At 44.9% G+C, this 131,270-nt stretch overlaps 1 protein-coding gene across 2 annotated transcripts; it reads right to left on the bottom strand.

Annotated features, from left to right (window-relative positions):
* Window positions 1-9,623: 9,623 nt before the first annotated feature.
* LEMD1 (LEM domain containing 1) lies at window positions 9,624-58,967 on the bottom strand. Of its 2 annotated transcripts, none has more exons than XM_068269574.1 (8): window positions 58,868-58,967; window positions 51,694-51,792; window positions 51,309-51,388; window positions 35,924-36,010; window positions 34,991-35,070; window positions 32,079-32,157; window positions 12,889-12,950; window positions 9,624-10,681 (listed from the first exon to the last, which is right to left on the bottom strand). In XM_068269574.1, exons 1-8 carry the CDS (start codon window positions 58,944-58,946, stop codon window positions 10,414-10,416), a joined length of 834 nt encoding a protein of 277 aa, XP_068125675.1. In that variant the 5' UTR covers window positions 58,947-58,967; the 3' UTR covers window positions 9,624-10,413. The 2 variants fall into 2 exon arrangements, with proteins under 2 accessions (XP_068125675.1, XP_068125676.1); XM_068269575.1 differs by lacking the exon at window positions 58,868-58,967 and adding an exon at window positions 58,440-58,515.
* Between the last annotated feature and the right edge of the window lie 72,303 nt (window positions 58,968-131,270).

Genomic DNA, 131,270 nt, shown 5'->3' with positions numbered 1-131,270 from the left:
CCCCGGCCTGATCCCCTGCCATCCAACATGGCGATCTCCAGCCCCTTCCTATGATGCGATCATGCGCCCCCTGCTGGCCGGCACATGAATTACATCGCAAAATGACCTCAGTACACAGCCACAGTAATCCAATCCTGATACAGTAATTCAAAGTTGTTTGCAAACACCTGAACAACGTATAAATACTCTGGGCTGTTACTCACTCTCCCTCTTTCAGAGTCACCAGTATCCAATTGCTTAGTCTGCTTGTCAGCTAACTTGTGATTTCTGTGCTTTGATTGCTTTCTTTCTCCTGCATTTGCATCATACACAGTTGTGTTATAGTCTTTGTAAAGACTGCTGTGAGATTGTTCTTTGCTGCAGATTTTTTTTCTTTTTTGTGTGTCTGCCTTCTTGCTTCTGCTTGACCCCGTATACTGCTTGGGGTCATGGCCTCGGGCTCCCGGACGGAGGTCTGTGTGACGGGGCGCTACAGGACGTTTTGGAGGGAAGTGACGATGAGGAGTCTGTTCTTGGTGATTCGACGGACAGCGAGGTACCCGGTAACCTGTCTTCAGAATCGGAGAGCAGTGATGAGAACACCCAGGAGACCGTGAGTCGTGCACGCACGTGGTGTGAGCTGGAGAACCGGACACAAGCTCTGCCACCCAGGTTCCCTTTCACTGGGGTACCTGGGCAGAACTGCGACTGTGACCACAACCCGAGGTGCTACCTGGAACTTTTCCTGACCGAGGATATCATCTAGCGGATCGTTAGATATATATATATATATATATATATACCAAGGGATGAGCAGCACAAACGGAATTTTATGCAATACTATGCAAAGAATGCACCCAGCACTGGAGGTCCCCAGACTCCATAAGAAATATATAAATACAGAGGGTGCTGCAGCACACAACAAGAAAAACAGTGACAGGGGCTCTTGGTTAGCTTTAACGTGTTTAAGCTCACCAACTGCGCCAAAGTGTCCCGGATCTGGTGAGTCCTACTCTAACCAGGCAAAAATGCTAGTTTTTATCAGCGTTCTAGAACTTAAAAACACCTCACCTTCTACTAGCTACTAACTGAACTATGAGCACCGCTCATTTATATGCTTAACTGTGCTAGAGATGGGTGTGGTTATGCACGCTCACAGGGGAAAATAACATAAGCCAAGGGATGAGCACTGGGGAGGTGATCGGAAGGGGGTTTGAGGGGGGTCTGAGGGTTTGGCCGAGTGATCAGGAGCCCACACAGGGCAAATTAGGGCCTGATCTGATGGGTAGGTGTGTTAGGGGGTGACAGGTGGTGACAGGAGGTGATTGATGGGTGTTTCAGGGTGTGATTTGAGGGGGGAATAGATGCAAGCAATGCACTGGGGAGGTGATCAGGGGGGTCTGAGGGTGATCTGAGGGTGTGGGCGGGTGTTTGGGTGCCCGCAAGGGGCAGATTAGGGTCTGAGCTGATGGGTAGCAGTGATAGGTGGTGACGGGGTGATTGATAGGTGATCAGGGTGTTTTTAGAGGGGAAAACAGATGTAAACAATGCACTTGGGAGGTGATCAGAGGGCGGGTCTGCGGGGCGATCTGAGGGTGTGGGCGGGTGATCAGGTGCCCGCAAGGGGCAGGATAGGGTCTGATCTGATGGGTGGCAGTGACAGGTGGTGATTGATAGTTGATTGACAGGTGCTCAGTGGGTGATTACAGGGGAGAATAGATGTACATGGGGCGGGGGGGGGGGGTCTGGCGAGGATCTGAGGGTGGGGGGGGAGCCCCCAGGGGGAAGTTTAGGACCTGATCTAAAATATAGCATTGACAGATAGTGACAGAGGATGATTAGGTACAAACAGACAAACAGTGGTCTGAGAGGGCGATCAGGGGGGGTCTGAGGGGTGCTGTGGGCGATTGGGGGGGCAGGATCAGTGTTTGTGTGTGCTTACTCAGGGGGTTGCCTCCTGCCCTGGTGGTCCCTCGATCACTGGGACCACCAGGGCAGGAGGCAGCCTGTATAATACGCTTTGTATACATTACAAAGCATATTATACGCTTTGAACGCAGCAGATCGGGGATTAACAACCTGCCGGCAGGTTGATGCCGCGGGCAGGCGGAGCCTAATGCCGGCTATTTAGTCCCCCAGGTACCGATGCGTATCGGCGTTATGCGGTCCTGAGGTAGTGGGCGGTCGGCAAGTGGTTAAAGGACACCTGAAATGAGAGGGACATAGAGACTGCCATATTTAGTCTTTTAAATAATACCAGTTGCCTGGCTGTCCTGCTGCTCTTTCATGTATCAATAAGTGTCTGAACCACATACTTGAAACAAGCATGCAGCTAATCTAGTCAAACATCATTCAGAGCACTTGATCTGCATGTTAATTCAGAGTCTTTGGCATGGTTAAAATGGAAATAAATAAGGCAGCCACCATATGCTTGTTACTTTAGGTGTCGGGGAAAAAAAAGGGAAAAAAAAACAAGCCCTTCACTCTCTCCTCCAACTTGCCTGCATGACCTGACATGAAGGCAAGGGTCACATTTGTTGAAATTGCAGGCATTTATTCACAATGCGAAAACTAGAGTTGGGCCGAACCTCCGATTTTAGGTTCGCGAACCCTGTTCGCGAACTTCCGCGAAAGGTTCGGTTCGCGAAAAAGTTCGCGAACCGCCATAGACTTCAATGGGGAGGCGAACTTTCAAAGTTTTAAAAAATTCTATCAACTGGAAAAATGATAGAAAACATGTTTCAAAAGCTCTAATACCTGGAGCCACACCTAATTGAGTGAAATACACATCACTGCTGGAGGACCCGCTCCCCCTCCCTCCTCCAAGCAAGGTCCTTTATACCATTTGCCTACCTACACTAATTAGTTATGGGACAGCTGCTACACACTCTGCTAGGGAGATTTTAATTCCTCCCTCCTCCCTCCTCCCTCCTCCCCTTCTACCCTTCTACCCTTCTACCCTTCTACCCATTCCCTCCTCCCTCCTACCGGAGGGAGGAGGGTCTCTTCTGCCAGGGAATTATACTATTTTAAAAACCAGTATACATCATACCATAGCTGGTACATCATACCATAGCTGGGAATACATACATGAGTTTACATCATACCATAGCTGGGAATCGAACCCAGATCTCACTGTGTGGTGGGCACGTCACCCTAAGCACTGTACCACTACAGAAGTAAGTGAAGCTAGCCTAAAATTTAACATTTATGCTCAATGCAATAGAACCATTAGGTTGCTTAAAGGAGAACTGTAGTGAGAGGTATATGGAGGCTGCCATATTGATTTCCTTTTAAGCTATACCAGTTGCCTGGCAGCCCTGCTGATCTATTTGGCTGCAGTAGTGTGAATCACACCAGAAACAAGTATGCAGCTAATCTTGTCAGATCTTACAAAAATGTCAAACACCAGATTATACCATAGCTGGGAATCGAACCCAGATCTCACTGTGTGGTGGGCACGTCACCCTAAGCACTGTACCACTACAGAAGTAAGTGAAGCTAGCCTAAAATTTAACATTTATGCTCAATGCAATAGAACCATTAGGTTGCTTAACCTCCTTAGCGGTAACCCCGTGTGTGACACGGGGTAAGCCGCCGGAGGGTGCCGCTCAGGCCCTGCTGGGCCGATTTACATAATTTTTTTTTTTGCTGGACGCAGCTAGCACTTTGCTAGCTGCGCCAGCACCCCGATCGCCGCCGCCGCGCGCCCGATCGCCGCTATCCGGTGCGGCGCGCGGCCCCCCCCCCCAGACCCCTGCGCTGCCTGGCCAATCAGTGCCAGGCAGCGCCAAGGGGTGGATCGGGTCTCCCAATGACGTCCCGACGTCGCTGACGTCGGTGACGTCATTCCACCCCGTCGCCATGGCGACGGGGGAAGCCCTCCAGGAAATCCCGTTCTTTGAACGGGATTTCCTGATCGCCTATCGCCGGAGGCGATCGGCGGGGCTCGGGGGATGCCGCTGAGCAGCGGCTATCATGTAGCGAGCCCTCGGCTCGCTACATGATTTAAAAAAAAAAAAATTAAAAAAAAACTGCTGCACTGCCCCCTGGCGGTATTTTTCATACCGCCAAGGGGGTTAAAGGAGAACTGTAGTGAGAGGTATATGGAGGCTGCCATATTGATTTCCTTTTAAGCTATACCAGTTGCCTGGCAGCCCTGCTGATCTATTTGGCTGCAGTAGTGTGAATCACACCAGAAACAAGCATGCAGCTAATTTTTCCTTTTAAAATAATACCAGTTGCCTGAATTGCCTGCTGATCCTGTGTCTCTAATACTTTTAGCCACAGCCCCTGAACAAGCATGCAGATCAGGTGCTCTGACTGAAGTCAGACTGGATTAGCTGCATGCTTGTTTCAGGGTGTGATTCAGCCACTATTGCAGTCACAAAGATCAGCTGGACTGCCAGGCAACTGGTATTGTTTACAGGAAACAGCCATATCACTCTCAGTTAAGGTTCCCTTTAAAGGAGAACTGTAGTGAAAGGTATATGGAGGCTACCATATTGATTTCCTTTTAAGCAATACCAGTTACCTGGCTATCCTGCAGATCCTCTGCCTCCAATACTTTTAGCCCTAGACCCTGAACAAGCATGCAGCAGATCTGGTGTTTGACATTTTTGTAAGATCTGACAAGATTAGCTGCATGCTTGTTTCTGGTGTGATTCACACTACTGCAGCCAAATAGATCAGCAGGGCTGCCAGGCAACTGGTATAGCTTAAAAGGAAATCAATATGGCAGCCTCCATATACCTCTCACTACAGTTATCCTTTAAGCAACCTAATGGTTCTATTGCATTGAGCATAAATGTTACATTTTAGGCTAGCTTCACTTACTTCTGTAGTGGTACAGTGCTTAGGGTGACGTGTCCACCACACAGTGAGATCTGGGTTCGATTCCCAGCTATGGTATGATGTATACTCATGTATGTATTCCCAGCTATGGTATGATGTATACTGGTTTTTAAAATAGTATAATTCCCTGGCAGAAGAGACCCTCCTCCCTCCGGTAGGAGGGAATAGGTAGAAGGGTAGAAGGGTAGAAGGGGAGGTGGGAGGTGGGAGGTGGGAGGAATTAAAATCTCCCTAGCAGAGTGTGTACCAGCTGTCCCATAATTAGTGTAGGCAGACAACTGAGTCAAATGGTATAAAGGACCTAGCTTGAAGGGAGGATGGGCGGGCGGGTTCTCTAACACTGAAAGCAGTGTGTTTGACAATAACATGTCTGCTGACAGTGAAATGGAGGCTAAAAATTTTGCTCAATACAGCATTATGGGGCGAATCGAACTTCCGCAAAAGTTCGCCTGATGCAGGCGAACGCAAACCCCCAAAGTTCGCCTGGAACCGTTCGCAGGCGAACCGTTCGGCCCAACTCTAGCAAAAACACAAGTAATGCTTCCCTATGGGGCGGCTTCAGGGTGGCTGTCAGGAGCAGTCCAATCTGCAACTCTGTATAGCCTTAAAAAAAAATAAAAAATAAAAACTACTACTACCTTTCCACGCAATACATGTTATTCCTCATTTAGATTCACCAGCAGCTAGAAAAAAAATTAAAAATAAAAAAGCCTGCTTTTAATCACAGACAAATGCAGTGTTGTAGTGAATAGCACTCTTGCCTTTCAGTGCTGGTTCCCCCGGTTCAAATCCCAGAGTGGTCTCGTACCTTCCATATCTGCACGGGTTTCCTCTGAGCACTCCAGTTTCCTCCCACATCCCAAAAACATACAGATAAGTTAATTGTCTTACACCTATATTGGCCCTAGACCATGTTAAACATATGACTATGGAAGAGATTAGATTGTGATCTCCTCTGAGTAACAGGTAGTGAAAAGGGAAGCAGTAGATTTGGGCGCATGAGACAAGTGGACAAAAAGGGCGCCCAATTCACTTCCATTATAAATATCGTTTAATGGGCGCCGAACAGGGAAAAAAAGGCGCCGGAGATTATTGACGTTTTAACAAACGGCGCCCGGAGATTTTTAAGGATTTATAACTAGGTTTGTGATGATTTAACTTTACAAAATGAGCCCGTGACGAATAACGTTTATGAATATACTAAATCACTATTTCTAAAACATTTCTAAAACATTATTATCCACCCAAAAAAAAAAAATTACATTTTTTTATTTACATTTTTTATTTATGAATGTCTGTAAAACATTATTATCCCTAGGGGGTCTTAGGTTTAGGCACCACCAGGGGGGTCTTAGGTTTAGGCACCAACAGGGGGGTCTTAGGTTTAGGCACCAACACGGGGGTCTTAGGTTTAGGCACCAACTGGGGGGTCTTAGGTTTAGGCACCAACAGGGGAGTCTTAGGTTTAGGCACCAACAGGGGGGTCTTAGGTTTAGGCACCAACAGGGGGGTCTTAGGTTTAGGCACCAACAGGGGGGTCTTAGGTTTAGGCACCAACAGGGGGGTCTTAGGTTTAGGCACCAACAGGGGGTCTAGGGGTTAGGGATAGGTACAGGGAGGGTTTTTAATAAACGTAAATATAAGTTTCACTTTACAAACAGGGAAGATTAACGTTTTAAGAATTGCGGATCTCATACACATTATTTAGTGATTTATAAATTCTTAAAACACTATTTCTAAACGAAATTCTACACAATATTTCTATAAACGATATTTCCATTTAATGTTTATACCACGCGCCCTTTTTTCCCGACGCCCTTTTCGTACGTACGCAGTGAAAAGACCATATAAAGTCTGTAAAGCACTGCAGAAGATGTTGGAGTTATATACAGTAAATTCTAAAAAAATATGTATTATAAACAAAACGTGCATAAGACCGGTTCCCAAAGAAACAAGTGTGATCCCTCCCAAAATGAATGTTTTGCATGTGATGTTGGGGAAGGGCTAATCCTTCCCTTCCTGGCAAAGCACTCTTTTCTCACTGATGTTCGATAAGGGGCTCTTCTCTTGAGAAAAGTAGTAGGATATGGCTTATAAAATTGCCTAATCTTTATGTAACGTCTGTTTGTTCTTTGCAGACAGACCAGATCATGGTCCATAATGCGTACAGCAAAAAAGGGCGTCGGGAAAAAAGGGCGTGGGGTGTAAACGATAAGCAGTAATACCGTTTATAAAAATATTGTGTTGTATTTAGTTTACAAATAATGATTTACAAATTTATAAATCATAAAATAATGTGTATGAAATCAGCAATTGTGAAACCGTTAATCTTTCCTGTTTCAAAAGTGAATCAGAATCAGAATCAGAATCAGAATCAGAATCACTTTATTCGCCAAGTGCGACAGGCGCCGCACCCGGAATTATTTGTGAACACAAGGCATATTGGCAAGTGCAAACAGTACAAGTAACATTACACATAGTACAATTTATAAGGAAAACATTTCGACATAGTAAAAGACACATAGAGCGGTTGTCGCTTAGTTATGCAGAGATGAACATGAGTGACAGCCTATGGGCATGCATTCGTCCTCTAGTGCCCCGAGGAGCAGAAGGGGATTAGGAGATGGCATTGGAGAGAGATTCTGAGTTGAGGAGAGTGATCGCTTGAGGGAAGAAAGTGTTCCTACGCCTGGTGGTTTTGGTGTAGATGGACCTATAGCGACGTCCCGAGCGAAGAGGACTGAAGAAGTGATTGCCAGGGTGGGAGGGATCGAGTGTGATTCTATTTGCCCTGGACCTCATTCTGGATGTATGGAGAAGGTCTAAGGGTGGCAGGGGCGACCCAATGATCTTCTCAGCCACATTGATGACTCTCTGGAGTTTGTGCCTATCCTTCGCATTTGCCCCCGAGTACCAGACAATGATGGAGGAGCAAAGGACAGATTCGATGGTCGCCGTATAAAAACTGGTCAGTAGCTCCCTGGGCATGCCAAACTTCCTTAGTTGCCTCAGGAAGAACAGTCTCTGCTGGGCCTTCTTTTGGGTAGTAGAGGTGTTTTCGTCCCATCTCAAGTTCTCCGTGATGGTGGTGCCTAGGAACCGCGCGCTATGTACCCTGGTGACTTCGGTGCCATCAATGATGACCGGGCTGGGTTGTGGAGCGTTTTTTCTGAAGTTCACTATCAGTTCCACCGTTTTTGCAGTGTTTAGTACAAGTTTGTTGTCTGAGCACCATCTGAGAATCCGTTCGATCTCGCTGTGATATTCCAGTTCCGCTTTATCACCCATGAGTCCTACGATGGTGGTGTCATCTGCAAACTTAATGACCTTGACGGTATCCGTGGAGGAGGTGCAGCTGTTTGTATACAGGGAGAAGAGCATCGGAGACAGTACACATCCTTGCGGGGCGCCTGTGTTTGTGGTTCTTACACTGGAGGAGCAGCCTCCGAGTCTCACTAGCTGTGTCCTGTTCGTAAGGAAGTCCTTGATCCAGGTGCAAAGGGTTGGGTCGACACCAAGCTGTTCCAGGTCGTCGTGCAGAATGTTTGGGCAGATGGTGTTGAACGCGGAACTGAAGCTGAAACTTATAATTATGTTTGTTAAAACGAAAATATATGTTTAATCGTTATAATTGTATATTATTGTGAATAACCTTCATTTATCGTTTCTTCTTATAATAAAATCTGAAAATATTATATTAAATATTGTATTAAATAAACGATGATATAAATATAACTACGTTCATAATAAGTGTTGTAAAACATTAGTAAGTATTACTAAAATTTTACTAAAACTATACCTAACCCTACTCTCACAAAGAACCCTCCCTGTACCTATCCCTAACCTCTAGACCCCCCTGGTGGTGCCTAACCCTAAGACCCCCCTGGTGGTGCCTAACCACCCCCCTGGTGGTGCCTAACCACCCCCCTGGTGGTGCCTAACCCTAACCACCCCCCTGGTGGTGTATATTGTACTGTAACTATACCTAACCCTACTTACACAGAACCCTCCCTGTACCTATCCCTAACCCCTAGACCCCCCTGGTGGTGCCTAACCCTAACCACCCCCCTGGTGGTGCCTAACCCTAACCACCCCCCCCCCCCCCCTGTTACTGATCGCTTTATTATGTGAATAATGTTTTACAAATAGTGACTGTAAAAAATATTGCAATTTACGTTACGTACTAATTACTTTATTTTGTGAATAATAATAATGTTTTACAAACAGCAAGGGATAACATTTTAAATAATGTTTTAGTTAAATACGATAAATAGGTTTAGAATTTTTATAAACATTCGTCACGGGCGAATTTTCTAAACTTAAATCATCACAAGCACAGTTATAAAACATTAAATATCTCCGGGCGCCGTTGTAAAACATAAATCATCTCCGGCGCCCTTTTTTTCTGTTCGGCGCCCATTACACGATATTTATAATGGGAGTGAATGGCGGCGACTTTTTTGTCCACTAGCTTCCAGCGCCCTTTTTTCCTGTTACCGTCCATAATACCTGAACTGGAATTTTAGTACACAGTTCTCAGGAGACAGCAGAAGCAAGGGATAGCGTGAAAGGTCATATTACCACTCGTGCTTGATTTGTCTGCATACAGTGCTGGAGAGAAGGCATGGTAATGGTATTATTCATGAACAATTGTTAATTTTCTTGAAATCAGCAACAAAAGGCAATGTGAGGAAATAAACACAAGCTTTATTTAAATTGTTATTTATCTAAACAAACCATTCAGTAGAAATAATTTATACAATGAAGCGTAGCAATGCAAAGCAATACACCGCAAATGTAAAATAGGATGCTGATTGAATATTCAGCCACAAATAGCTGCTATTTAAATCCTTTCTAAGCATGTCATTATGATACACACGTCTTGTATTGCTTGTGACAATAGGGGATTTTTGTATTTATAACCGCAGCAGGTGAAACCAAAACTGTTCTGCTAACAAAATGAATGTTCAAAGACATAATAATCATGAATGCTAACCCCTGCCCAAAGCAGAATGTGATACATTCCCAGAAATCAATGGCCTAACTAAAAACAGAATCAAGTAGGAGTGCAGACCATCTGATTTCAGGGAACAAGAAGAGGTGAATGACCCATTTTAATAAAAGCAGCATTGGTCAACAATGAAATGCATGCTAATAAAAAATGGAGAGGATGCATCCTAAAATGATTTCTACAAAGTCTAATGGCATGATGTTCAAACGTGTCAGCGTGAGTGTGCACTTTTTTTCATCACTAACTGGTTTTGGCAAAGTAGTGCAATGAGAACATTTAGGGCATTTAATTTAGATTACCTTAGTGTCGTTAAAATCTTATAGTTCCCATAGCCTGTTAGTGCCAATTTTATCCTATAAAAAGGTCCCACCTTAAATGAATAAGTACAATGCACTGCAAAATTATTTATTTAAGTTAACACCAGCTATTAATTCACTCAGTTATTTTAACGGTTTGTGAACTTCTTAAATTAGATTGAGTATTGTACTCTTGATCATGCTGAAATATTTTAGGTATTTATTTCTGTAACAGAAATGGATGGGTACTTTAGATGCAGTGTTTCGGAATGACTAAGGTTGTAGCAACTCAGTATCTCCTCCTGTTTGGGAATGAAATGGATTGTTGTGTGTTGTTTCCATGGTAAGAAAGACCAGCACAACAAAAGCAACAACAACAAAAATGGAAATCTGAAGAGGAACAGAGATCAACCGTCGTGGCTTTTCTTCTTCTACTTTTGCTTTAGTTTGTTCCCTATTTTTGGCTCGTCTGAGGAGTTCATCATACTGGAACTGGATAGGGCGACCAGCTGCACCTTTTATTGGCTTCCTACGTGTAGCACTGCATAGGATACATTGAAAATTAAATTTAAAAAATGAAAAACTATAAATCCACACAAAAGAGAAATACACTTTGTACTAAAAACAAAAAACACCACATTCCATTTAGGATTTAATATAACCAGGCTAAACAGATATCTAGTGGTAGACCAAAGTAAAACCTGTCAACTGCCTGCCATTATTGAATGAAATTATGAGAAGGCGCTATAACATCTTATTACAGAGGACATCAGTTTCTATATTTTGTGTATTGTGCTTTCTATTTATACTATACTCTCCTCACTAAGCACAAGGTGGGTGTATGATGCTCATCTACAACATTGGACAAGGATTACCCACAAAGGTGGGGGCTAGAAATGCTTTTAAGCTCTAAATTCTATAGGTTATACCAGTCTGCATATGTACAAGAGATACCTGGGTGCCGAATCCTACACAGTGTGTGTGTAGCAACAACTAATTTGCAAAGGTCAAGTTGTGTCAAAGTTCATAGTATGCAGAATTAAAGACTATATGCATTAACAACAATATTCCAACTTGAAGGACTCAAATAATTGGTAAGTCGAATGTCAAAGTTTGTTACTAAACAATTTCTATCCAGAGTTAGGAGTCTACATAATATGTTCCTTGCTAACATTTTTCCCCTTGTCCTATTGTGCAAGTTAGTTTCAAGAAGTTAGCCTTTAAAGATGGTACATGGTAAAATATAATACAATACAATAACATTTGTAAAGCGCTTTTCTCCCATAAATAAAAGGAAAACTGAAAGAAATCCAACAGCAAGTAATTGATTGTAGACATGTGACATGTTATTACCTTTGGGGCAAAAATAACTCCCATGTAATTTTCTTGCAAAAAAAGACAAACAACATGAGCCCACATTTTCTATACTTCGTAAATAAGGACATATTTAAAGGACACCTGAGGTGAGAGGGATATGGAGGAGGACATTTTTCCTTTTAAACAATGCACATTGCATGGCAGTCCTGCTGATCCTCTGCCTCTAATAGTTTAACCATAGACCCCGAACAAGCATGCAGATCAGGCGTTTCTGACTGAAGTCAGACTGGATAAGGTGTGTGATTCAGCAGGATTACCAGGCAACTGGCATTGTTTAAAAGGTCAGCCTCCATATCTCTCTTACTTCAGGTGTGCTTTAAGGCGCAAGTGGTTTGAGCCACTCCGTTGAGTAATTTGGCGCTTTAAAACAGAGATATATAGCTCAGACACTTATGTTGACCTGAGGAAGCAGGCAGGTCCCGTGAAAAGTGTTGTCTTTATTTGTGTCTAACAATAAAAATCTTAACCTCTTATCACGAGAGAATACTGTTCCTATAAAACTTACCTCCACTCACTACATATTGTATTACAATTGGGGCACCTCCTCCTCTGTCCCTGTGGTTACCTCTGCAACTACATCCAATGTTCCTTTATTTTTTTGGAGCATGACCCACGTTGACCCAACAGAGTGGAGACAGAAATTGTGGTTGCCTATAGCAACCCACATTCGTGAGTAGTTATTTTTTTTAATTTCCCAGAAATACTACACTATTGGTGCTTCTAGTGCTCTTTTTGTCTCCTTTTTCTACCTACTGGTATCTGGGTTTCCAAACCTTTAATTCATCTACCAGACCTCCCATAATGTCAAAATAAATTGTTCATGACCAACTTCACTTTGACATTAGTTTCCACTTATTTTTTGTCACGTTTTTTGCTTGTTGGGTCCTTACTTAAAAGGTTTTATCTTGGAAAAGTAAAAAACAGGTGAGGCATTATTCATAAGAAAAAGTTTTGCGAAAAAACTACAAGGTCAATGAAGGATTTAGGTATGAACATTGTAAATGGGCAACATTTGCAATATATGACCAAGTTCAATTTATGGAACTTAAATATAAAACCGTCCTGGGAACTGCAGATCTCATACTAATTCACCTCATTAGAGAGGCCGGTTCTGGATGAGTATTAAAGAAAATCAATACCTAAGATAAGGCAAAAGGCCAGAGCAATGTCAGTTTAAAATGGCTCTTGATTGATGCCCCCTGTATTTTCGTATAACATTGCCTTGCTTCTAAAATAATTGCTTGTTAAACCAACAAATCCCATTTTCACTGTTAATCACAACCTAAACATCTTATCTTGAGCTGCCTGTTCATCCCATACAAGCAGTTTGTCTCTATTAGAGTATAATACAGCAGATCTTCTCTATATTACCTCATTCCAAGGGCAGACGGAGAAAACATTTCAGGGAAGTCATTGGAAGTGTCATTCTTTGGCTGTGAAAAAGCAGAGCTGTTAGTTTTAAGCACACGCTGCTTCTGCAGTTTTTTTAGCTCAGGCGTATGAAAGGAAATTTGTACTGATAGAAATATGAAGCCTGGCATTGCTGACCTATTTCTAAAAGAAAAAGAACAAACGGAACGAACCAAAAGCTAGTGTTTTTGCTGTTGTATGATCCTTTCTGTCTAACCCTTTCTGGGCAACTATTGGTAAGGGAAGCAACATTAACCACTTGAGGACCCACCCTTTACCCCCCCTTAAGGACCAGCGCTGTTTGTTGGGATCTGTGCTGGGTGGGCTCTGCAGCCCCCAGCACAGATCAGCGGGCACGCAGAGCGATCAGATCGCCCCCCTTTTTTCCCCCCTATGGGGATGATGTGCAGGGGGGGTCTGATCGCTCCGGTCTGCAGGCATGTTGCGGGGGGGGGCACCTCAAAGCCCCCCTCCGCGGCGAAATTGCCCCCCTCCCTCTCCTACCTGTCATGCCCAGTGATCTGGGCTGCACAGGACGCTATCCGTCCTGTGCAGCCAGTGACAGGACGTCCCCTGTCACATGGCGGCGATCCCCGGCCGCTGATTGACCGGGGATCGCCGATCTGCCTTACAGGGCTGCTGCGCAGCAGCGCCGTACAATGTAAACAAAGCGGATTATTTCCGCTTGTGTTTACATTTAGCCTGCGAGCCGCCATTGGCGGCCCGCAGGCTATTCACAGAGCCCCCCGCCGTGAATTGACAGGAAGCAGCCGCTCGCGCGAGCGGCTGCTTCCTGATTAATTAGCCTGCAGCCGGCGTCCTGCAGCTGCCACTTTGCCGACACACGGTATAAGCGTGCGGTCGGCAAGTGGTTAAAGGATACCTGAAGTGACATGTGACACACAAATAACTATGCGGTGTTCCTTTTTTCCTTTCTCTATGTGAAAGAGTTAAATATCAGGTATGCAAGTGGCTGACTCAGTCCTGACTCAGACAGGAAGTGACTACACTGTGACCCTCACAGTTGGCTGATGGTGTAATGGTTAAGGGCTCTGCCTCTGACACAGGAGACCAGGGTTAGAATCTCGGCTCTGCCTGTTCAGTAAACCAGCACTAATTCAGTAGGAGACCTTTGGCAAGTCTCCCTTACACTGCTACTGCCAATAGAGCGCGCCCTAGTGGCTGCTGCCCTGCTCTGGCGCTTTGAGTCCGCAAGGAGAAAAGCGCAATATAAATGTTATTTGTCTTGTCTTGTCTCACTGAAATTCCCATTTTTAACTCTTTCTTGCTCTCACAAGCCATTTTCTGCTAGGAAAGTGTTTTATAGTTGGAATTTCTTATAAGTGAGTCAGGGCTGAGTCAGCCACTTACATACCCGATATTTAACTCTTTCAGGCAGAGAAAGAAAAAAAGGAACACAGCATAGTTATTTGTGTGTTAGACACTGTACATACAACATGTCTATCCCATCATGTCACTTCGGGTATCCTTTAAGGCACTGCCAGGGTCTAGAGAGAGGCAGCAGGCCAACTGTTGGGCCTCTAAGTTTCCCTCAACCCAGATCTTGCCATCTGCCCATCTAGGAAATAGTTACAGGAGTATCCCTGTGGGTTTCAGTGGTGTCAGTTTAAAGGGTACCTGAAATGACATGAGATACAGTCTCAGTCCTACATAGATCTAGGAGGTGTAAGGGTTCAAGATCCAGGGCTGTAAAAAACACTTTGGGTAGGAACACACTAGGCAGAATCGCATATGCGTTTTCCACTATGTGCTATGGAAAACGCATAGGCCATTCTGCCTAGTGTGTTCCTACCCTTTTACTGCAGTTGGACTGGAGTGGAACTGCTGCAGTAATTTTTGAAATCTTGAATGGGAGAGAATTCCGTTCAAGTACATAGAACAGATAAAAAAGGTCAATTTGTTTATGCCAGGGCTGTTTCACACTACAAGGGCTTTTTAAGCTCTTTTTTTAAATGCTCTTGCTAATGCAATGCTATGTGGGCTTTTTATAAAATCAAAAATGGAGAGACCGAGAGCCCGGTATGGTGTAGTATGTATTGGCTGAGGTAGGGAAAATGATAAGGTAAGTATTATACTCACAAGCATGGGTTGCCGTCCAGGCAACCACTACAAAAGCAGGTGGGGAGATTAGACCTGTCCCCACTCAGGATTAAGATGTCGCTCTCTGAAAGAAGGAAAAAAGGGGGGGGCTACGCCCTTCCACCAGGGGTGAAACAATCAATGTAGCGAAGTACAGAGGCGCCAATAGAATAAAAAACACTAAAAAGATTAAAAATTGTTACTAGGGTGGCGGTGGTGGGCCAACCAACCCAAAAACAGACAAAATGCTGTCAGTATCGTTCAACAATTTATTCACATACTCCAAAAACAACTGCGACGCGTTTCACGGGCAGAATCCCGCTTCCTCAGGCATTAAACCAATGGAGTATCACACAGCTAGAAGTCCTGATCAGGTTTGGCACCTCTGTCCCAGAGGTGCCAAACCTGATCAGGACTTCTAGCTGTGTGATACTCCATTGGTTTAATGCCTGAGGAAGCGGGATTCTGCCCGTGAAACGCGTCGCAGTTGTTTTTGGAGTATGTGAATAAATTGTTGAACGATACTGACAGCATTTTGTCTGTTTTTGGGTTGGTTGGCCCACCACCGCCACCCTAGTAACAATTTTTAATCTTTTTAGTGTTTTTTATTCTATTGGCGCCTCTGTACTTCGCTACATTTTTATAAAATCACTTCACTCAAATGAGAACACATACGTAGCATTACGTTATCAAGAGCTTTTTAAAATCGATAGCACTTGCAGAAAAAGCTCTTGCAGTGTGAACCATTCCCTCACAGTGCAAGTGTTAAACGACATTCATACACTGGAGGAGAAACCTATCCAGTTTCCCATCTTTATTCCCTTATAAACAATGCCAGTTACCTGGCTGTCATGCTGAGCTTTAGCTGTTTTTGAGCCTCACAACTACAACAAGCAAGCAGTCAGTGGAGTCAGACCCGAGTCAAAGCATCGGATCTGCACGCTCATTCTGGGCCAGTGACAGAGGCAGAGCATCAGCACAGACGTCAGGCAACTGGCATAATTAGATAAGGAAGATGCACAAAATAAGACTCTAGAATTCCAGGAAAGAATAGGATTGTACATACAATGGTTTATTTCATTATACGTTTCCACTTTAGGTTTGTTTTAATGGGTAGCACATCCTGACAATCGTAATTTGGTGGACAGGCTCACAGATCAGAAGGTTTGAATGGGTGGGACTTGATAAATTACTCTTTGAATGCCATGGGAATCCAGACCCATGGACTCTCCAAGGTATTTGAATTTTTATCAATATACCTATAGGTGAATACCAAAGGCCACCCTTACAGCTGCCAATGTGCTTTTAAGACTGGCACCAGCCATATAGGTCTTTCACAGATACAGCCTCCACTGGAAAAACAATATTTGTAAAGCTACATTCACAGTGGGCATTGTATTCCCAGGAACAACAGAAACGCAACTGAAAGGGTAAGCAGCGCCGGCGCCGCACCTTATGTTGCATACAGTGAGGCATACAGTCAAAAGTATGTTTTACTGTAAATGCATAATACCCGCATTTTGCATTTTAGGAACTGCATGCAGTGCATTACAATGCTGCTTGCTGTTATACAGCAACGCACTTTTCACTTTGTGAATGTACATAGGTGGTGCATTACAGCGTGGCAAGCAGCGTTACAAAGCAGCAGTTATGCTGCACCGCAATGCAACACTGGGCCCGTTTCCACTTGTGCGGTGCGAATCGCATGCGGTTGTATGCGAATTTTCGTGCGAATTCGCATGAAAATTCGCATGGATGACACTGTATGCGAATTTAACCATGGCAGTGCCGGTGTGCTTTTCCATTGATTTCCATGCGAATTCGCATGCGATTTCGCATGAAAATTCGCATGCCAAAGCCGCAGGCGATTTCCCTATTAAATACATTAGCGGCGATTCGCATGCATTCCACACGCAGGCGAATTCTGAGGGCTCTACCGTGCAGAAAAATCCTGCACAGAAAAACGCTCAGGAAAACTGACCCATCCACTTGTATTGGCTGTGCGAATCTGCATGCAGGAAACGCTTGCAGATTCGCGATAGTAGAAACGGGCCCTCAATGTAGCCCAATACTTCAGCTAAACTTTCTGCAGTCTGCATATTACTGACATCCTACATGTATATCAGCAGCAATGAATAAATAACAGTCTTTGGAAATTAGTGCATGAACTAACAGAAAAATGGACTCAAGTGTGTATACTAGTGAAGGATTAGCCAAAGTCTATGATAGCAGTTGTCACCCTCAGCAGTGCAGTATGAGAAAGGTGCCTAGAGCCATAGCAATAATAGAGACCATTGCCTGGAGTCTGTGAAACTGTGGTTTCCGCTATGTTGGACGTACTACTAGGCAGCTTAAGAAACGTATTTCAGAACATATATACAAAATAAGAAAGGGCCATGAGGACCACAGTGTTTCAGCCCATTTTAAACAGATGCATGCATGTGATCCAACCCAGATGCATTACTGTGCAATTGATAAGTTGGTGCCCTCTTGGAGGGGCACAAACAGATTGCGGGAATTATGTAGAATGGAAACTAAATGGATTTATTTACTACGCACACTTACACCTGAGGGATTAAATATCGAGGTTGATATCAACTGTTTTATAAGTAATGATTAATGGTTGGGGGTGGGGGGTTCTGTCGTGAGCTGTTAACTTGCACACACCTTAGCTCTGTATAGTGGGGGTCCCTTTCGGTGGGGGGTTTTGATATGTAGGGAAGGATCATATGGGATCATTTGCACTTTAATGAAGCCATAAACAGTGGGGGTGTTGATAGACACAAGGTAACATGATATATATAGGGGTGATGATACATATGGGATATGATCATATGTGTTTTTATTAGCATTGGTGATGTTGATTGCATGTAATGCTATGGGCTGTGGTCCTTTAAGAGATGGCTTTTTTGCAAGATGGCCTTTGGAATACCTTTTATGTTTTTATTTTGTTTTTATTTGTAATTTTTACTGCTACTTTTATTGTATTGTATTTTATAGCATGATTATGATGGAATATAGGACGCAATATGTATGTGCCGCATGCGCCTTTCTAGCGCTATATGCGCGTCTTTTAAGCGGCATTGGAGGGGTTATATATGCTGCTTCGCAGCTCATGTGATGGTTAGGAGGCGTGTAGTATTACGTTGTGAATATGACGCCTGGGAACGCCTCCTGGCCACTGGGAGCGGGTTGCGAGGGATGGTATAAAAGATGTTGATTGCGTGTGTGCGTCCAGCCCCTGATGAGTCACGCTTAGTGACGAAACGCGTAGGGCGGAGCCTGGACGTACGCACGCACGCATACTGGGAAGGAGCGAGGTTTACAGCTACACTTGGCCGGCGGACGCGCTGATGACCTGGTGCAGTATATTATAAGATATGCTCATACCCAAGAGATTACATTGAAGTTTTTTACAGAGGCAATGGCTGCCAGGAGTTGGGCTTGTTTACAAGAAAACTGAGGGTGAGCGGCCACTCTATACTTAGTGGTGGAGGTTCTCCAGGCTGGGGGCTTTATCACATTATTCGGAAGTGTGTGTTTATCACTGAGGGTGTCAGTAAGCAAACGTTACACACCATATGTCGGTTTCTCTTTTTTCCTTTCCCCCATACATGCTATTGGATGAATCCATGAGGAGTTAAAGCGCAGCAGCATTGAATACATAACAATTGCCTGGAGTCTGCTGTGCTTCGTAAACACACAAGCCGTAGGAATGTTAGCTGGGCATCTGTAGGTCATTGTGTTCTTGTCTGCAGTCATTTTCCCCTGGGGAACACAAACTTCATAAGGAATTATGTTTTTCTGCACGTCTGATGCCGTTATGAGAGAAACGTGGAACCCATCATTGTTGACCTCCTTTTGCAAATTGTTTGTTATTCGACTCATGCAGGGTTCACAAAGAAAAAAAAAGAAAAGAAAAGAAAACAAGTGGGGCGTTTTTGCTTTTTTGTTTGAAAAGCCATTTGACACACATAAATATGTTTGATTGGGAGCTTGAAAACTGTGCAATTTTGTGCAAATTTGTGTTTTCTATGTGAAAAATATTGCATGGCTTGTGGCTTAATATCACTTGATTTGCATTCCAATGCATGTCAATGGGAATGGAGAAAAATCACAGAAAATGTATTTGTGCAAACAAAACAAACAAAAAAGTGAGTGTGTCTCATGCGAATCAACGGTGATGCATTTCCTATAATGCTTCTCTACACACAAGATATGGATTGGGGGGGGGGGGGGGGGGGCAGGATGGGACAAGAAACATATATTTGAATTCAAGCAGAATAGTAAAACATGCATTCATTTGAAAATCCCAAACACACAAAAATTTAGCAAAAATGCAAACACTATGCTTGCTGTTTTTGCTAGGACAACAAGTGAACCATGCCTAATGTTGACCCTCCAGCTAAAAAGTTATCTGAATTACTCACATGGAACAAGTTTGCCATTCAGAAGTGTCAGAGGAGCATCAGACTCAAACCGCCTTCTTCCAGGTAAGCAAATTAGAAAGGATTATATAGCAAGAAAATGAGAATTAGTGCCCACTCGCACTATGTGCATTGCACTGCCCATGTGGTTTAATTTGCCCACTTACACTATGCAGGTATAATCCGTGTATTCCATAATTTGGAGGATTTTCTGTGTGCTTTATAATACGTATACATTATAATACAAGAACTGTACACAGATTAAAACACATACACACATCAAAATAATAATGCACATAATGCGAATGAGCCCTAACAGAAAACATGCATTTTTGTCATTTTTTTCCCTCCACAATCAGCAGCACATCTTTTCCCAACAGAACAGATGGGCTTTATCAACAATGACAGCTTCTAGACTCTTCACTTAGGAATATTTAAACAAATTATACTTCCCTTTTAAAACACCTGCAATGTGGTAATTAAATCTGCAATGCAAAATTTCCTTTGAACCAATGCTTATTGCTGTAGGAGCGGAATACAGATCTGAGAGCGGCTTGTGAAATGTTCAGCGCAATTTGTCCTGTAGATCAGGGGTCCCCAACCTTTTTGAGCCCGGGGCCCACTATCCCGACCAAAATTTTCCCCGGGGCCCCCCTGGGGGGGGGGGGGGGGGTTGAGTGGGCGTGGCTAGTGTCGGCGGCAGCAGCCCCCCCCTTTTTTCCCAGATTCTACAGTATAGCAAGTACAGTTTCCACAGTATAGCAAGTCCAGTTACCACAGTATAGCAAGTACAGTTACCCCAGTATAGCAAGTACAGTTACCACAGTATAGCCAGTATAGTTACCCCAGTATAGCAAGTACAGTTACCACAGTATAGCAAGTACAGTTAGCCTAGTATAGCACGTACAGTTAGCCTAGTATAGCAAGTACAGTTACCACAGTATAGCAAGTACAGTTATCCCAGTATAGCAAGTACAGTTACCACACTAAACCAAGTACAGTTAGCCTAGTATAGCAAGTACAGTTACCACAGTATAGCAAGTACAGTTATCCCAGTATAGCAAGTACAGTTACCACACTAAACCAAGTACAGTTAGCCTAGTATAGCAAGTACAGTTACCCCAGTATAGCCAGTAGTTACCCCAGTATAGCAAGTACAGTTAGCCTAGTATAGCAAGTATAGCTACCCCAGTATAGCCAGTAGTTACCCCAGTATAGCAAGTACAGTTAGCCTAGTATAGCACGTATAGCTACCCCAGTATAGCAAGTACAGTTACCACAGTATAGCAAGTACAGTTAGCCTAGTATAGCAAGTATAGTTACCCCAGTATAGCAAGTACAGTTACCACACTATAGCAAGTACAGTTAGCCCAGTATAGCAAGTATAGTTAGCCCAGTATAGCCAGTAGTTACCCCAGTATAGCCAGTAGTTAGCCCAGTATAGCAAGTATAGTTAGCCCAGAATAGCAAGTATAGTTAGCCCAGAATAGCAAGTATAGTTAGCCCAGTATAGCAGGTATAGTTAGCCCAGTATAGCAGGTATAGTTAGCCCAGTATAGCAGGTATAGTTAGCCCAGTATAGCAGGTATAGTTAGCCCAGTATAGCAGGTATAGTTAGCCCAGTATAGCAGGTATAGTTAGCCCAGTATAGCAGGTATAGTTAGCCCAGAATAGCAGGTATAGTTAGCCCAGTATAGCAGGTATAGTTAGCCCAGAATAGCAAGTATAGTTAGCCCAGAATAGCAAGTATAGTTAGCCCAGAATAGCAAGTATAGTTAGCCCAGTATAGCAAGTATAGTTAGCCCAGAATAGCAAGTATAGTTAGCCCAGAATAGCAAGTATAGTTAGCCCAGTATAGCAGGTATAGTTAGCCCAGTATAGCAGGTATAGTTAGCCCAGTATAGCAGGTATAGTTAGCCCAGTATAGCAGGTATAGTTAGCCCAGAATAGCAGGTATAGTTAGCCCAGTATAGCAGGTATAGTTAGCCCAGAATAGCAAGTATAGTTAGCCCAGAATAGCAAGTATAGTTAGCCCAGAATAGCAAGTATAGTTAGCCCAGTATAGCAGGTATAGTTAGCCCAGTATAGCAGGTATAGTTAGCCCAGTATAGCAGGTATAGTTAGCCCAGTATAGCAGGTATAGTTAGCCCAGTATAGCAGGTATAGTTAGCCCAGTATAGCAGGTATAGTTAGCCCAGAATAGCAAGTATAGTTAGCCCAGAATAGCAAGCATAGTTAGCCCAGTATCGCTGCCCCAGTGTCGCCAGTACAGTTAGCCCAGTGTAGCCTCTCCTCTCTTCCCCCCGCGCGGCCGCCGCTCCTGTTACCTTACGAGCGGGCAGTCGCTTCCTTATGTTCCCCATAGCTCCTCTCCTCTTGCAGCACCTCGTATTACAGCAGCGCTTCCCGCGCGGCTGCTGTAGGAAGGGTAGGAAATAGGGCAGCGGCTTCCTGTAGCGGCGATCGCCGTTACCATGGGAACGCTGCCCCGCCTCCTTCCCTCCTTACAGCAGTCGCACAGCAAGCGCTGCTGTAATACGAGATGCGAGAGGGGCCATGGGGAATATAAGGAAGAAAGCGGCCGCCGCTCATAAGGTATCAGGAACGGCGGCCGCTGGGGGGAGAGGGAGAAAGGCCAGATCCGCCGCGGCCCCCCAGAAATCTGCCAACGGACCCCCAGGGGGCCGCGGCCCCCAGGTTGGGGACCTCTGCTGTAGATGAAAGTTACGGTAAGTTGTGCTTTTAAAGTGCATGATGGGGGACTCCATCGTTGCTGCTTTAACACTTATTCTGCCACTCTTAAATTCATTGCTGTCTTAGGACCTTCAATGAGTGAATATTCTAGTTATTTTTATGTTCCTGAAAATGCAGACTACATCTATAGCAGCTGATTAAATGGTACCCGAGGTGACATGTGACATGATGAGATAGACATGTGTATGTTCAGTGCCTAGCACACTAATAACTATGCTGTGTTCCTTTTTTTCCTTTCTCTGCCTGAAAGAGGTATAAGTGGCTGACTCAGTCCTAACTCAGACAGGAAGTGACTACAGTGTGACCCTCACTGATAAAAAATTCCAACTGTAAAAAACTTTCCTAGCAGAAAATGGCTTCTGAGAGCAGGAAAGAGATTAAAAAAAGGTTCAATAGTTCATACATTTTAGCTCTGGCATACTTCAATGAATGTGTCATTGAGCAAAAACAAAACAGTTAAAAAAAACCTAAAAAGCAGATTTAAACATAAAATAAAACTATGGAATATCTTAAAAAGTCATTGTTAGGAGAAAGACTATAGATGCAATTTTTTATTTAACCCCCCTGGGACCGCCTAACGGCGATGGGCGTGGCCACAGCGGCAACCCCAGGACCGCCTAACGCCGATGGGCGTCAAGTCCTGGGGCTGGGATTTGCAGGAGATCGCGCGCAGGCTGCGCGTGCATCTCCTGCTCGGCGGGCGGAGCTCCGCCCCGCCTTCAGTCTCCGAGCAGCGATTGCGAAAACCCGCCATCTATTTACATGTACAGCGCTGCGATCAGCTGTACAGTGGACAGCCGTGTGACAAGAGAGCGATCGGCTCTCATAGGCAGAAGTCTATGACAGCCGATCACCATGACTGGCCGGCTGGGGGGGGGAAGGGAAGTATTTGAGAAAATAGGAAAAAATAATGACAAAAAAAAAAATCAAACTCGTGTGCTGTGTTGTGCGGCCCTGCAGCTTGGCCTTAACCTCCTTGGCGGTATGAAAAATACCGCCAGGAGGGAGCGCAGCAGTTTTTTTTAAAAAAAATTTTTTTTTCAATCATGTAGCGAGCCGAGGGCTCGCTACATGATAGCCGCTGCTGAGCGGCATCCCCCCGCTTCGATCAGGAAATCCCGTTCATAGAACGGGATTTCCTGGAGGGCTTCCCCCGTCGCCATGGCGACGGGGCGGGATGACGTCACCGACGTCACTGACGTCGGGACGTCATTGGGAGTCCCGGGCCACCCCTCGGCGCTGCCTGGCACTGATTGGCCAGGCAGCGCTGGGGTCTGGGGGGGGGGGGGGCCGCGCCGCAGCAGATAGCGGCGATCGGGCAGGGGCCGGCGGCGATCAGAGTGCTGGCGCAGCTAGCAAAGTGCTAGCTGCGTCCAGCAAAAAAAAAAATTATGAAAATCGGCCCAGCAGGGCCTGAGCGGCACCCTCCGGCGGCTTACCCCGTGTCACACACGGGGTTACCGCCAAGGAGGTTAAAGCTGCAGTGGCCAATTTAGTAGAAATGTGCCTGGTCTTTAGGGGGGTTTACCACTGTGGTCCTCAAGTGGTTAATTAGTTTATTTTCGCCTCGGGTATCCTTTCAGGCAAGGTACACACTCGTCTTTCAGTTTTCTGCACACCATGTGTGTTTGTATGCAGAGAAATGTACATGTTTTTTCACAGCAGCTAATTTAATGAATACAGAAAACTGACAAAATGTGCAGAATTATCCTGTAGGATGCCACTTTTTTTTCTGTGCACAAAAAATGCATTAAACTTGAATTAGCCCATTGATTAATATGAGTTCTTAGAAATCAGTTTTTCCCATTCAGAAAACCGTACATGATGACGTCACGTGTGTCCCCTGCCTAAGGCTGCTTTCACAGTGGGACCTTACAGGCGCTCGTTAGAGCAGCCTGTAACGCAGCCCACCGCACAGTAATGAAAAATCAATGTGCTGTTCACAGTGCGGACGTTGCGTTACATTGGAACGCAGCACGTCAAGTTAAAGTGCTGCATGCAGTACGTTATACGCGGCTAAGGTCTCCCCTCCTCCTCCTCCTCGGCCAGCCACATTAATAATCACTGCACGGTGTGACGTGCAGCGTTTACTTCCTGGAGTGTCGCTCTGTGCGGCAATTGGCTGGCGGGACCACGTGATGCGGATCACGTGGTCTCCGCATCCATAGCACAGAAAAGGCGCACCAAGAGCTGCAAAACGCGGCTCTTCGTAGCGTCCTCCACCAAACCACCAGGCGTTGCGTTAGGGGCACGTTATGCGACTTATAACATTCCCTAAAACGCAACATCCTGGTGAGAAAGCAGCCTTAGGGCCCGTTTCCACTAGAAGCGGTGCGATGCAGCTACATAGCCACATCGCACCGCAGGTGTCCTGAAACACATGCACGGCAATGGAATGGTTTCCTTTCTGTGCAGAGTTGTGCGGAGGAATCAGAGAATCTGCAGCATGCTGAAGATTCTTGCACGGCCGCATCCGCCCGCACCCGCGTCCCATCTCCTCCAATACACTTCCGCATCGGGAGATGTGGAAGTGATGCGGCCAGCAGCGGAAGTGATGCGAAGAGGCAAGGTAGCCACATTTTCATCACTATCCAAGTGAAATGGGCCCTTACAGCACACCTATAACCAATTAATTTACCATAACCTTATCATCCAACTTGCAGACTAGCTAGCTCAGGAGAATGTGATGACTGTGGTATTAGTTTACCCAATTATGTATGTATGACTGGCTCTTCAGGAACATGAAAATATACTCACTGTCCTGAAGGGATAGTTTGTGTTCATATCAAGTTGAAAGGGAAAAAAAAAAGGGGGGGGGGGGTAAGGTTGGGTTGGGGCAACTATAGGAGCGCTACAAGAATTCTAGTAGCTTTGGCTCTCCACAACTTTAAGATTATTTTTACAATTTGGATGATGTGGAAATGAGCCGTGGCGGCTCCAGGAAATTTTTTTTTTTTTGGGGGGGGGGGGGGGTGTTATGCAGGTGCTGGACCAGCTTCAGGGGTGGCTGATGAAATGGGTGTGGCGATGAAATGGGTGTGGCTATAACCTGGGTGAGGGCAGAGCTAACTAATTTAAAAGTGCAATGCAAAGACAGTGGGCCCAAGTTTTGGTGACCCCTTTCCCCAGAAAATTCACATAATTGTACAGGTTTTCTCAAGAAAATACACGTGAGCAGATTTGCCCAGAAAACACGTTCAATCATGTGGCAGCCGCAGACTTGACTAGAATACACTTTAATCATGTGGCAAACTTGACCAGAAAATACATCTGCTAAAAAATAAAAAATTACTCACCTGCAGAAGACCTTCTGTCCCGGCCTCCATCCGGCGTGCAGCTCCCACGATCCTCTGCAGTCAGCCAGCAACGTCCCCCCGAATTCCTGAACTAAAACTCCCACTCAGAGCAGGGCTATGGGAAAATGGCACCAGAAGCCCTGCACTGCAGACTCGAAGTCTCCAGAGCAGGGCTTCGGATGCCATTTTACCGTAGCCCTGCTCTGCCACTGCCGGAGCTGCGCTATGAGCTGTGGGCTGCTGCTGCCGGTGAACTGATACGGTGTCTATTAGACACCAAAAGTCAGTTCACAATGGGGGGTGCTTGGACAATTTTAGGGGGTGCTTTAGCACCCCAAAGCACTCCCCTGGCGCCGCCACTGAGTCTTGGGTTTTCATTGATATCTATCTCCCATTGGGACTATTTTCCTTTACTTTTAGTTAGAGAGATCCCTGGCATTTTCATGAACTCTGGGGGTCCCAGGAAGAGGGAAGCATAGGTAGTAAAAACCTTGCAGGGGGTTCTAACATCCCCACTGTATTAAAAATTAAAGGTTTTACTTTATGTATCAATCCTGGTTGGACAGAGTAACCAAAGCAATACAGATATCTCAACGCTGCAACCCAATATTTAACAGCACCAGGGAGTCAACCAGCAAAGCCCCTCATCCACCATAGGGTTACTTCCACACAGTGCAGTTTCTAGGCTGAAATGCACCCAGGGCGAGGGTGTAAAAATTGCGCCCCCCCCCCCGAAGCAAGGTATGGGTGCCCGCAGTGTAGGTTAGCCAGGTCTAATTGCACTCAGTATAGATTGCCCCAGAATAGGTACCCCAGTATAGGTAGCCAGCTATAGGTCCCCCCAGTATAGGTAGCCAGGCATAGGTGAGCCAATATAGTTGCCTCCGGTATAGGTTAGCCAGGTAGGTGCCTCCAGTATAGGTAGCCAGTATAGTTGCCCACAGTATAGGTTAGATAGGCAGGCGTCCCCGGTAGATAGTTAGGTGCCCCCAGTACAGGTTAGCTAGGTGGGTGCCTCTAATATAGGTAGCCAGAATAGTTGCCCCCAGCATAGGTTAGATAGGTAGATGCCCCCTGTATAGGTTAGTTAGGTAGGTGCCTCCAATATAGGTAGCCAGTATAGTTGTCACCTGTATAGACTAGCTAGGTAGGTAGGTGCCCCCAATACAGGTTAGATAAGTTAATGCTCCCACTATAGGTTAGATAGGTAGCTGCCCCCCAGTATAGATTAGGTAGGTGCCCCCCAGTATAGGTTAGATTAGGTAGGTGCCCCCCAGTATAGGTTAGATTAGGTAGGTGCCCCCCAGTATAGGTTAGAATAGGTAGGTGCCCCCCAGTATAGGTTAGATAGGTAAGTGCCCCCCAGTATAGGTTAGATAGGTAGCTGCCCCAATATAGGTTAGATTAGGTAGGTGCCCCCAGTATAGGTTAGGTAGGTAGGTGCCCCCAGTATAGGTTAGATAGGTAGGTGCCCCCCAGGACAGGTTAGATAGGTAGCTGCCCCAGTATAGGTTAGGTAGGTTCCCCCATGATGGAGGGGGGAGCCGCAGCCGCGGGGAGGGCAGCCCGACCTCTCCCTCCCTTCCTCTCCCCGGGCCGCCCTTCGTGCGATCCCCCCTCGGACTGCAGAGTAATGCGCAGGGAAGCGCTGTGCATAACTACTCACCTCGCTGGCTCCAAGCGCTGCTCTCTCGCCGCCAGTCTCATCTCTCCATACACGCTGATACACACACACGCTGCTTCCTGTTTAGCAGCGTGTGTGTGTATCAGCGTGTAGGCAGAGAGGAGACTGGCGGCGAGAGAGCAGCGCTTGGAGCCAGCGAGGTGAGTAGTTATGCACAGCGCTTCCCTGCGCATTACTCTGCAGTCCGAGGGGGGAAATCGCACGGAGGGCGGCCCGGGGAGAGGAAGGGAGGGAGAGGTCGGGCTGCCCTCTCCGCGGCTGCGGCTCCCCCCTCCATCACAGCGCCCCCCTCCCAGCAGCGCCCCGGGCGGCGGCACGCCCCGCACGGCCGTAGAAACCGGCCATGCTTCCACACATAGAACAAAGATGCTGGGTCTCTACCTGGATTTAAGGCCGGCTGGCCAAGCACTTGAGAAAGACCTCTGCGGTCGAAACGTTGTGCTCTGCACTGTTGCACTTGCAATAAAATTGGCCAGCAGGCCTAAATCCAGGTAGAGACCCAGCATCTTTGTTCTATGTGTGGACAGAGTAACCAAACAGCTCGGGGTGACCCAAACCACTAGGAAAGTATAGGGTACTAAAAGACACAGAAAAGCCCTCCTACTAAAAAGCAATGCTTGGTGCGATTTGCCTTTTTAAAAACAGAAGGTACTTGCAATAATTCAGCTTTAAGTGAACATCTGTAGTTCCTCACAATGCACAGATACTGAATGTGCAAATTATCTCTTTATGCCCCTGAAGCCAGGTTTGCATCCAGAACCGCTGATGTATAGCATGCCTATAGCTTTAAATGTTATAGAGCCACATCAACCCCACATGTAGACAGTCTGTTTCAGACTTTTGGTCCTCAGTGCATGGTAGGGATTGATATGGCTCTATGGAAGAGGGCTTGGACCAGTACAAACAGTGTAACAAAGCAGCTCGGTGTGAGGAAAGTATAGGGAACTTAAAGAAACCGAAAAGCCCCCTTACTAAAAAGCTATACTTTCCTTATGGTCTTGGGTCACCCTGAGCTGCTTGGTTACACGCTTGTACTGGTCCAAGACCTATCCTATACAGCCATATCAATCCCTGCCACTAATGTTACTGATTTATTGCAAGTACCTTCTGTTTTAAAGGGGAACTGAAGAGAGGTATATGGAGGCTGTCAAGTTTATTTCCTTTTAAGCAATACCAGTTGCCTGGCAGCCCTGCTGATCCTCTGCCTCTAACACTATTAACCATAGCCCCTGAACAAGCATTCAGCAGATCAGGTGTTTCAGTGGTTCAGACTTTAAAGTCAGATCTGACAAGACTAGCTGCATGCTTGTTTCTGGTTTTATTCAGATACTACTGCAGAGAAATAGACTAGCAGGGCTGCCAGGCAACTGGTATTGATTAAAAGGAAATAAACATGACAGCCTCCATATAGCTCTCTCTTCAGTTCCCCTTTAAGGAGGCAAATCACACCAAGTCCTGGTTGGAGTAATTCTCCCACTTAAAGAGAGTCTAAAGCGAGAATAAATCTCGCTTCAGACCTCATAGATAGCAGGGGCACGTGTGCCCCTGCTAAACCGCCGCTATCCCGCGGCTTAACGGGGGTCCCTGATCCCCCAAATCCCCTCCGTAATGCAGGGGAGCGCTTCCTGGTTGGGGCAGGGCTAACCGCCGCAGCCCTGCCCCACGCACGTCTGTCAGCACATATCTCCGCCTCTCCCCAGCCCCTCTCAGTCTTCCTTCACTGAGAGGGGCGGGGGAGAGGCGGCGATGCGCCGCTGACAGACGCGACTGGAGGCAGGGCTGCAGCCGTTAGCCCTGCCTCCAGGAGCGACCAAGTCTGCGACCAAGTGTCGCAGTGGGGGGTTTGGGGGTCAAGGGACCCCCATTTAGCGGCGGTTTAGCAGCAGGGGCACACGTGCCCCTGCTAACTATAAGCTCTGAAGCGAGATTTATTCTCGCTTCAGAGTCTCTTTAAGGCTCATACACACATCAGACCATAGTCTTTGGAAAATGAAAGATCACAGACCAATTTTACCCCCTTCCATGTAGTATGAGAGCCATACCTACACAGTCTATTCTATGGAGCTGAACTCCCCATCAGACAGAAATCTTTGCAAGATGCTGCACACAAAGATGCTGTAGACAGTCAAAAGATCAGTATCTGCAAAAGATCTGTTCCTGCAAAATGCATTCATAGTCTATGATATCTGCAGATCATCATACACACCTTGTTTAACAGACATTCATCTGCAGATCAGATCCACCAGGATGGATTTTCAGCTCTGCAGATGATTGTCTGATCTGCAGATGAATGTCAGTTAAATCATGTGTGTATGATGATCTGCAGATCTCATAGACTATCATTGCAATTTGCAGGAACGGATCTTTTGCAGGAACAGATCATTTGCAGATACTGATCTTTTGTGTCTGTACAGCATCTGTGTGTGCAGCATCTTGCAAAGAATTTTTTTCTGATGTGGAGTTCAGCTCCATAGAGAAGACTGAAGCTATGGCTCTCATACTACATGAAGGGTGGTAAGATTGGTCTGCGATCTTTCATTTTCCAAAGACTATAGTCTGATGTGTGTATGAGCCTTTACTCTCAGCACAAGTAAAAATAAAATGCTCTAAAATGTGCACACAGGCAACAGTAGAAACCCAAAAGTGGTTATAAGCACCTTCTAGGGTATTTAACTCAACATTTAAAACATTTTTATTTTTTGTGTAATGGATAATTTCTATTTGTGAAAAAAGAGGAGACAAGAGTTAATTTATCCTTAGGACCATATTGCACATGCCCAGAATGAGGACCTCTGTATTTATAGTCATCAGAGCCAATGAAACCTGTTAATAAAAAGGCTACGTTATTATCCATCTCCTTACATCTTCCTGCAAGATGTGTGAAGAGTTTTGAGACATTGGGCTCAATGCTATTAGAAAACAAAATAAAATAAACTAAAATTGACTGTTTTCTCTTCAAATACCCAATCATGTTTAATTAGAAAAAAAAACACATTTTCAGGGTCCAGATGGGTTAGATGAACAAGACAACATAAAACGTTTTCATAGAATTTTGCTGTTTTAGTTTATTTGGGGTCTGAATGGCACACATCAATATATTAGCAGAAAGAGGACTCAACCTATCAGTGACGACAGTAGGTGTTAAAGGACAACTGTAGTGAGAGGAATATGGAGGCTGCCACATTTATTTCCTTTTAAACAATACCAGTTGCCTGGCAGTCCTGCTGACCTAATTGGCTGCAGTAGTGTCTAACACCAGAGCAAGCATGTAGCTAATCTTGTCAGATCTGACAGTAATGTCAGGAACCCCTGATCTGTATATGCCAATTCAGGGCCTATGGCAACTGGGATTGCTTAAAATGAAATAAATATGGCAGCCTCCATATCCCTCTCACTTTAGTTGTCTTTTAAAGCTTTGATAGACTAATATCCTCCACTAAGTAGCCTGAGACAGGAATATTCTTTGACACAGTATAAAGTTATAGTGGATTAGTTCAATAAAGCAGTATGGATGCAGTGATTGGGAATTTTGTAAGCTTCTACCTTGACAAACATGAAATAAGGTTTCACATTTATTCCTTAAGTGATCAAGTGTTTTAGATGGTATAAAAAAAACTTTTATTGGTATAAATATACTCAAGCTATATAATATGTAATTCAAGATTCAGGTCGTGCTGCTTTTACAGCTTAAATTTTTTTATCCTTAAAAAGTCGCTTCACAACATAGTAAAAATGCCCCAGCAAAGCTTATGCTTTAATCATTTCCGCAGCCAAAATTATTATTTACGTTTTTTATTACACCGACTTATCCACAGTGCTGTACAAAGAAGCATTAACTTGAGCCTTCAGCACAAGGATTTACCCATGTACTTACACAGAGATTTATATAGCTGACATTTTTGCAGCACTTTGGAGAGAGTTCTGTACCAGTCAACAGATGATTTTCTAATTCCAACAACCCCAGCACAGTAACACATAGTTAATATTCTGCTATACAGTACTGAATACTGATAAGCTAAAATGCTTCTTAGACAACTATTTACATTAGTTTAAAGGGAACCTGAAGTGAGAGGAATACTGAGGCCGCCATTTCCATTCCCTTATGAATAATGCCAGTGACCTTGCGTCATCCTGAGCTTTCGGTTTTAGTTGTTTGAGTCACACAATTTTAACAAGCTTCCAGCCAGTGAAGTTAGAATAGAGTGAAAGCATCTGATCTGCATGCTCATTCTGGACCAGAGACTTCTAGTATTAGAGCCAGAGCATAAGTAAATAAGTGAGGCTATTGGCATAGTTCATTATAGAAGGAAGATGGCAGCCTCTCACTTCAGGTTCCCTTTAAAGGAAAGCTCAATTAAGAGGTACATGGAGGCTGCCATATTTATTTCCTTTTAGGCAATACCAATTGCCTGGCTATCCTGCGGTTTCTCTGCCTCTAATACTTTTAGCCGTAAACCCTGAACAAGCATGCAGATCAGGTGCTTGACATTGTCAGATCTGACAAGATTGGCTGCATGCTGGTTTCTGGTGTGATTCAGACACCACTGCATCCACATCAGCAGGGCTGTCAGGTAACTGGTATTGCTTAAAAGGAAATAAATATGGCAGCCTCCACATCCCTCTCACTGTAGTTGTCCTTCTGAAAGGAGCTTACCATTTTTGGGCCCTGACACACCAAAGAATGTTTTGCGGGTCATTTTCGTTTTTTTTAATAAGTGCCTCCACTGACTTACATAAAAAAAAAAAAAAAAATCACAGCGATCCCGATTTTTAGAAAAATCCCAAGCGATTTTACTGTAAGTCAATAGAGGTGTTTTTTAAAAAACTAAAATCACCCGCAAAACACTTGTGTGTCAGGGCCCTTATTGCCACAAGAGAGCAGAGCATTACCTGACTTTTGGAATCGCCATATTTGTCTTCCTTACTTGTGTTCACGGTTTGGGACAAATACGGTCTTCGATCCATCTGCACAAACATAAATTGCTACATCACAAAGTCTTCATATCCTCTTAAGAACACAAATTCAGAATAATAAAGTGACAACCCCCCCCCCCCCAAAAGTACAAAATACCAAATGAAGGGGTAATATTCCCCCCCCCCCCCCCCCCCAGGAAAACCTAAAAGCTTTTTGTTGGTTGTGGGGAGATTGGGGCAGCATTAGAGAGAGTCACATTTTTATAGTTTGCTGTATCTCCATTGCAAATATGTCACCTTACTCTCTACTGCTTCAGGTATATAGACATGGACAATTTGTTGGTGCTTCTTCACAAAACTAGAAGAGTCCACAATCAAGTCAGAAAGAATTTAAAAGTGGCAAATAATTAGTAAATGTTTATATCATGTTTCACAAAAAATAAATAAAAAATAAAATAAAGGGGGAAAAAACAACAAAAACCTTCCTTTAGAGTTTTTATTGAACAGAATATTTAAAGGACCACCATCGTGAACACATTAAACAAAAACAAATAAAATGTATGTTTATGCATAGATATAAAATTTCTTTCAGAGTAAAATGCACTGTAAATGTATTATTTTCTATGTCACTATTACTTACAGGGTGTAAAAATTTGACAGGTCTGATGGGTTTTGGACTGGTCCATCTCCACATGGGGAATACTCTGGGTTTTATTTATGAAAGCAAATACTGAATATCAGCTGCACAGTCCAACTGTCAGAATAATGTGAAATTAAAGGTTAGCTGGCATATTTGTATAGATATTTTCCAGGAAGTGCTGTTGTAAAGAAGGAAATACTAAGAATCTCCCATGAGGAGATGGACTAGCCCAAAACCTGATTTTTATTGCTTACTGTAGAAGACACCATTATGGGAGAAAATTAATCTACAGTGCATTTACACTGGGGAAAATATAAATCTTGCAAACATGTATTTTAACCTTTATAATTTTTTTTGAGATGTGGTCCTATTAAATAACACAAATCAAGAAAGGCATGGACAAAATAATAATCCAAAATTGTGTTGACAACCTTTAGAGGTGGTCACTGGAAACAAGTGATTCCTGTGGCTCTTAGTGAATGGCCTTCAACTATCAGCAAGTAGTTTGCCTTCCTGCGGAAACTGTTCCAGCTGCGTCCTGTTTTGTTTTAGCTGTTCTGGACGCATTTAGCTGTGCATTTTAGGTCAATATCAAGTAAGAGAATTCCTGACCATGACCTGTGACAGGGCTTTCTCCCACTGAACAGTAGGTTTTGCTCCAGAAGGTCTTAATCTTGAATCTCTTTGAAAGCTTTATTTGTAAAGCAAACCCAAGCCAAAAGCTTGGGTGGAAATAAAAACAAAAAACAAAACACATACTTCACCTAGACAGAGGGAAACCTAGTTTAGGGAACCAGCAGGAAACCTCATAGGGAACAGTTCTCCAATCACAGTACCCTCTTACAGCACAAAGCATTGTGGATTGGGCAAATGGTATGGGCGTAATTTACTACAAGCTATCTGAAACATAACAGTTTCGAGAGGGTGCTGGCCACCCAATTGTGAATTTCTCCATGTGCTTTCCTGCTGGATCCCCTAAACTAGACTAGCACCCCGGGACCCTCTAGCTGATTATGGTCATGCCTTCACAGTAGGCAATACATCTTTAAAGTGTTGGGTCCCAAACTGATCACATCTCTTGCTACGGGTGGCAGCTATTACAGGTGTCCATGATTCTTAATGCCAAGTACAGATGACACATGGGGTTTATTAGTTAGGTAGGGGTTAACACTTCACTACAGAAATTTACATCCTGAAACCATAAGGGGTTAAGGAAGGACAGTACTGTTGTACTCAACTGAACTCCGTCTTGTAGAGTTAATAAAGAAACTATGGGGATTGTGAAACTGAAAGCAGGGCCAGATTTTTGTAAAGGTCACAAAAACCAGGGCCTTAGGCGGCAGCTGCTGCTCCTCAGAGCTGCTGGACTGGGAAGAGGGGATGTTGCCCAAAGGGGGAAAAATAAAAATAAAAGTTGTTGCAAACTGAAAAAGGAGGCTATAAAATGGGGAGCAACACATGGAAAATGAGGGCTGAAACCTAAGGCAGTTGTACATGAAAGAGAGGGGCTATTGTACATAGATGTTAAACATGCAAGAGGAGGCTATACATGAAATAGGATTGTGCATGATGCTCATGGAAAACACTATTACAGGAATGCTTTACTACAGCAGCTGTGTGTACTGTCTCATTTATAACTTTAATAGTACCCGTGTGACAAGAAACAAAGAGATAAACCTATAGATGTATAGTCCCAATTCAACTTAAAACCAGGTTGTGTTCCTGTTTTCTCGCTGTAAGGGTTAACAATTCAGGGCTCTGTTTCTCTGCAGTTAGTTATGGTCAGATTCAACATTACCATAATTCTCACAGATAAAAGGTTGTAAAACTGAGTGGCTGAAAAACAAAAACTTCTCAAGTACCTGAGACAGTCAAAACTTTAAAGATAGATTCTAACCTTTAAATACAGAAATAATATGGGACTCCACAAAATACCCATTTAAGATTAGGGCCCATATGCAATTAGCTTTTTCTCCTGAGTTATCTCCTAGGAGAGAATTTACACCTTCTCTTTAAAATAATAATCATTTTACAACTGAAAACGTACCTAAATGTTGGCAAAAAGAACTATCAACATTTTGAGCATTTTCATGCTTGCTGGTGGTTTAATGGGCATTTTATCACAAAGTGTGAAAATATCACCTAGGAGAAAAACGCAGGAGAAAAAGTAAATTGCATATGGGCCTAGGACTACAGAATTATCTTAGTTTAGTACTTTGGTTTGCTTTAATGCAGTATACTTTCCTGCTGTAACATCTTTGTGACGCTGAAGTCATCACCAAGTGTTGCAAGGTTCTGGTTAAGCTCAGCCGCAATACGTCCTGGGATCTGAAGTAGAAGAAATTCACAATTTGTTTTAAAAATCATTTGGGTGCACTGCTGCGAAGGTTTTTTAGTCCCACCACTAATTCAAGGGACTTCCTTTGTGCAAGTGAAGGAAAAGCTCACAAATATGTATTAAAAGATAACTTAGCCACTTCGGGGAATGTGTAAGCTTAGGGTAAGAGGTCTACTTTAAAGAAAACCTGTACTGAAAATGAAAAAAGTCAAAATAACCATACACAAGTCATACTTACCTGCAGTGTAGTCTACTCCTCAATCTCTTTTTCCTCTCTTGTGTCTTGTTTGTCCACTGTGATCAATGGAATTCTCCGTCCTCCATTTTGAAAATGGCCATTACCCCATAACCGCATCCTGGTCAGCACACAGTTAAACTGTAATATCGCCCACTTGAGCCATAGGGAAACATGGACACATCAGTTCTCCTCTCAACTGTAACTGACAGCAACTGATATATTTCAGTTCTGACAAAATGTTGTCAGAACTGGAAGTGATCATTGTCAGAAGAAAATGGTGAGCTTCTGAGACGAACTGATGTCAAGGTAACTATGTAATGTTCATTTGAAGTTATTTCATGTGTTTATTTTAAATAATTTTACTCAGTACAGGTTCTCTTTAAGTCAACATATTATGGGGACTGAATTGAGAATATCATTGGAGACTATTGCCAGATGTGCTGTTGTGACTAACACTAATTGGTATTGATTAAGAAGAAATACATATGGAAGCCTCCTTATACCTCTCGCTTCAGGTTTCCTTTAATGACCCAATAGATCTGTAAGCAAGATCACCCAGTGAAAGAGTAGAGGCAATAGAGAATGTATTGGATCAGCAGAATTACATGATCATATTGGCCCGTAGTTGAGATTGGTGTAGAGGCTATTAGGAGTGAAGATCGTCTTGAGACTGGAACATGCACAGTAAAAACCTGAAAGAGATTTATGCAAAAGCTTGTTAAAAAATTCAATATACATTGCATGCCATGCTGTTTAAAATACTGGCTTATCTAACAAAAAAAATAAAAAGAGGACTCCAAATAACAGTACCGTTTAGAAGTTAATTAAAATTAATCTGTTTTTGCTCCAGTTATAGCAAACACATTGCATTGCATTGGGACATGCACCACTTGCTAATTACACTGTCAAAAACCTAAGTGGTTCTTGCCTTTTTCACGATTGCTAACTCATTAAAGCATCGGCCCTTAAACCGTAGCTATAATATAAATCCGGCATACGGGGTCTGAACCCTCTATAACAGTAATTATAGATTGACGGTATACATTGAAATGAATCAGAGCACTCAGTATATGATTTTATATATAAAAAAAAAATTGTATTTGCTTATCATACAGCATATATACAAAATATGAACAGTTCCAAGTAGGGTTTCCTTATAACAGGATTCCATCTCATCAAGGCTTTAGAGCTAAGCGATCATCAATCTTCTAAGTACAGTCAAAAAAGAATATAACAGTTGTGTTATGTAGAATAAGATCAAAAGTAGTCTCATCTGTATCAATAGCTGTGTATCTAGTAAGCTGTTCAAAACTTGTAGTAATCTTCTTAAAGAAATAGCATAAAAAATAGCTTCTAAAAAAAAAAACTTCTTGCTAACATCTTAACAGAACATAATGCTGAAAAATTAATAAAGTAAATCACCAGAACATTAAGCATATTACCCCTTCTCTGTCATCTCTTCAGCATCTAGAACCACGTGTGGGAAGGTAGCTTCTGCCTCATGTGTTTTCTCAGGAGATTGTTGGGCTTCTGTAAACCATGAGCTTTCAGCTCCTACTTGTATAGTGATTGGATGCAATATGGCTGCCTAATCTGGAATTCCCCCAGGTCACCCTCTGATTGACTAAAACGTTGTGCGTCAATGCTTTATCATGTTTTGAATACCTAAATCATAATATTATTGTTTATAGATTCCTTAATTATCTTATGGGAATTAATGTCATTTGGAGCATTTGACATTTTGACATCTGATTAATAGGTCATATTTGACGCAGTTAATTAAAAATGGACGTCACCAGCCATCTTGTCTGCTGGTTGACCCAGACATTGGACTTCCAAAAACATTAAACAATGTCATTTATGACGCATTTCTAATAATGTGTTCTCTGCTAATTAGTTTGGAATGTGTCTGTACTTTCCCAGACATAAGATTGGTCAGGTTGACACTGTAACCAGACCTGTGAGTCTTCAGTAATTTAAGGCTTATTGAAACATACAGGGCTTCTAAAATACTCATTTAAATATAAAGCTTATTATATAATTCTTCTTAAAACAATCATATAAGATATAACTGCACATTAAAATGTAATAATATAAAATCATGTTCTATAGATTTGCCTTTCTTATGAATAAATAAATGTAATAATTCCACCGACAGATGTCACTATTTCATCATCTAACTAATTGGGAAAACCCCTTATTGCTTTATATTTTATGAGGCCTTTCCCAAAACATAGCATATTTTATCAGCTATCAATGTTCAAACTTATTGCAATGTTTATACTTTTCATATTTTGACTTTCTCTGGCTGGGAAATTTTATCTTTTCTTGCTGGCCTTGTAACAAGTACATGTTGTCAACAATCTTCTAGCTTACAAGTTAAAATAATCTTATAAGCTTCACAGCCTGGAATATGCTGTGATGTCTCAGAGCAACATAATAAAGAAGTACATTCAATGGGTAGAAATACATAGGTCCGGCACTGCATCACTGGTATAAAAAGAGCTTTATTCCTGGTGGCTCTTTCAAAAAGTAAAAGTACATATACATTCCATAGATGTTTAGCACATACCCGTAGTGGTCAGATGAGGTTGTGGGGCATGGTGGTGATGGTAACGGCCCGCCTAACGTCCGTTTCGCTTTACAGCGTCTTCAGAGGCAGTGTGGCAAACGCGGCTATCCGTTTCCGGGTCTTATAGCAGGGGAAGATACACTTCCGGTTCACTGCGACGCATAACGCGTACGTAATTACGCATGCCGTCACTGACGTACGCATGCAAGCGTACTGGCGTCAGTGGCGGACATACCCTTAAAACGTAGTTAGTGTTATAAATTTAATGAGTATAGAGTAGGTCCTTTACTTCTTGTTATGTTTTTAAAGTTGTAGGGTAATACGTTTGCATTTTTGGGACGTTGTTAATGGAGCTGAATGAGGCGGCATTTCTCTACTATCTATTTATAATAACTGTTGAATATTATCCATTATTAAACTAAAAATGTTTTGAAACTTTACCATCACCACCATGCCCCACAACCTCATCTGACCACTACGGGTATGTGCTAAACATCTATGGAATGTATATGTACTTTTACTTTTTGAAAGAGCCACCAGGAATAAAGCTCTTTTTATACCAGTGATGCAGTGCCGGACCTATGTATTTATACCCATTGAATGATCGTGATGCTTGTTTTTCTATCTGGATCCTGAGCACGCTGTGTTGGTACGTGCGACATACCCAGGAATTGCAATATCCACTGATTCATGATATAATATTGATTGCACGCTGCCGTAGTGCCAGTCCTTTTTGCCACACATAATAAAGAAGTACCCCAACTTTACAGTTTACAATGACATTTTGCATAGAACATTAAAACTTAAAAACATACACATATGACAGCTTTTCCTGCATAAATAAAACCGCTAGAATTCTGACAACACCACCATATCAAGTAAGCTTGTTCGGCATACACATTCCTGCTATTGCCAATTTCACTATTTTGTAGACTACACTGTACTGAGAAGGAGAATAAGGCTATTTTCAGGGATTAAACTGTTAAGATGAGGGCTGCTGCTGCACTTAGGTAAAAGTTTAGCGTTAGTAAAGGCAATTAGCAAGAAAAAGATTTTTTGCAGACGGTTTATAAGGGTTACAGAGAGCCCAGCAAACTCATAGTGAGCCACAAAGCCTAGAAGTGTGTAAGGGGTTGAAAGTGAACAAAAAACGTCCTTACTAAAAACAGACGGCGTTTGCTATTCAGGTTGAAGTGAGCTCTGGAGGTGTCCCACAGCGCATCACGGCTGAATATGCAAATCATCTCTGTTGTCCCTGATGGCTAAACACACCTCCAGAACCGCTGGAATGCAACGTTGTGTCAGCTTAATATGACAGAACCAAACTAATCTAACATGCATAGATAGATAGTTTTGGATTGGTTGATCCTCGGTGTATGGTATGGATTAATATGGCTCAAGCGGTTAAAGTTATTAAAATGACAACTGTGAGAAGTTTATGGAGACTACCATATTTATTGGCTTTTCTTTTAAGATCATACCAGCTGCCTGGCACCCTGCTGATTTATTTGGCTGCAGTAGTGTCTGAACAACACCAGAAACAAAGTATGCATCTAATTTTGTCAGATTGGACAAAAATGCCAGAAACACAAACTTCTGCATGCTTGTTCAGGGTCTATGGCTAAAAGTATTAGGGCTCATTTCCACTATAGCGAATCCGCATGCGGATTCGCACAGCCAGTACAAGTGGATGGGCCTGTTTCCACTTGTGCGTTGTGCAGAGCGTTTTTGTGTGCGGGGAAAATCTGCACGGCAGAGACGTCAGAATTCGCTCCCCGCACAACTAAGCGAATCGCATACAATGTATCTAATAGGGAAATCGCATGCGGTTTTGGCATGCATTTTTCCCCGCGATTTCACATGCGATTTCGCATAGGAGGTAATGTTAATTTACACAGGCAGTGACATGGTTAAAATCGCCCACCTACTACCCTATGCGAAATCGCATGTGAAATCGCGGGAAAAACGCATGCAAAATCGCACTCGCATGCGATTTCGTCTGCGGTGATTTCCCGGCGATTCCGCACCGCACACGTGGAAATGCAGCCTTAGAGACAGAGGATGAGCAGAATAGCCAGGTTCCAAATTCTTCTTGCTTCAGGTTCCCTTTAAGTGAATGTGTGTGTGACTATATATTATATACACACAGTATTCACTACTCTGCCAACTCCTAATATCCACCAGTCTGTCAGTATACACACATACACCACTCTGGGCAATCTGTAAGGAATGGTGATTCTGCAACTAGTATATATATAAAAAAGGAACAAACTACAAGAAGTGGCTGGATTTGGCACTGAATTAGAAAATGTGGAACTTACACCATCCGAAATGTTATTCTTTACAAATGATCAGTAGCAAACATTTTGAATATTTTAGTCTTGCCCTTGGCAGCATTTTCACTAAATCTTGGAAATTAGTCATAGACAGCCAGAGTGACAGAAAGCTTGACTGGCATATCCAAAAATAACAGTCACATTGAGGAAAAAAATACAATGGCTGGCCTCTGTCCCAGACTAACAAAATAACTTTGAGAAGTCCTCTGCAGAGGATCATGGTCTGTAAAAGCACACTTATTCATGGGTAAATGACCTGTGCAATTATTGCCCTTTGTTCTCCAACTAGGATACAAATGATGGTTTTATTAAATTCCCAAAATAAAGAGACAAAGTAAAAACAAAAACAAACAAACAAAAAACTAATGAATTTACCACAGCATTATATGTCATAGTGCAGAGTAAAATAAATTACGTATGAATAAAATTACATTGTAAGATCCCTTAATATTGTCTAGAAAGATTCCCTGGCCAGCAGCACTAGGTAGTACTCATATGGTGCATATACAAGCAAAGAAGGATCCGCAGTCCAGGCCAGGTAGAAGAAAAAAAGCTGACAAATTTTATTTGAAAAATACCACACACAGTGCAATAAAAGGAAGACAGAATTGGCTAACGCGTATCGGGCCTACAATCTGCCCTTAGTCATAGCTAAACTAAATCTGTCTAGAACAGGGCTTATATGCAGGTGGGGGGAGAAAAGATCCCCACCCACTCGCCATATGACCCAGATCTTAAAGGTACAAAACATCCATATATTCAGAAAACATGTTACAGACATATTTAATAATAGTATAAAGTTTAGAAACTGTAAAAAATGTAAAAAAGTTACCACTAGAGAAATGTATGGAAATCCAATATACGAAAAAATGCATATAATATTATATACAATATAAATGCAGTAAAAAGGAGGAGGAAAGACAACCATAAGCATGGGAAATAAGATAACAGAAATATGAATGCACAAAATCACATACAGATATTAATACGTGTACACTAGACTTCGATCCCAGCGCTTATTTAAACCATCTGGCACACGGGTGCCCATTCGGTGGATCCAATAAGCTTCCCGTCTAAGAAGTAAACTATGAATATCCCCTCCCCTAGTCGGACAAACAACACGCTCCACCTCTTGGAAACTGAAGGACGAAAGATCGCCCTTATGAACTGTTTCGAAATGTTTCGAAACAGACGATTTCCGGAAAGTATTCCAATTGGTTCCGCAATAGTGTTCCGGTCAGGGCTACTCCTGCTCTCCGCCCTCCACTACAGACTTCCCACTGGCGCCTGCTACTCTCCAATGCCCCATCTCCACGCTGCAGAGCACAGCCACAAGGGACCTGGGACACTAGCCTCTTCACGTGGCCGCAGTCGCCCTCACCACCACACTAGCTGCAAGCCGCCAACCCACCTCGCTGGACTAGGCCGCAAGCCAGGAGCTGGATTTCGGAGAGCAACCACAGGTACTCCACTGCTGCAGAACCACCAGCACCTCAGACCTGGGTTCCACCATCATGCCAGGTCTCCTGCGCCCACAGCCTGTTGCTGCAGGGTCAGCAGGGTACCTGATGTCCTGTACTCCACCACCACTGTGCCTGTGTTTCACAACACCGCTACTGCCCAGGTGAGCCCCATGTTGGCTGCTCTCTCTGACCTCTGGGCAAGCTGGCAATCTCCGGGCCCCTCAGCTGCCATTCAGCTGCCATTCCCTGCTCCACCACGCTGTTCCCTGCTCCACCAAATCGGCCAGGCTGCATGGCCCTTTGCAAACATCAGCCTCATGGCAGGGCCCGTGCACCCACCAGCTCCATCTCGCATCACTGCGGCACAGCCAGCCAAACAGGACGCTTTCCAGTCACACCGCACTGCCCAAGGGTCCTTACTCTCACTCTCATTGTTGTTCTTCCCTATTCTCTCTCTAGCTATCCCTTCTCTCTTTCTCTATCCCCCCCCAGCTTCCTCTCTGCTCTTCGTGGACAACGGTAGCACCTGTCTAGTTGGGAGCGTGTCGCTGTGTAGCGTCCAGTGCCGAAAATGGCAGCGCTCATATCAGCTCTCAGGCTGCTCCTCCAGTCCCACTCTTTTCTGTTTCTGCTATCAGTGTTCTCCAACTAGGATTTCAGTGTTAGTATGCTATGTTAGTATTACGTTATTTGTACGTGTATGCTGTAATGCTCTGTGAATTACGTCAACTGTATGTGTATGCTGTAATGCTCTGTTTTTGCTTTTGTTTTGCTTTTATTGTTTATATGTATGTACCAAGCTTAATTGTATACGACACTCTGCTTAAGTGTACGCTCAAACTGTAATGTTGTCCTATGTATTCTTGTCCCACGTCTACGTATGTACCATGCTTAAACGTGCTATTTTCTTGTTTTTCATCAACGACCCTGTATGCGCCAAAACCAATTCCGGGTACAATCCACCGTTGTACTTGGCGAAATAAATAGATTCTGATTCTGATTCTGAGTTTACATATTGCTTAATTGGAAAATCTTTATTACCTGAAAATGAAAAAAATCGTAGTACCTCGCCTATGGCAATAACAATAATGGCAGGTCGAAAAACCACAAGGATATGAGCCCACCATGGTAAGCCAGGCAGGTGTACGCATAGACGAGGGAGATCGAAAAAGACTGGGGGAAAAGGATAGATCCCAAAGTGCGGGCCTTTCTGGCAGAGAAACGACAACCACTGTTAACGATCTCTCTAATGCTGCATACACACTTGAGATAAAAGTCTCTGGAAAAGGCAAGATCACAGACCAATTTTACCCCCTTCCATGTAGTATGAGAGCCATACTCTACACAGTCTATTCTATGGAGCTGAACTCCACATCAGATAAAATCTCTGCAAGATGCTGCACACAAAGATGCCCGTACACATTCAAAAGATCATTATCTACAAAAGATCTCTTCCTGCAATAGATCCATTCCTTTAAAATGCATTCACAGTCTATGAGATCTGCAGATCCTCATACACACCTTGTTTAACAGACTTCATCTGCATATCTGGCAATCATCTGCAGATCTGAAAATCCATCCTGGTGGATCTGATCTGCAGACGGTCTGCAGATGATTGCCTGCTAAACAAGGTGTGTATGATGATCTGCAGATCTCATAGACTATGAATGCATTTTGAAGGAATGGATCTATTGCAGGAAGAGATCTTTTGCAGATAATGCTCTTTTGAATGTGTACGGGCATCTTTGTGTGCAGCATCTTGCAAATATTTTATCTGATGGGGAGTGCAGCTCCATAGAATAGACTGTGTAGAGTATGGCTCTCATACTACATGGAATGGGGTATAATTGGTCTGTGATCTTGCCTTTTCCAGAGACTTTTATCTCAAGTGTGTATGCAGCATAAGCCTGGAATCTGAATGTAACACAGGAATATATTGTTTTACAATTTTTGTAATCTTATCAAACTCCAGGCTATAGTCGGTAACAAAAGAATAGTCGGTAACAAAAGAAATACAAATGAATACAAGGATGTAACATCCATAGTAATCCATAGATACTCTGACTTCCACACAAAACTGTCAAAACTGGATAGAACATGTCGTGTGTCTTGCAAATAACCAGGGAGTCTGACAACTAGGGGGTGGAGATGGATTACTATGGATGTTACATCCTTGTATTCATCCATTCCACATACTTTGGCCCTAGAGGCTCTAGAATTTCACCTTAGCAAAAATTCATCGTTTGATGTTCCTCTGCGGGTTTTCCTTGGGAGGGCTGTTGAGTACCTCCTCACACACAACTATTTTATGTTTGATTCAGGGTTTTATCTCCAGAGATGCGGAGCTTCCATGGGGGCAAAGTTTTCCCCCTCCCTTGCGAACCTATACATGGGTTGGTGGCAGGAGCTCCGCATCTTTGGAGATGACAACCCCTATGCCTGCCACATTGTTTGGTATGGCAGATTCATTGATGACTTGCTTTTGGTGTAGGGGGGTCCTCCGGCCCTCCTGGGGGACTTTCTGGCATATGCACAAACTTACAGATGCGCTTGTCGAATGGAAATACAAAACTTTAATAAAATATTGGGCAAGATAACCTGAACAGCTGTATAAAAGGGCATTAGCCCAATAATGGCATAAAATACATGTAAAAGTAAAATCATAAAACAGTAGATCCAGTGCTGTGTTGTAATGCTTAATAGCACTTGAATGAATTAGAGCAACAGCCCTGCTCTAGGAGGTCAGTGTCTCCTGCGAGGAAACAATATTGGATCAGATGCAGCAGCGAACTTTTTAGAATTAATTCGTGTGTTAGTAAGGAGAAGGTGTTCCCAACAAACCTCAGTATCTGAACATTGAGCTAGCATAAATGATTTCCAAGCGTATTAGCAATAGTGGCTTTGATGCATGCAAAGATTAAGCAAAGTGTTAGCTGGCATTAAGCCTAGTGAGATGCTGGCAAGCAAAACAGGCTAGGTAGTGAGTCATCAAGGTAATGTGGATCAATGCTTGATACGATGTAATGTAGAGCGGTCTCACCCTCCTGAGGTGTTGAATCCTCTGATGATGAATCCTGTGGCGGATAGTGTCTTCCGGGAAGCCGCTCAATCTCACCAGCCCCGGCCGGCGGCTAGGTGAGAGAGACTAGACCTGCAATGCAGTGTCGGGCAAGCGTGCCCGGCTTCCAGGGGGTCCGGATGGCGTGGGTCACGTGGATGATGCAAACCTTCAGTACGGCAAACTTCCGTTCTGCTCCACAACTTCCCAGTACGGAACTCCGCCACGCCTCCTTCCCCTCTATGGCGTGACGTCACGACTGTAGCCTCCGCTGATGTTTCGAGAGGAACGCCTCTCTTTCTCAAAGCAGATCTAAATTTGAAATTCACTATGAACTCTGATTTCTTCAAAATTGACTATTTGGACTAGACTTTAACTGCAGATCTTATCTCCCATACGGTCTCAACACAAACGTTTCGAAAACCGACAACAGGCAATTCCATTTTACTTGCAAATTCGTGTCACCCTAGGCACACTATTAATGCCATCCCCACTGGGGAATTCACAAGGGCAGCTAGAAATTGTTCTAGCATAGATGAACTCAATTAGGAATGTCTTTTAGTCGAGGAAAGGCTACGATGCAGGGGGTACAACAAACGACAATTAGCTGTGGGACGCTCTAGGGGTACTAGAAGACCACGCTCAGATTTGCTAAAATGCACCAATCGAAATAATGCTGGAGTGGGTAAACAGACTTTTGTTACCGACTATAGCCTGGAGTTTGATAAGATTACGAAAATTGTAAAACAATATATTCCTGTGTTACATTCAGATTCCAGGCTTAGAGAAAGGCCCGCACTTTGGGATCTATCCTTTCCCCCAGGCTATTTCGATCCCCCTCGTCCATGCGTACACCTACCTGGCTTACCACGGTGGGCTCATATCCTTGTGGTTTTTCGACCTGCCATTATTGTCATTGCCATAGGCGAGGTACTACGATTTTTTCATTTTCAGGTAATAAAGATTTTCCAATTAAGCAATATGTAAACTGCAATACTAAATACACCGTTTATGTGATCTCATGTGTTGCGTGTCACATTCAATATGTAGGGTGTACCACCTGAAATCTTAGAGCCCGAATAGCGGAACACTATTGCGGAACCAATTGGAATACTTTCCGGAAATCGTCTGTTTCGAAACATTTCGAAACAGTTCATAAGGGCGATCTTTCGTCCTTCAGTTTCCAAGAGGTGGAGCGTGTTGTTTGTCCGACTAGGGGAGGGGATATTCATAGTTTACTTCTTAGACGGGAAGCTTATTGGATCCACCGAATGGGCACCCGTGTGCCAGATGGTTTAAATAAGCGCTGGGATCGAAGTCTAGTGTACACGTATTAATATCTGTATGTGATTTTGTGCATTCATATTTCTGTTATCTTATTTCCCATGCTTATGGTTGTCTTTCCTCCTCCTTTTTACTGCATTTATATTGTATATATTATTATATGCATTTTTTCGTATATTGGATTTCCATACAGTTCTCTAGTGGTAACTTTTTTAAATTTTTTACAGTTTCTAAACTTTATACTATTATTAAATATGTCTGTAACATGTTTTCTGTATATATGGATGTTTTGTACCTTTAAGATCTGGGTCATATGGCGAGTGGGTGGGGATCTTTTCTCCCCCCACCTGCATATAAGCCCTGTTCTAGACAGATTTAGTTTAGCTATGACTAAGGGCAGATTGTAGGCCCGATACGCGTAAGTCAATTCTGTCTTCCTTTTATTGCACTGTGTGTGGTATTTTTCAAATAAAATTTGTCAGCTTTTTTCTTCTACCTGGCTTGGCCTGCGGATCCTTCTTTGCTTGTACTTTTGGATTGGCTTGGCTTCCCAGATCCCGCACCGACTAGCTGGAGGTGAGGGGGGTAGAGCGTATATGAACTTTCCAATTTTGCATGGTGCATATACAGTTGTGGCCAAAATGAATAGTCACCCAGGAATTATGGGACATTTTTCTTCCCGATATTTTCAGCATTAATAAAACCTCAAGATCATTTTTACTATATTTTATATAAAGCAAGCCTAAAATGTGAGTGGTCAAAACATATTAGCCCCATGCGAAAGTCTGCTTTCAAACACATCTACAGTAATTGACCCATCAGCATTGAGGCCTGGAACCCACTGCAAAACACTATCGCTAATCGCAAGCACTAGCATTTTGTATGAGCAGTTTGTCAGCGGTTTCATGAGCGTTTTAGGAAGTGATTTTACAAAGTGCATCAATTTGCCAGCGATTGTGTAGCGATTAGCGATTAGCATTTTAAAGCCTGATTGGTCCTTTCAATTCATTTTAATTTTGTTACAGTGTGTGGTAAGGTGAAAACGCTAGCAAAATCGCTCCATGCAGGTTTTAATGAGCGATTAAGCCAGAGTTTATATACTTTACATTGAAGCGCTAACGCTCCCAAAATGCTGCATGTCCTGCATTTGCGATTTGAGTAATCGCAAACGCTCCAGTGGAAGTTACCCCATCCATTAACATTAGCTGTGCGTTTTGGCAAAACGCTAGCGTTTTGAATCGCTCCAGAAATGCTCACAAAACCGCTCGTGGGTTCCAGCCCTGAAACCCTACCTGTGCAGTCAATTGGCTTCCTAACACCATTCAATCAGCAGAGCCGGCCTTAAGGCTCATACACACATCAGACTATAGTCTTTGGAAAATGAAAGATCACAGACCAATCTTACCACCCTTCATGTAGCATAAGGGCCATACTCTACACAGTCTTTTCTATGGAGCTGAACTCCACATCAGAAAAAAATCTTTGCAAGATGCTGCACACACAGATGCTGTACAGACACAAAAGATCAGTATCTGCAAAAGATCTGTTCCTGCAATTGCAATGATAGTCTATGAGATCTACAGATCATCATACACACATGATTTAACGGACATTCTTCTGCAGATCAGACAATCTCCAGATCTGAAAATCCATCCTGGTGGATCTGATGTGCAGATGAATGTCAGTTAAATCATGTGTGTATGATGATCTGCAGATCTCATAGACCATCATTGCAATTTGCAGGAATGGATTTTTGGCAGGAATAGATCTTTTGCAGCTACAGATCTTTTGAGTGTGTGCAACATGTTTGTGTGCAGCATCTTGCAAAGATTTTTTTTCTGATGGGGAGTTCAGCTCCATAGAATAGACTGTGTAGAGTAAGGCTCTCATACTACATGAAGGGTGGTAAGATTGGTCTGTGATCTTTCATTTTCCAAAGACTATAGTCTGATGTGTGTATGCACCTTTAGGCTTCTTGCACACAGGGATGTTACAGGAGTCTGTAACGCTCCCCAAACTCACAGCAATGTAACACAAGTGGGCTGTTCACACTGCCCACGTTGCGTTACATTGTAACGCAGCAAAGTGCTGCATGCTGTGCGTTCTACGCGGCTAAGCCGCGTTAGACTGTTTGCACATGCTCAGTCATGTTGGGGAGGAGGGGAGAGCGGCCGGGCACATGGCTAATTAATATTCAATGCACTCAGTGACGTGCAGTGTTTACTTCCTGGAGCGGCCGCTCTGGGCGGCGATTGGCCGGGCGGGACCACGTGATGCCGCATGCGTCCAGGTGTAACGCATCACGGACGCCAGAGTGAGCTGCACAACGCGGCTCACTCCGACGTCCACACCAGAGAGCACCAGGCGTTGCGTTAGGGGCACGTTATGTGCCCTATAAACGTCCCCTAAACGCAACGTCCTGGTGTGTAACTAGCCTTAGAGTACGTGGGGCCTTGGGCGAGTGTCATATGCGGGGCATAGAGGCATAAGTGAAGGCCATGTACCGTACCACCACAGTCACGGGCTTGTCCGCCTCCAAAGCAGTATGGCTTATTATTGTTTCAAAACTTGCTAAAGACCCCTAAGCCAACCAATACAGGAACAATTACAATACGTAATGTAATCAAACTGCACCTGTCCCTAGCTCCCTAGCCAGCCTCTACCTATCCCTAGTTCTCCATGAAACCTAGCACCAATCCCCAGCCAGTCTGGAAGCTCCAGCCTGAGCCCCCTCTAGCTCCAGTCCATGCTTGACTGACCTAAATGCCCCTGGGGCCCTCAGGCTGAGGCTCTTGCACGTTACCTTAATCTGACATTTGGCAAGCTTCATGTCAGTGTAGAAATTCATTACAAAAATGCAAACGGCATAGTACAGTAAAGCAAGCTGAAGACGAAAACCTAAGCAATAAAAGGGGGCGGTGCAAAATATAAGGTGTGTAAAACAAAATAGGAAAATCTGAGTATTTGTAAATGACACACTGCTCAGAACACAAACAGCTAGACTTCTGTAGACCTTTCCTTCACCACCACCAAAATACGCATGGTATGGCGGGCATGACATGCGGGGTCCTCTTCATGTGCGGGGCCTGGGGCGATCGCCCCACTTGCCACCCCCAAAGGCCACCTCTGTCAATCAGCATAAAAAGACTATAAGGAACAGAGCACCTGCACACATGAGAGGGACTACTGTACCTTATGCCAAAGAAAGGAATTCAGACCTCAATCTTATTGAGAATCTGTGGTGGGTGCTCAAAGTGAATGTCCATGCTTGGAAACCATGCAATTTGGACTAGCTAGAATAGTTTGCAATGGAATAATGGGTCAAAATTCGACAGGAGACCTGAGCCAACCTAGAAAAGAACTACTCTTATAGATTGCCGGTTGTGTCTCCGAAAGGGTACACTATTGACTACTAATAATGGCAGGGAGCATTAGACACGCTAAACTCTATAAATACATACAGGGTGCATTCCCCTAGGTTTTCCTTCAGTCCTGTGAAAGAGTTCAGGTCTACTTTACAAGACAACTGACGCGAGTATGTGGAGGCTGCCATATTTATTTCCTTTTAAGCAATACCAGTTGCCTGGCTATCATTTTTATTCTCTGCCTCTAATACTTATTTTTTTTCAATGGTTTTATTGAAATGTATACAGTGTACAAATATAATGCATTGCCCTGTCAAGATATCTTTGTAATCCAAGTGTGATAACAGAAGTCACTACATGGCATTAACCTTGACCATAATCACAAGTCAGGCTCGGAGTGGAAAAAACAAGCCAGGAGCAGTAACCCTGAGCATGACTAGTGGTAGCTGCCGGAGGTATATGCAGAGCAATGCACGCAGCGGGTGTTTTCACTCATCTCCCGGGGGATCCTGACGTCAGCTGCCATTCTCCTTCTTTTCCACGGAGGCTCTGCATCTCCCTGGTGAGATCGCCGTCTGTCATCATGACAACAGATGGCAATCTCACTACCTGGTTACAGCACCACTCGGAGGACAGAGGGAAACTGCAGCGCTGGATCCCAGGGAGATAAGTGCTGAGCTGTTGCAGATCTCTAGCAGCATGATTTTTCTGGGTTTTAGGGTTTAAAAGCATTCAAATTGCACTGATTTTACACCCTAAAATCAGGAAATAATCATAACGCCAGGAGGGTTAAACTGATTGAACAAGGTCTATACATCTTCAAAATGTGAACAACAATGAACTGGTAGATGTAACCACAACAAATCACAAGAGAAAGTCAATCATAAGGGTTGACCCAAAGGTAAATTTGAAATAAAAAAATAGTCAAGATAAAATAGGTAGCATGTTGACCCGATTGCCTACTGCTATACATTAATGTAGGCAGGTCAACAGTTTGGTAATTTGCCTCAGCAGGTGGAAAAAGTGGATGGGAAAAAGGGTGAGTAGGAGTAGAGACCTTCTTCTGTGGTAAGTTTGGATAATGTATAATAAAATGAGGAGTCTCTTGGGTACAATTCATTTTATACCTGATTATACCAGGTTGATGAGGACTGAGGTGTTTTATAGAGCAAGTTGGGAGGGCCAGTCAATTTCAGGATCTTGATAGTGATAGGGAGAGAGTCTTTTGAGGTCAAGTTCTTTCTCCAATCTTAGATGGCTTTGGGTCAATTGTATAACAGTGTGTATGGAGGGAATTCTGTTTAATGCACAGTTAGCCAGCAGTTATTGTCTTGTGGCACAGAAAATATGGGCTTCTGGTTTTCTGAGGGAGAGTTGGATTTTGGATAAATGAATTAGGAAAAGAGCCTGTTCAGGCATGAGGTCTAAGTTCCCACCTAAAATATTTGTTAGTAGTAGTTCTATGTCCTGCCAAAGAGGTTTAAAGTGGACATTTCCATAATATGTGGTAAAATGTGTCAATTTTCTGCCGCAACTCCTCTAGCATTGTGCTGAGTGGGTAGGAGAGAAGTTAGATAAGAGTCTAGGGCCCGTATGCAATTAACTTTTTCACCTGACTTTTCTCCCAGGAGATAATTTTTCTTCTTTGATTTAGAATAACTTTTTAGCACTTTGCAGTGGAAAAAGTACCAAAAAGTAGGAGGGAAGGTACTATCAAAATTATTTCGAGTATTTTCTTGCTTGCTGGTGGCTTAAAAGGCATTTTATGACAAGTTGTGAAAATATCACCTAGGAGAAAACTCAGGAGAAAAAGTGAATTGCATATGGACCTAGGTGAGGTATACCATTTATAGAATATTGCATCATCAGGGAACTTTTAAGCAACAAGCTCCCCAGCAATTGGGGTACTTACCTCCTTAGTGCTGTAGTTGTGGATTCCCTGAATGGAAGTATCTCCATCTCCATTAATCTCTGTACTGAATTCCATGTGCACTTTGAAGAAAAAAACCAAAATAGCATTTAGTTGGGGGGTTGGTGTGTGTATTCCTGAACAATATATATGTGTGATTGAGAATAGATATAGATATATATTTTTTTTAATTAAGTAATTGAAGGTGCAGTTTTCCACATTTTATTTCAGCAATTCCTCCGGGTGCAATTTTAGTTCAGGATAGCAAACTGTGGCCATATTTATTAAGAGACAATAAATTTACTCCAGGTATTTGTGATCCCTTACATTCATCATATCAGGGAATCCTTAATCTGGCTGTGTTCACACATTGCAAGCACTCACTAACCTTCATCATCACTAAGTGAATAATGATCTTCATGAGAACTTCCATTTTTCATCTCCAACAACCGCAGTAACTTCCTTTCATAAACGCTTCTGGTACTGGCTATTGAGTAGAAAATATTGAAAGATGAAACAAAAACCATGACATTTTAATATAACTATGAGAAACCTAAATAGCCATCTGTGGGTTTACCCCATACTAAACATGGTATACATTTATACAAATACAGGAGATACAAAGTGAGGCGCACCACAGAGGTTGAAAATCCATAGTACAATTAGCAGGCAGCACAAGATGACAAGTCGAAGGGTCATGTTATAGCATCCCTTTCAACACCACGATCCAATTTTTCAGCGTTATGTATGCTTCCATTTGGATGTGACATCATAACCCCCCAGTATGTGCAGTCTGTCAATCACACTGATTAGCTATACATTCCGTACATCACTTATAACCTTCTCATAGCACAGCAGAGAAATAGTACACAGTCAGCAGCACAGATCATTAAAACATTCTTTACAGACAGAGTATGATAGGGTCAAAATCTGTCATATGACAGTGCCAGCATGTAGCGGAATATATCGCCTCATTCTCAAAGAAACGGTCAACAGCAACAGAAGGTTTTGGTGTGCAAGCACTGAGGACCTTACACAAGGATCAAAGATACCAAAACTTGCTGTGTCACATACTTGTACAGATAGAAAGGTACCATAATTAAAGTTAACATTTTACTTTTCTTTAAAATGGCACTATAAAATCTGTATATTTGGGGAAATGTCCTGTTCCATCATTAGCAGCACAACTATCTTCTGACATACAAGTGGAATATTTTTAAATGTAAATTGAAAACTGTCATTACAGTATGTAATGTTAAAGGCCTGTGACCAGAATGAAATGGAGCTAAAATGTTAACAGCTGGGATCACAATCAACATTGCAAAAATGTGCAAAGGGAACCTGAAGTGAGCATATGGTAGCTGCCATATTTATTTCCTTGGAAATCTTTTCAATCCAATTTTTCCTCGCTAGCACTTACTTTTTTCCATGGTGGTGGGATGGGGGATGAAGGGGGGGGGGGTTGGGAAATTGTGGTGCAGATCCAGAGAGTCTGCACCTCCAGAGGTGACCCAGCATCAAGGGGAGGGGTGGCGCCAGCACCAGCTTGCACTGCAGCCCTGCCCCCTTGTACATTTGCCAGCATAATGTTATTATGCAGTGCTGTGTGGTTTTGGAGGGGAGTCAAAGTGTTGGACTAGATCCAGTAATGGTGCCCCTAGTTACAGCCTAACTGTACCCACCTAATATTTATATGATTTGGCGCAGTGTGGGAGGATTGGGCCGGCGTGTATCAAAGTGTCGGACTTTGTGCGGCAGTTTGATCAAAAGGTACTGACCCAGTGCCGGATTTTATCCTACAGCAGTGCCATCTAGCCACAGCCAGTTTTCCTGTGTCAGACTATGTCCAACATTGGATCTTGTAAGGAAAAGTCCAATGTCTAACATAGGAATGGAAAGGGTTTAAGCACTTGCCGACCGCGCACTCATAACGCGCGTCGGCAAAGTGGTAGCTGCAGGACCAGCGACGCACATCTGCGTCGCCGGCTGCAGGCTAATTAATCAGGAAACAGCCTCTCGCGCAAGAGGCTGCTTCCTGTCAATTCACGGCGGGGGGCACCGTGAATAGCCTGCGGGCTGCCGATCGCAGCTCACAGGCTAAATGTAAACACAAGCGGAAATAATCCGCTTTGTTTACATTTTTACAACGCTGCTAACAGTAGCAGCGTTGTACTAGATCAGCGATCCCCGGCCAATCAGCGGCCGGGGATCGCTGTCACATAACAGGCAGGAGCCTGTTAAGAGGCTGCACAGGACAGATCCGTTCCTGTGCAGCCTCCAATCTCCGGGGCAGGGAGGGAGAAGAAGGAGAGGGGTAATCCTGCGGTGGAGGGGGCTTTGAGGTGCCCCCACCACCCACACGCATGCAGGAGCGATCAGACCCCCCCCCCAGCACATCATCCCCCTAGTGGGGAAAAAAGGGGGCGATCTGGTCACTCTGCCTGTTATTTGATCTGTGCTGGGGGCTGTAGAGCCCACCCAGCACAGATCTTAGAAATCAGCGCTGGTCCTTAAGGGGGGGGTAAAGGCTGAGTCCTGAAGTGGTTAAAGGAGGTGGAAGACAAATGGAGGCTGAAATATTTATTCCCTTTTAAACAATACCAGTTGCAGAGCAGTTCTGCTGAACTTTAAGGTCAGTAATGTCTGAACCACACCTGAAACAAGCATGCAGCTAACCTTGTCAGATTTTTATGAGAAACATCTGCATTGCTTTAAAGGAAATAAATGTCAGGCTCCATAAGTCTCACCTCAGGTTTCCTTTAACCACTTGAGGACCGCAGTGTTAAACCCCCCCTAAAGACCAGGCCATGTTTTGAGAAATTGGCCACTGCAGCTTTAAGGCCTAGCTGCAGGGCCGCACAACTCAGCACACAAGTGATTACCCCCCCCCCCCATTTTTTCCCCCCACCAACTCTCTGTTGGTGGGGTCTGATCGCCCCCCAGGTGTTTGGTTTTTAAATAATATTTTTTACTATTTTTTTTAATTTATTTTATCATCCCTCCACAGCCAATCAGCATGATCCGCTGTCATAGGCTTAAGCCTATGACAGCCGATCACCTCCATAGCAACAGAGGGGACAGCCGTGTCACACGGCTGTCCCCAGTACAGCGCTACTGCAGATCACAGCACTGTACCAAGTAAAAAGACGGCGGTTTTGCCGTCTAACAGTCTCCCGAGCGGAGATTGCTGATGGGAGACTGATGGCGGAGCTCCGCCTACCAAGCAGGAGATGCGCGCGCAGCCTGCGTGCGATCTCCTGCAGTAGCAGGCCCCAGGAATTGCTGCCAATTGGCGTTAGGCGGTCCTGGGGCTGCCGCCGCAGTCACGCCCATTGGCGTGACGCGATCTTTATTTATTTATTGTATTTATAAAGCGCCAACATATTACGCAGCGCTGGACATTAGTTTAGGTTACAGACAACATTTAGGGGTGACATACAGCAAAATGACAATATATGAATACAAGAAAGACCAGATCATGCAGCACAGTATGAGTACAAGGTAATGCTTAGTCATTCACTGGATGGGAGCATGAAGATTAGGCAAGTTAGGTTCACTCAGATGCATAGCATGGGTTCACAGTAATGGAGGTGCATGATCAGGTAGGACACAAAAAGGAGGAGGACCCTGCCCAATGGCTTACAATCTAGAGGGAGAGGTAAGGAGACGAAAGGTAGGGGACCAGAGTTCAGCTGTGGGTTTAGAGCAGTTGTGAGGGGTAGTATTCCAGAGTGAAAAGGTGAGTTTTGAGGGCTTTCTTGAAGATGTTGAAGGAGGGGGCTGCCCTAATGGGTGAAGGTAGGGAGTTCCATAGTGTTGGAGCAGCTCTTGAGAAGTCCTGGAGACGTGCATGGGACTGGGTGATGCGGGGGGCGATTAGGCGAAGTTCATTGGGAGAGCGGAGTGAGCGGCTAGGTGTGTACCTCTGAGCAAGATCGGAAATGTAGGTTGGACAGGTTTTGTGGACAGATTTGTAGGTCAGACACAGTATCTTGAATCTGATTCTGGATTGGATAGGAAGCCAGTGGAGGGATTCAAGGAGGGGATCCGCCATGGTGGAGCGATGGGAGCAGTGGATAATTCTTGCTGCCGCATTCATGATGGACTGCAGTGGGGCTGTTCGGGTCATAGGGAGACCAGACAGCAGGGCATTGCTGTAGTAAAGGTGAAATTATGAGGGCATGGATGAGGAGTTTGGTGGTGGCAGAGGTCAGGAAAGGGCGAATCTTACAGATGTTACGAAGATGGAAGTTGCAGGACTTTGTGAGGTTTTGGATGTGGGGAGTGAAGGAGAGTGCGGAGTCCAGGGTGACACCCAGACAGCGGGCTTGAGAGGTAGGGGAAATGGTAGTGTGGTTAACAGAGACATGCACATCTGGGAGGTTCATGGATGGCCAGGGTGGGAAGATCATAAATTCCGTTTTGTCTAGATTTAGTTTCAGGAACCTAGCGGACATCCAGGAGGAGATGGCTGATAGGCAGGAGGAGACCTTGTCCATGGTAGTGGTGGATATGTCAGGGGTGTGGAGATAGGCCTGGGTATCATCTGCATACAGATGATAGTTAAAACCCATGGAGGAGATAACCTTGCCAATGGAGGATGTGTATAGGGTAAACAGTAGGGGGCCAAGGACCAAACCTTGGGGGACTCCCACCGAGAAGTGGTTGGGGGTGGACGAGGACTCATTTAAGGTGGTCGTGAAGGAGTGGTTGGAGAGGTAGGATGAAAGCCAGGACAGGGCGAGATCATGAATGCCCATGGACTAGAGGTACTGGAGGAGTAGTGGATCTACTGTGTCAAAAGCTGCTGAAAGGTCAAGGAGGAGGAGAATGGAGTATTTACCTTCAGCTTTAGCTAAGGCAAGGTCATTGACCACTTTGGTGAGAGCTGTTTTGGTTGAGTGGGCAGGCCGAAATGCAGATTGCAGTGGGTCTAGCAGTGAGTTGGCATTGAGGTACTGGGTCAGGCGTTTGTGAACCAGACGCTCAAGGAGTTCTGAGGCAAAGGGGAGGAGGGAGATAGGACGGTAGTTGGAGGGTATCGAGGGGTCGAGGGAGGGTTTCTTGAGCAGGGGTAGTACAGTGGCCTGCTTGAAGTCTGAGGGGAAGGTGCCTGTGGACAGGGGTGGGGGGTGGGGAAGTAGTGGTATGGGAAGTCTGCAGTAGGTGGTTGACTTCCTCGGTGGTAGTAGGAGTAAAGGATGTGAGGGGAGGATGGGGTGGAGGAGGAGCTGGTTGGGAGGTGAAGATTGGAGATTAGATAATTCCTAGCGGATGGAGACAATTTTGTTGGTGAAGTGGGTGGCTAAATATGTGGCAGAGAGGGAGGAAACGGCGGGTCTTAAGGACACATGAAGTGAGAAGGATAAGGAGACTGCTATATTTATTTCCTATTAAACAATACCAGTTTTCCAGGGGCGTAGCAATAGGGGGTGCAGCGGTAGCGACCGCATCGGGGCCCTTGGGCCAGAGGGGCCCCGAAGGGCCCTCCCTCAACTACAGTATTAGCTCTCTATTGGTCCTGTGCTCATAATAATAACTTCTATAGATAGCTTTGAATAGTGGTAATCATTTACAAGCTGTTTCCCATCCCCTTCTTGCTCCTCTGACATTGTAGTTACCATTGGCAGGTTTTGGTGTGCCGTATCAATTGTTATGTATAGAGTGCTTGAGGGGCCCCATTGTAAGACTTGCATCGGGGCCCACAGCTCCTTAGCTACGCCACTGCAGTTTTCTAAAGAGAACTCACTGCACTCATACCCATAGTGTGTGCTAGAGCAATTAATAGGACCGGAAAAGTGGAAAATCAGCTCATATAAACAGCACCACACATTGTTAGCAATTTGAAAATATATAACACTTTATTAAACTGGATACTAGCAAAAAAGCTCATAAAAACATTTAAAAAACAGCGCACACCACATCAATTCTTAAGAAATAATGATAAATCGATGATAAACATATCACATAATCAATATATATCTATCAACATCAGGGGTGGGTGCTCAATAGTGAGCACACCAGCACCCTTAGAACCCGGGTTCAAAACCTCCTATAACCTAATAAAGTGCATATGTGCAAAACCTGTGAAAAAACAGATGAATGAATCATATATATATATATCAAATATATGTGCAACCATAAATTACTAAACAGATGAGGTATCAGTGCTAACAATACAGTGTTTGAGGAAGCGTGGTTTTGAGGGAGACAGACAGAGCCTGAGACGTGCATAGAGTGTGCACAAGAAGGAGGGATACTTAGCCGGGCTGAGGGGTGTCATTGGAGAGATGTGGTGGCAGAAGAGACCCTCGGTGGACAACTCCACCGGTTCCGCGGACGTCACGCCGCTTCACTCCTTGAAGCGGCGTGACGTCCGCGGAACCGGTGGAGTCGTCCACCGAGGGTCTCTTCTGCCACCACATCTCTCCAATGACACCCCTCAGCCCGGCTAAGTATCCCTCCTTCTTGTGCACACTCTATGCACGTCTCAGGCTCTGTCTCCCTCAAAACCACGCTTCCTCAAACACTGTATTGTTAGCACTGATACCTCATCTGTTTAGTAATTCATGGTTGCACATATATTTGATATATATATGATTCATTCATCTGTTTTTTCACAGGTTTTGCACATATGCACTTTATTAGGTTATAGGAGGTTTTGAACCCGGGTTCTAAGGGTGCTGGTGTGCTCACTATTGAGCACCCACCCCTGATGTTGATAGATATATATTGAAACTTGTTATTGATTATGTGATATGTTTATCATCATTTCTTAAGAATTGATGTGGTGTGCGCTGTTTTTTAAATGTTTTTATGAGCTTTTTTGCTAGTATCCAGTTTAATAAAGTGTTATATATTTTCAAATTGCTAACAATGTGTGGTGCTGTTTATATGAGCTGATTTTCCACTTTTCCGAAACAATACCAGTTGCCTGGCAGCCCTGATGATCTTTTAAGCATCAGTAGGGTCTTTAAAAGCAAATTTTAGCTCGTTAAAACTCCTTATGATAAAAAAAAAAAAAGGTTTACATTTAGAAATGTTATAAACCAGTAGCAGTCCCACACAGAGCCCAGTAAGGGGTCAGAAGGCCCATATAGACTGCAGAAGAGCGGAGGGGGTGAAGCAATTCACCTCTCCAGGATCCAGCATTGGTAGTAACTCATGCAATCCATCTTCCTCTTATCCTGCTGGGTGTCCTGACTTTATGGTTGCCACGGCATCTGTCATCACAACTTGCCAGCACTGGTAGTTTATGTAACAAGTGCTGCTAAGCCATTGTAGACTGGGGGGGGGGGGGGGCTCACATATAGGCAACTATACTAGGGGCTACCTCATACTGGGTTGCACCTCTGGCTACCGCAACAGCGAAGGACATTTTTACTCTGTCCCTGAGAACTATTTGGCCTAGAAACTGGCCTGCTAATGTTAATCAGTAATGTATAAAATGTAATCTTCAAATTTATATAAATGCATTTATTCAGTTGATGATGGGCAGCTTTCTGTAGACTAAGCTAGCTTTTCTCTACATGGGCTGGCTCTGTGAAATAGGACATGCATACGTAAGATGGGTCCTGGGTTGACTCCATTTCTTAGCAGCTGTTCTTTGAGTTCGGTGTTGCTCAGGCTTGTTATATCCATGTTGTATTTTTCTTCTTTGGGATTTCCAGTGTGCTAAAGCTGGGGATGGGAAGAAGTTAGATTAAACATTTATAGCACATTCTGTCAAGTAGCAAATGCAGAATAAGTTCACAGTGCGCAGTTGTGTTGCAAAACAATACTGAATGTCAACTCACTGCCCACATAATTCTATGGACCTGTTTTCAGTACTGTGTTGTAACTGATCATGTTATTCTAACTTGCTGCTTGCAGGCTTTGTGTGAAAGGGAACCTGAAGTGAGAGGGTTATGGAGGCTGCCATATTTATTTTCTTTTAAGCAATACCAGTTGCCTGGCTATTCGGCTGTCCCTCTGCCTGTAATACTTTTAGCCACAGACCCTGAACAAGCATGCAGCAGAGATCAGGTGTTTTGACATTTTTGTCATATCTGACAAGATTAGCTTCATGCTTTTTCTGGTGCGACTCAGACACTACTGCAGCGAGATAGATCAGCAGGGCGGCCAGGCAACTGGTATTATTGAAAAGGAAATATGGCAGCCTCCATATATGTCTCACTTCAGGTTCCCTTTAAAGTCTTTGAGCAGTCTCCATTGCAGTTCGCACTAATACCACATATGTTATGTGTAAGAAACTATATGTTTCACAACACACCTTTATTCTGGCACCAGCAATTCATTAGTAAGAGCTGCAAACACGACTCATCACAGCAACACAGCATAGGAGATAGAACTTCTTTAGGCGTCTTCCAAGTTCCAAAGTGTTTATTCAGTAAACAGATATACAGATACAGTTCGTTACATCTTAGCAAAGCAGATTCTTTGAATCCAGTCTAAGCCTTTTTACTAAAATGATGGTATTGGCTATATCTTTTACAGAAGTTACGACAAAATAAGGCATTCACCCGCATGATCACTTCTTGGTGTAATTGAGGAAAAAGAAAAAGTCAACTTAACTAAAGCAGTATTTCAAAGATTATGTAAACTAATGTTTACCTTTTTTGTTTCAGGTATTGAAAAATTGGACTGGAATAATCAAAAACAGCAGGTAGTACATTTGATTGGAATTGTGCCAAATGATATACAGTTTGCACTATATTTTCATACAAGATATAGTGAGTTTTTTTTATTTTTTGACTAATTATATTTTTTTTGACCTCCTAAGTTATGATTTAATAGCATATTTTCCTTTAAAATTAGATTTATGGCATCATATGATTTACACACTTTTTTCTATAAACTATGCTGACATGGCTGTCCCCCTGGGACACAGGAGAGCGATCGGCTCTCATAGGTTGAAGCCTATGACAGCCGATCGCCGTCATTGGCTGGCTGGGGGGGGAGGGAGGTAGTTCAGGGGGAAGAAACAATGTTGGTACCTGCTGACGTTGTTTTGAACAATCCTTCAGGGCAAAGGTTAGACGTCGACCTATCAGGCACAGAAAAATTCAGCACCTCCTGTCACAGTGCCCCTAGTGGCCGTACTGCAAAATGCCTTCCAATCGGTTTCAGCACACAGACCATGCAAGCTGTGGTCGCACTTGGTGCGCAGAAACCGCTTGAATTTTGGCAGTGGAATGGAGCCTGCGAGTTACGGTAATTACAAATTACACACTATTTTAGGGTATAACTGCCACCACCTCTGTTACCATAGGACAGAGGAGCCCACTGACTGGCTAAGTCTAGACCTGCAAATAAAACTGTTAAACACACTCGATTCTGTCTAGCTAGCAACAATAGTAGCATCTCTTCAGAGACCCGGGTTCAGTTTCTGTGTGGCTGAATAATAGGGTAGCGGAATAAACAAACTGACGTTAGCGTCGGTTTGTTAAAATGCAATATAAATAATTAATATATACACAAAATTATTAAAATCAACAATTATAGAAACATTAATAGCCAGTATGAAAATAAAAAGGGAGAAAATACTTAGTTCGTGGAAATATGTCCTTTCTGGGAAAACCTGTAAAGTTCCTGGTTTCAGTTCAGTTCAGTCAGGAGCAAAGTTCAGACAAGATGGCCACCACTGTTCCCCAAAGTGGCAGCATGCTCCCATGAAGGTGGAATGTGGAGGAATGAGGGAGGAGTCCCTCGCAGACAGTTGGTTTTGAACAATGTACATCTTTGGGTAGAGTCTCAGGTCCAGCCCAGGGGCTGGACAGGAGCGGTTAAGCTCCTGGGTGGGTTTCCCATGACAACAAATTAGTTATATCTCGGCTTACGCTTTCCGCACACACGACCATCACAGATTCATATTCCTCAGAATATGCCAGTTCCTATGATACCAAACTTAGGCATGTTTGCATGCCCGGTTACAAAACAGTGGAATCCCTCGAGTTCTGGTTATGCCAGTGGCCCCAATTTAATATCAAAATACTCACAAGATACGGACCAGCAGAATGAGATAACTTTCACATTTCTCACCACCTGGATGGTATTCATTAAACATGCTCAAAATCCAACTCCATGCTTTCCTTTTCTGGCTGAACGGCTGCGGCCCGTCTGTGGGAAGCAGTTCTTTGAATAGGTTCACCATTTGGTGAGCCTATTGACATCTATCTGAGGTAATTTAAAGTAAACACTAGCCTCTTGGAGACAAGCATTGTTCCTGTTCATTAGCAAATCAAAAGACACCCTACACCTAAGTTACTGCTAGTTCTCTGCTGAGAGGAAGAGAGAGCCTAGATTGACTGCAGATGCTAATTACAAAATCACAGGCACCAGGCTTCCTGCCAGCTGTAAAAGGAGTGAAAAAAAAAAACAACAACTGCCTTTTACTAAGGAATGTCATTCTCTGATCGCTGCAATGACTGGCAAATCTAAAGAAGAAAGCAATCGGGGAATCGACTTTGCAAATCCTTCCAATTCACCTGCGTTTCTCACGGCTGTTCTGTGACACCTCCCCTATAAAACAATGACATAGTCCGTCCACCCTCAGTGCGTTTAGCTAAGTACCGACAGGTGAACATTCCACTAACCCATAACCGTGCAACTATCTACACAGACAATTAACACCCCGGTGGGATCGTTGCCCTTAAGGATTGTTCAAATCAACGTTAGCAGGTACTAACATTGTTTTTTTCCTACAATCCTTCAGGACAAAGGTGAGATGATTAACAAGTAATACAACCTCAGGGTGGGACCACTGCTTGGAGAACCTTTCTACCAAACGCCTGGTCATGTGCAGACATTGCATCAATTCGGTAATGACGGGTGAATGTAGAAAAGCTTGACCACGTTGCTGCTTTACATATTTGCTCAGGCGAAGCCCCTACATTATTAGCCCAAGAAGCTGCCATAGCTCTAGTAGAGTGAGCTTTAAATGAGGCAGGAGCCTCACTTCCCATTAATCTGTTAGCTTCTATAATAGCTAACTTAATCCAATTACCTATAGTAGATTTAGAAGCGCTCTGTCCTACAGTTTTCCCTGAAAATAAAACAAATAAGGAATCTGTCTTCCTGACATCTGAAGTTGTGCTCAAGTATTCCAGAACACATCTTCTAACATCTAATGAGTGAAAAATCCTCTCTTTTTCACACTTTGGATTCACACAGCAGGTAGGCAAAATAATATCTTGCGACCTATGAAACCTAGACATAACTTTCGGACAAAATTTTGGCTCCGTCTGTAACACTAACCTATCCTGAAAATAAGGACTTTTCATAGACAAAACCCTTCTGGCTGTAGTGATGGCTACTAAAAATACAGTCTTTAATGTAAGAAATGTAAAAGAACTGTCCTTTAGCGATTTAAAAGGATCTTTGGACAGTCCCTTTAAAACCACAGATAAATCCCAAGGAGAAACGTATGGTTTGTAAACTGGCAGTTTCCTAGAAAGAGCCTTCAGAAATCTCACTATCAAAAGGAGAGGAAGACAAGGGGATACCTGAAAAAGCAGATAAGGTAGCAATCTGCACTTTAAGCGTACTTACAGAAATATTTTTATCCCAACCGTCCTGAAGAAAATCCAGGACTGCTGGGACTGACAAGCTATCAAACTTAGAACCAGATAACCAAAGATGGAAAGTCTTCCAGTATTTCAGATAGATCCTCCTAGTAACTTCTTTACGGCTACCAATCAGTGTAGAGGCCGCCTTGCCAGATACTCCCAACTTTTTGAGTAAAGTTAAATTCAGGATCCAGACTGACAGATTCAATCTGTCTGGATGTGGATGCCACAGGTTCCCTTGCAACAGTAGGTCTGGCCTGCGAGGAAGTCTCCAAGGGTCTTCTGATACTAATGCTGCATACACACTTGAGATAAAAGTCTCTGGAAAAGGCAAGATCACAGACCAATTATACCCCATTCCATGTAGTATGAGAGCCATACCTTCACAGTCTATTCTATGGAGCTGCACTCCCCATCAGATAAAATCTTTGCAAGATGCTGCACACAAAGATGCCCGTACACATTCAAAAGATCATTATCTGCAAAAGATCTCTTCCTGCAATAGATCCATTCCTTCAAAATGCATTCATAGTCTATGAGATCTGCAGATCCTCATACACACCTTGTTTAACAGACTTCATCTGCATATCTGGCAATCATCTGCAGATCTGAAAATCCATCCTGGTGGATCTGATCTGCAGATGATCTGCAGATGATTGCCTGCTAAACAAGGTGTGTATGATGATCTGCAGATCTCATAGACTATGAATGCATTTTGAAGGAATGGATCTATTGCAGGAAGAGATCTTTTGCAGATAATTATCTTTTGAATGTGTACGGGCATCTTTGTGTGCAGCATCTTGCAAATATTTTATCTGATGGGGAGTGCAGCTCCATAGAATAGACTGTGTAGAGTATGGCTCTCATACTACATGGAATGGGGTATAATTGGTCTGTGATCTTGCCTTTTCCAGAGACTTTTATCTCAAGTGTGTATGCAGCATAACCTCCTGAGAGCTGAAAACCAACTCCTTCTCAGCCACCAAGGTGCAATCAAAATCATCCGATTTTGACAACCTCTCCTTTTGCTGACTGCCAGAATCAAATTGAGGAGGAGGAAATCCTGGAAAGTTCCACCCTTGAATGAATGCATTCACCCCCAGGCTTTGTTCTCTTGGATTGAGAGAGAAGAAACTCTGAATCTGGGCATTATCTTCTGTTGCAAACAGATGGATTGACTGTGTTCCCCATCATTTTGTGATGTCTGAACACCTCCCTGTTTAGAGACCATTCTGATGACAGAACCCTGCTTCTGCTCAGTTTTTCTGCCTCTATATTGAGTGTTCCCTTGAGATGAACAGCTCAAGGATAACATTCTTTTCTGCCGAGACAAGATCTCCTCCGCTTCCTCCGGCAACAACAGGGATCTCGTGCTTCCCTGTTTGTTGATAAATGCTACTGCCATAACATTGTCCAACTGGATAAGAACATTGGACTGCAACAGTATCGATTGCGCCTGAAATAAAGCCAGCTTTACTGCTCTTAATTCCCTCCAGTGCGATGTCCTTTGAGACTTTTGAGAATTTTGTCCATTTCTCCTGAAAGGCTCGGTTAGCTATATGAGCTCCCCAGCCCCAAGTGCTTGCATCCGTAGTTATTACCTTGTCTACAGGCTCCTTCCAAGGCCTTCCCTTCACAAGGTTGGAGTCCTCCAACCACCATTGCAGAGACAACACAACAATTTGAGGGATTGTGACTTTGAAATCTAATGTTTGTGGACGACCGTCCCAATTTTCTAGAAGAAAACTCTAACTTCCTGATGTGCGCCAGCGTCCATTGAACTGCCACCATTGTGGATGACATTAATCCAAAAACAGACGAAAACATTCTTAGGGAAACTCTGTTTTCCCCTGTAATGATTTCACTGCAAAACTTGTCTTTAGAATTTTTTCTGGAAGGAAGGAAAATCATCTGTTTTACTGAATCCACTAACATGCCGAGAAAGGGAGTTCTCTGACTTGGAATCAGAGAGGACTTCTCCAGGTTAATAATCCAACCTAGGGATTGGAGATGTTCCGATACCAGATTCAAATGGCTATTCAGCTGTTCTGCTGAACTTCCTAGAATAAGCAAGTCGTCTAAATACGGAATGATTAAAATCGACTGTTCCCTTATCGGAATGAATGCTTCTCCCAGAACCTTTGCGAACATTCTTGGGGCAGAAGTGATCCCAACCGGAAGGCAAACAAACTGGTAGTGTTCTACCATCCCATTTATTCTTACTGCAAAACTTCGGCACATGCCAAATTGCCAATATGCATCTCTTAGCTCTAGAGATGCCATAACGACCCCTGGAAACAGTAACTCCCTTACTGAAAAGATGGATTTCATCCGAAACCTTTTTTCATAAATGGATTCAGGCTCTTTAACTTCAGAATCAGGCGAAACTTGCCCGACTGCTTTTTTACTACAAAAATAGTCGAATAGAAACCCTTCTTTTGTTCTTTTACTATCACAGGATGAATTACATTCTGTTTTAGCACGTTTTGCAATATACTCAGAATCTCTGGAACCAGAGTGGGATCTCTTGGGGCCTTAGAGACCACGAATCTTGACGGTGGAGGGAGGGCAAACTATTTGGTAATCAAACTTTATTGTCTGGCGAATAAATTGATTTTTTGCCACTTTTGCCCACCCGAGAGAGAAGTATTTTTAGCTTTCCCCCCACCGCCTGACATGAGTCATTGCAGTGATGAGCGAAAATGCAAATATTCTTTTCGCCGAATTTTCGCGAAAATAAGTACTATTTTCGCTTCGAAAGGCGAAAATTCGCCGAATATTTTCGCATTAATTTTCGCCTAAAGTCCGTTTTTTCGCGTTGAATTTCTAAGCCCCCTTACAAGCTAGAATCACCAAATTTGCAGGGTATATTAAAGAGATATGTGGGTACAAGAGGAAAATGAAATTTTTCAAAAAGATCTTATAGTTTTTGAGAAAATCGACTTTAAAGTTTCAAAGGAAAAAAGTATACATTTAAAGGCAGTAAATGACAGTTACTGTAGCAAACCTAGCAGTAGTGTAAATTTACTAATATCAAAAGAAAGGGCCAAGTGTAAGTGCCATGGGCTAAGTGTCAAGTGCAAACTGCCAAGTGCAAAGGGCCGAGTGCCAAGTGCAAAGGGCCAAGAGCCAAGAGCAAGTGCCAAGTGCAAACTGCCAAGTGCAAAGGGCCAAGTGCCAAGTGCAAAGTGCAAACGGCCAAGTGCAAGTGCAAAGGGCCAAGGGTCAAATGAAAAGGAAGTGCAAAGGGCCAAGTGCAAAGAGCCCTTGGCTCTTGGCCCTTTGCCTTTGCACTTGGCCCTTTTCATTTGACACTTGGCCCTTTGCACTTGCACTTGGCCCTTTGCACTTGGCCCTTTGCCTTTGCACTTTGCCTTTGCACTTGGCCCTTTGCACTTGCAATTGGCCCTTTGCCTTTGCACTTGGCCCTTTGCACTTGGCCCTTTGCACTTGGCCCTTTGCACGTGCAATTGGCCCTTTGCACTTGGGCCTTTGCACTTGGCCCTTTGCCTATGCACTTGCCCTTTGCACTTGGCCCTTTGCACTTGGCCCTTTGCACTTGGCCCTTTGCACTTGGCCCTTTGCACTTGGCCCTTTGCACTTGGCCCTTTGCACTTGGCCCTTTGCACTTGGCCCTTTGCACTTGGCCCTTTCTTTTGATATTAGTAATTTTACACTACCTCTAGGTTTGCTTAAAGGGATACTGTAGGGGGGGGTCGGGGGAAAATGAGTTGAAGTTACCTGGGGCTTCTAATGGTCCCCCGCAGGCATCCTGTGCCCGCGCAGCCACTCCCCAATGCTCCAGCCCTGCCTCCAGTTCACTTCTGGAATTTCAGACTTTAAAGTCTAAAAACCACTGCGCCTGCGTTGCCATGTCCTTGCTTCCCCTGATGTCACCAGGAGCACACGGCACAAGCACAGACCATACTGGGCCTGCGCAGTATGCTCCTGGTACCATCAGCGGGAGTGAGGACACGGCAACGCAGGCGCAGTGGTTTTCAGACTTTAAAGTCTGAAATTCCAGAAGTGAACCCGAGGCGGGGCCGGAGCATTGGGGAGTGGCTGCGTGGGCACAGGATGTCTGTGGGGGACCATTAGAACCCCCGGGTAACTTCAACTCATTTTACCCCGACCCCCTCCAACAGTATCCCTTTAAGTAACTGTCATTTACTGCATTTAAATGTATACTTTTTTCCTTTGAAACTTTAAAATCGATTTTCTCAAAAACTATAAGGTCTTTTTGAAAAATTTCTTTTTCCTCTTGTACCCACATATCTCTTTAATATACCCTGCAAATTTGGTGATTCTAGCTTTTAAGGGGGCTTAGATATTCAACGCGAAAAAAAAGGACTTTAGGCGAAAATTAATGCGAAAATATTAATGCGAAATTTCGCCCTTTGAAGCGAAAATAGTAGTTATTTTCGCGAAAATTCGGCGAAATCGAAAATGGGATTTTCGATGCGAAAATGGCTTTGGCGAAAATTCGCAAGCAACACTGAGTCATTGGGATTTTGACTGGATCTCCAGAGCTTTAGACTTAAAGCCCCCTTTCCTGGACTTGTCAAAAGTCCATCTCCTGCTTTTACTTTGATCCTAAGGGGCGTTCACATCTAAAATCGCAAAACGTTTTGCGGGAGTCATTTTCCTGCGATTAACGTGGAAAAATCACTGGACTCTGCGGCGGTTTTGGAGCGATCGTGATTAGCGTGCTATGCCTGCTAATCACGATCGATAAACGCTAATCGCAAATCGCCGGCAAACCACTGCATGTAACACGTTTGCAGTTAACGATAACCGCAAACGCGGCAGTGAGAACACTGCCATGTGTTACATGCTGTAGCGGTTTTTACAAAACCGCTAGCGTTTGCCTTGAGCGGGAATTGCGCGATTCCCGATCAAGTGAGAACGGGCCCTTAGAGGCATCTTCCTGATCACCCCTTGGCTTACGAAAAAAACTTTAGTTGCAACTATTTGGTTTTTTTTTTTTTTGGAAAAACTTTTTTTATTCGATGTTCTTTCCAAAGCTGAATCCAGCTCTGGTCCAAATAACAATTCACCTGAAAAAGGTACACCACACAGCCTGTTTTTGGATGAGATGTTACCATCCCATGTTTTAAGCCACAGAGGTCTACAAGAAACAATTAGAGCTGTTGACCTGGCATCTGTGCAGCAGCTAGACCGGGGAGGTGAAGGTTACCTTTGCCTTTGCCCCGGGGCCCTATTGGGGGTTAAACCGGCCTGAGCGAAGCAACACAAAGATAACAAAAAGCATGCTTCGCTGCAACTAAAAACATGCACATTTTCTGATAACACACAGCATGCCTCTGGATTCCACCATACGGAACTGCTAACACGCCACTGTGAGGGCTCAAACCCACTAGAAGCCTTTTGCAAGCGCTAGTGATTTTTTAAAGCTTTTGCTAATGCAATGCTATGGGGGATTTTTCTAAAATCACATGGCTCAAGTGGGATCACACCCATAGCATTACATTAGCAAGAGATTTTCAAATCACAAAGCGCTCAGAAAAGCGCTCCCAGTGGGTTTCAAGCCTGAAGCATACTTTTCATTGACTGTATGCAATGCAACATGCATGCATAACATCATATGGTACGACTTTTCTGTTACGTGCCTGTTTGTACTGGGAACGCAATGCAACTCCCACTGTGAATGTAGCCTTCCTCTGCACTCCAAAGTGGTTTCATTTTCCAGTGTAACAGTTGAATATGTGATTGTAAGATTAAAGGAGAAGTGAAAGTTACATCAAGTCACATCCTGCTAAAAAGCAACTGGGGCTTCACAACACACATAAATCCACTAAGGGCCCATTCACACTTACATACGCAAAACGGCAGCGATTTTTTACCGGCGTTTTGCGGAAGTGATTTTTCAGCAAAAAAAAAAAAAAAAAAATCACTGAACACTGCAGTGATTTTTTTCGCAATCGCGCTTAGCGCTTCTATAGCACTGAAACGCGATTGCCGGGAAATCGCCTGAAAATGGTGCAGGCGAAGCGTTTGCGTATTTGGGCGATTTGAGGCGATTAGCCCGTATGGTTTTATTACACTTGCGCTTTTAAAAAGCGCTAGCATTTGAGCGTTTTGCCGAAATGGCGGCAAAACGCTGTGGTGTGAATGGGCCCTAATAAGTTGCTCATTTGTGTACCATTTTGATAAAATCCTTTTTTTTTTATACGAGGAGAAATGATGTATTTGCATCTCATGGATCATCCCTAGAAGAAATGCTATGCAATGTGCACATTATTGCACACGTTATCCAGAAACGCCTCGTAAAAAATAGGTTTGAATAATGTGATCCGTTACAATGCTGAGAACTGAACAGGCCAATAGAATTGTATGGGCAGTGCATTCTTATAGGAAACCCTAGGTGAGAGGGATATGGAGTCTGACATGTTTATTTCCTTTTAAAAAATCTTAAAATAATACAGATTTCCTGGCAGTCCCCTGCTGATCATCTGCCTCTAAGGGCTGGGACCCACTAGAGCGTTTTTAGAGTGTTTAGGGATCGCTTTGAATTGCTAGCGATTTCCCTAAACGCTCTGCCAAAGTAAATGGATGGGGCAGATTCCACTACAGCCATTGTGATTAGGCAAATCGCAATCACAGAACATGCAGCATTTTTGAAGCGCTTCCATTCTAATGTATTGTATAGGAGCAAGGAAACGCTCCCAAAACTGCTTACAAAGCGATACCCCAAATTGCTAGCAATGGCGCTTTATAGTGGGTCCCAGGCCTAATACTTTAAGCCACAGACCCTGAACGAGCATATGCAGATCAGGTGTCTATTACAAGCTGCATGCTTGTTTCAGGTGTGTTAAACCCTACTGACCAGAAAGATCAGCAGGACTGCAAGGCATCTGATATTTTTTAAAAGGAAATAAACATGGCAGCCTCCAAAGGTCTTCCACTTTGGGCACCTTTTATGCAGCGACGCAGTGAGGGCTGGAACCCACTAGCGTGCTTTTCTGTGCGTTTAGGGATCGCTTTAAAATGCTAGTGATTTCCCCAAACACTCTGCCAATGTAAATAAATGTAACAAATTCCACAGAAGCAATTGTGATGAGCAAAATTGCAATCTCAGGACATGCAGCATTTTGGGAGCATATGCGCTTCAATATAAAGCAGTCTTTCTCAACCAGGGTTCCTTGAGGACACTGCAGGGGGTCCTTGGCATTTTCCCCCTTTGAGAGGGAAGAATAATAGAGCACATAATAGGGGGTACTGTAAAAAGAAGCACTAAATTGGGGGTCAGAATAATAATGAGCACAGTATAATGAGTGGCAGTGTTATAGGAGTTATGCTGCGTACACACTTGTGATAACGATCGCTCGTCCGACAATTGCATAAAGTTCTTTCCGTCGCGATCAGAAGCGATCATTAAGGAGAGCGAGGAAAGTGCAATCATTGCACGAGCAAATTTTCCAACAAGTTGGATCCTATCGCGCGATCCTCGCTGTTAAAGAAAGGTGTGTACAGCAATTGTGCGAGAACGATCGTTACAGAATGTAGTGCGCAACTGCGCATATTGCTGGAACCTACGTATTTCCGGTGTATTGTGTTTGGCAATGATCGTTCTGTGAGAATTTTGAAAAAAAAAAAAAACGATCAATCTTGCTGTAAAACCAAATGTTTTGTAAAACATTAATTACGTCATATCCGTGTGCGCACGCAACCATTCTTCACTGATCGTTCGTTTCTGCAATAACAATCGCTGCGCTACATTCTCAGTTGCCTAATTTGCATTTACTGCTCGTCCAACTATCGTTCATCGCGGAACTATCGTTCCTAACGAACGATCGTTATCGCAGGTGTGTACATACCATTAGTGAAAGCCCCACCTACTTTTAAAGACCAGTCCTCCAGAAAAATAAATGCAGGGGTTCCTCCAGATTAAAAATTTGTCTGCAAGGGTTCCTTAAGATCCAAGAGTTATTTGCAGGGTTTCTCCAGGGTAAAAGGTTGAGAAAGGCTGATATAAAGTCTATAAACGCTTGCAAATAACTCATGAATTGCTACACAGCGATTTGTGAGTGATTTTAAATTACTGCAAACTGTAAAAAAAATAAAAATAAAGGCTCAAACAGAATTAAAATCGCTAATCACTATCACAATCGCTGGCAAAAAGCTTACACTTAAAATCACTACCAAAAATCACCAGAAAACGGTCATGAAATAGCTTACCAAATGCTAACAAAAACGTTAGCGATTTGCGACTTGTAGTGTGTTCCAGGCCTGAGTGTAATATGAAGCATAGAACTTTAGCAGTGCTCTAAACCTTTCCTTACTCCACAAAAGAGCTGAGCCACAGTAGTAATTGCTTAAGCACTAATCACAACAATCACCTCTGTGGGATCACACCCATTGGCTTTCATTAACCTGGCATTTTCTACTGAAAGTGCGCTAGTGGGCCCCAGCCCAAAGAGGCTTTATTTAATGCTGCCTTACATTAGAAAGAGCCTTTTCAAATCACTAGCGCTTAGAAAAGGTTGCTAGTAGGTTTAAGTGCTCAGTCTTAGTTGAGAAGGATTTTTCAACTACCAGACAATAAAAGAAGACAGGGAAATATGGATGGTAACTCAAACAGCAACAACAAGCCAAACAGATACACACTTTCCTTTCAGATAAAAGTCAAACACAACTTTAACCTCCTGACTGCTGTTACTTTATCTTATTATGGGTCCCCATATCTATGGTGATTTGTCTGTGTAAACATGAATGCGAGAAGGCACTCTTGAAATAACTTGCGTTTTCAGCACTTGCCAGAAAAAAAAATCCTTAAAAATAAGCTATTCCTAATTAACGTCGATATTACTTCCCATGCTTTATTTACACTACGTTGCTGCTTGTCAGATTTTATATATTTCCCAAATCCTTTATTTTAAGGGTGCTATACTGGAATCCTCAAACAGTTTAAATTACCTAAGCAGCCATCTTCAGACTCAGTAGTTTCATCAAAGTAAACTGCTTCTGAATACTATTAGTTGTGCATTCTCCTAATTCAAAATCTGTCTACAATTTTGGAATGGCAGGGGCTGAACCTCAGCTCTGCTTGGGCTAATCAGATACAGGAGCTGTCCGTTAATTAACTGGCAGCTGAATTAATCAGATGTCAGTTAATAGATTGCTCCAGAATCCTGCTTATCTGATTAGATCTTGCAAAGTTTCAGTTCTACAAATTCCAGTTGCTGTGGAACCCATATTTGCATATTACTTATGGGCAATCTTTAGGCCTGATCCACACTACAAGTGCTTTTGTGAGCGCTTGCGTTTGATTAGCACTTGCTGAGCGCTTGTAAAATAAATCGCTCCCATTCCCTTTCTTTAAAATCGCAGTAAAAATTGCAGCGATTGCATACACATAAAATGTACACGATCGTGGCAATTGTTACCACGATTTTAATGAAAGTGAATAGATTGCTATTATGCTGTAAAATAATGCAGTCCTCAGTTGGGTTATATTGAAACAGGATGGGGGTTACTGAATGGTCAGTAAATTAGAAGTCATGTCATTGTAATCTCATTCAAGCGCCTACTGTGGGCACCCTCAATTTGATCTGATGTGACCCAGATGAGAAACTTAAGCCTGGTACACACTTTCAATTATGATTGGCCAATCATTAACCAGTTTTACCCTCTCCATGTAGTATGAGGGTTAACAGATATTGACTATTATGAGCTAATTGGGCTCTATTCACAATAGGCAGTTCGGTAAAATCATTTAGGACAGTAAAATACCTCATGTGGTAGTTTACCCTCTTTTTTTCCTAATTCACTTAAGTTTTCCCCATGAAGCAGAAGTTTGGTAATTTACCTAACAAATATGCCTCAATTCACTAAGGCCCCGTTCACACCTAAAATCGCAAAATGCCAGCGATTACCGCTAGCATTTTGCGGGAGTGATTTTGCTGCGATTACTGTGGAAAAATCACTGGACACAGTAGCGTTTTGTTAGCAATCACGATTAGCGGTTCTATACATGCTAATCGCAATTGCTGAAGAATCTCTACCAAAACGCTGCAGGTTGCGCGTTTGAGATTGTCGCTAATCGCAAAACACCTGCGATCATGGCAGTGAGAACACCGCCATTGGATAACATGTGCCTAGCAGTTTTAAAAACCGCTAGTGGTTTGCAGTGATCGGGAATAGCGTGTCACTTACCAGCCTTCCAGAAGGCAAGCAGGGAGCTGTGTGTGTGACTCAGAAGTTTTCTGTTCAATGCAGCCCGTAATCCCTTTAGATGTGCTGCAGCCACCAGGGGGAGCTCTTCTGTATGATACAATACAAATATGCACATCTAATGGGATGCAGGGATACCTGCAGAATTGTCCTGCCTCCTCTAATTTGTTATGGTGAAAGACCCACCCAATACTCCATTGCATCAAAAATCAGAGTGAGAAGCAGGCTGTGTGGCTCTCTTGGTAAACTTTTAGCCGGTAAATGAGCTGTTTTCAGCATTACCGAATGCAGTAATGCTTTGTGAATAGAGCCCATTGGGCTCTATTCATAAAAGCTTACCGCAAGTTTTCCGCTCAAAACAGCGGATTTTCCCGTCCATTTAGCAAAGTGGGCATTCATAAAAGCTGTTCCCGCATGAAAATCTACAATCCCCCAGCAGAGCGAGAAATTTCCGCCTTCTCCAGTGTTTTTCTAGATTTATCTAGAAAAAAGTAACAAAATGGCCATTCATAAAGTTTAGAGGAAGCGGTATGTGGACGGGAAATACCGCTTCCTCTGATTTTGCAGATTACATACAAGTGAATGGGACAGACCTCCCAGAGAGAGCAGTGCACGGAGGGATTCTGCCGGCTGAAGTGTTTCCGCATGCCTTCCGACAGCTTACCACCAGCTTTCAGCGGGAGATCTCCGCTCTGCTATCGCAGCTGGCAAGATTTCTATGAATGACCTCCCAGAAGTGTAAAATACCGCTGCGGTATTTTACCTCCAGGATTTTTTCCGACTCAGAAGTTTTATGAATAGAGCCCATTGTGTAGGTAAAACCTCATACTACACGGAGGTGGTAAAATTGGTCAGTGATTGGCCAATCATAATTGAAAGTGTGTACCAGGATAAAGCCTAACCATTGAAAGGGAACCCGAGGTGAGAGTGATATGGAGGCTGCTGTATTTCCTTTTAACCAATAATGGTTGCCTTGCAGCCCTGCTGATCTCTTTGGTTGCAGTAGTGTTTGAATGACACCAGGAATAAGCATGCAGCTACTCAATTCACTAAAGGCAGTTCGGTAAAATACAGCATTCAGAATTTTTTTTTCCAAATTTACTAAAGATTTAGGTAGAAGTTTGGTAATTTACGCTTCAATTCACTAAGCCCTGCTCTGTATGGCCTCTTTTCTACGAACTGTTTGCAGTCAGTGAAATGCCTCTCAAACTCTCACAACTGCGTGCTGCTGCCTGGTAACTGCTTGCTGAGCACACAGCTCAACAGTTTGTGGAAAAGAGGCCTAGGTGTCACTTACCAGCTGTGGAGCAAGTGAGCAGTGAGGCAGGAAGCTGTGTGACTCCTCCTTTCCACGGACTGTTGAGCTTTGTGCTCATCAAGCAGTTACCAGGCAGCAACAAGCAGTGAGAGCTTGAGAGGCATTTCACTGCCTATCAACAGTTCGTGGAAAAGAGGCCTAAATAAGTCTGGGGTTTTGTCCAGTACATCCCCGACATCCCTTTTAGGCCTCTTTTCCATGAACTGTTTCTAGGCAGTGAAATGCCTATCAAACTCTCACAACTGCTCACTGCTGCCTGGTAACTGCTTGCTGAGCACACAGCTCAACAGTTCATGGAAAAGAGGCCTTAGATGCGGGGGGGGGAAGCGCTTCTGTATAAAAAGTCTCCCCTGCTCTGCTACAGTGAAGTCCCCCCTTCCCGGGTGTCTCAGAATGAGAAGCAGGGCTGTGTGGTTGGCGGTCAATGGTCTCTATTCACAATAAGCAGTTCAGTAAAATACCTCCTGCTGTATTTTACACTTTTTTCCCAAATTACCGAACAAACATGCCTCCATTTACTAAGCCCTGGTCGGTAAGTGTCACTTACCAACCTTCTAGCAGGGCAGCAAGCAGGCAGGGAGCTGTGTGTTTGACTCAGAGGTTTTCTGAACTGTGCATACGGGCGTCCCTTTAGATATGCTGCAGCCACCAGTGGGAGCTCTTCTGTATGCTACAATACAAATATGCACATCTAATGGGATGCAAGGATGCCTGCAGAATTGTCAGATTCTTCTGCATTGATACACTGAAAGACCCACCGGCATCCCTATTACATTCAATCAGCATGAGAAGCAGGCTGTGTGGCTCTCCCTATTTATTGCCTGGCTCACCCCAAAGGCTGTCTGTCAAGTTACCGCCAGGGGCGTAGCAATAGGGGGTGCAGAGGTAGCGACCGCATCGGGGCCCTTGGGCCAGAGGGGCCCCGAAGGGTCCACCCTTCATCACAGTATTAGCTCTCTGTTGGTCCTGTGCTGGTAATAATCACTTTTATAGATGCTTTGAATAGTAGTAATCCTTAAAACACTGTTCCCCATCTCCTTCTTGCAACTCTGACTCTGTGGTTGTCTTTGGCAGGTTTTGGTGCGCCAAATCAATTGTTATGTATAGAGTGCTTGGGGGGGCCCCATGTAAAACTTGCACCGGGGCCCACAGCTCCTTAGCTACGCCACTGGACTTACCGCACAGAGACAGCAGTGGGAGAGGCAGTTATCGGATGCTGTGAGCTGGAGAAAATTACCAAACACTTTTAGTCGGTAAATGACATGCGGAAATGTTTGTGAATTGACATTTCTTGGCATTTTACAGAAGTAATTACTGTACAAGTCAGTAATTTATCTCACTAGTCGGGAAAAGTGATTTTCTGTGTGGTGATGGGTTTAGTAAATTGTAACTTGGAAAGGTGATTGGTAAAAATCAGCTGGGTACTTATCCGTTAGCCGGGCGCATCCGGCAGGTGGCGCTAATTACTATTCCCCCTCCAGGCCGACATGGATAGTAGGGAAAGATGTAACTCTGGTGGAGTTTTGTCGCCACCTAGAGGATGCGCCCGGCTAACGGAAAAGTACCATCAGCTGTTTTGAGCATTACCGAATTCGGTAATGCTTTGTGAATAAAGCCCAATGTTACGCATGGAGAGAGGGAGTTATCAGCTGGTCAGAGCTAGAGAAAGATATTAAACACCTTTGCTTAATGTATCCATTGTGTAAATCTTTGGGAATTGCAGGTTGGGGTTTTTTTTGCATTTCTTGAGGTATTCACTGCATAAGTTGGTAGTTTACCTCACGAGTCTGTAATTGTAATTTTCTGCACAGTAATAGGTTTGGTGAATTGGAATTTGGGAAGGTGATTGGTAAAATCAGCATTACCGACTGTGGTAGGCCTCTTTTCCATAGACTGTTGATAGGCAGTGAAATGCCTCTCAAACTCTCACAACTGCTCACTGCTGCCTGGTAGCTGCTTGCTGAGCACACAGCTCAAAATTCTGTGGAACAGAGGCCTAAAAGTATTAGAGGCAGAGGATCAGCAGGATTGCCAGGCAACTGGTATTGCTTAAAAGGAAATAAATGGCAGCCTCCATATCTCTCTCATTTCAGTTGTCCTTTAACAGAAGATAATGTTAAATTTAATGAAGGTTTGCTGGATCACTTATAAGACCTCTTTTCCACGGACTGTTGATAGGCAGTGAAATGCCTCTCAAACTCTCACAACTGCTCACTGCTACCTGGTAACTGCTTGTTGCTGCCTGGTATCTCCTCACTGCTGCAGTGAGCAGTAATCAGTCAGCAGCAAGCAGTTGTGAGAGTTTGAGAGGCACTTCACTACCTATCAACTGTCCATGGAAAAGAGGCCTCAAGCTGTATAATTTTGCATAATCCTGCATGAACATGGATTAATTTCCATCTCATTGATGCTGAATTGACCAACCATTTGTAAGATAATTAAGCATTATTTATCCAAATTTGATTAACCCACAGAGATCTGGTTCTGCTTGAATTATTTCTGGTTCCTGTGAAGGAAAAACAAATCTCATATTTCCTGCTTCCTAAAAACAGACTATGGATGCAAGCTATACATTTAGTCAAGTGGAAAAAATGGGCATGTAAAATGGCATCCAAAATACCATGTTGACAGAAAGTAGGCTGCCCGATTTGCGTTTTTATTGTCACTCTGTTCAGAGAGTAGGTTTTCACATGGTTTTAAATTAAATCCATGAGCCTCTATTAAGTATTAGTGCTGTTCCGGAAAGATCTAATTCTGGTGGAGTTTTATCGCCACCTAGTGGATACGCCCGGCTAATGGAAAAGTACCCAAAATGCAAAGTGCTATCGCTAGAGTTTTTAATTAGCACTTTGTAAGCAATTTCATGAACGGTTTCCAGCGATTTTAAAAAGTGTAAGCTTTTTGCCAGCGATTGTGATATGGATTTGCGATTAGCCATTTTTTTTTTTTTTAAAGATTCTTTTATTTTTGAAAAAGATTTTCAGATAATACAAACATACAATGAAAGTGACACACAGTGCCAAGCATGGCATGGGGCCATGAAACCGAGAATAAACCTGGCATTATGACAAATAGACTGTTCTAGAGCAATGAACAAAGTATAATATATTGAGCCACAAACCAGCGTGGTTCATCATAACATAATAGAACATTAAATAACAAAAATAGAACTGCTTAAGAACTAAGTAGTCCTTATAGAAGGCAAGGTCTCTCCATTAATTATAAAGAGATTGGAAAGACAGCCCTGGGCCCATAGGGAACATTCACCAGTGGCTGTCGCCATATATAAGATCTGTATAGAGAGCACATGTACCTATAGATTGTTGTCTACATTAACAAGAGCGGTTCAGAAAATTAGGGCCTGCAGCATTTTTTAGATCCGGGGACCAGAACGTATCCGTACCAACAGACGCATGTTTATGGATCCAAAGGTTAACGTTGGATCCATTTACATCCGTTCCGTTTGTACAGTATACGTTCCGGTTCCGATCCGCAAAAAAAGCTAATGTGAACTGGGCCTTATATACTTTATATTGAAGCGCAAACGCTCCCAAAATGCTACATGTCCTGCGATTGTGATTTTGCTAATCGCAATCGCTACTGTGGAATTTGTTATTTATTAATATTGGCAGCAGGGGCGTTCCTAGGGTCCTTGGAGATCAGTGGCACCTGGGGGCACTAGGCGGGGGCTATGTGCGGCGCGCGCAGCGCGCCGCGGCAAAAAATGGGCGTGGTCATGCAGTGAGTGGGTGTGGCCATGGGTGGGGCCAATCGTACATTAGATTAGGACAGTGGTGGCAAACTTTTTGGAGGCCCAAACTGCAACCCACAAGTCACTTATCTATCGCAAAGTGGCAACAGCAATTTAAACTAAATACTATACAAACCAGGGGCGTAACAATAGACCCTGCAAGGGTTGCAGCCGCAGGGGGGCCCCATCCTGAGAGACTGACAACTAAGGGCAAGGAGAGAAAAAAACTTTCTGCTCTCTGCACAATTGTTCTAATGACTGCATCTGCTCAGCCACTGATAATGAATCCTACAAAGTTTGGCAGACAATGATTTGTAGACAGTCCCTATTCATTGTGCAGCAGGCTCTTCTGTACAACGTCCAGCCCCCAACCTCTCTACCTCTCCCTGAGTGCTCTGTCCTGGTGGAAGGGGGCCCCATCCAAAGTTTTGCAGGGGGGCCCAGTGATTTCTAGTTACGACCCTGATACAAACGTTTTAACACATACATGAACATTATGGAAAATCCAAGTTGAAAAACTGAAAAGATAAACAATTTCATCCATCCTACTCCTGAAAAAATATATTCATTTTTTTAGAACCTCCCAGTTTTATTTTCTGTTTTAAAAAGGTAAAAAAGTAGGTTTAATGCTATTGTCTCATATGATGATGATTCAGCTTTTCCCATAGTCTCGCAGTTAGCAATCATGTGACCCCCAACAAGACAAATTCAGCAATCATGAGGCCTCCCATCAAGACAAATTCAGAAATCATGAGGCCCTTATCAAGACAAATTCAGAAATCATGAGACCATCAACAAGACAAATTCATCAATCATGAGGCCCCCAACAAGACAAAGTCAGCAAGCATGAGGCCCCCAACAAGACAAATTCAGCAATCATGAGGCCCCCAACAAATCATGAGGCACCCAACAAGACAAATTCAGCAATCTTGAGGCCCTCAAGACAAATTCAGCAATCATGAGGCCCCCAACAAGACAAATTCAGCAGTCATGAGGCACATAAATAGACAGCATTTCACATAAATAGGCAGAATGCCTCCTTAATATGGTAGACACCCCTCACCTGGCTTCTGAATTCTCCTCTACTGGCTGCTGTACCTGGCAATACTGGTTTTGGCTGGATTGGGGATGATGTGTGAGCTGAAAGGCCTGGCAGTGATGCTGTGGCCTGGCTGGCGGTGATGCTGTGGCCGATGTTGTGGCTGGGTTGGCTGGCAGTGATGCTGGGCTGTGCTTGGCTGGTTGAAGTAAATGCTGGCCTGACTGGTGGTGATGCTGTGGCCTTTTTGATAGTGATTCTGGGCTGGTTGGCTGGTGGTGATGCTGGGCTGGCTGGCCTGGATAGTTTAGGTAGCGACAGGTGCCCCCTAGTTAAGGTAGCGCCAGGAGTACCCCAATTTAGGTAGTGACAGGAGACCCCCAGTTCAGTTAGTGACAGGAGCCCCCCAGTGTAGGCAGTGACAGGCACCCCCCAGTTAGGTAGTGACAGGCACCCCCCAGTTAGGTAGTGAGTGACAGGGACCCCCCAGTTAGGTAGTGAGTGACAGGGACCCCCAGTTGGGTAGTGAGTGACAGCAGGGACCCCCAGTTGGGTAGTGAGTGACAGCAGGGACCCCCAGTTGGTGAGTGACAGCAGGGACCCCCAGTTGGTGAGTGACAGCAGGGACCCCCAGTTGGTGAGTGACAGCAGGGACCCCCGTTAGTGAGTGACAGCAGGGACCCCCGTTAGTGAGTGAGTGACAGCAGGGACCCCGTTAGTGAGTGAGTGACAGCAGGGACCCCCGTTAGTGAGTGAGTGACAGCAGGGACCCCCGTTAGTGAGTGAGTGACAGCAGGGACCCCCGTTAGGTAGTGAGTGACAGCAGGGACCCCCGTTAGGTAGTGAGTGACAGCAGGGACCCCCGTTACTGAGTGACAGCAGGGACCAGGGCCGGATTACCAACCAGGCAACAAAAGCAGTCGCTTGGGGCTCCATTCAGAGTCAAAGGGGCCCCATCAGCACATAAACCAGCCTTCGCCATCCTGTCAGCAGTGGCTGGATGGTATAATGGTTAAGGGGACTCTGAGCAGTGCAGTAACTATGGAAAGATGCACATCATTTTAAAGCGCTCTTTCTCCTCTTTCCAATGATATATAAACCCACCACCTGGCTAGTGGCTACTACTGGGCTGGCTGCGGGGTGGCTAGCTGGCTCCACTCGCCCCTCCTCCACCCCAAACCCCCCACCTGGCTAGTGGCTACTACTGGGCTGGCTGTGGGGTGGCTAGCTGGCTCCACTCGCCCCTCCTCCACCCCAAACCCCCCACCTGGCTAGTGGCTACTACTGGGCTGGCTGCGGGGTGGCTAGCTGGCTCCACTCTCCCCTCCTCCACCCCAAACCCCCCACCTGGCTAGTGGCTACTACTGGGCTGGCTGCGGGGTGGCTAGCTGGCTCCACTCGCCCCTCCTCCACCCCAAACCCCCCACCTGGCTAGTGGCTACTACTGGGCTGGCTGCGGGGTGGCTAGCTGGCTCCACTCTACCCTCCTCCACCCCAAACCCCCCACCTGGCTAGTGGCTACTGCTGGGCTGGCTTCAGGGTGGCTAGCTGGCTCCACTCTCCCCTCCACCCCAAACCCCCCACCTGGCTAGTGGCAACTACTGGGCTGCCTGAGGGGTGGCTGTGTGTGGCTAAATGGCTCCACTCTCCCCTCCTCCACCCCAAACCCCCCACCTGGCTAGTGGCTACTGCTGGGCTGGCTTCAGGGTGGCTAGCTGGCTCCACTCTCCCCTCCACCCCAAACCCCCCACCTGGCTAGTGGCAACTACTGGGCTGCCTGAGGGGTGGCTGTGTGTGGCTAAATGGCTCCACTCTCCCCTCCTCCACCCCAAACCCCCCACCTGGCTAGTGGCTACTGCTGGGCTGGCTTCAGGGTGGCTAGCTGGCTCTGGCTGCAGTGCTGCACCCTCTCATCTCCCCCCTCCCCACCAAACCCCCACCACTTGCATTTGCTGGGTGCACTGCTGCCACTTACTGTGTGAATACAATCATTCCTGTATGACTGGCTGCGGTGTTCTGCTGGGTGCTGGCTGCAGGGTGGGTGGTCTCTCTGGCATCTGCCTGGCTGCAGGCTTGCTTCCTTCCTTGTCCTGTCAGTCCACTGTCTGCTGCTCTGACTCTGGAACTTGAGGAGGCACTGTGGGGGGCACCGGCCGGGTGATGCAGACTGAGGCGGCAAAGTCTGAGGAGGCGGCGGCCAGATGGTGGTCTGCTCTGCAGCTCTGTGGTGGAGGCGCGTGGAGCAGCCTGGCGGCGAGCGGATGCTTTGTTTGGCGGGTGGCCGGGTGCGGAAGCCGGCGCCGCCAATATGATGCCATGCCATGTGCTGCCTGGGTCGGGTCTGCGGGTCAGACTCCGTGCAGGGGGCAGAGCTAGTCACGCTCCATGGCTCCAGCCCCCTGCCTTTCAATGGATCGCCACGCCCCCTGCCAGGTGCTCCTCCGCTTCTGATTGGAGCACGGGGCGGCAGGGGGCGGATCAAGGCAGCATATGCTGCCTGTCACTTCTCAAGTTGATGTCGGGAGCCGGAAATGTGAGCGGCCGCCGTATCGAGCGAACGGCGGCCGCGTTGAGCCATAACGCTGTGCGGCTGTGCCCAAACATTCGGGGCACCTGTGTTGGGCACCCAATAATCGAAGATCAGGGGCACCTTACGCCAGGTTCGTGGCACGGGCCACGAATCTACAGCGCTAGGAACGCCCCTGATTGGCAGAGTGTTTAGGGAAATTGCTAGTGATTTAAAGTGCTCCCTAAATGCTAAAAAAAAAGCTCTCTAGTGGGTTCCAGCCAATATGCACCTTTTCAAGCTCTGTCTTCATACAAAACTTGCAAAATACTGCACTAAATCAGAATTATTTGCATCGCATTGATCATCCCTAGCCACAAAACATTTAGGGTAGGAACACACTAGGCAGAGTCGCATATGCGTTTTACACTATGTGCTATGGAAAACGCATAGGCCATTCTCCCTAGTGTGTTCCTACCCATAAGCTATTGATCAAATGATGCACCATACAAATGTCTATTTTAAGGCTAAGTTCATAGTGGGCATTGTGTTACATTCCCTGTAACAGCTGGAATGAAATGGAAAAACCAGTGCTGGTCGTAATGGAAAAATCTACGCTTACGGATCATTACGCGTAATTTTACGCAATTACGGTTACGGCGTCGAAAATAATCTACGGTACATCACTGTAATTACGCGTAAACTTACGCAGTTACGCGTAAGGATACCGTAATGTAGGCGCTTACACTACGATGTTACGCGTAGTGCTGTAATACCCATTAATGCGTATTTTTTTACTCATACGGCCGATATGTACGCAATAGCCATCAATGTGACAGTTATTGTGTACATATCATTCGTATGCGTCAAAACGTACGCTTATACTGAAGGGCGGGAGAAGATACTATTGGTTGCTTAGGATGTTGACTGATTGGCTACTCTTAGAAAAGGGGAGTTTTTACGTTAGTAATTACGCGTAAAATTACGCGTAAGTGTTCGTAAAATTACGCATACCTAGCAATTACGGTAGAGAGTGTAATTACGATACCACTCTACTGCTTACGCGTAAATAATTACGCGTAAGACCGTAATTTACGCGTAGGGCTTACGCGTAAATTTACATTGAATTACGATGCGTAATTACGCTCATGCGTAATTTCGGCCCAGCACTGGGAAAAACAGCACCACATGTTATCTACGTGTCGCATGTTGCCAATGAAGTGTAAGTAAGTCCTCTTTTACACAGACTGTTGATGGGCAGTAAAATGCCTCTCAAACTCTCACAACTGCTCACTGCTGCCTGGTAACTGCTTGCTGAGCACACACCTCAACAGTCCGTGGAAAAGAGGCCTAAGTGTGCAGACTTACCTTAACCTATTTTGGTTTCTGGACGTAGAAACTACGTCCAGAAACCATGTGCGCTACCGCGCGCGTGCACGCGCACTCCCGGCCGCGGATTCGGTAGTCAGGGAATCAATGTATCGGACTATGAAGTCCGATCACTGATTCCTCTCCCCCGCTGAAAAAGCGACAGCTTCTCTCGGAAGCTGCGCCTTTTCTGGCCATTCACTTCCTGATGCGCCACTCTAAGCGTATGTTACGCTTAGAGTGACGTCATGTAAACAAACTCATGGCCGCCATCTTGTGGCCAAAAAGTAATACTACACCTGAAAATAGAAATGAATTAAAATCAACACACATTTACATTATAAATCTATTGTTTACCCCCCACCCTCCCAAAACTACCCAAATAAAATGTTTACTATAAATAAAAAAAAACATTACAATAAAAAACAAACAAACATGTAAATATTTACCTAAGGGTCTAAACTTTTTAAATATCAATGTAAAGATGAAATATTTTTTTTTTTATTTTATTTTAAAGTTGTTAATAGTGATGGATGCAAAATGGAAAAAATGCACCTTTATTTCCAAATAAAATATTGTCACCATACATTGTGATAGGGACATAGTTTTAAGGGTGTAATAACCGGGACATATGGGCAAATACAATACGTGAGTTTTAATTATGGAGGCATGTATTATTTTAAAACTAGAATGGCTGAAAACGGAGAAATAATGAATTTTTCCATTTTTTTCTTATTCTTCCTGTTAAAATGCGTTTACAGTAAAGTGGCTCTTAGCAAAATGTACCCCCCAAAGAAAGCCTAATTGGTGGCGGAAAAAACAAGATATAGATCCGTTCATTGTGATAAGTAGTGATAAAGTTATAGGCTAATGAATGGGAGGTGAACATTTCTCTCGTGAAAACCACGGAACCTGAATGGGTTAAAGAACTGGGGAAGCAGCTCCATAGCATCCTTGGTGTTCCCCATATAGATTCCTCCTCTGTCCTCCAGAGATTGTGCAGTTGGCTGCTCTGCATTTTGGTGGCACGTCATGTGGGGGGCAGAGAGTACAGCAGATGAGTATAGAGGTGAGAGGCTGTTAGCTGTGCACAGAAAGGGCTTGATCCAATTCACCTTTTTCCCAAAGTATTCTCCTAGCTGATATTTTCACACTTTATAAATAAAATGCCTTTTAAGCCACCAGCAAGCAAGAAAATACTCCAAATAATTTGGACATTAGTTATGTATCTACTCTTTTTCAAGTGCTAAAAAGTTATTTTAAGTAGAAGATTTAAAAAAAAATCTCCTAGAACACTTAAGAGAAAAAGTGAATTGGATCAGGCCCAAAGGGTGCTTGTTTTAGCGTAGCATAACAACTCTATATAGCATATATAACATAGCATAACAACTCTACATAGCATAACAACTCTATATAGCATAACAACTCTATATAGCATATATAACATAGCATAGCAACTCTGCCAATAAGTTGCACACCGATTTAGATGTGCAGTGCAACTATGCAGTGAAGCATAGAGTACAATTACAGTACAGTACAATACAGAACAAGGATTATGTGTTCACATAATGTTGACATTTTACACAGCACTTTTTCATACTGTAGTATATATAGTTATGTCACTTCCTGTTCTTATCTTATTCTCAGTCATTTCCCTATTCCTGTCATAGTCTTTTTGGAATGTGTATTTAGCAACAACAGTATTAGGTGCATAAGATGCATTACCAGCTAAAACCACAAGGTAGCAGAGTTAAAGTAGCAAAGGTCTCTTAAAACATCCTATGTCTGTAAAAGGAAGTTGTATATAAAACTTGTGTGTATTAGCCAAGAGCCATAGCCATGAGGTCTGCTGATATCTGTTTATTCTACATTGCTGCTTACTAAGGCTATCATTCATAAAAGTGCTGTCGGTAGGGAGAATAAATGCGGGAAAACACTGCTGCCGGTATTTTAGACTTCTGGGTGGGCATTCATAAAGAAGTGTACAGGTGCGATAGCACTGCGGAGATTCCCCGAGCTAAGCTGGCGGTAGGCAGGCGGTAGCTTGCGGAGACACAGGAAGCTGCCGAGTTGATACATTTCTCCGTGTTCCGCTCTACTGCAGCTGCCTGGGAGGTCTGTGTGTCTCCATTAACTTTACATTATCGCCACATCAGAGGGAGCGGTATTTCCCGTCCTCATACCGCTTGCGGTATTCTTTATGAATTACCATTTTGTTACATTTGTTCCGATAATCACCGCACAAGGCGGTGATTTATCGCTCTGCTCAGTAGTGTCAGCTTTTCATGCGGAAACAGCCTTTATGAATGCTGCACTTGCTGAGTGTTCGGTAAAGTCAGCTGTTTTAAGCATTTCCGCATGCGGAAATGCTTTATGAATGATAGCCCATGACACTAGATTATAATAGCCTTTCTAACATAGCCTAAGGTCAAATTTTATGAGGAACAAATTAACCTATGTGTATGTTTTTGGGAACAGAGAGCTTGGATGAATCCCACACATACATAGGGGACCGTAAGAACTCCATGCAAATAGTGTCCAGGTCCAGATTTGAACCAGAGGCCCAGCACTGCAAGCAACAGTGCTAACCACAAATCACATTGCAAAGGATTAATATGTAACAAGGCACTACAATGCTTAGTCCATTGTATGAATTGAGATGTATATTTGACTTGAGGCAAAGCTACTTAAGGTGAGCACAGAGGTATGTTCATGCTGGATCCACATACCTCTGTGCATTTTCCGTTCCTCTCCTCGTTCCCTACGATCATTCCTTGAAAAACCACTTTCAGCTAAAGTCAAATTCTTAGACAGGGAGAGGCAGGCTTGCAGTAATATTTCCTCCAATCACCCTCTTATTTCTTTCTCTTAAGGGGAGTGAGTGGGGCAGGGAAGAGGAGGGAATGGGTGCGTGATAGGATGAAACTATGCAGTACGCCTGCCTCTTCCTGTCTGAAGATTTGACTTAAAGGACTTACGAGCCCAAATATAAAAAAAAAGACAAGTACCTTAAACACTTTTAAATGCACGGAGGACGCCGTCCGCGTCCTCCGTGCAGTTCCGCCGGGTCCCCGCAGTCTGATCGCTCCCGACCCCACAGACGGGGTCGGGCTCCCCTTCCTCTCATAAGATGACCGCCGGAGCTGGCCGCGGCTGCGCAGTCCGCATACACGTTAGTGCGGCTGCGCAGCTCTAGGGCCTCTCCACGCTACTGTGCGTGGATCCGGGGAGGGCCCTAGCGCTGCGCAGCCGCACTAACGTGTATGCTGACTGCGCAGCCACGGCCAGCTCCGGCGGCCATCTTATGAGAGGAAGGGGAGCCCGACCCCGTCTGTGGGGTCGGGAGCGGCACGGGGGGCGATCAGACTGCGGGGACCCGGCGGAACTGCACGGAGGACGCGGACGGCGTCCTCCGTGCATTTAAAAGTGTTTAAGGTACTTGTCTATTTTTTGATATTTGAGCTCGTAAGTCCTTTAAGCCAAAATTCAAACACAAGAAAAAAGCGACCATAACACTATGAATCAGTCCATAGCCAACTCCATAAAGGTAATATATAATGTTTATTAAGGATACCAAAAAACAATAAAAGCAAATAAAATCAGTCAGCAGGGGTTCACATCAGGTGGGGTACAATAACAACACTCTGGTGTATAATATAATATTAATAATAAATATAGGTCAGTAATGACACTGAATAAAAGAGTGTTCAATTACCCATGGGGAAATGCACACAGTAAAGAGAAAATGAAAACAAGGTTCAGCATAGACCACACTGTACACAATGACAGCAAATTGTAAAGTGGACGATAAAACCTAAGTCTTCATACATAAAGGTCTAATCGAACTGTGCACTTACCCCAGGGAGAGACCCCAGACCGAGAACCCACAGCTGTGCGCAATCTCACGCATTCCGGACCCCTGTCCTTCGTCAGAGATATATGTATTAAAATAAACATTATATATTACCTTTATGGAGTTGGCTATGGACTGATTCATAGTGTTATGGTCGCTTTTTTTCTTGTGTTTGAATATATGCTTTTGTCCACTAACATGGATATTGGTTGGATTCTTTTTTTGTACTCTGCTTGGTTGTGTCGCTTGACTTAAAGAGAATCTGTATTGTTAAAATCACACAAAAGTAAACATACCAGTGCGTTAGGGGACATCTCCTATTACCCTCTGTCACAATTTTGCCGCTCCTCGCCGCATTAAAAGTGGTTAAAAACAGTTTTAAAAAGTTTGTTTATAAACAAACAAAATGGCCACCAAAACAGGAAGTCGGTTGATGTACAGTATGTCCACACATAGAAAATACATCCATACACAAGCAGGCTGTATACAGCCTTCCTTTTGAATCTCAAGAGATCATTTGTGTGTTTCTTTCCCCCTGCAGCTATCTTCCACTGAAGTGTCAGGGCCCTTTTCCACCTGCAGTCGCTAGCGTTCACGCTGAACGCTAGCGATTGCTGAATCGCAAAACCGGCGATTCCCCGACGTTCGCGGCCGCGATTTTGCTATGCTATGCACTGCATAGCAAAATCGCGGCAAATATCGCTCCGCCGCGCGTTCGCGTTCCCGTCAAAAGCGAATCGCGGTAGTGGAAATGACCTACCGCGATTCCTATGTTAAAAAGCAAACCGTAGCAATTGTAAAATCGCTAGCGGTTTGCGTTTTTGCGATTCAGCCAGCGCAAACGCGCTGGTGGAAAAGGGCCCTCAGGCTGTTTCTTCCTGCAGAGTGCAGACAGCTCTGCCTGTATGTAATTCCTCAGTATGTGAAAGCCCAGCCAGCTCAGAGGAGGATTTATCCAGCTTGTAAAAGATAAGAGAGAAGAGAGAAGCTGCTCTAATCTAAATAATACACAGGCAGTGTGCAGAGAGAAGCCTGGAGGGGGGAGATGCATCACAGAACCACAACACTGAAGAACTTGGCAGCCTTCCAGACACAGGCCTGACAAGTCTGACAAGAGAGAGATAAGTTGATTTATTACAGAGATGGTGATAGTAGAACGTGTTGCAGTAAGCCAGAACACATTAGAATAGCTTTTGGAACTTGTAGGATGATAAAAAACAGGATGCAATTTTTGTTACGGAGTCTCTTTAAGCCAAAAGTCAGATTTTTCAAGGCGTGAATATGGGAACTGAGGAGAGGAAGAAACCATGCACAGAGGTATGTGGATGCGACATAAACATATCTCTGTGCTTACCTCAGCTAGCCTTGCCTTGGGTCAGGCCTAGGACAGACACTAGAATTCAAATTTGGCAGTAGGAATATACAGTACATGCTTGCTAAGGAGTCCTTTCTCATACTAGTAGGTACTGGCAAGAGTACAAACAGGTGTAAGGAACAGAATAATGGTTTTCTTCTTTCCCCCTTTACCAAGAAAAGAGAACATTTCATGTTTTAATGAGGAAGTGGTTGGCAGATGAATGGCCATTTCTGTCTCTTGAAATCCAGATTCTTCCTTTATATCACAGTATATAAAATATCACATGAGGTTATAGGCCTGCTGAAGGTTAAATATTTTAAAATGAAATGTAAGGGAGACACATTCCGGTTGAATGATGTATAAAAAGATATGTACAATAAAAGTGAAGCAGTTATGTGCGGTGGTTTAAAGGAAAATCAGAGATTCTCTGCACGATTGCCTCTTCTAGCTTCCGTTTTTTTGCACACGGCCTGCAGAAAGACATCCCTGATAAGTGCTGAGGCAGGGATAAACTACATGATTTTTTAATAGATTGAATGTTAGTTTTGACAGTCAGACAAGCCACATGTTTAAGTGCCCATTCACGTTTGCAGGAGTATTTTTTCCGCAAAACCACTGAACACTGTGGCGATTTTTTTCCGTGATCGTGTTTAGCACTTCTATAGCACTTAAACGCGATCGCCGGAAAATCGCCTGAAAATGGTGCAGGCGACGCGTTTGCGCTTTGAGATTTTGTGCGATTTGTGGAGATTAGCGCAGATCGCCCAAGTAAGAACAGGCCCATAGGGTTTTATTGCACTGGCACTTTTAAAAAGCGCTAGCGTTTGAGCGTTTTCCGAAATCGCGGCAAAACGCTCCAGTGTGAATGGGCCCTTAAACAGAACAAAGATGGAAACTGTACTTGCAACTGCTAGCTACAGGAACTCCGAGTTCATTTTATTCAAACCCAATTATCCAAAGGTGGTACAAACCTGTCCTACCACCAGCATTTTTCTTATTTTTTTAGCAGTATGGCACAAAGAGCCATATTGTACCACATTGGACTCCATTCACAATTAGTAACCGTATTTGGTAACAAAAATATGACCATGTTCATAGGGAAAGGGGGAGGGGGGTTCATATTCACGTTTTCCATCTGACATTACCATGTGCGAAAAAAGTGATAAAAGTGCGGTAACACGTCAGTAAAAAAAAGTTATTTTAGACTTAAATTCCACAAATAATAAAATTCATACGTTAAAAAAGTGCATTGCTTCATCGTTAATTACCGATTTTTATTTTTTTATCACCCGTAAGTACCAGGCGTTATTTTTCATCACATATCCAGGGCCGGCCCTAGACTTTTTGCCGCCTGAGGCAAAATTAGAAAAAAATCGCCGCCCCCCCCCCCTCGCCTGGGTCCCCCGATCTGCGCTGCTCCTCCAGCGTTAAACCAGCGTGCATATCATTAAGAGGCAACGGTCGGGGGAATCACTCACCTCTTCCGCGTTCCATCGTGCGTTCCACTGACATCACTTCCTGCAAGGCCGTCCTCTTACAATACAGTGAGCGGTGTTGCCGGAAGTGACGTCAGTGGAGCACACGATGGAACGCGGAAGAGGTGAGTGATTCCCCCGCCCATTGCCTCTTAATGATATGCACGCTGGTTTAACGCTGGAGGAGCAGCGCAGATCGGGGGGACCCAGGCGAGGAAGGGGGGGTCTGACCCCCCCTCCCCACAGCTAGGCCCAATACCCCCTTTCTGCCAGCTACTCCAGCTCAGCGGGCGGCACCCAGCATCCGAGGACAGGCGGGTGCCGCCCCCCAGATCTGCCGCCTGAGGCAAATGTTTCACCCCGCCTCATGAGCGGGCCGGCCCTGTACATATCCAATTACATGTAATCTAGAGCCTTTTGAGCTATCTTTGCTGGACTTTTTTCACTATGTTCCGGGACTATTTTACTGACCTTTACTTGCACTCAGAACATTTTTTTCTTCGTTACAAATGTCTTTACCGCATGGTATTGTGAATTAGGGCTTTGCAGTGTACTGCCACATGCTTTCTTGTGTAAAGATGTCTTGTGCATGTTGTCAGGGCTCCTTTCAGCCGTGCTTATGGAAATGCAATCGCAGTTGTAGACTGCACTGTCTGATGTTTCCATACATGGTTGCCTGCATTTTTACCTGTTTGTGCCCACGATCCCATTCAGGCGGCTCTGCATTGCATATGAAAACGAGCCCTAAAGCTGGGTCAATGTAACAGAAAAAAAGTCTATTCGGTATGAGCCACCAGCTATGTGAACCACTCAGCCACCTGTTGAAGAGGTTCTTTAGAACCTAGGTTCTTAACAAATGGTTTGTATACCCCAGGAAGTACTTTATTTAGTCACTGGGGTACTTGAACTTATCACTGTAAGTTATTTAAAGTTAAAAGAATAAAAAAAATCTTATTTAAACAAATCTGAAGTAATTATAGGGAATTTAAAGCATCAAGGATTCTGTAAAGGTCACATAGGCCAGGGCCTTGGACAGCTTCTGGCAAAATAAAGTAGCTGGACATGAAAGAGGAGTGGTTCTATATGGAGATGTAGTCTGCAAATGGAAAAAGAAGACTCCAAATTTGGTGTAATACATGAAAGAGGGTAGCTGCTGCCCGAGGGAGCTATATGTGAAGGGCTGGTGTACATGGGTTAAGCCTTATACACACATTTACAAAGCATGTTGCCTGGCAGAAATTAGTACTCGATCCCTCGAGCAACACTGCACGGCTGATACTGAACATGTCTTGAAAGCTAGAAACATGCTCTGTTGCTATGCCGGGGGGTCAGAGGGCCTATGGAGAGGCATGGGAGTAACATCACATGGGGGTGATTGGAAAGAGCAATGCCCTCAGCCATTGATCAGCCAAATATATCTGCCAGGCAACAATTGACCGAGGGGTGTCAGGAGCTGCTTTAAAATGGTTGAATTTTTGGCAGAGGCAGCCTTTATTGGACACCTTGGCCAAGTGTCAACTAGCTTGTTTTCACAACAGTTATGCACAGAAGAGAGGGCTGAACATGGAATGGTAAGGGTACAGTTGCACAAGGGGAGCCACAGAAAAGTTGGCCTTGATCGCGGCCTCCATGAACGTCTCAAAGCTACAACTTAGTGGACTGCTTTACAAAAACATCCATATTGCATGATCAAAAACAGAAGTTGGAGGAGCACTCATCCATAGGAAGGAACTGTTGTGTGCCCAAGCCTTGGATCCCTGTATCCTCAGAATCCTCAGTAGTGAAATGTAGAAAGAAGGACTGGGAGGTATGTTTTGATGACATCACACACTGCCTGTTCCCCATCAGGTCCATCCACATGCCCTTGCACTCTGATTGGTGTTTCTGATTTTGAAATGATTGGCTAATTGATGCATAGACCAGTATATAAGGGTGTGGTCATTGTTGCTAACATTGTATGGGCTGTTCGGCTTGAGAAAGAGCTATAGCAGCTCGAAACAGCGGGCTGTCGCCGCCAAAGCCTTATTTTTGACCATGCTGTCATTTTATGACTGATCAATAAAGAGCTAATTTTTACTTTTCTACTTCTGGTGGTGCCAGCCTCCTTTCTACATTTGTCCATATTGCATGATGATCTGGCTGACGATGATCGTAATCAGCGAATTACGATAAATAAATAAATTACGCAAAATTTCACGTAGATATTTGCAATTGCGATTTTTGCTATATGTAATTACAAATTCTTAATTCAATTGATTCTGTATAAGTATTTGTAATTACGCGTAAGTTTACGCGTAATTTATAAATGTGTAATTTCGTGTCGACTTTGGCGGTGAATAGCAAAGCACCCATACATGCTACTGCTGCCAAAATTGCTACATATGTTATGGAGAATAGTGGGTACAAGTAAAAAATATTTTTTTCAAAAAGACTTTGTAGTTTTTGAGAAAATCTATTTGAGGCCTCTTGCACACTACATGCGATTCCGATTTTTTTTTTATTTTTTTTTTTAATCTGATCCAATTCCGATAAAAAAAAAAGTACTGCATGCTACTACGGATCAGATAAAAAAAATCGGAATCACATGTAGTGTGCAAGAGGCCTCAAAAATGATTTTTAAACTTAGAAAATTGACAGTTCAAAAAACATTTTTCTTTGTATTTTTAAAATCGATTTTTCTCAAAAACTACAAGGTATGCTACGAAAACGGCGCACCAAGAGACACATAATGCAGTGCAAAATAACGTCCAATGTCATAGCCTACATGCGCTGCATTAGGGGCACGTTGTGCGACTTTAACGTTGCATCAAACTCAATGTCCCTCTGTGAAAGAGGCCTAAATGTTGCCCTACATGGTGTCATTCAAAAAATCTATCAGAAAATAACCATATTTACTAGATCCAGTCAAATATGCACATACATAGATGACATATTGATCCTGACAAGGAGTGAAAAAACATAAAAAATATGGGGCCAGCAATGTATTAACACATATAAGACATAGGCTGAAGGGAAAAAAACACCAAGTACTCCAACTCAAACTGCAAACAAAGGAGTCTCCAAATCTACCTGCTTTGGAGTATTACTACTCAGGGCCGGTTTTCTCATAAAGCAAGGTGAAACATTTGCATCAGGCGAAGAGATTACAGGGGCACTGGGGCAGCATTTTTGTACTCTGTTTACACTAAGAACATGCAGTCAGAGTAGGAGGAGAAGCGAGAGGAGAGTGAGGTGAAGAGGTCGTCACTGGGGAAAAGCAGCTTGTTGTGCTGTTTGAGGAGTCTGGCAGTGAGTGAGGAGGAGGGAGGCAGGAGAGCAGCAGTGTTTCCGGGGGAGGGGGGCATCCTCACAAGTTTGCCTCAGGCAGCAAAAAGTCTAGAACTGGCCCTGCTGCTACTCATATAAAATTAATTGAACAAGCCCAATAATCCTAGAGGGATAATATAAGCAGGTAATCAAGTTCACTAGGCTAATCTGAACCTAATCAAAAACAAAATATAGAGAAACCGAGAGCCCAATATAGTGTAGTATGTTAAAACATAAACGAAGTAAGGCAAATCAGTGAGAAGAATATACTCACAAACGTGGGTTACCACACAGGCAACCACTGTATAAGCAGGTGAGGAGATTAGACCTGTCCTCACTCAGAATTAAGAAGTCGCTCTCTGTAGATGAGAAAAAGGGGTAGATCACCCCTCCACCAGGGGTGGACACGATTTTGCAGTAGGAGAACAGAGGCGCCAGCAGAATAAAAGTGGATAAAACCTTTAAAATTTGCTTGGAGGAAGCGGTGGACTTACCTCCATAAAGCAGACACGAAAGACTGTGTGAAAAGTAGCAATCACATTTATTATATGGTACCCCAAAAGTGCAACGCGTTTCGCAGGCCGAGCCCGCTTCATCAGGCAATAAAGTGGGGACAAAACTGTAGACAAGAGACAGTACATTATGCTATAGTGAATTCTGCAGTTACAAGATGCATATTAATATATTACATGTCATAAAGCATACCATATGAAAAATTGCTTTGTGGAGATAGCTTCAAAAGTTGCGTGTACAAGTAAACAATAGGGGGTAGAGGCTATGGTGCTCGTGATAGTAATGGGCTATGGGGTATTTTTTACACAGATTTGCAATGAGTGGTATTGGTAATGAAATAGGGTATGTGTCAGCAAGTGTAATGGGTAATAGAGCATTGAGAAGAAAACAGGGGGCCAGAAATATAAGGTAAAGTGTGCAAATAAAATAACATAAAGAACTCACCAGAATTCCAGCAGTAGCAGGTGTAGCGCCTCAGTGGAGTGGTGAGGACGCTCAACTCCTTATATATACACAGGTACTTGCTAATAGGGCCAATTAGATGTGTAGGAAGTGTTAGGTGGGCGGGGTTAGGGCGAGTGTGCGAGCAGCCAATGGGTTCTCGCCATCTGTGTTCAGTGAATTGGGTTTTTGGGAAGGGTGGGCGGGGTTAGGGCGGGCTTGCGAGTAGCCAATGGGCTCTCGCCACCTGTGTTCAGTGTGTTGGGTATTTGGGGGGTTGAATACAGGTATCATGGTTACCAAATGTGCAGCTGAGTACAGTACTAGCTCAATAGTTGCTACTTTTCACACAGTCTTTCGTGTCTGCTTTATGGAGGTAAGTCCACCGCTTCCTCAAAGCAAATTTTAAAGGTTTTATCCACTTTTATTCTGCTGGCGCCTCTATTCAAAAACAAGCTGGCTGCTAACTAGAATTATGCAAGTCTGTAACGCCAGGTCCACACTACCAGATGCACAATGGTGCATTCACAGCATAGCCTGTGCAGATAAGCTTTGCCCTTCATGCGTGTCTGTTGTGCTGCTCACATTACCCTGTGCATCTCTGGTCTTTATTTTCATATTTCCATAAATCCAGAACATGAGAATTGGAGTAATTGTGGTGATATCATTGTATTAAAGAACTGTAGTGAAAAGAAGGTAATGACTAACATTGCTTATTTTTTTTACAATATTTACTTTTGTCTTTGCCCTGTGTAAAAACTTTCTTCATCCTGATTTACATTCTGAAATTTATAACAGGTGGCAACATCTTTACTGCTGGCAAAGTGCATCTCTAAGGAATGGTTGTATGTTCTAAACTGAATATATATAAAAAAACTGGTCTCCCAGAATGCACTTTGAGAAGAAGGGTCCATAGCTAAACAGCCTAGGCTGTGTCATCGCTGAGAGGGTGGGGTTTCATACCGATATACAGCAATATATAGATATAGGAAGTGATTCTGATGAAAAAGTAATATGTTTTTTAGCACAAGAAAGGAGTAGCACGCACCTAGAATACAACTGTAAGGTACGATACTAGTGACTGTAAGCATATTCAGAGCCATAACCGAAATCTGATGGTGCTCTCTGGTAAAATAAATATATACAATGTATCAGTATTTCAGCTTCAAATGTATACATTATCCTACATCTGTATTTATCTGGAGAAGATAAATAAACATAACTTGGGGTTTTCCTGAAATATTTACAGGCAAACAGGAAGTATATATTATACTTTCCAATCATCTTATATGGTGAATTAATACATTCTAGCACATAATATGCTTTGAAGTATCATTGGCACCACCTAGTGACCAATTTTTATTACTAAATACATGACAGGATTTCATGAGAGAGCACTCTCAGATCATCATTACTTAGATGATCATTGCATTGTTTATGAGAACCTACAGGGAGTACAGTTATTCCATGAACTAAGTAAGTTTTAAAGTCAAAGATCATAAATAATATTTGTGTGGGCTGATAAAGCAACACCCAAACCAAACACTGCATTCCGATGCATTGGCTGCTTGTGGGCACAGGCTGGGCAAGAGCAACAAGGTGAGGTAATGCATGTTTTCCATCATCCTCTGCATGCTGATTGCTGCAGAGTGGAGGGAAGAGCATCCTGCAGCAATCACCCAGGAGTCCAGCATGAGCTACTCAATATTTTACCCTCCAGCACTTCTGGTGGATTCAAGATGTACTTGGGCAAGGCCGGATTTATAATTTTTCTACCTACAGGCCAAATGTGTTGTGACTCCCCTTCCTTGTGCAGCATTGCTACCGCCCCTCCCATTCCATGTGCTGCCCCCATGTGTAATATACATGTACTGCAGCCCCTTTCTTTCATGAACAGCTCCCTTGGACATTAGCTTTGCTTTTTCATGTGTTGCTCATCATTTGCAGCCTTCACATATGTAGCAACCCCTCTTTGTCATGCCCAGGTGCCCCACCCCTGAGCTTCCAGAAATCCAGCCCTGTACTTGGGCTTAACCTGAACCTGAAATAGAAATAATTGGATTAGATAATTAGTTGTGCATACATTTAAAAGAAGCCATCTGGTAATTTTGTTTTTGGGCCTCCATTTGCTGAACTCGGACGTTAACCAAAGTTTGGATATAGAATAGCAGAACTCCAGGGCCCAAATTATGTATCATGCAAATATGCTTATGTAAATGTGGCGATTTATGTGCTGCATTAACATAGATGTCATTGCATCTATGTACAAATGCTCCAAAAGATGCTTTCCCCCCCCCCGTCCGTCCAAACTTACTCCCCCTCCCCACAGCCTTTGGCCTGTGGTATCCTTTAAAGCGACTCCGACCAGTACTGCAAATTACTTAAAGATGCATAACTCTATGTAGCTTGTGCTCTCCTCTTTTATTTGATGCCTGAATCGCCGTTCTACACCAAATAGTTTTTGTTTGATTTCAATTTAAAAATTGCGGCTGCTATCTTGGCTATGTTATAACTTCCGGGTCACCCCTGTCTTCTCTGTTAGAGAAGTGCATCACTGAATGAAGCAGGAAGAGAAAGTGACACGCATGGCCATTGCAAGAGGCTCCTCCAGAGGGGTCACAGCACAACTTTGTTGGAAGTCATCTGGCTTAAAGGCATACCCATGAGAGGTGCCTTTAAGGCATAGGCAAACCATCTAGTTGCCTAAGGTACCACTTGTTTGCACCAACTGTCAAATGCTGACACTAAGTTCTGCTAGTGTTTTACATAAATACCACCATTTGCTTTTTGCAAAACCGCAACCAAATGGCAATTAATCCCTTTCAGATCACCACAAAAAATGAGAATTTACCACTTTCTTTGTTTAATTGTCAGTGTAAACTTAACCTAACGCTGGCAATACACCATACAATCTTGATTGTACAATTTTATCCTGTGTTACCAAATCTGTGTATTATGAGAGTTACCTGAACAATGTGCTCAAAGTATTCTTAATCTGTTGATGCTCATAGATGATAGGATTATACAATTTATTTTGCACGAATCTATAGCCAACATAAGCATGCCAGCTGCAGATATGTAAATAGTTTTGAATAAGTCAGGCTAGTATGAGGATGACCATATTAAGCATCACAAACATATAAGAGACATACATCCCTCATCTTCAGCATTCCCCCTCCCCCCAATATTGGCAAGAAACTATGGATGGTGGTGCAATGATTGTTTGCTTCTGCTCCCAGATGCTGTGAGGACCCTCCTGCCTCTCGTCCCACTCTCCTCTCCATAGATCCGTGAACCTTTCTCAGCTAGGCCCAGCATACATGACCACAGTCATGAATAATTGATTAAAGTGTGAGGGGAAAAAAAAGATATATTTACCTCATTGATGTATAGGTTATTCTGACTCCTCCAGGCTCCTACTGTGTCTGGCCTCACCTCCATCTTGATGCTGTACCCCTGATTATTATAGCTGCTACTGGGACCAGTGTGAGCCTGGCGCATGTGCAGTCTAGTCCACGCGCCTCTGTATAGCATGCTCCTGCACTACTGTGGTGGAGAGTGACCTGAACGTGCGAAAGATCAAAAGCAGCTGGAACTGCACATGCCCAGGACTTTCCAAATGATAGCTGCTGTATGGAGCCATGCAGGAGTGCGTACAGAGAAGGAATGCGGATAAATGGTGCCCTAGATATGCAGGTCAGGGGCTACAATGGCAAGTTGGGGGGGGGGGGGGGGTTGGATACAGTAAAGAATCTGGAGGTTTCAGGAAAGCCTGATCCTTGAGGTAAATATATCTGTTTACCAGGGGCGTTCCTAGGGTCCTTGGAGATCGGGGGCACCTGTGGGCACTAGGCGGGGGCGTATGCGGTGCGTGCAGCGCGCCGCGGCAAAAAAAATGGCGTGACCATACAGTGAGTGGGCGTGGTGATAGGTGGGGCCAAATGTACATGGACTTAGCAGCGATGTAAGCTACAGATAACGGGCCTGCCCATCAAAATATTGTCCAGCCTGTGCCCTGTACTTTATTTAGATAATTTACAATCCGTATAGGCATAGATCAAAGATGTATACGCACATACAATTTTGATTGGTCAATCACTGACCAATTTTACCACCCCCATGCAGTAAGTGGGCCAAAAGACAATGCATTTGATGAACAGAGCTAAAATTGGCTAATCAAAATTGTATGTGTGTACCAGACTTTACAGCTAATACTGTACATACTGAAAGTAGCAGGGATCAACATAGTGCTGGGCCGAAATTACGCATTAGCGTAATTACGCATCGTAATTCACTACAAATGCACCGTAAGCGTTACGTGTAAGGTTACGGTATCACACGTAATTAATTACGCATAGACCGTAAGTTACATTATTACGCGTAACAAATTACGCGTAAGACAGTAAACTCCTATTGAAATTACACAGTCTGCCGTAATCGCGTAATATTACGCTCCCGTATAATATAAAAAAGCCGCCGACTTTAAGGGTTAATAGCAAAGCCCCCTTAAATGCTAAGAGCCTCAAATTTGGAGAATATATTAAGGAGATCAAAAGGAATAAGAGGAAAAACATTTTTTCAAAAAGACCTTATAGTTTTTCGGAAAATCGATTTTAAAGTTTCAAAGGAAAAATGTATACATTTAAAAACCCGCCGACTTTAACGGTTAATAGCAAAGCCTGTTTAAAATTTAGGAACACCAAATTCCTAGGGTATATTAAGGGGATCAGTGGGAATAAGAGGAAAAAATTTTTTTTTCAAAAAGACCTTATAGTTTTTGAGAAAATCGATTTTTAAGTTTCAAGGGGAAAAATGTCTTTCAAATGCGGAAAATGTCTTTTTTTTTTTGCACAGGTAACAATAGTGTATTATTTTCATAGATTCCCCCAAGTGGGAAGAGTTTTACTTACTTCATTCTGAGTGTGGGAAATATAAAAAAAACGACGTGGGGTCCCTCCTCCCAGACCTCTTTAACCCCTTGTCCCCATGCAGACTGAGCGGCAAGTGATGTCGGGTGCGGCGTAGTTACAATGTAACAAAGTTGTTACATTGTAATAACTTTGTTACATTGTAACTGATAGAACATTTCCGAGGCTATTGCGAGGGATCATTTATTTAAAGGGACAGGTAAGTATTAATGGTTAATTAAGAATATTAAAGGACTTTTTTCGTGGTTATGTTTTTTGTTCAATTAAAATACTTTTTCTAAGTGTTTGTGTGCTTATTTACTTTTAACTCTTAAAGGAATTGGGTAAGGGGTACAAGTACCCCTATACTCATTTCTCCTGGGAGGGGGGGGGTGGGCATCTGGGGGACCCCTTTTTAAAGGGGACTCCCAGATGCCACCATGAACCCCCCCCCCCCCCAGGAAATTGCAGCCTCCACCTCCACCGCCCATCGGAGGTGGAGAAGAGCCCCTTGTCCTTGGATTGGACAAGGGCTCGGAGGGGGAGGGGAAAGCTTGGCTGCCCCTCCCCTTCCGAGACCCCCCAATCCATGGACCATGCGGGCTGGTATAGTCAGGGTGCGGAGCCCCACGCGGCCGGTGCTCCGCATTCTGGCTATCCCAGCCTGCATGGGGGACAAGGGGTTAAAGAGGTCTGGGAGGAGGGACCCCACGTCGTTTTTTTTTATATTTCCCACACTCAGAACGAAGTAAGTAAAACTCTTCCCACTTGGGGGAATCTATGAAAATAATACACTATTGTTACCTGTGCAAAAAAAACTGACATTTTCCGCATTTGAAAGACATTTTTCCCCTTGAAACCTAAAAATCGATTTTCTCAAAAACTAAAAAAAAATTCCTCTTATTCCCACTGATCCCCTTAATATACCCTGGGAATTTGGTGTTCCTAAATTTTAAACAGGCTTTGCTATTAACCGTTAAAGTCGGCAGGTTTTTAAATGTATACATTTTTCCTTTGAAACTTTAAAATCGATTTTCTGAAAAACTATAAGGTCTTTTTGAAAAAAATGTTTTTCCTCTTATTCCTTCTGATCTCCAAATTTGAGGCTCTTAGCAATTAAGGGGGCTTTGCTATTAACCCTTAAAGTCGGCGGCTACCTAACATTGATCCATGCGTCAACTTTTCCGCTTGGGAGCATGGCCTTACGCATTAATTGCTAGTAGGAAATTACGCGTAAGACCGTACCGTAACAACCTGCATTACGGTATTCTTATGCGTAATTGCGTAAGGACCATGCGTAATTACAGACATGAACCGTAGATAAATGTCTACGCCGTAACCGTAATTCTGTAATGCGTAATAGCGTAAAATTACGCGTAATGATCTGTAAGCGTAGTTTTTTCCATTACGCCCAGCACTAGATCAACATACAATACAGCTGGTTTAAAATCAGTAAAGGCACAGAGTAACACCTTATACTGTACACACTGGAGGTAAATCAGCACACAGTGCAGGCACTAGAGCACAGCTTATACTGTGCATACTGTAGGCAGCAGAGATCAGCACACTGCAGCTAGCGCACCCAAAAATATGAGGGTTACGTTGTGCGGTGCGCTTAGCGCGCCCAATGAAAATCGGGTGTGGCCATGGACCAGAATGTGAGTGTGGTCACAGGTGGAGACAAATTTACATGAACCTAGCAATGGTGGGACATTAGATTAGGACAGTGGTGGCAAACCTTTTGGAGGCCATGAACATTATGGAAAATCCAAGTTGAAAATAAACTGTGAAGATAAACAATTTCATCCATCCTACTCCTGAAAAAAGTATTCATTTTTTTAGAACCTCCCAGTTTATTTTCTGTTTTAAAAAGCTAAAAAAGTAGGTTTAATGCTATTGTCTCATATGATGATGATTCAGCTTTTCCCATAGTCTCGCAGTTAGCAATCATGTGACCCCCAACAAGACAAATTCAGCAATCGTGAGGCCCCTATCAAGACAAATTCAGCAATCATGAGGCCTCCAACCAGACAAATTCAGCAATCGTGAGGCCCCCAACATGACAAATTCAGCAATCGTGAGGCCCCCAACAAGACAAATTCAGCAATCGTGAGGCCCCCAACAAATCATGAGGCCCCCAACAAGACAAATTCAGCAGTCATGAGACACATAAATAGACAGCATTCACGTAAATAGGCAGAATGCCCCCTTAATATGGTAGACACCTCTCACCTGGCTTCTGAATTCTCCTCTACTGGCTGCTGTGCCTGGCAATACTGTTTTTGGCTGGAATGGGGATGATGTGTGGGCTGAAAAGCCTGGCAGTGATGCTGTGGCCTGGCTGGCGGTGGTGCTGTGGCCGGGTTGGCTGGCGGTGATGCTGTGGCCGATGTTGTGGCTGGGTTGGCTGGCGGTGATGCTGTGACCTGGCTGGCGGTAATGCTGGGCTGTGCTTGGCTGGTTGAAGTAAATGCTGGCCTGACTGGTGGTGATGCTGTGGCCTTTTTGACAGTGATTCTGGGCTGGTTGGCTGGTGGTGATGCTGGGCTGGCTGGCCTGGATAGTTTAGCTAGTGACAGGTGCCCCCTAGTTAAGGTAGCGCCAGGAGTCCCCCAGTTTAGGTAGTGACAGGAGCACCCCAGTTCAGGCAGTGACAGGAGCCCCCCAATTCAGGCAGTGACAGGAGCCCCCCAGCTCATTTAGTGACAGGAGCCCCCCAGTGTATGTAGTGACAGGAGCCCCCCAGTTTAGGTAGTGAGTGACAGGGACCCCCAGGTTAGGTAGTGAGTGACAGGAACCCCCCATGTTAGGTAGTGACAGGGACCCCCAGGTTAGGTAGTGAAAGGTGCCCCCTAGTTAAGGTAGCGCCAGGAGTCCCCCAGTTTAGGTAGTGAGTGACAGGGACCCCAGGTTAGGTAGTGAGTGACAGGGGCCCCCAGGTTAGGTAGTGAGTGACAGGCGCCCCCCAGGTTAGGTAGTGAGTGACAGGGGCCCCCAGGTTAGGTAGTGAGTGACAGGCGCCCCCCAGGTTAGGTAGTGAGTGACAGGCACCCCCAGGTTAGGTAGTGAGTGACAGGCACCCCCCCTGGTTAGGTAGTGACAGGGACCCCCAGCTTAGGTAGTGAGTGACAGGAACCCCCCAGGTTAGGTAGTGACAGGGACCCCCAGGTTAGGTAGTGAAAGGTGCCCCCTAGTTAAGGTAGCGCCAGGAGTCCCCCAGTTTAGGTAGTGAATGACAGGGACCCCAGGTTAGGTAGTGAGTGACAGGGGCCCCCAGGTTAGGTAGTGAGTGACAGGCGCCCCCCAGGTTAGGTAGTGAGTGACAGGCGCCCCCCAGGTTAGGTAGTGAGTGACAGGCACCCCCAGGTTAGGTAGTGAGTGACAGGCACCCCCCCTGGTTAGGTAGTGAGTGACAGGGACCCCCAGATTAGGTAGTGAGTGACAGGCGCCCCCCCAGGTTAGGTAGTGAGTGACAGGAACCCCAGGTTAGGTAGTGAGTGACAGGGACCCCCAGGTTAGGTAGTGAATGACAGGCGGCACCCCCCAGGTTAGGTTAGGCCGCCCCTCCCCCCCCCCCCCCGGGCCCGCTCAGTGGCGTTTTGGGGGGCTGGAGGGGTCGCAGCATGAGGGGAGAGCTTGCCGGCACGTCGGTGGGGAGGGGGGATGGTCCCCCCCGCCTCCCTCACCTCGGGCTCTCCCCTCTGCGATCCCCTCCAGCATTGAATAATGTGGGTATGCAGGCGGCGGGGCAGCGGCAGATACATACCTTCCGTGCATTCCACGGATGCTCCTCTCTCTAGCTTCTGACGCGACTTCCTGTATAAACAGAGGGAAAAACCATCCACGCTGGAGTGCACGGAAGGTATGTATCTGCCACTGCCCCGCCGTCTGCATACCCACACTATTCAATGCTGGAGGGGAGAGCCCGAGGTGAGGGAGCGGGGGGACGTCCCCCCTCCCCACCAATGTGCCACCAAGCTCTCACCTCATGCTGCGACCTCTCCAGAACCTAGCGGCGGCCGGCGGGGCACCCCTAGAAATAGATTGGGGTCACCCCAGGACATGTTGGGGGCACGGGCCCCCCTAAAATAGGGCTAGCGATGCCCATGCTGTTAACCCTTTTTACCGATCAGATTTACTTTAACCTCTTGCAGTCCTCCATGATTGAAATCTACACCCTCTTTATGTCCTGTTGTTTCTGCCAGTGCGTAGATTTCAATCATCCCTGCCGCGCATGCTACTCGCTCTCCCCGGTTCGGCTGCTGCCCGCCTCATTGCACCCTCTTGCTCTGCTGTCATTTCATTGGCTTCTGACCCCATGATTGCTGTGATCCAGCAATTACTGCTCTTAAAAGGGCACTGATAGCTCTGGTCTTAAAGTGTCCAGAGCCGTCGGGGGTTAACCACTTCCCGACCGCCCACTACACAGGGGCGGCGGGGAAGTGGAGCCCTGCAGGACGGCCTCACCCACAGAGGCGGCGGTCCATTTAAGGGCATGGGCGGAGCGATCGCGTCATCCGTGACGCGATCCTCCGCCGGCGCCTGTCACCGCTCGCTCGCCGCAACATCCCGCCGGCTATACGGAAGCGCCGGCGGGATGTTAACCCCGCGATCGCCGCATACAAAGTGTATAATACACTTTGTAATGTTTACAAAGTGTATTATACAGGCTGCCTCCTGCCCTGGTGGTCCCAGTGTCCGAGGGACCACCAGGGCAGGCTGCAGCCACCCTAGTCTGCACCCAAACACACTGATTTCTCCCCCCCCTGCCCCAGATCGCCCACAGCACCCATCAGACCCCCCCCCTGCCCACCCCCCAGACCCCTGTTTGCACCCAATCACCCCCCTAATCACCCATCAATCACTCCCTGTCACTATCTGTCAACGCTATTTTTTTTTTATCCCCCCCCCCTGCTCCCTGCCCCCTCCTGATCACCCCCACCCCTCAGATTCTCCCCAGACACCCCCCCAGACCACCACCCCCTGTTTACTGTATGCATCTATCCCCCTGATCACCTGTCAATCACCTGTCAATCACCTGTCAATCACCCGTCAATCACCCATCAATCACCCGTCAATCACCCCCTGTCACTGCCACCCATCAATCAGCCCCTAACCTGCCCCTTGCGGGCAATCTGATCACCCCCCCACACCAATAGATCGCCCACAGATCCGACATCAGATCACCTCCCAAATCCATTGTTTACATCTATTCTCTCCTCTAAACACCCACTAATTACCCATCAATCACCCATCAATCACCCCCTATCACCACTTGTCACTTTTACCTATCAGATCAGACCCTAATCTGCCCCTTGCGGGCACCCAATCACCCGCCCACACGCTCAGATTGCCCTCTGACCCCCCCTTATCAATTCACCAGTGCATTAATTACATCTGTTCTTCCCTGTAATAACCCACTGATCACCTGTCAATCACCTGCCAATCACCTATCACCCATCAATCACCCCCTGTCACCCCCTGTCACTGCCACCCATCAATCAGCCCCTAACCTGCCCCTTGCGGGCAATCTGATCACCCACCCACACCATTAGATCGCCCGCAAACCCGCCGTCAGATTACCTCCCAAATGTATCGTTTACATCTGTTATCTTCTCTAAACACCCACTAATTACCCATCAATCACCCCCTATCACCACCTGTCACTGTTACCTATCAGATCAGACCCTAATCTGCCCCTTGCGGGCACCCAATCACCCGCCCACACGCTCAGATTGCCCTCTGACCCCCCCTTATCAATTCACCAGTGCATTAATTACATCTGTTCTTCCCTGTAATAACCCACTGATCACCTGTCAATCACCTGCCAATCACCTATCACCCATCAATCACCCCCTGTCACTGCCACCCATCAATCAGCCCCTAACCTGCCCCTTGCGGGCAATCTGATCGCCCACCCACACCATTAGATCGCCCGCAAACCCGCCGTCAGATTACCTTCCAAATGTATCGTTTACATCTGTTATCTTCTCTAAACACCCACTAATTACCCATCAATCACCCCCTATCACCACCTGTCACTGTTACCTATCAGATCAGACCCTAATCTGCCCCTTGCGGGCACCCAATCACCCGCCCACACGCTCAGATTGCCCTCAGACCCCCCCCCCCCCCCCCCCCCTTATCAATTCGCCAGTGCATTAATTACATCTGTCCTTCCCTGTAATAACCCACTGATCACCTGTCAATCACCTGCCAATCACCTATCACCCATCAATCACCCCCTGTCACTGCCACCCAACAATCAGCCCCTAACCTGCCCCTTGCAGGCAATCTGATCACCCACCCACACCAATAGATCGCCCGCAGATCCGACATCAGATCACCACCCAAGCGCAGTGTTTCCATCTATTCTCTCCTCTAAACACCCACTAATTACCCATCAATCACCCATCAATCACTCCCTATCACCACCTGTCACTGTTACCTATCAGATCAGACCCTAATCTGCCCCTTGCGGGCACCCAATCGACCGCCTACACGCTCAGATTGCCCTCAGACCCCCCCTTATCAATTCGCCAGTGCAATATTTACATCTGTTCTCCCCTGTAATAACCCACTGATTACCTGTCAATCACCTATCAATCACCCATCAATCACCCCCTGTCACTGCCACCCATCAATCACCCCCTGTCACTGCCACCCATCAATCACCCGCTGTCACTGCCACCCATCAATCAGCCCCTAACCTGCCCCTTGCGGGCAAACTGATCACCCACCCACACCAATAGATCGCCCGCAGATCCGACATCAGATCACCACCCAAGCGCAGTGTTTCCATCTATTCTCTACCCTAAACACCCACTAATTACCCATCAATCACCCCCTGTCACTGCTACCTATCAGATTAGACCCCTATCTGCCCCTAGGGCACTCAATCACCCGCCCACACCCTCAGAATGCCCTCAGACCCCAGCCCTGATCACCTCGCCAGTGCATTGCTTGCATCCATTCCCCCCTCTAATCACACCTTGAGACACCCATCAATCACCTCCTGTCACCCCCTAGCACACCTACCCATCAGATCAGGCCCCAATTTGCCCCGTGTGGGCTCCTGATCACTCGGCCAAACCCTCAGACCCCCTTCCGATCACCTCCCCAGTGCATGGATTGCATCTATTTTCCCCTCTAACCACCCCCCTGAGACACCCATCAATCACCTCCTGTCACCCCCCTAGCACTCCTATCCATCAGATCAGGCCCAATACAACCTGTCATCTAAAAGGCCACCCTGCTTATGACCGGTTCCACAAAATTCGCCCCCTCATAGACCACCTGTCATCAAAATTTGCAGATGCTTATACCCCTGAACAGTCATTTTGAGACATTTGGTTTCCAGACTACTCACGGTTTTGGGCCTGTAAAATGCCAGGGCGGTATAGGAACCCCACAAGTGACCCCATTTTAGAAAAAAAAGACACCCCAAGGTATTATGTTAGGTGTATGACGAGTTCATAGAAGATTTAATTTTTTGTCAAAAGTTAGCGGAAATTAATTTTTATTGGTTTTTTTTCACAAAGTGTCATTTTTCACTAACTTGTGACAAAAAATAAAATCTTCTATGAACTCGCCATACACCTAACGGAATACCTTGGGGTGTCTTCTTTCTAAAATGGGGTCACTTGTGGGGTTCCTATACTGCCCTGGCATTTTAGGGGCCCTAAACCGCGAGGAGTAGTCTAGAAAACAAATGCTTCAAAATGACCTGTGAATAGGACGTTGGGCCCCTTAGCGCACCTAGGCTGCAAAAAAGTGTCACACATGTGGTACCGCCGTACTCAGGAAAAGTAGTATAATGTGTTTTGGGGTGTATTTTTACACATACCCATGCTGGGTGGGAGAAATTTCTATGTAAATGGACAATTGTGTGTAAAAAAATCAAACAATTGTCATTTACAGAGATATTTCTCCCACTTAGCATGGGTATGTGTAAAAATACACCCCAAAACGCATTATACTACTTCTCCTGAGTACAGCGGTACCACATGTGTGGCACTTTTTTACACCCTAAGTACGCTAAGGGGCCCAAAGTCCAATGAGTACCTTTAGGATTTCACAGGTCATTTTGCGACATTTGGTTTCAAGACTACTCCTCACGGTTTAGGGCCCCTAAAATGCCAGGGCAGTATAGGAACCCCACAAATGACCCCATTCTAGAAAGAAGACACCCAAAGGTATTCCGTACGGAGTATGGTGAGTTCATAGAAGATTTTATTTTTTGTCACAAGTTAGCGGAAAATGACACTTTGTGAAAAAAAACTATTAAAATCAATTTCCGCTAACTTGTGACAAAAAAATAAAAACTTCTATGAACTCACCATACTCCTAACGGAATACCTTGGGGTGTCTTCTTTCTAAAATGGGGTCATTAGTGGGGTTCCTATACTGCCCTGGCATTTTAGGGGCCCTAAACCGTGAGGAGTAGTCTTGAAACAAAAATGACCTGTGAAATCCTAAAGGTACTCATTGGACTTTGGGCCCCTTAGTGCAGTTAGGGTGCAAAAAAGTGCCACACATGTGGTATCGCCGTACTCGGGAGAAGTAGTACAATTTGTTTTGGGGTGTATTTTTACACATACCCATGCTGGGTGGGAGAAATACCTCTGTAAATGACAATCTTTTGATTTTTTTACACACAATTGTCCATTTACAGAGGTATTTCTCCCACCCAGCATGGGTATGTGTAAAAATACACCCCAAAACACATTGTACTACTTCTCCCGAGTATGGCGATACCACATGTGTGGCACTTTTTTGCACCCTAACTGCGCTAAAGGGCCCAAAGTCCAATGAGTACCTTTAGGATTTCACAGGTCATTTTGAGAAATTTCGTTTCAAGACTACTCCTCACGGTTTAGGGCCCCTAAAATGCCAGGGCAGTATAGGAACCCCACAAATGACCCCATTTTAGAAAGAAGACACCCCAAGGTATTCCGTTAGGAGTATGGTGAGTTCATAGAAGATTTTATTTTTTGTCAAAAGTTAGCGGAAATTGATTTTAATTGTGTTTTTTCACAAAGTGTCATTTTCCGCTAACTTGTGACAAAAAATAAAATCTTCTATGAACTCGCCATACTACTAACGGAATACCTTGGGGTGTCTTCTTTCTAAAATGGGGTCATTTGTGGGGTTCCTATACTGCCCTGGCATTTTAGGGGCCCTAAACCGTGAGGAGTAGTCTTGAAACGAAATTTCTCAAAATGACCTGTGAAATCCTAAAGGTACTCATTGGACTTTGGGCCCTTTAGCGCAGTTAGGGTGCAAAAAAGTGCCACACATGTGGTATCGCCGTACTCAGGAGAAGTAGTATAATGTGTTTTGTGGTGTATTTTTACACATACCCATGCTGAGTGGGAGAAATATCTCTGTAAATGGACAATTGTGTGTAAAAAAAATTAACAAATTGTCATTTACAGAGATATTTCTCCCACCCAGCATGGGTATGTGTAAAAATACACCCCAAAACACATTATACTACTTCTCCTGAGTACGGCAATACCACATGTGTGGCACTTTTTTGCAGCCTAACTGCGCTAAGGGGTCCAAAGTCCAATGAGCACCTTTAGGCTTTACAGGGGTGCTTACAATTTAGCACCCCCCAAAATGTCAGGACAGTAAACACACCCCACAAATGATCCCATTTTGGAAAGTAGACCCTTCAAGGTATTCAGAGAGGGGCATGGTGAGTCCGTGGCAGATTTCATTTTTTTTTGTCGCAAGTTAGAAGAAATGGAAACTTTTTTTTTTTTTTTTTTTTTTCTCACAAAGTGTCATTTTCCGCTTACTTGTGACAAAAAATAATATCTTCTATGAACTCACTATGCCTCTCAGTGAATACTTTGGGATGTCTTCTTTCCAAAATGGGGTCATTTGGGGGGTATTTATACTATCCTGGAATTCTAGCCCCTCATGAAACATGACAGGGGGTCAGAAAAGTCAGAGATGCTTGAAAATGGGAAAATTCACTTTTGGCACCATAGTTTGTAAACGCTATAACTTTTACCCAAACCAATAAATATACACTGAATGGGGTTTTTTTTATCAAAAACATGTTTGTCCACATTTTTCGCGCTGCATGTATACAGAAATTTTACTTTATTTGAAAAATGTCAGCACAGAAAGTTAAAAAAATCATTTTTTTGCCAAAATTCATGTCTTTTTTGATGAATATAATAAAAAGTAAAAATCGCAGGAGCAATCGAATAGCATCAAAAGAAAGCTTTATTAGTGACAAGAAAAGGAGCTAAAATTCATTTAGGTGGTAGGTTGTATGAGCGAGCAATAAACCGTGAAAGCTGCAGTGGTCTGAATGGAAAAAAAGTGGCCGGTCCTTAAGGGGTAGAAAGCCCTAGGTCCTCAAGTGGTTAAAGAGGCATCACAACGACTCATGGAAGAATGTAATACATTATTCAGGTTACCCAATTTTTTGTTCATTATCCTGGTTTCATCATCAGTAAAATGTACTAAATGTATATATTGCTGTATAGGTATGTATGTAACACCACCCTCCCAGTGATGTATAGCCTAGGTTATGATGTCATGAAGCTTTCTCCTCCTTGGTGGATTTCCTGTCTACAGAGAGCGACTTCTTAATCCTGAGTGGGGTCAGGATAATTTCCCCAACTGCCTTTACAGTGGCTTACAGCTTTAGGCCTCAGGGCCTTGCCTGTGTGGGCAGCTGTCCTCCTGTCCTCTGTTAGTTTATTTCTCATTAGTATTTAGACAGTATTAGACAGTATTAGATAGTATTAGACAGTATTTCTGCTGTCCTTTACTACTTAGTGATTGTATTTTGTATTGTAGTTATATACTGTAACTGTACTAGGACACTCACTGACTGTCACTGTTCATAGGCTAGCTCCTGCGTGTGCTTGCACTCACTGTCTGTGTACACACACTCTATTTCCTTCTGAATAGTTATATACTGTAACTGTACTAGGACACTCACTGTCACTGTTCATAAGCTACTAGCTCCTGCGTGTGTGTGTGCACTCACTGTCTGTGTACTGTACACACACTCTATTTCCTTCTGAATAGTTATATACTGTAACTGTACTAGGACACTCACTGACTGTCACTGTTCATAGGCTAGCTCCTGCGTGTGCTTGCACTCACTGTCTGTGTACACACACTCTATTTCCTTCTGAATAGTTATATACTGTAACTGTACTAGGACACTCACTGTCACTGTTCATAGGCTACTAGCTCCTGCGTGTGCGTGCACTCACTCACTGTCTGTGTACTGTACACACACTCTATTTCCTTCTGAATAGTTATATACTGTAACTGTACTAGGACACTCACTGACTGTCCCTGTTCATAGGCTAGCTCCTGCGTGTGCGTGCACTCACTGTCTGTGTACTGTACACACACTCTATTTCCTTCTGAATAGTTATATACTGTAACTGTACTAGGACACTCACTGTCACTGTTCATAGGCTACTAGCTCCTGCGTGTGTGTGTGCACTCACTGTCTGTGTACTGTACACACACTCTATTTCCTTCTGATTACTGATTGATTATTGTAAATTCTACTTCCTGACAGTTACTACTTACTTACTGTAGTAGGGACACTCACTCAGTCACTGTTCATAGGCTAGCTCCTGCACGTGTTTGCGCGTGCGTGCACTCACTGTCTGTAGTGTACACACACTCTATTTCCTTGTGATTACTACTGATTATTGTAACTTCTAGTTGTACTTCCTGACTGTTACTACTTACTTACTGTACTAGGGACACTCACTCACTCTCTGTTCATAGGCCAGCTCCTGCGCGTGTTTGCGCGTGCGTGCACTCACTGTCTGTAGTGTACACACACTCTATTTCCTTGTGATTACTACTGATTATTGTAACTGCTAGTTGTACTTCCTGACTGTTACTACTTACTTACTGTACTAGGGACACTCACTCACTCTCTGTTCATAGGCCAGCTCCTGCGCGTGTTTGCGCGTGCGTGCACTCACTGTCTGTAGTGTACACACACTCTATTTCCTTGTGATTACTACTGATTATTGTAACTGCTAGTTGTACTTCCTGACTGTTACTACTTACTTACTGTACTAGGGACACTCACTCACTCTCTGTTCATAGGCCAGCTCCTGCGCGTGTTTGCGCGTGCGTGCACTCACTGTCTGTAGTGTACACACACTCTATTTCCTTGTGATTACTACTGATTATTGTAACTGCTAGTTGTACTTCCTGACTGTTACTACTTACTTACTGTACTAGGGACACTCACTCACTCTCTGTTCATAGGCCAGCTCCTGCGCGTGTTTGCGCGTGCGTGCACTCACTGTCTGTAGTGTACACACACTCTATTTCCTTGTGATTACTACTGATTATTGTAACTGCTAGTTGTACTTCCTGACTGTTACTACTTACTTACTGTACTAGGGAGTCGGGACACTCACTCAGTCACCTCACCCACCAACCCACTCCATTAAAGTACCCCACTTTTCACCCGCCCTTTTCAAAAACTTTTGTGTTTACGCCCAAAACATCGAAGATGTCTGGAAGTGGCAGCCAGCGCGGTTTGGGCAAGGGGAAGGGCAGCAAGGGAATCAGGAGGAGAGGGAGCAGCATTGTGGCAAGCCGCGGGCGCGGCCGCACCACCATGCACAGTTCCGCAGCAGCGTCAGTGGCTAACATTCCTCCCATAGCCACTGGCCGTGGATGCCTTGGGCGCCGCCCAGCAGGAGCATCTGCAACTCACGCTGCAGAGACACAGCAGCAGCAGCAGCGTGTAGCACCTGCTCCGATTTTCCTCCAGCCAGGTCGGAAACGTCCCATTGAGGAAAAGGATGCAGACACTGTGGTGCAACTGATGACGGAGGATGAGCAGCCCGCCATCAGCTCTGCATCCGAGGCCTCCACCCTCACCACCACCACCCCTGTTCGCAGCAGCCGCCCAGCAGGGCCTGGGGAGGAGGCCAGTTCACCGTCAGTCGCCGACCTGTCACTCAGCACTCTTTTGACCCCAGGCATGATGCGTCAATTGTCTGATGTTGTTGGCGATTTGGAGGAGGAGATGCTGATGGGCACTTTGGGGGATGAGGGATTGGACAGCAAGACTGTGGCGACAGTCAAGCAGCCCATCCATGCATCAGGAGAGGAGTTTGGGGGGTCATCATCCCAGCAGGACATGTTTCAGGAGAGGGAGGCTGATGATGACACGGTGACAGAGACTGGGTGCCACCACCTCCAGGGGATGTCGTCCTCAGCAGCTCTGAGGAGGAGGAGGAGGATGCGCTTGTGGGCCTTGCAAGGAGGCGCATCATTGCAAGCATTGGCAGCAGTAGGCAGGTCCCACAGCCTGCTGGTGTCTCAGGCTCAGCAGCAGCAGCAGCAGCATCTGCCAGTACCACCACCAGCCGCACCCAAGCCCCCCTCCCAACCACCACAGGGAGACAGGCAGCAGCGGTTCCATGCCGTAGGGGGTCGTTTTTGTCACCAATCTGGCGTTTTTTCACCATGCCCACAGTGTACAGCAAGTACGCCACTTGCAACCACTGTCAGCGGAAGTTGAGCAGAGGTGCAGACCCCTTAAAGTTCAGCACCAGCTCGCTCATCAACCACCTTGCTGCGAAACATTTCCACCAGCATGAGGAGTTCCAGAGGCTGAAGGCATCTGGTGCTGGCAGTGGCACCACACCCATCACTGCACAGCCTTCAGCAGCAGCAGCAACAGCAGCCACCCGCCCTCCTGCTCCTCCAGCAGCACCAGCAGGAGTGCGGAAACGCACTGCTCCTCCCCCCTCTGCAACTCCTGCCGCCGACACTGAGGCCTGTTCTGGCAGCCAGTCCTCAGTGGCCTCCTCTGCTGTGTCTGCTGATTCCCGTGCCAGCAAAAGGCCACGCCAGAGCCTTTTGAGCGAGTCCTTCCAGGGGGTGGTTAGGGCTCTGCCTCCCAGCAGCCGTCGCGTGCGGCAGCTGAACGGCTTGCTGGCACGGGCCATGTGCTCCCAACTCCTGCCGTACATGCTTGTGCAGGAGGGGAGCGACATGCGTGCGCTGCTTGCTTGTGCAGCCCCAGACTGGCAGCTCCCCAGCAGACACTTCTTCGCCCGCAAGGCCATTCCTGCACTGCACCGCTTTGTGATGGCCAATGTGGAGCGAGGGCTGGAGCACGCGGTTGGTGAAAGGGTCCACGTCACCATGGACTCCTGGAGCAGCCGCTTCGGGACAGGCCGCTACCTGTCTTTCACTGTCCACTGGGTCAGCTTGGTGGAAGGGGGTGAGGATGGGAGAGCAGCAGCGGGCACAGCAGCAGCAACACAGTGGGTGGTGCCCCCCCGCAGGGTCAGGGGAACTGCAGCAGGTTCCTCCGATCCTCTGCCATCCTCCGGCACACCTGGCCAAACCCCCCGCCTCAGCAGCAGCGTGAAGGCCCGCCACTGCCAAGCGCTGCTGCACTTGGTCAGCCTTGGGAAGACCAAGCTGATGGCAACCCATGTGTTGGCCAAACTCCAGGAGCAGGAGAGGATTTAGCTGACCCCCAGAGGCCTCAGAGTCGGAGAGGTGGTGGCCGACAATGGGGCCAATCTGGTTGCCGCAATAGACAGGGGAAACCTGACCCAAATCCCCTGTCTTGCCCACGTGCTGAACCTGGTGGTGCAAAAGTTCTTGCGCACCTACCAGGGGATGGGCGAACTGCTGGAAACGGCAAGGAACGTTGTGCGTCACTTCCGGCGCTCGGCTGCAGCCTGTGCGAGCCTGGAAGACGTGCAAAAGGAGCTGGAGCTGCCACGCCATCAGCTGATCCTTGACGTTCCGACTCGCTGGAACTCCACCCTGGCGATGTTGGAGCGTCTGGTTGAACAGAAGCACGCTGTCAACCAGTACCTTGCCCTGGCCACTGTTTCCGCCGCTCAGAGAAGGGACAAGACCAGCAACATCCCGTCCATCGTCCCCGATGATGACTGGAGGCACATGCAGCAGGTGTGCTTAGTGCTGGCTCCCTTTCTGCAGGCCACTAACATGGTGAGCAGGGACCATACTATGGTCTGCGAGTGGGTGCCCCTGGTTTGTCTGCTGAACAGGGCCCTCGATGCTTTGCTGGAACAGGGAGCGGCAGCCTTGGACCAGCAGGAGCGGCAAGCAGCTGCACAGTCCACCTCTGAGGGGGAGGAGGAGGAGGACTTGGTGGAGGTCCCTGACCTTGCGGCTGATGAGGGGGATCAGCACAGCGCAGCTGAGTTGGTGCAGGGGTGGAGAGAGGATGAGGCGGCAGAGGAGGAGGATGAGGAGGACAGCACTGCCGTCGATGTGCCAGCACACGTGGCCCGCCTCTTCCCAATGGCAGCGCACATGCTGGCGTGCCTGCGCAAGGACCCCAGGGTGATCCAGATGAAGCAGAGGGAGGACATCTGGATCAGCATGATGTTGGACCCACGCCTCAAGGGGAAGTTGAGCCAGTTCCTGCCGCCTGCAGGAGGAGACCCAGCGCAACAAATAAGGAGCTTGCAGCAGGCCCTTGTTGAGCGCTTGGAGGAAGCCTTCCCCCAGCCTTCCACCCCCACTGTCCAGCAGCCAGCACAGAGGCAGCAGCAGGTGCCTGCATCCAGCAGCAAGCGCCCCACAGACCTGCTGTCTCTCAGCCACGAGCTCTACAGGACTGTAGAGGCTCCGGCAGCAGTGACTAGAGAGGAGGTGCATGATGCAGCAGCATCCTCCTCCGGTCACAGCCAGCGCCTGACCCGCATGGTGGCTGACTACATGGGGTCCTACAGCGGGCTTGACAGCGATGCCCCTGTTGATCCCATGGAGTATTGGGTCAAGTGCCTGGAGATCTGGAGCGAGCTGGCGCAGTACGCCCTGGAAGTGCTGTCCTGCCCCCCTTCCAGCGTGCTGTCCGAGCGCTGCTTCAGTGCAGCTGGTGGCGTGGTCACCGAGAAACGCTCACGTCTGTCTCACAAGTCTGTGGACAGACTGACGTTTCTCAAGATGAACCAGGCGTGGGTGGAAGGCGAGTTCCTGGCCCCTGTTGTCGGCGAGAGGGGACATGAACTGGCTAAGAACCATCGTTAATGTGCCTTACCACCCTTTACCACCTCCTGGCTCCTGCTCACTAAGCCAGCCTGGTTCAGTTTGACTATTACGTCGCCTGCAGCCACACATTTTACACCTACAGTGGGCTGCTGTGTACTGCCCTTCTGCTGTCTGTCTGTGTTTCCCACTGCCAGGGTACACAGAATTACATTCTGCTGCCACTCTGCCACCAGCTATTACGTCAAACAATAGCTATATATCTGTGTAATTGGTTGTACAAACAAAACCAAAAAACCATAAAAAAAAAAAAAAAAAGGTTTAATTTTTCTGAGGTGCCCGGGTTGAAAACTGTGTTGTCCCAGTTGTGTATTGGACACGATGTGGGCTGCACGACCGCTGTCTGGGACCTCCTGTTGTGTTTATTTACAGCCCTGGTATCACCGCTAGGTACCAGGGCTAATATGTCACGCTGCCTGCCTGCCTGCTGCCACACTCACACTCCTCCTCCATTCCTCCTGCTGCTGCTGTCTGTCTGTGTTTCCCACTGCCAGGGTACACAGAATTACCTTCTACTGCCACACTGCCACCAGCTATTACGTCAAACAATAGCTGCTCACATTACTCCTCCATTCCTCCTGCTACTGCTGCTGTCGGTCTGTGTTTCCCACTGCCAGGGTACACAGAATTACATTCTGCTGCCACTCTGCCACCAGCTATTACGTCAAACAATAGCTATATATCTGTGTAATTGGTTGTACAAACAAAACCAAAAAACCATTAAAAAAAAAAAAAAGGTTTAATTTTTCTGAGGTGCCCGGGTTGAAAACTGTGTTGTCCCAGTTGTGTATTGGACACGATGTGGGCTGCACGACCGCTGTCTGGGACCTCCTGTTGTGTTTATTTACAGCCCTGGTATCACCGCTAGGTACCAGGGCTATTATGTCACGCTGCCTGCCTGCTGCCACACTCACACTACTCCTCCATTCCTCCTGCTGCTGCTGTCTGTCTGTGTTTCCCACTGCCAGGGTACACAGAATTACCTTCTGCTGCCAAACTGCCACCAGCTATTACGTCAAACAATAGCTGCTCACATTACTCCTCCATTCCTCCTGCTACTGCTGCTGTCGGTCTGTGTTTCCCACTGCCAGGGTACACAGAATTACATTCTGCTGCCACTCTGCCACCAGCTATTACGTCAAACAATAGCTATATATCTGTGTAATTGGTTGTACAAACAAAACCAAAAAAACATTAAAAAAAAAAAAGGTTTAATTTTTCTGAGGTGCCCGGGTTGAAAACTGTGTTGTCCCAGTTGTGTATTGGACACGATGTGGGCTGCACGACCGCTGTCTGGGACCTCCTGTTGTGTTTATTTACAGCCCTGGTATCACCGCTAGGTACCAGGGCTATTATGTCACGCTGCCTGCCTCATTGACTGCCTGCTGCCACACACTCCTCCTCCTCCTCCTGCTGCTGAATTTACCTCCTGCTGTCTGTGTGTTTCCACTGCCAGGGAGCACATACAATGGCGCTTCCAACATGCGTGCGCCACCAGCTATTTGTTACGCTCAAAAATAGCTGCATTTCTGTAAAAAAAAATTGAAAAGAGAAATAAGTGAAGAAGAAGACGATATAGAAGAAGATGAAGAAGATGAAGAAGAAGATGAAGAAGAAGAAGAAGATGAAGAAGAAGAAGAAGGAGAAGAAGAAGAAGATGAAGAAGAAGAAAATGAAGAAGATGAAGAAGATGAAGAAGAAGAAGGAGAAGAAGAAGGAGAAGAAGAAGGAGAAGAAGAAGAAGAAGATGATGAAAAAGATGAAGATGAAGAAGATGAAGAAGATGCAGAAGAAGATGAAGAAGAAGAAGAAGATGAAGAAGATGAAGAAGAAGAAGAAGAAGATGATGATGATGAAGAAGATATAGAAGAAGATATAGAAGAAGATATAGAAGAAGATATAGAAGAAGATATAGAAGAAGAAGATATAGAAGAAGAAGAAGATAGAAGATGAAGAAGAAGAAGAAGTATATACAGTACTGAACAAAATTCTGGACACAACTTCTCTTTTCACCTTTTTTTTTTTAAAGGAACATCCCCACATAATCACTTGCTGTTGTTACTTGGAAAAAAAGATGTTTCTTGCATCATTCACCCTCAAAACAAGTGTTGGAAGCTATTTAAGGCCAATTCGAATAGTCAGCTCGAATAATGAGCTCGAATACCGACTCGAATAGTGAGCTCGAAGTCCGAGGTCGAATCGAATAGTAAAAATTATTCGACTCGAATATTCGACTGACCTCGAATAATTTACTATTCGAATTCGACCAAACTCGAATTTTAAAAAGGGGTATTTGAGCACCACTGTTCCCTGTTTTTATTTCTTTCTTCTCCTAGTGCACTCTGGGAGACCAGGGCCCTTATTCAATTCACTTTTTCTGCTAAGTTTTCTCCTAGGTGAATTTTTTAACACCTTATCAATAAAATTACTTTTAAAAGGATATCCAATGCGATTAATAAAATCTAGCTTTACTTACCTGGATTTCTACCAGCTAAAGTTTGGATGGGACCCCCAATGCTGGGTTAGCTATGAGGCAGGGTGAATTGTTTGCCTCAGGCGGCATTAATTGGCGGCAAGCTGGCAACACAAGTGTGGACACAGACTGAGCCAAGATGCAGAGGCTTGGTGCCGTTTTATTGTAAGAGCTCCGCCTGCTCTGATGTGGTAGCAGCTAAGCAGGCAGCGTCACAGATCTCTGCGGGCAGTCCACGGCATGCTGCTTCTTCCTGTACTGGATGTGGTGCCCCGCCTCCTTCCTGTCTCAGCCACACGGAGGCAGTCTTACCGTGTCTCTGTGACACAGTCTGGCTGCGCTACCGCTGCTGATTCCCACTCGGCCAGAGGAGATCTGCACAGCAGCAGCACAATGAGTGAAGGGAGAGGATTTCTGGTGAGCTTTCTGTCTGGCAGTCTGGGACACTAGGGAGAGGTAGCAGAACGTGCACAGTGCTTCACTCTCCAGCTTGCAGAAGTCTGCTCTCTGCTGTCATCATTGCATGTGTTCACTGGCTGCTGAGACACTCCGTGCCCTTAGTTATCAGTCTCTCAAGACAGGGAAAATTAACTTTTGCCTCAACAGGGCTCCCTGCTGCTTCTGGTAGCTGTAGCTGTATCTGTAGCTGTAAGTACCATATGTTAAAGGTGCGTTACTAGAAACCTCAGTACTGCTGATTTGCTTGCAAATGACACTTTTAGTGGCTCTGAACTGTAACCCTGTGTAGGGCTGTGCTGGGTCTTGGTCCAACTTTGATTGGTCTTCTAGATTGTAAGCTTGCAAGGGCAGGGACTTCCCTCTAGTGTTTCCTGTTTCTGTTGTATTTTATCAAAGGTACTGGTATTTCCTCAAACTACACATCAATAGTATGTATTTGTACTGGTGTTGTTGGTTGTCCTGATTGTACATTATGCTAAATTACTCCTGTATCTATGCTCCCCACTAGTCTGTTTTGTATTATGTACAACGCTACAGAAGATGTTGGCGCTATATATATATATATATATATATATATATATATATATATATAATGATTATCAGTAATAATAATGAACTCTACTGTTACCAACCCACGGCACTGGATCATAAAGCTGCAGCACCGATTTGGCCTAGACTCAAAGGGTTGCCTTTGGTGATGATGCAATTGGTGTTTGTGGACAGGTTTCCTGTGCTTGTGCCTCTTGATTTCATCTTTGGAGCAGTTTCCTACCTCAACTACCTGTGCAGCATGTGACCACTTGCAGGTAGATTCTGTGTCCTGTAGGAAATTTTAGAACAATTGGGCACAGGTCCTTCTAGCTACAACAGACAATGCCCACCTTACTCAAGAGCAGAAATGTGGCCAGGATGGTACTGGATTGTGAAGGGTAGAAAACTATTCATTAGTATGATGATTTTCTTCAGCACCATTACTTTTTAATAGCACTCTGCTAAGTAAGAAACAGATATGTATGCAAAACACTGATTAAAAAAAAATGTATTTATTTTTTGCCACCTCTGTGTTTAGGAAAAATACCAGTAAACCTAAATGATTTTTTTTAAATTATGTATATTAATATACTTGTTAAACCAAATGTACCATGTTGCATGTGTACGATACACAAGGGGCATGCAAGGTCTAAGCAATACTATTCACAATAAATTATTATCCCAAAAGAGGATGTTTAATCCCCGAAGTCAAATCTCATTGACACAAATATGCTTTGCTTTTCGTCTCTGGGAGAATGCTTAAGCTGAGTCTATTACTTGACACTCAATATGTTTAATATCTACCTATGTGGATTAGAGGTTTCCTTGCAACTGATACTTTGCTTTCATCAGCCCTGCTTAGAGAAGCAAATGTTTTTCATATAAAAGCTGTTCTGAAAGCAGAACTTGCTGACTCTGAAATATGAATGACAGCAAGCCTAGAGGTCTGCTGGTGCTGAATAAACGTACTTCAGTCTTTTTTGATACACCAAGCTGTGCTGTACTAGATTACCTAGCTTTTAGGAGAGCCAATTAAAACTGACATGTAGACTGAAGTTTTAAACAAACCCTGGAATAAATTTGGGCAATATAAACTGAGAATGCAATTAACTTTTTCTCCTGAGTTGTTTTCTAGGAGATCATTTTTCAGTTTCTCTTTAACCCATTCAGGTTCCGTCATTTTCACTTGAGAAATGTTCACCTCCCATTCATTAGCCTATAACTTTATCACTACTTATCACAATGAACTGATCTATATCTTGTTTTTTCCGCCACCAATTAGGCTTTCTTTGGGGGGGGGGGGTACATTTTGCTAAGAGCCACTTTACTGTAAATGCATTTTAACAGGAAGAATAAGAAAAAAACGGAAAAAATCATTATTTCTCAGTTTTCAGCCATTATAGTTTTAAAATAATACATGCCTCCATAATTAAAACTCACGTTTTGTATTTGCCCATATGTCCCGGTTATTACACCGCTAAAATTATGTCCCTATCACAATGTATGGCGACAATATTTTATTTGGAAATAAAGGTGCATTTTTTCCGTTTTGCATCCATCACTATTAACAAGTTTAAAATAAAAAAAATATAGAAATATTTCATCTTTACATTGATATTTAAAAAGTTTAGACCCTTAGGTTTTTTTTTTTTATTGTAATGGGTTTTTTTTTTTTATATTAAACATTTTATTTGGGTATTTTTGGGAGGGTGGGATGTAAAGTATAGTTTTATAATGTAATTGTGTGTTATGTTTAACTTTTTTTTAATTTTAGTTGTAGTTTTACTTTTTGGCCACAAGATGGCGGCCATGAGTTTGTTTACATGACGTCACTCTAAGCGTAACTCACGCTTAGAGTGACTCATCGGGAAGGGAACGGCCAGAAAAGGCGCAGCTTCCGAGACAAGCTGTCGCTTTTTCAGCAGGGGAGAGGAATCAATGATCGGGCACCATAGCCCGATACATTGATTCCTTGGCTACCGAATCCGCGGCCGGGAGTGCGCGTGCACGCGCGCGATCGGCCGCAGGAGTGCGCGGTAGCGCGCATGGTTCCTGGACGTAGTTTCTACGTCCAGGAACCAAAATAGGTTAAAACTATTTTTCAGCACTTTGCAACTGAAAAAGAACAGGTGGTTTAAAAGACATTTTATTGACAAGTTGTAAAAATATCACCTAGGAAAAAACTCAGGAGAAAAAGCCCGGGCCCATATGCAAATCACTTTTCCTCCTGAGTTCTCTCCTAGGTGATATTTTTACAACTTGTCATAAAATGCCTTTTAAGTCACCAGCAAGGAAGAAAATACTCTAAATAAATTTGATAGTACTTTTTCATCAACTTTCAATTGTAAAATGCTGAAAATTTTGTTTACAGAGAAGATGAAAATGATCTCTTAGGAGATAACTGAGGTGAAAAATGAATTGCATATGGGCCCTGGTGCATTACAACATAGTTTTATGGACCTCCCAAATAAATGTTGGGTCACAGCTATTTCTTGGAGAATTTCTCATGGAACTTGACACAGTCACATTTTCTTATGACTTCATCTCTTCTTCTCTTTTTCTTACATCACTTGAACACTAGCTTTTTCAGATTATATCAAGTAGAAAAAGTATCCAAAATATCCAGAATAAAGCTGCGTACACACAATTACTGTCACCTGCAAGAAGTGGGTCTCGATCCCTAGGGCAAGATTTTGGGCTGAGTTCTGTACAGTCGCATCACTAGGGTTCTGTTGCTATAGGGAGACGGTAGAAAGGTTGATGGTGCGGTACATGATGGAGCAGCATAGAACAGGCAAGGTGAGCAGGACAACAATAGGCTTGGCCTAGTTGATTCACCAGTCCAGATCTCTCACCAACACATGGGGGGGCAGGAGGGATTTGGGGCTGTCGTACACATGTGACATTGAAAATACGTCCGTTTTCGCACACAAATTTGCGGTTGCGCACGCAAATTCACGATCGCAAATGCGAAAATGTGCAAATCAAGCCCTAGGGATGGTGAATCAAGCCCTATATGCACTACCCACAGTATTCGAGTACTGCAATGTTACCAATGAGCGTTATCATTAGTAGCGTATGTTACCATAGTAATGGTTGAACTAGTCAAGTAGCGCAGGTTGTGCTAATAGCGTAACTCGTGGTACACAGTGCTGTTAGTAAGGCTAATATTGCTGTGTGATGTCTGTGCACTATTACCGCAAGTTCATGCATCAAGACCAATGTAACATCAGAATGTCATCTGTTAGGGCCGGTTTCCACTGAGCCGTGAAGCGTATTGTAGGATGCGAGTACGCATCTAGCCGTGCCATATATGGCTATAGATATTCGGATGCATGAAACGAAAAACTGCTGCATGCCATTCAGAATTGCACTGGCATGTGATTCAGATGGCATGCTGTTGCTAGAATAGGCAGTGTTTTCCCCATGTGACTCAGTTTAGGGAAATACTGCGTTGCACCACTAACGCATAAAAATGTATGTGTTAATGTCCGCGATAGCTTCATGCACCAGCGGCAATGCGTGCAAATGTACGTGTGGTGGCCTGCCGACCCCGGGGTTGGCAAAAATGAAACTAGCTGGAGGCGGGGGACCGGAGCAGCAGTGAGTGACTACAAGGGCTCAGGATGGCTGCATGGGGCTGGTAGAAGCCCCAGGTAAGTGAAACTTTTATTTTTGTTGATGATTCCTTTAAGAGTAACTGAGAGGAACTGATGGCGAGGTAAGTATGTAATATTAATTTGCAGGTACATCATGTATTTATTTTAAATAGTTGAACTCGGTTCAGGTTCACTTTAAGGTAATGTTTATTTGTGTAGAAGCAGCTTCAATCTTCTACTGTAGACTATAAAGAGAGTGAGATGCATAAGGAGGGAGAGATGTTGTGACAGAGTTCCTGTATCTGAAGAGGGTGAATGGAATACATTGTCATGATTTGAATTTAGGTATTAGGTATCGCATAACGCACACATTTACAGTTGCAGTGAAGCAAACTTTGTATATTGTATGCTGCACAACGCACAAATAGTGCAGTGTGACTTTTCCCCTCTACTGCGTTTCGATCCTGCTTTTGCAGAATGTGCAACACAATGTCCCACTGTTAAAGGGAACCTAAACTGAGAGGGCTATGGATGTTTCCTTTTAAACAATACCAGCTGCCTGGCAGTCCTGCTGATATCTTTGGTCGCACTAGTGGCTGAATCACACACCTGAAACAAGCATGCAGCTAATCCAGTCTGACTTCAGTCAGAGCACCTGATCTGTATGCTTGTTCAGGGGCTGTGGCTAAAAGTATTAGAGACACAGAACCAGCAGGAAAGTCGGGCAACTGGTATTATTTTAAAAGGAAAAATCCACATCCTTCTCAGTTTAGGTTCCTTTTAAGTAGCCTTATTATCACTAATAATTGAGTCTACATATCCTGTTGGATTATGGGTAAGCCCCTAGGTCTTAGGGCTCTGTGCATTCGATCAGTTGGCTCCCTGCACACTGGAAATCCGTTTTGCGATTCCGATTTCATTTTCGATTTTCAATTCCGATTTTCCCTAAATGCAATCAACAGAAAAACAGAGGAAAAAACGCAGCATGCAGTAACGATTAAGAATCGAAATCAAATGTAAAAACCGAATCGGAATCACATGCAGTGTGCAGGGAGCCTGAATAGTGTAGATTTAGCTCTGATTGAAATATTCCCTGGATGGTTGCTGGTTCCCGGCTGGCCGCAGGGAGCCTCCATTACTTGATATTGGATAGTATGGCTAACTGCTCACCCCTGGTGGGTAGTGTGTGAATTAAACCAATACTTGGTTATGATGTAACAGTTAATCAGAAGCCCCAGAGTAGGCTGAGGGGATCTGCCTGATACAGGCTCGCATATGGGGTAGCACTGATGTGTTCAATGAATCTTCCACCCCATCCCACTGTTTTGTTTTTGTTTTTTTTCCCACACAGTAGAAATAGTAAATGCCTCACATAACATCTTGTCCCAGCTTGTGTAACAAACCTGTTACAGATCTTCAGGAGCACCTGCAGATGTTACAGAGTCAGGGAAAATGAAATGTTAATCTTTGTTACATAAGTAGCTAATGATCTGTTATGTAAATGCACTTGTGATTCAGTAAAAGTGCTGTGACAACATGTATCCTTCTGTATCTTAGTCCAAAGAAGCAGTGGCGGACACAGGCAGCAGTGGGCCCCTGTGCAAAATATCAATTGTGGGCCCCCCTGCCCAAAAATGGGTGCAGCTATAACCTGCGGCGCGCGGAAAAAAATGGGCGCGGATAGAACCTGCGGCGCGTAGCGCCGCGGCAAAAAATGGGCGTGGCAATGACCGGATAAGGGCGGAGCTAACTGTAATTTAAAGTGATCCCGGGGTGAGAGTGATATGGAGGCTGCCATATTTATTTCCTTTTAAACAATACTAGTTGCCTGGCGGCCCTGCTGATCTATTTGGCTGCAGTAATAAACTGAATTACACCAGCAACAAGCATGCAGCTTAATCTTCTCAGTTCTGACAATATTGTCAGAAACCCCTGACCTGCTGCATGCTTGTTCAGGGTCTATGGTTGAAAGAATAAGAGGCAGAGGACCAGAACGGCAACCAGGCAACTGGTATTGCTTAAAAGGAGAGAAATATGGCAGCCTCAATATTATTCTCACCTCAGGTTCCCTTGAAAAGTGCAACGCAAAGACAGTGGGCCCAAGTTTTGGTGACCCTTTCCCCAGAAAATTCACATAATTGTGCAGGTTTTCTCAAGAAAATACACATAATGTGAGCAGATTTGCCCAGAAAATACATTCAATCATGTCGGCAGATTTGCCCAGAAAATACGTGCAATGATGTCGGCAGATATGCCCAGAAAATACGTGCAATCATGTCGGCAGATATGCCCAGAAAATACGTGCAATCATGTCGGCAGATATGCCCAGAAAATACGTGCAATCATGTCGGCAGATATGCCCAGAAAATACGTGCAATCATGTCGGCAGATATGCCCAGAAAATACGTGCAATCATGTCGGCAGATATGCCCAGAAAATACGTGCAATCATGTCGGCAGATATGCCCAGAAAATACGTGCAATCATGTCGGCAGATATGCCCAGAAAATACGTGCAATCATGTCGGCAGATATGCCCAGAAAATACCTGCAATCATGTCGGCAGATATGCCCAGAAAATACCTGCAATCATGTCGGCAGATATGCCCAGAAAATACCTGCAATCATGTCGGCAGATATGCCCAGAAAATACGTGCAATCATGTCGGCAGATTTGCCCAGAAAACACATGCAATCATGTAGCAAATTTGCCCAGAACATACATGCAATCATGTGGCAGACCTGCCCAGAACATACACGCAATCATGTGGCAGACCTGCCCAGAACATACACGCAATCATGTGGCAGACCTGCCCAGAACATACACCTGCTAAAATAAATAATAAAAAAAAAACATTTACTCACCTGCAGCAGCAGGTCTTCTGTCCCAGCCTCCATCCGGCGCGCAGCTCCCATGGGTGGTTGGGTGGATAGGTAGCCTGGTGGGTAGGTAGGCAGCCGGGTGGGTAGGTAGGTAGCCCTTAGCCGGGTGGGTAAGTAGCCTGGTGGGTGGCTGGGTAGGCGGGTGGGTAGGTAGCCTGGTGGGTGGGTAGGTGGGTGGTTAGGTAGCTGGGTGGGTGGGTAGGTAGCCTGGTGGGTTGGTAGGTAGCCGGGTGGGTAGGTAGGTAGGTAGCCTGGTGGGTAGGTAGGTAGCCGGGTGGGTGTGTAGGTAGCCGGGTGGGTGGTTAGGTAGCCGGGTGGGTAGGTAGCCGGGTGGGTGGGTAGGTAGCCGGGTGGGTAGGTAGGTATCCGGGTGGGTAGGTAGCCGGGTGGGTGGGTAGGTAGCCGGGTGGGTAGGTAGCCAGGTAGATAGCCGGCAGGGTGGTTAGGTAGCCGGGTGGGTAGGTAGCCAGGTAGATAGCCGGCAGGGTGGTTAGGTAGCCGGGTGGGTAGCTAGGTAGCCGGGTGGGTAGGTAGCCGGGTGGGTAGGTAGCCAGGTAGATAGCCGGCAGGGTGGTTAGGTAGCCGGGTGGGTAGGTAGCCGGGTGGGTGGGTAGGTAGCCGGGTGGGTAGGTAGGTATCCGGGTGGGTAGGTAGCCGGGTGGGTGGGTAGGTAGCCGGGTGGGTGGGTAGGTAGCCGGGTGGGTAGGTAGCCAGCAGGGTGGGTAGGTAGCCGGGTGGGTAGGTAGCCAGGTAGATAGCCGGCAGGGTGGTTAGGTAGCCGGGTGGGTAGCTAGGTAGCCGGGTGGGTAGGTAGCCAGGTAGATAGCCGGCAGGGTGGTTAGGTAGCCGGGTGGGTAGCTAGGTAGCCGGGTGGGTAGGTAGCCGGCAGGGTGGTTAGGTAGCCGGGTGGGTAGCTAGGTAGCCGGGTGGGTAGGTAGCCGGGTGGGTAGGTAGCCAGGTAGATAGCCGGCAGGGTGGTTAGGTAGCCGGGTGGGTAGCTAGGTAGCCGGGTGGGTAGGTAGCCAGGTAGATAGCCGGCAGGGTGGTTAGGTAGCCGGGTGGGTAGCTAGGTAGCCGGGTGGGTAGGTAGCCAGGTAGATAGCCGGCAGGGTGGCAGGGTGGTCAGGTAGCCGGGTGGGTAGCTAGGTAGCCGGGTGGGTAGGTAGCCAGGTAGGTAGCCGGCAGGGTGGTTAGGTAGCCGGGTGGGTAGCTAGGTAGCCGGGTGGGTAGGTAGCCGGGTGGGTAGGTAGCCAGGTAGATAGCCGGCAGGGTGGTTAGGTAGCCGGGTGGGTAGGTAGCCAGGTAGATAGCCGGCAGGGTGGTTAGGTAGCCGGGTGGGTAGCTAGGTAGCCGGGTGGGTGGGTAGGTAGCCTGGTTAGGTAGCCGGGTAGGTAGCCGGGTGGATGGTTAGGTAGCGGGGTAGGTAGCCGGGTGGGTGGGTAAGGTAGCCGGGTGGGTAGCTATCCGGGTGGGGGGCCCGACTCCTATCCTCCCTCACTCACCTCGGGGCCCCCCTCCCGGTATGCGCTGCAGCCGGCGGGAGAGCAGAAAATACAGGAAGTCTCCGGCCGGGGCTGCAGCAGACGCTAGAGGCAGCTGCTGCTTAGTTTCCGATATGTCTCCAAAGTTGGAGACCAAGCGGCAGCTGCCGCCCCGGCCGGAGACTTCTTGTATTTTCCGCTCTCCCGCCGCATGAGGGGGGGGGGGCGAGGTGAGGAGGGAGGACAGGAGTTGGGCCCCCCAGGTTAAAAAAAAAAAAAAAAAAAAAAAAAAAAAAACCTGCAATACTTAATGGGCCCCTGAAGCAGCAGAACTTCAGGGGCCCTCGTGCGGCGGCACGGCCTGCACGGCCGTATGTCCGCCACTGCGAAGCCAAACAGATCTACTGCATTCCATTTATAGAACACCATATACTGGCTGATACTGGAGCATATTTCATGTATTCAGATCAACTCAAATACACAAGCACATTTTCATTTCCATTCACTTCACGTGAGTCTGGTGGTCATTTGCTGAGATGATGTCAAAATTATCTTTTAATGATAACACTGTTTATACAAGCATACAGTGCACCAGTTAAAGCGGATCAGCCCTATTAATTCCAAAGTAAAAAAGAGACAGAATGACACACTATTTTTTCATATTGCTTTTTTACTCAATGCAGCAAAAAGTCAGAGCGATATGAAGGCAGCCATATTTATTTACTTTTAAACCATGTCAGTTACCCAACATCCTGCTGCTCTTTCATGTATTAGGCCTCTTTATCCACGGGCAGTTGAACTGTGTGCTCAGCATGCAGTTGCCAGGCAGCAGTGAGCAGTTACCAGGCGGCAGCAGCAACCAGTTGTGAGAGCACTGCCTATCAACTGCCTGTGGAAGAGAGGCCTTAAAGAAAAACTCCAACCAAGAATTGAACTTTATCCCAATCAGTAGCTGATACCCCCTTTTACATGAGAAATCTATTGCTTTTTACAAACAGACCATCAGGGGGCGCTGTATGACTGATATTGTGGTGAAACCCCTCCCACAAGAAGCTCTGAGGGCCGCGGTACTTTTGACAGTTTGCCACAATGTAACAAGGTTCACAGACAGGAAATAGCTGCTTACAGCTGTCTCTAACAGCCAAAACAGCTAGCAGCAGCTACATAACCTGCCCACAGTAAAAATGTCACCATGTAATAAATGTCAGAATGTAAATCGGGGAGACTAAAGATTTTGCAATGGGCAAACACTGACTAAATCATTTATACATAATTATTGTAAAAATGAAGCACTTTATGTATTACATTATTTTCACTGGAGTTCCTCTTTAAAGAGAAACTTCAGTGAACATTTTTACTGTTGGCAGGTGATGTAGCTGCTGCTTGGTTTTTGCCAGTTGGAAACTGCTATTTCCCACAATGCAGCAAAGTTCACAGACAGGAAACTGCAAAGAGTACGTACTTTGTTTGTTTCTTGTGGGAGGGGTTTCACCACAATATCAGCCATACAGCGCCCCCTGATGCTCTGTTTGTGAAAAGGAATAGATTTCTCATGTAAAAGGGGGTATCAGCTACGGATTGGGATAAAGTTCAATTCTTGGTCGGAGTTTCTGTTTAAGCCTCGTCTACACGGTACAATTTTCCATCAGATTGACCAGTGATCGGATAAGAAATTGCATCGTGTGTCCAAATTGTTTTTGATCAATTTTGTGATACATTTTTTTTAAGTACCCAAAATCTATTGCAAAATCTATCACAATCCGATTGGACCGGTTGGAAATTCTCTAATAGATCCACTAAATGGTTTAAAGAGGCGCCCTGGTGGTATATAAAAGCGTTTAAAAGCAGTTTCAAACCGAGAAAAGGTTTGAGGTTGCTTACCTCAAGGACGACAAATCTTTGTAGGGACAAAAGATTTTATTGGTAGCACAGGCAACGCGTTTCACGGGTCTAAGCCCGCTTCCTCAGGCCAATAGCAGTGCCAGGCCAATTGAAATAGCAAGCTAAGGGAGCCTCTCGGAGGCTCTGCTATTGGCCTGAGGAAGCGGGCTTAGACCCGTGAAACGCGTTGCCTGTGCTACCAATAAAATCATTTGTCCCTACAAAGATTTGTCATCCTTGAGGTAAGCAACCTCAAACCTTTTCTCGGTTTTAAACTGCTTTTAAACGCTTTTATATACCACCAGGGCGCCTCTTTAAACCATTTAGTGCATCCCTAACCCCCATACGATACCTGTGTGAGGGGTGGAGGCAGAACATATGTGGTTTACACCACGGTGGACATCTGCCTCCCTTCTTTTTTCCAAGGAGAGCGACCGCATCCAGGTCCTTAGTGACCTTCCCGAGTGGAGTCGGGTTAATTGTCTCCACCTGCTTCCTGTGGTCGGTTGCCCCTCTGCAACCCACTCTTGTGAGTAGATTCTTATCTTCTATATTGACAATTTTGACTAAACATATTACACTATTGGGCTCCCGTGTTTTTTGTTTCCTGTGCCTTTTCCCCAGAAGGTGTCCTGACACCAATCATCCACTACTTCTCTAATAGATCCTTTGATCTGACGGAAAATTGTACCGTGTAGATGAGGCTTTAGTATTGTCTTAAAGGGGAACTGAAGAGAGAGGTATATGGAGGCTGTCATGTTTATTTCCTTTTAATCAATACCAGTTGCCTGGCAGCTCTGCTGGTCTATTTCTCTGCAGTAGTATGTGAATAAAACCAGAAACAAGCATGCAGCTAGTCTCGTCAGATCTGACTTTAAAGTCTGAACCACTGAAACACCTGATCTGCTGCATGCTTGTTCAGGGGCTATGGCTAATAGTATTAGAGGCAGAGGATCAGCAGGGCTGCCAGGCAACTGGTATTGATTAAAAGGAAATAAACAGGACAGCCTCCATATACCTCTCTCTTCAGTTCCCCTTTAATCACACACCTGAAACAGGTATTCGGCAAATCCAGTCAAAGTTAGGCCTCTTTTCCACGGACAGTTGAACTGCGTGCTCAGCAAGCAGTTACCAGGCAGCAGTGAGCAGTTGTGAGAGTTTGAGAGGCATTTCACTGCCTATCAACTGCCGTGGAAAAGAGGCGCCTTTCAGACTCTCAAAAATGCTTGCTGCTGCCTGTCAACTGTTTACGGCGCGTACGTTAAAAAGGGGCGCTGGGAAAAAAGGGCGCCGGGTTTTTAACGATAAGCATGGATAACGTTTAAAAATGTATAGTACTGTATTTCGTTTAAAAATAATGTTTTTTAACGTTATAAATCATTAAATAATGTGCATTAAATCGGCAATTGTAAAAACGTTAATCTTTCGTTTAAATAGTGAAACGTATAATAACGTTTAAAAAAAATTTACTAAGTAACCCTCCCTGTACCTACCCCTAACCCCTAGACCCCCCTGTTGATGCCTAAACCTAAGACCCCCCCTGTTGGTGCCTAAGTAACCCTCCCTGTACCTACCCCTAACCCCTAGACCCCCCTGTTAGTGCCTAAACCTAAGACCCCCCTGTTGGTGCCTAAACCTAAGACCCCCTGTTGGTGCCTAAACCTAAGACCCCCCTGTTGGTGCCTAAACCTAAGACCCCCCTTTTGGTGCCTAAACCTAAGACCCCCTGTTGGTGCCTAAACCTAAGACCCCCCTGTTGGTGCCTAAACCTAAGACCCCCCTGTTGGTTTTTTCGTTTAAAAATAATGTAAAAAAAAAAAAGTACTGTTTTTCGTTTAAAAATAATGTTTGGAAAAAAATATTGTACTGTTTTTCGTTTAAAAATAATATTTAAAAATGTATAAATCATTAAATAATGTGTAATCATGAGAAACAGTAATAAAACATTAAGTCTCCGGGCGCCGCTTTTAAAAAGTTAGTTTTCTCCGGCGCCCTTTTTTCCTATCGGGCGCCCATTAAACGATATTTATTATAGGAGTGAATGGCGGCGCCCGATTTGTCCACTAGCCTCAGGCGCCCGAATTTACTGTTTCCGTTTACGGCTCCCTGGTAATTGCTTGCTGAGCACACAGTTCAACTGCCTGTGGAAAAGAGGCCTTAAATGGAACCTGAACTGAGTAAAATTATTTAAAATAAACGCATGATATAGCTGCAAATAAATATTACATACTTAACTTGTTGTCAATTCCTCTCAGAAGCTCACCATTTTCTTCTTACAGTAATCCCTTTCAGTTCTGACTATATTTTGTCAGAACTGAAAAATACCAGTTGCTGTCAGTTATATATCAACTGAATGAGTAAGGTAATGTCCATGTTTCCCTATGTCTCAAGTTATTACAGTTTAAATTACAGTTTATATTACAGATTAACTGTGTGCTGACCAGGAAGCTGTTATGGGGTAATGGCCATTTTCAAAATGGAGGACAGAGAATTCCATTGATCACAGTGGACAAACAGTACGCAGGAGAGGAGAAAGACATTGATGAGTAGTCTACACAGTATGTATTTTTATTTACACAAAACCAGTTGCCTGGCAGCCCTGTTGATCTATTTGGCTGCCGAAGTGTTTGAAAAACACCAGAAACAAGCATGCAGTTAATCTAGTCAGATCTGATGATAATGTCAGAAACACCTTATCTGCTGTATGCTTGTTTATGGTCTATGGCTAAAATCATTAGGGGCAGAGGATCAGCAGGACAGCCAGGCAACTGGTATTCATTAAAAGAAAATAAATATGGCAGCCTCCACATCCTTCTTGCTACAGCTGTTCTTTAAAGTGAACCTAAACTGTGCAAAATAAAAAAAAAAAGTTTAACTTACCCGGGGCTTCTACCAGCCCCCCGCAGCCGTCCTGTGCCTGTGCTGATGCTCAACGATTCCCCGCCAGGCCGCCACTGTTCAATTCTGCTGACCACTGTGCCTGCGCGGCCCTGGCTGCGCA

Source organism: Hyperolius riggenbachi, chromosome 2 (assembly GCF_040937935.1).
Source record: "Hyperolius riggenbachi isolate aHypRig1 chromosome 2, aHypRig1.pri, whole genome shotgun sequence".
Lineage (NCBI taxonomy): Eukaryota > Metazoa > Chordata > Amphibia > Anura > Hyperoliidae > Hyperolius > Hyperolius riggenbachi.
This window is presented reverse-complemented; position numbering and strand designations above follow the sequence as displayed.

Excerpts from the sequence above, each read along its gene's own strand:
- LEMD1 (XM_068269574.1), bottom strand. The coding sequence starts at position 58,946 with ATGGATATAACAAGCCTGAGCAACACCGAACTCAAAGAACAGCTGCTA. Across the intron at positions 51,389-51,693 it reads TTCACTTAGTGATGATGAAG|TGCACATGGAATTCAGTACA; the intron begins GTTAGTGAGTGC and ends TTTTCTTCAAAG. Across the intron at positions 10,682-12,888 it reads CCGTCTGCCCTTGGAATGAG|TGCTACACGTAGGAAGCCAA; the intron begins GTAATATAGAGA and ends TATCCTATGCAG.